At 36.8% G+C, this 144,179-nt stretch overlaps 2 protein-coding genes across 3 annotated transcripts; one reads left to right on the top strand and one right to left on the bottom strand.

Moving 5' to 3' along the window:
• The first annotated feature begins 64,135 nt into the window (after positions 1 to 64,135).
• spag17 (sperm associated antigen 17) lies at positions 64,136 to 108,430 on the top strand. The gene is made up of 49 exons (XM_034010607.3): positions 64,136 to 64,669; positions 65,212 to 65,352; positions 66,721 to 66,780; positions 70,881 to 71,012; positions 74,232 to 74,406; positions 74,804 to 75,001; positions 75,307 to 75,488; positions 77,125 to 77,283; positions 77,709 to 77,790; positions 78,056 to 78,168; positions 78,435 to 78,572; positions 79,310 to 79,423; positions 79,705 to 79,852; positions 80,853 to 81,068; positions 82,674 to 82,754; positions 83,115 to 83,161; positions 83,746 to 83,865; positions 85,197 to 85,351; positions 85,469 to 85,653; positions 87,513 to 87,607; positions 87,773 to 88,027; positions 89,253 to 89,364; positions 90,637 to 90,741; positions 91,190 to 91,309; positions 91,566 to 91,807; positions 92,131 to 92,257; positions 92,601 to 92,779; positions 93,011 to 93,173; positions 93,637 to 93,857; positions 94,724 to 94,865; positions 95,099 to 95,253; positions 95,680 to 95,868; positions 96,263 to 96,393; positions 96,678 to 96,808; positions 97,095 to 97,228; positions 97,562 to 97,744; positions 98,440 to 98,553; positions 99,116 to 99,170; positions 99,316 to 99,421; positions 101,280 to 101,333; positions 102,875 to 102,977; positions 104,873 to 104,984; positions 105,471 to 105,566; positions 105,953 to 106,119; positions 106,376 to 106,572; positions 106,724 to 106,784; positions 106,883 to 107,027; positions 107,613 to 107,750; positions 108,048 to 108,430. The coding sequence occupies exons 1-49, from the start codon at positions 64,568 to 64,570 to the stop codon at positions 108,080 to 108,082; spliced, it is 6,615 nt and encodes a 2,204-aa protein (XP_033866498.3). The 5' UTR covers positions 64,136 to 64,567; the 3' UTR covers positions 108,083 to 108,430.
• Positions 108,431 to 112,181: 3,751 nt separating this feature from the next.
• LOC117406678 (WD repeat-containing protein 3-like) lies at positions 112,182 to 127,588 on the bottom strand. 2 transcript variants are annotated; one of them, XM_034010932.3, is made up of 27 exons: positions 127,314 to 127,588; positions 125,681 to 125,892; positions 125,085 to 125,294; positions 124,577 to 124,695; positions 124,317 to 124,395; positions 123,871 to 123,966; positions 121,893 to 121,988; positions 121,618 to 121,719; positions 121,329 to 121,426; positions 120,755 to 120,853; positions 120,351 to 120,581; positions 119,940 to 120,033; positions 118,235 to 118,336; positions 117,733 to 117,818; positions 117,406 to 117,547; positions 117,220 to 117,276; positions 117,005 to 117,105; positions 116,650 to 116,761; positions 116,313 to 116,447; positions 115,949 to 115,999; positions 115,785 to 115,850; positions 115,480 to 115,572; positions 114,999 to 115,049; positions 114,506 to 114,549; positions 114,107 to 114,235; positions 113,493 to 113,586; positions 112,182 to 112,901 (listed from the first exon to the last, which is right to left on the bottom strand). In XM_034010932.3, exons 2-27 carry the CDS (start codon positions 125,852 to 125,854, stop codon positions 112,746 to 112,748), a joined length of 2,817 nt encoding a protein of 938 aa, XP_033866823.3. In that variant the 5' UTR covers positions 125,855 to 125,892; positions 127,314 to 127,588; the 3' UTR covers positions 112,182 to 112,745. The 2 variants fall into 2 exon arrangements, with proteins under 2 accessions (XP_033866823.3, XP_033866822.3); XM_034010931.3 differs by having other exon boundaries at positions 125,681 to 125,889; positions 127,314 to 127,587.
• Between the last annotated feature and the right edge of the window lie 16,591 nt (positions 127,589 to 144,179).

Here is a 144,179-nt window from a genome sequence, read left to right as displayed (position 1 = left end):
TCACACGTTTGTCACTTGGTTGCCTCTATGCACAACTTTATTTTTGGAAAAACTGTGGCAGTGTGATTGTTGAGGTTTAGTTGTAGTTAATAAGCAGTCTATGACGATATCCAGTGCTTCACATTAAATCTGTATACACTGCAGTTTTCTATTTTCAGAACGTCTTAGAAGCCTGATGCAGGTCTAATGCAGTTAGCAGATGGATCAGCGTTATTACGATGCAGGGAATTGGACATTCTCCATATATACTGGGCTATAAATATTCCTATGGCATTTAGTACACTCACTGGGATTCAGGTGCTAAAGCACTTGGATTACAGTCATTTCCAAAAGTACAAGGGGAGTTGTACCAAAGTACCAATTTGGTAACTGAATTAATATAAAGAGACTAAATAAAAGGTATTCTAATCATTTATTTTAAAGTCAGGAAACAGACTCTAGAAAGACTGTGAAGGTACATTACATACAGACTTATTTTGTGGGACGCAGCAATGCCCACCATCAATCTTGAACCTCTCCTCTTTACTCACAACTTCTTACAACCTGACCTGTGATCCCTCAATTAAGTTGGCATTCTTGTTATACATTATCAGTAAGGCTGTATTGTTTTTACGGTTATCACGGATTTCACAATTTCCGTGAAATTTACTCATTGCTGTGTAATATGTAGTTCCCTGTAAAAATGCACATTTCTGAAAGATTAGTGTAAATATACATACTTTTTATTGCTTAAAAATATACAGCAAACATTTGCCTTATTGACGCACTACCTGTTACACTGCATTTAGGAACCTGGCAGCTGGTTTAGTTTGCTTCCGGTAAATGATTGAACACACTGCATAGTCCTGCCCGATTTCTTAAATGTCTTCAACAAAAAAAGACACCAGCTGCATCAAAGATCTGAAATATTTCTGCTAAAGATAGCTCTGTCTAGTAGAAGAAGGAGACATTTCACGTGTCTGTTGTAATTTTTACATTTAAAATGATCAATTTTGAATGTGTCAACATTATTTGTTTCTGCTTTAATACATATTCTGGGTTATATATCATTGTTTGTTTTATGTTGTCCTTGAAGTTAAACAAGCGTTTCTGGTAAGACTACAAATGACAGAATCAGCTCAAGCTCCTTAAGCAAGAATTTGCCCTTTTCGCTGGTCTTGTTTGCATTTGCGTTTTGACTCATTTGTATCCCTGTTCTGGGACAGGTTTCGATTTTGATTGTGTTTATATAGCATTCCTAAGTTAACACATTTCAACCTGAACCTTTTTTTTTTGGCGGATTACACAGCTTAAATGCTTATGATTTATTCATTTAAAGCTCCTAAGAACCACAGAAAATGATGCATGAAATGCAATCCGCCAATGGGTGAAACGGAGCGTCACGTAAGAAAATAGGAGGATATCTTTACGGGTTAAGAGGTGGAAAAATTCTGCTTTTTTTCCCCCTTTCCACCGAAAATCAAACCCCTTTCAAAAATCGGGCCCATTATGCATAATCGTGAATTATCTGGAAATCCCTATTTTTAGACTGTGAAATGTCGTGAAATAAGCCAAGGATTTTAAAGGATACCAATTTTATGGTTGCACTCAGATAAATTGTACTTTACTATATCAAATTCCAATTAAATAAATACATCAGCACTTCAGTTAATCAGACATTAACTACAGTATTGTGGATTTAACTGTAAAGGATCATGGTTCTCTCCAGACAAATCTCTGAAGGAGTATAGCCAGGGTTTGATAAGCTTGGGGAATTCAGGTTTGGGAGACAAAAAAAAAACCCACAAACATCTTCAACTAAACCAATAATAGGTATGGGGTCTGATAATCAGAATTAGATTTGGCTTGGTTCAGACATAGATTTTTGGAAATAGACATGGATTAGCCTTTGGTGGGACTGAAAATGCAGTTCCCTTTTCACTAGCCTGCTAAAACCAAATTCGGGATGGTTAAGGACTGCAGTTCTAACTTAATGCACAGCTCTAAACTGCTGTTCAATTTAAATATATTCCAACTACCTTAATTCTGGACAGCAAGAAAAAGAAAACACACTTAGAGTAATTTGAGTGAGTGTGTCCACAATTGGCCTTGTAACATCTTTATTTATTTAGTGCACACACCATATAGATATACAGTGCTCCCTCGCTATAAGGCTCTTGATTATAACACGCCTCGAATATAAACCTCCTACAACATGTCCTCCAATTCCCTATACTAGTGATTCATGCAATATTTCTACAATAAATATTGGTGTTGTTCAAACTGTAAACAACTTCTCAGTCTAACTTCTGTTTCTGTCTCTCCCTTTTGATACAGTATCTGAACTGAAGAAAAGCTGCGCTGGCACTTTATAACACAGACATCTTTTTCAGAATTTGTTTTATAACTAAATAAATATTAGGCCTATTACGTGGTTATCTTTCCTAATGTATTTACTTTTTTGCTGCGAGAGGAGCTGCAGCTTTCTCCAGGAGACGAGACGCTTCAGCCTTGCTTCAGCCCCGCTCCGGCAGCCGAACCTGGGGCGAGCCCATTCCCTCTTCCCCTCGCTCGACCCGCTCTCCTTCTCGCACTTGGTTTGCTTGTCTGTGGCTTCGAACTGAACTCCCAACCGCCATTTAGCTAGACTATTTATAGTTTAAAAACGGCTAATTAAAATGATCCACGAGTGGGAATGTTACCTTTTTTTTTTTTTTTGTAAAAAATATAGTGTTGATTACATGGTGCTTCATGGATGGTTAATTCACAGAAAGTTACATTTTTGCTTCACTATATGTGCCTTATAGAGAGGGAGTTATTTTATTTTGTATTTTCGTCAGATGTGTGTTGTTATGTGTCCCGTAGCGGCACTCCCCCACTCTCTCTATGTGTGTGTGTATTATATGCTGCATGTAGAGGGTAATCAGCAACCAGCTTTTAAATTGAATATCATGCAGGTGATAATTGGCAATAATCAATGCATTGAGAGCAAGAATTAAAAGCCTTCAAATACATCAGACAACATGTGTGTGCACATTATTATACAACGTATTGCTGTAATATATGCATTCAGAAAATACACAAATACACGAAAGCCTTCAAATACAATTGAAAACATATGTGAGGCTCTAAGTTGGCCACCAGAGTAATTAATCAATCCATTAGTGTTTAATAGAGGATCGCAAAATAAAAGCCATGCCGATCAATAATCAAAGAATCAATTGACTGTTGCATCTCTAGTTATATGCCCTAATTAAGACACTTTCAAATCAATTTTTGTATAACAGATCAAAACACAGTTCAATGTGTAAATTCACTTCTTAAACAGGGTGTCCTTGGTGCTCTTGTAGAGCACTTTCTGCACTGTATAAAAGTGTTTTTCATGAACAGGTAGTTTACATATGTAGATATTCACATTTCTGAGAAGAATGAGGTTTTAGCAGCCAAATTACTTTTATAAATCAATTTTCTTTAGGGAAGACAATATAGCACATTTCTTTGTTGCCTGCCAGGTTTTTTTTTTTTTCCCATACAGACAAAACCTTGTCAAATTCTACTTTTTAAACACATGCTGCACTTTGCAAACTCTTCTATCTCTGTCTTCTACCAACAGTAAACTGACCGAAGGTTGCCATCTAAAAAGAAAAAAAAAAAAGACTGGACCACACGGAATGCACATGTAACTCTGCGTTATCTAATTCTCTAGAGACCCCTTAACAATACAATTCAGTAATTTAGAACATCTGTCCATCTTCTTAAAACAGCACTGATGCTAATTCTAGGAGTAAATCCTACAAGTAGCCAACCAATGTTTCACAAGGATTCTGTATTTTATAAGCCTTTAAATTTCATCAACCTTTGCTTATGTGTAATGCGTACATGCATTACCTGAATCGTAGAATATTGAAACTCCATGTTTCTGTGTTTAATTGAGTAAGTGAGAGAAAGGCTGACATTCCCACTGTGACAACGTGTGTGTCTATCTGTGTGTGTGTGTGTGGGGGGGGGGGGGGGGGGGGGGTAGTATTACATAAAAAAAACAGTTAAACAAAAATTAATAATGGCAGTCATTATACTGTATTGATCCAAAAATGTGAGGTTTGGTGTATTTTATTAGATTAACATGTTGGTCAAAAACACGCCAGCATTCAAGACCACACACATCTCTTCATGGGTTATGAGTGGATGTGAGGAATGTTTGCTTACATTTCTGTAGAGAATAACGACGTTTGGAAAGTTCTTCAGTTATTCAGCCAGATTCCTCCATGTGACCACAGATTATGATAAACTTTTTCAACATTTTAACTGTATAATTATTTGTTTATATTTGCAGGGTTTTGTCTGTTTTTTGTTTTTGAAGACTTCAGGAATCGGCATGTTGAAGCATGTGTTGAATGTGGGATCTGACAACCCTAGCCCTATTTTTACAGTTTGGCAACAGGGTGTAGTTTTATGGATGCACAACACCAGGTGCCCATAACGGCCATCTCCTACCCCCTTAGCCCCTGTTAATCCACTGAGCAGTCGTCCTTTACAAGTGCTAAGAGGGCTCTGGAACCGGGTTTTGTGGGAGGAATGGCAGTCTTTTAGAGTGACATCAGAGGCCATCTGTATTGGGTATGTACATGAGCGTGACATTCAAAAACACAAGTGGAGCCTCTGTATGTGTGAGAGACAGAGCAGTTTAGTTCAAACTTTGCATTCCAAATGTAGTAAGGTCATTCTACAGGCCAGGACACTTAATTAATTAAGTAATTTAATAAAATGTAACAGGAAATTATTAAATAAATAAATAAAGAAAGAAAGAATTAAACTTAATACCAGAAAGGTTTCTCACTTTTCCCTATGCTTTGACTCATATTTACAAGTTACTAGTTAACAGCAGCCTTAGGATCTCCTTTTTTTGTATTGAAATCGGACCACACATGATGCTGTGTTTTAGCCCATGGTGGGTTGATAAGAGATAATTCCCAATTTCTTTTTAAAATAATATCCTCCTCTAACGGGCTGTAATTGTTATATGGTAAACAAATTCCTTTCTCTATCATGGCACCATAAATACAAACTGTTTGATACTTTGAAATGGCATGTCTATGTTTGGTTCCTGTAAAAAATATATATATATATCTATATAATAATGACTAAAGTAAATAAAACCTAAAGAGATTTGTGCTACAATTTGACACTACAAACATAAAGCACTGCTAAATTATAATTCAGTTTGTCACTATCCATTTAAAATGTTCACCTTTTGATTTCACCAGTAAAGAGAAGGAAAGAAGGGGAGCGGAAAGAGAATTTAAAAGGGGTTAAAGGAACAGGTAATAATTTTAAATGGTTGCCATGGGAATAAGGTAATGATTTTAACAGAGTTGATTCCCCCGGAATTCCCGAATGCCTGAAAGCATCTCGCCTCCGTGCGGCTATGATGTCAGTCCCGTATTTCACGGCCAAGCACAGGCAATGACACGGGCAATTTAGCTTGTGAGTTTTCTCTAACCCTGGACATGGTGTTGTGATTACACGCTCTAGTGCAGGTTGTGCAATCCAGGACAAGGGAAAACCTTTTAAAATATCTTTTATAGAGTACAGCTCTATCCTTCTAGCCCCTCATAAAAGGCTGATAGAGTTCAAGAGCACAGACTGTATTAACTAGTGGGTTACCAGCTGTTTAATAATTATGAAATGAATTAACAGTCTTTAAAAATGATCATGTTCCCAGCAATATAGCGTCATGCATTTTTGCCTTTATTATGGATGGTAATCCAAATCGAATAGTTGTAGGTTATGATTTTTTTAAACAGCCAGTTTTAGTTTCATGGTAACACCAGGTTGGAAATCTGAGAGGATTTATATATAAGCTTGGGAATGGGAAATTAGTGTCACTGTGACTATAGCATTCCCATACTGAGTGGTGGGTGGGCTCTTGAATAATGTAGCATAATACAGTATGTGAGTTAAATGTAAAGCTTTAAGTTATATCCTTTTGTACATTTTAATTTCTTTTTCACTTGACTATTTCATTTTTTCGAACCTAACAAAAGGATAACGAATATTCTAGAACATTTAGATGTATTATTACATCATAGACCAGGGGCCGGTTGCAAAAAAAAGTCTTAACTTAGTCTAAGACTTAGTTTAAGTCCAGCGAAATTGGTCTAATGTAAGACCTTGAGATAAGTCTGTTGCACAAAGCAAAACGTAGTAGGTCTTAGTAGGTATGTAAAAGTGGTCTTAAGCTACTGTTGCTAAGCAATGAAGACCGGTCTGCACGAAAAGAAGAAAAATTGGCAATTGTACTAGAAGTAATTATTTTAAAAAAGTACTATTGGGGAGGTTAGAACTGTCATTAAAAAAAATCAGACAAAAATAAATCCTGGCAAGAAATGACTGAACAGGTAAATGCCATCAACCCAGACGTAAGTCGTACTGTAAATTATATTTTTAAAAAATGGGAAAATCTGCTGGCCGAGGCAAAAAAATAATTGGAAAAAAAAGAAACCAAAAACTGGAGGTGGCCCTTTTGAAAAAATTTCCAAGTTAACTACTTTAATAATTGATATTTATCAGGAAACACGTCCCATTTTCAGTGGAATTGAACGGGTGTAGACGGGAGTAGAGGATGTCACGTTGATAGTAGCAGCAGGTAAAGTAAAAATAAGTTAGTTAGCGTCTATATATTTTCAAATACCGTTTAATTAAAAATGTATTCAGTCGGTAATATTCTTAAATTCAAAATCCCACTGTTCTAGTGGAGGTCTTGTGAGAAAAAAAAAATCTGGTAATCACTCAATTTCAAGACAGTATTAATCTTATTTAGATAAATATATACAATAAACACATCTGTAAACTTCAATTTGTTTTTATAGAACCGTGTAGTGAAATTGTATATACATCGCCTTGACATCCTTAAAACCACTAGGTGAAGCTGTATAATTACCAATTTCGTGTAAAGCAATGATCTATCTGTCAACATGAGTTATACCGTGCTTGAAAATATTGTATACTTAAATCAGATATGTTTTTATAATGATTTTGTGTAACAGCAACATATGTGTGTGTGGCTGTTATAGGAGTGCAGACAAGTCGGGAATGAAGTTCATTAAAAAGTAACTAGATAACTTTCACAGTTTTATACTGAAATGTTTAGTTTGTTTATTTTGCGAAAAGCTGTATGCACTTTTTTAAATGTATGTGTTGTTTACCTCAATTAGTTATTATTATTAGTATTATTATTATTATTATTATTATTATTATTATTATTATTATTATCATTAATAATAATAATAATAATAATAATAATAATAATAATAATAATAATAATAATAATAATAATAATAATAATAATAATTTTGTTTTACCTTTTCGTGTTCATTGGAAATCACCTGCAACCTCTCCAGTTCTTTCAGCCTGAACCTCCTGTAATTCAAATTTTCCATTTGCTGTCTGCCAATGGCAGGATAAACAGTGGGACATCATTTCCCTCATGTAAACTCCAGCCTAAACCATTTGTTAAATGGATGGCTATTCTCTGCTTTACAGACATCAGCTACTTGTTAATCGATGTAACAGTTTTGTATTTTGTTGTTAGTCAGTTTATGTCTCTCATTCCTCTGCCTTTGAATTATTGGCATATCACTACTCCAGCAACAAAGGTGCCATTAACAAAAATAGATCTCCAGATACAGCTAACCAATATGTATATAAACAGTAAAGTTTTCCAATGTAAGCCAGTGTAAACATCCAGTTTAGAATTACTTTCAATAAATGCAACTTATAAGATATGGGTTCACAAGCCATATGTTGCCTTAATACTGAAAAACAACACTGCTTTTGTCTTTTATATATATATATATATATATATATATATATATATATATATATATATATATATATATATATATATATATTAGTGCTGGGACAAATATCTGAATATTCGAACGAAAAAATGGACATGTGTTCAAAAATCAGATGGATTCAAAAATCAGATGTTCATATTCGCTAGAAATGACAAAAATACCTCACACTTATTTATCGCCTCATCAGAAGCTGCGTGACAGTGGCAAATGGCAAATGAAAAAGAGCTCCATGTGCTATGCGAGATTAATATATATATATATACATATAAACCTACAAAAATAAAAGAAAACAGGATCAACACAGCAGCTCTTGAGCCTCTATTTAATAGTTATAGACAGCAGAAAGTAAACAAACCAGATTATGTTGGCGTACGCATAGCGATCTCTACGGAAGGCCATCTGGGTCAAAAATGTGTTGTGCTGCTTTAGATCAAGTCAGAATATCATAGGACAAAAAAAAGGCAAGCATGTCATTCTGAAATGCCTCCCTTGAGTAGTGCCTAACTTGCTGGAAATGTTGTGTAGTGATTTTTATATAGTTTTTATATATTGTATATTTTTGTTGTGACTTTCTGTTATGTGGAATGTAATAAACAAGAACCAAAATGTTGGGTTTTTTTCCCCTTCATTTTACAATGCCCCATTTCCAGGTTTGTTTTATTTGAAGTGTTTAAAGATAAATTTCCATTTTCGTTTGCTTGTTCAGCTACAAAATGGCACAAGTAACCTCATGTTATTACTTTATGAAAACATGTCTATGGCCACTGTTTACTGTGAAGAAACGGCAATGGCAAGGAATGAAAAAAAAGTAAAATAAATAAATAAAATGCGGTGTCAACTCTATGTACTGTTTATTTCGGGAATAAACAAAACAACGTTTAACTTGAGCTGCTATTTGGCATCCTTTGATTTGAAGTTAATTCACTGGGGTAAAGGAAGGCCTGCACAATGATATTTTTCTATTTTAATGTGCTACATATTGTAAGGTCTTGTTGTAAAATAAAGACACACACAGGGGCCACACCCCCATGCACCTGCTGCTATGCTGTCTCAGCCTGTTTTCAGAGCAATATAATGGCTTTTATTACTTTTTGAAAAACAAATGAATATCCGAACGAATGTTTAAATTATGAGCTAATAGCCGAATGTGAAAATCCAGTGTTCGTCCCAGCACTAATATGTTGTGCAGTTTTCCAATGAGGACCTTTCCAAGTACTGTTTATCTACAGGCCTTGTGCTGCATGGAATAATACGGTTGTATTTTATTGATGAACTACAGCCACTCCCAGTCATGTTTTATTACACACTAAATAACTCAATAATACACACATCTTTCTCTATATATCACGCTAAAACACAATTGGTACTAAAATCATTGCCATCAGATCGTTTCATTACAACATTTGATAAATTGTCACACTGTGTGGTGTTGCATAGGACAGTTATAGACTGGGGAGAGTGGGACTCATTGTGATATGATTCATTTCATACCATTGATTCCAACAGTTGATTGTACTTCTACTTACTTATTTGGTGTTATTGCTGAAGAGTTGACTTATTGTTTGCAAAGCACATTAATCTGCAGTGCCAGATATCAGGTAATTGTCATTATATAGCTTATCTGCAAAATTAGATATTAGTCATACTCTAAACCCTATTTCAAATGAACAATTAATCTCAGAAATGCAGTACTATAGCACCGGCCTAAAACACTACAATTTCCTTAAGTACACTGCAGAACATACTATCATATGCTATAGGAAAATATAGTGTTGTTGAACAGCGCTATATTATTTTTCATATGGTTTCTTAATCCCTCTCCCACTCACCCCATCATCTCTAGAATACACTTCCGAAAACCAGTTGCAGCTCCAGAAGCCCCATTTATTTTTTTGCTTCTTAATAAGTTTCCTTCAGGCTGTGTGGTGGGTCCACTCAGTCCCACAGAAATATTAGTAGCTGAAAGGGACTATAACACATCAAATGCTTCCTAGGTAAGTTATCCGGTCATCAGGAACAGAGCCATTCTTTATCCTGTGGAATTCAGCAGCGACAGCTCTCTCCTCATGGAATAATAAACGTGGATACTGCCTTGGTGAGACAGTCCTCACTTCGACTGGTATTTCTGCTTCCTGAAGCGACCCTCGACCTTTCACATGCCACCTTTAGCATACTGGTAACCTGTCCCCTCAATGAGCTCTCACAAAGGAGCAATAAATCGCTGCTTTGCCAAAGACAACCAGAAGGATAAACATGAATTAGCATACATTGGCTCCATTAACATATTTCTCTCATGCTAATGATTATTATTGTTCTGCAATAGAAAATGTCATGGGCGTGGAGGACCATTTAATTTTCATTCAATTTAAAGTGTTTTTCTTTTTTAACTATACCACAAAAAATTAGCAAAGCTTACTGTACTTATTAAAATCTATTTTGTTATCGACCATTTCAAAAGCATCATTGCCCAAACATTGATGAAAGACAGATAGATCACCATGAATCGTCAGATTTGAAATGCATTTTAACAGCAACATTCATTCTACAACCAGCCCTTGATTTATAAAGTATAAATTCCTTTCCGAGCCAATGCAAACTAATAGGGCATGAACTGTTGAAAATGATTCTTTCATTTAGCTACACAAGGGTGCAATATAGACATTGTTCAGACCCACTGCAATACAATTATTCCAGTTCAGAATACTAAGAACAATAGAGAGTATAATCATTATTTCTGGCCTCTCCCCATAAAGAATATATATATATATATATATATATATATATATATATATATATATATATATATACTTACTGTGTAATGTTGTATCCATTCACTTAATCACAATAAATCATAAGAATTGGCATAACTAGGGGTAGGGGAGGGGTTAGTGGTTTGGACGAACCCCTTTTTCCACATCCATATATATATATATATATATATATATATATATATATATATATATATATATATATATATATATATATATATATATAAAATATACTTCTATGGAAAGATTCCACGCATTCTGAATACAGTTGAGCTAGAGGGATATAATCCCTAATATATGCCCTTAGAATCTTTGTAACCGCATCACAAAAACAAATCAAACAAGATCACTCCATTAGCTATTAACAAAATGTTGTTTAAAGTAAATTTCAACCTTTTTAATAACCCTAACCCTAATCCCTAACCCTAAAACATCCCAGAACATACAAGCACCTCTGAGATGTCTACAGTCACTGTAAGTAGCACAGTGAAAAGTACTGTCGGACAAACTGAAAATCCTACCATCAGTACTACTAGTAGTGCTAGACATGGGAGCGTTAAGGGGCGTTCACACCGTACGCGACGCGCATGCCCCCTCCTTGTGCGTCACTTCATGTTACCGCAGTCCGCTTTTCACACCAAAGGCGGCAAAGCCAGGGTCATGTGACGTCAATTGTGGCTGTATTGACCACAGGCTACGCGAGCTGGCAGAATGTGAGAAAAAAAAGGGTTTTTTTTGTTTGTTTGTTTTTTTTTTTTATAAATTTGAAATTAATTACTTCCTGTGGTGAATTACTGTGGTAACATTTACTATGTAATTGTACGTACTGAAAAAGGACTATTTTGAACTATAGTTAAGTAAAACAAAAACTGTAATTAAACTGGGGTTCTGTTAATATTACAGATTTACATACAAGAGTAACTTAGTTAAGCTCTAAAAACATAAATCCCTAACGATTTCTAAAAGAAACGGGTATTTGTTTTTCTTTTAAACCGAAGACATTCAGCCATTTGCAGATGAAACGCGTTTGAGTTTATTTGCTTGTTTGTTTAAAATAAAGTTGAATTTTAAAATGAATATGTATGTTAATTCTTTGAAAGTGATTTTATTTATTATGTTATTATACTTGATTTATCTTGTGGGGGGAATCATATCAAAACATTTTAGAAGTTTGTATTATTATTATTATTATTATTATTATTATTATTATTATTATTATTATTATTATTAACAATGGTAGATCTAATTCAGTTTTTCAAAAACAAATTCGTACTTCTGCTTGTTCATTTTCCAACGTTTTGCAAAGTGAAAGTATTATTACAGTCTTTTTATATGCACTGGTTAACAAGGCATATAAACAGACTGTAATAATACTTTCGCTTTAGTTTATACTTGAGGGTGTACTATACAATGCAATTTTGTTATAAAACAAAACTGTTACTTGGTTCCCACTGACACACAACCTTTTAACAAAGTTGCTGGAATGTTTAAATTGAGTTAGGATGTTGCTACAAGGTTGTGTGTTAGCAGCTTCTCAATGACTGCATGAAGCTTGTGAAGCTAGAGATCTAATATAAACGCCGGTCTGCTGTTAAATATTGTAAATAAACGCCAGAGGCGTTTAATTCAAGTTTTATAGTAATTATTTACATAATTGTCTGGCTTTCCTTTTAAACACAAAAAGTGAAGGGTGTCTGTAACAGGAGGGGGAGCCCTGTACATGTATTTATTTATTTATTTATTTATAGAACGGGGTACCCCTCCGCCCCTGTGCAATTTATTATTTTGTATTTGTTTTGTTATATTATTATTATTATTATTATTATTATTATTATTATTATTATTATTATTATTATGGCAGAGCCTTATGTTTTGTTTATTTTCATTTAAATGTGTTCTGGCAGAAGCGAGGTCGTTAGCTGCTCCTCTGCCAGTAGTATTTAATTGATAGTTAACCCCTCGGCCATAGTAAATAAAAGCCTGTAGCTCTCTGCACTCGTGGTGGGTGTACAGAGGAGTGAAAGCGAGAGTGAGAGCAAAAGAAAAAGAAAAGATAAAAAATACAGGATCAGTGAAAGCGATTGCCCTGCCTGACCTGTATTGTTTAGTTTTTGTGTTCGTGAGTTGTTTTTGTTGAACCTTTTGTTTTTGTTTAAATATTTTATTTTGTTTTGTTATTTAAATAAACGGTGCGCTGTGCGTCTTTTTGACCTGCAGTACTTGCCTCTTTTTTGTTCCTCCTGCTGGCCTGACGTCACCACTCGGTATCCTGTCACAGTGTCATTTAGAAAATAAAAGCTGTACCAATATACATAGAAATCACACAGAATATTTGAAATTACACTATAAATATTAACTTACCTGATCGTCCCATCTTCAAACTGACGACCCTCCAAGCATTCCCTTTTTGGTCTGCATACCGGTAGATATTTAGAGTTGTGTTGTAGGTCTACAACTCTGGGTGCTCGGAGACATACAATATTAACTTCTCTTCCTCCATATTAATTGTTCATTCATTCGCTACAAGCCCGCTGTCTTCTTCTGATTGGCTGCTGGTAATGTACGTCACGAAGAGGCATGGCAAAAGTTGAATTATTTTTCATTCTTGCACGCCACCCCTGCACGCTGCTTTCAGTGTGAATGACTTAATTGAAAACAATAGCTTTTACTTTTTTTTTTGCCACGCGGCGCTTGCGCGTCAAGTTCGGTGTGAACGACCCAACAGCGACTTGATTTAATTGAAATAGAAATAACTGAAAAAATACCAGAAATCAAACAGCTTGGGTAATTAATGTTTTTCGAGACTGGTTAAAGGAAATGAATAAAAACGCAAATTTTGAGGAAAACACTTGCCAGAGTTTAAATGAATATCTGTGACAGAGATCAAATGATTCTTGGTGTTAGATCTCCCTCTCGACCTGTGAGGGCACGGTGTAAGAGGAACAGAGTACCCTTAATTAAATGGCACGACAATTTATTATATAGGGTAGGTGGAAGTCAGTCATTTAGGAAAGGGACAGAGCTACAGTTTCCAAACTCAATGACCCAGACGGTAAACGGCGTGGCATCCGAGGATTGGAGGAGCGGATGCGCTCGTTAATTCAGGGGTCATGAGCGAAGATATAAATAGGGGACATAGCGTATGTGATCTGTTCCTTGGTAGGAGTCTGTTACTGTACTGTAAACCTTGAGTTTGTTTTGTCTGTTAGTGTTTGTTATAACTGGCTGTTTGTTTTTAATAGACTACCAGCACGATCCGGAGCTGTAGCAGAAGCCAGCATAAACCCGGACATCACTTTCACCCCTGCATTTCACAGAGAACTGTAAAACACCACCAGCACCTATTCACTGTCACTAGGAACTGTATTTGTGTTTTGTGTTTAGCGTTGGTGTGTAAAACTGGACTTTTGGTTGCGGGTCAAACCCGGTGATTTACAAATACCGAGTGATACACGCCACTGTATCACTCCATCATTATTATTTACAGGTGTTTGCCATAAGGCTCTGGACATTGTTAATTAAATCAATAAACACCCTTGCACCTGGAAATCATTGTCTGTCTGTTTTGTATCCACTCTGCACTGCACGCACCTGTATTCACTCACCACTTTGCCACAATATCTCAGAGAATGTTATACAACCATCAATAATAAAGAGGGACAACAGTACAGTCTATCGAATTGTATTTCTTTGAGAGCTGAAATATTCAAATCAATTACCAAGGAAAAGACTCCTTCTTCTTCTTCTCACTTCTTATTATTATTACAATTGCACAATCTTTTTTTTCCAAACTTTGTCCTCAGTTTATTTTCATGGAGGCATTTTTAATAACTGCACACTAATAATAATAATAATAATATTTTCACAATCTTAAGTTCTCTGTTCATTCAAATAAAAGTATAGTTTTCAAAACACTTTTTTGTACACTCATTTTATAGAGAAGATCGTTGTTATGGAGGACGTTCATTTTAGAGTGCTTGTGTGGAAGGATACGTAAAAAAAAGGAAAACCTAAATAAATTCAGTTAAAGTCAATAAAAATGATAGATAATTGTGCTGTAACATTGAAGTATATAAGCAATAAGACCCTCCACATCGGGCATTACCAGGCATTATACGACCGTTTGGTTGTAATAGTGCCTCATTACCCAAACGGTCGTATAATACCTGGTAATGCCCCCTGTGTCCAAGGGAGGCAATAAAGCTGACAGGCTGCAGTAGATATGAATTGAATTACAGGGACAACATGCTTTCAAGCAAGATGAGGAAGCCATCTCAATGCAAGTCAAAAAGCTCACAAAAATGATTGAATATTATTTTTGTAAATAAATAGTTCCTAGTGGATTTAGCATTACAACAAAACAGTGTAATATGTATTGTCTTCAATTTTAGTAAACTGCTGCGCCTGCAGTGGGCAATTTGATTTATATATATATATATATATATATATATATATATATATATATATATATATATATATATATATATATAAACTAAAAAGTCATCAAGAGTGCAAGTAAACTGCTTTATCTTCTAGTGTTTAATTTTCAATGATTCCTCTACCGCGTTTACCGAGTATGCACAGGACAATGTGTGTAATAGTAACTACTCCTCTTACAATATCAATAACAAATAATAATGCAAGAATGACACATTACTTAAGTATATTCCTTCATTTGAAGTAACTACAATGTTTCATATGCATGCCTTTATTAAATGGTTTTGTAATATAATAAGATAATGTTCTTAATGATGTCCTTTGCAAAACATTTATAGATGAATTATCAGTTGTTTATGCTGTACCCTTAACAAAAGTATTAATGTCAAATGAAGTTAGCGGTTCTGTTAAATTGATCGAAACTGCAGCTGATTTAAATTCAAATAGGTCAAGACTCACATGCACTGTTAAGTGTTTGATTTTAACAAATGGTCCTGTTAAGATCTTGACCCCCAATGGCGTGAAATTGATGAGGGAGTTATGATGTTTATGATGCTGTCAGGTTACTTAAAATCCATATTCACAAGTGGTTAGTTTCACATTACTATTGTGTACTCAATTTTATTATTTTGTAATAATATTATTTTCAATGGGTGGACAGTGATACTCAAAAGTATACAAGGCAATGCCTTCTATGTGGCCAGGGCATAATCCCAATCTTAAACCCCAGTGGAGGACAACTAATCCTACAGTGATCCCAATCTTAAACCCCAGTGGAGGACAACTAATCCTACAGTGAGAGAAGTGCTAACAAAGTGATGGCTTGATACATTTTAGCCTTCCCCTTTGCCCTTAACTCTTGCTCAAATTCAGCACTTGGGATTGACAATTAATATACTGATATACAACAGCTCCCCAGCCAGCTGTCTATTTTCATCACCTCTCCTCCCCTATCGCTTGGTGAGAAAGGAAAACAAGCCGACAACCGGCTCTACACCCCCACTTGGACAAGGAAATTAAAACATGTACGCCTTGGGAGAAGGAGAGGAAAGATAACAGAAGTTTTGTCTAGCCAGCTCGGCTGTATAGTCTTCTGTAACTTTTTTTCAGCCTACACAAGGACTCTAATAATACAGTGCCCTCTGAATTCATCCGTATTAAAATCAGCCTTCACACACACAATAATTCATTCTACAGTAATGGAGTGTCATTGCAATGCAGATAGCTCTCTGCATACCAGTCAGCACCTGAATAAAATAATTAAACTTTGTGAATAAACAATAATAATATTGTAACAAGACTGGACCATGCGTGGCATCAAGACTTCAAAATACAAAAGGAAAAGCAGTTTCTGAAATCCAGGAGGTAGTATTGAGAGTACTGTTGCGAAGCCTGATTCCTTCCTCTTTCCCAGCAGGATACATGGTGGAGATCTTGAAGACCTGGCCCAGGTATAAATCCTTGACTGATGTCACAGCCCAGCCACCAATGTCCCACATTCATAAACCACCACGATTGGGAGTGAAACATTAAAGACGTCACAGATATTCAGTCATATAAACCACAGATATTCAATTTAGCAAAGGCTAACAAACACCCCCATCTGCCCGCATATTCCTCTATGATCAGCCAGAAACTAATGCCCATATTACAGGGACCAGAAATTTTGCCGTGGCAACATTTTGATTGTAAGACAAGGGTGCAATATATTATAGCTTTGTTTGTTATATAATAATTCATTTTTTAATTGACATTTTTGCCAAAATGTAATAAATACATACATATTGGATGAATCACAGTTTCACAAAGAATGCAATTTGTCTTGTTGCGGTTTCCACTAATTAAATGCTACAACCTTGTTCCACAATATTCTACTATATGGTATTTACCTATTTGGGTAGATTAAATCAAAAACTATTTCAAGGCTATTCATTATTTTCCTGTTGTATTGCAAAATTCAATCATAATTCCAGACACAGTAGGTTGCCCTCTGAGCACACAAGGTGTTTGCAAAAGCACATACCATGCCACTTTAAAGTTTGATTGAATGGCACCATAGAACAGGGAACACAATACACACGTGCTGTATTTTGATTGATTCCAACCCTCTGCATTGCATGTGCAACTTATACCACTCAAGAAACTTCCGATTCATTTTAAGGTTAATTATCCCTTAGCTTTTGAGAGTTATCCTATCTGTTCTGTTCTGTAATGTTATTTGAATTATTTAGTTGTTATCCACCAGGTTTAAAATTACTTTTGACATAAGATATTGCTACAGGAAAGCCTAGACAAGCATTTTCCCTTCTTCTTTTTCAGTATCTGTATCTGTTTAATGGAAAGTGTTACTGTGAAGTTTTTTGGATTACCTCGGGTTTGCTGGTAGTTTGTGTTGATTTGATATACAGCCCCCTTCTTTCCTGTTCCTCTAGGTTCCTGGAGGCAGTTTTATTTCTCCCTGCTGGAAACTAAAGATTTATGAAGGTGAAACAGTATGCATGTATAAGGGTTTCCTTGTTATGTTTAGAAGTCTATGAAATGATGGCTTTTATATAAAAAGACATTGGATTATTTATCTTTTGAAGGTACATAATAATGGCTCAAGATAGATTTTTTTAAGTGCTAACAGAAACACCAGTTCAGGGCCATCCATGTATAATGTGAAGTCTTATTTCTTTAAATGTTATACTGCAATAATACAGTAAAGGTCTCTACAATATGGAACTGATGTTAAAGTACCCTCCCTTTGCATATAACCCTGCAAATATGACAGTACATATCATATGGTTTCTGAGATATGAAGCTTTGACACTTTGTCAGTGGCAACTTTGTAAAAGGACTGGAACGATAGGGTTAATTGTATGATACTCGATTAAACTTGACCGAAAGAAGCTGTGTACCAAGTACAAAGCCAATCTTGAAGTGTCAAGTCTGCATCATCCGGAAACCAAAAAGTCACATGACCCAAATATGGTGGCCATCTTTGGTCAAAGGTCAAAGTGAAGGGTGCTGTTAGATTTTGCCCAAGAAGGCTACTACTTTTAAATACCAGTTTAATACACTGGAAGGTAAAATGCCATCTGAGAGTTCCCTGGGTAATTTCTTCTCGATGCTAGCATGCAACTCCATGAATGTGCAAAAAAAAAAAAACATTAAGATTCATGATTTTCAATTTCAAATTATAATATTTGTGAAAAAGCGGAGCACAAACTAACAACTTTTGGAACCAGACTTGAGTTCACTGACCTGAACTATAAGCTAGCTTCTCAGGGGTTGAGAATGAGAAGGATTTAGGATGAAGGGAGGATGTGAAAAATGGAGGGTGAGGTTCAGAGATTACAATTAGTCAACTACCTAGGAGGCTTTCTCAGTAAGCAATATCCTGTCTGTCGTTAAAGACCTGAATTTAACGAGGACAATCTTCTTGCTTAGGATTTTTCCAGGCCTGTCCCACTCCATGCTGCAGTGCTCATGCTGGGCACTCTACACACAAACTACTATCAACATAACCTAATCAAAAGCCCCTTACAATTAATAAATCCTGTTCTAATTTTAAATGAAAACTCAAAAACATGTACTTAAATGACAGTGAAAGTGGTAGTTAGAGTGCATGTTTCACCTGCTGTATTTCACAACAAATCACAGAGAAGGCACATTCATGATATATAGAGTTTCTAATGTGCTTTATTCTTAATATTGGTACAGTTGCTGTTTTGGTGTAGTCGTAAATCTGAAAGTGCCAAATATACAAATTCACGTTTTATTTTATATTTGTACATTGAACTTGAGATAACATTTAATAGGTAATGCTTGTGTCTCGCATGCAACTTTTATAGGCTACTCCCACTTGATCAGTGCAGCCTAAGTTCAAAGCATCTAGCGGGTAAATACCGTCTTTCGTGGTTTGGTTATTTTTATCTTGCATGTTTTTTTTTCTATTCCTTTGGATTAAGAAGTCATCACCAGCACAGAACCTCAATCACCACGATGCCCTTGTATAGTATATCACATACTCAATATCTGCACCACTGCCCTTGATTAACCTCCCCAGCTCAGTCAGAGACGCGGGAAAAAAATGGACACACATTCCAGCCCATCGCCATTCCTCTTCCACCAAATCATAGCTTAACACACACTTTAACATACACTTTTTTCCCTGCAAATTTATGTTACCATCAGGGCAGAAAGTGCTATACTAAACCAGTTGCAAGGGCAATCGTTCATTCCAATCCCCGGGTCTCTGCACTGACCGATATACAAAGCAGCTTTAAACCAGTGGTTATGGACACAGTCGTAGGATGCACTTTTGCTGTCTTATTTGTCAGCATTTTTACTAAATACATTGTTAGCCTTCTTAAACTTTAGTACTGTAGTTTGTAATAGAAGTTCCTAATGTTCTCTTCATTGCATCACAAGGACAACTGACTGAATCAGACAATTGTAGGGGAATCGGGAGATGTGTGTGACTCTTGACTTCGATTTGTGTACCATCAAAAGTGGCACATAGGGAATCAGACACTGATGTGTTTGTTCCTAGTGCCTATTCAATGGCATGGTGCAGAAAGACTAATTTGATTTCCCATGGAAAAGAGATCACTTCATTGGTGCCCATGAACCGAAATTAGAGCGGTCGGGCACTATATAAGCATTTTCATAACAAATAGGTAAAGATTCTTAAGTTAATTCTTAAGTCAAGGTTCTGTATAGAAAAAAATACCGAAATGGTGTTCTGGCACGTTCCGGTTCAACTATACCAGTGTTTACAACTGTATGTGTTTAACATGTATGCTAACAATAAACCAGTATATAATAGTTAAAGGATTGCGAGTGGCTTTCAGCCTTGGTCCATTCACTTCTGCTCATCACCTCACTCAGACGCCCACTATCTTGCTGGAGAGACCAGTCAAAATGTTTACTCCAGGAAAACCTTGACAGGAGAGTGACCAATCTCTGAATCAGTAAGCTGTCATAATCAATTAAATAATGAATCAATGAATTCATGAAATAATGAGGCATGTTTTCAAACCTGTTTACTCATGTCTGTAATTTAATCCTGTATTAAAAAGTGTATTTTTCACTCTGAAGGCATGACAATAGAACAAGCTCACAGTGCAGCAGCTGAAAAGTAATACTTACTTTATTTGCAGCTGTGGCAAGAGGGGATCAGTGTAGATGACAGACTGTTTGCTATGCATGACATTGACTTTTGTCGGGGCTGTAGCATGTGCCATGTGGTTTTACATCACATCATCCATAACTATAAAACACTCACAGGTGGTATATTAATGTGATACTAAAATGTATACATTTTTATAACTTCTACTAGAAGTATTTCTCAATGTCTACACCACACGTGTGTGCAGAATGTTGCAGCATTTTTTGTAATCTGACATTTTACAAGGGAAAGAAGAGCACAGTAGAAAATATTCACCTAGGTCCATAAGGAAGACACATGTGTTTCTTGAGTTTTCTGTTCACTACTCTACACTTACAGTACAAGGACACTGATGGATTGCAGTAGATATATTTAGTTTTAGCTAGTAATGTAGCAACTATTCATTCATTCTACAGCTGTCCAGTTGATTTACAAAGGGGAAAACACACTCTGTAGAAGGAGCATTGAAAAATAGGTGATGAATTTTCAACTTGTCAGTGTCTTTGACTCTTTTTTATTGAATTCAAAAGATTTGTCATCTCCACTGACAAGTGTTGAAGACGCTGTGAAGTATTTTTCTTTTTCACAGTGGAACATGTTGTGTCCATATTTCACAACCCAGAGAGCCAGCAGCTCATTTTCATAATCATGACCTTTTCAAAGTTCAGATTAATCAAAAACAACCCGCTCACATAGCTGCATAGCTCCACACTCCTCTCTACAAATCCTTCCCATTTGAAAAATGGGTTGAACAGATGGAAAATTGTACAGAAACCTTGGTGTTTTTGACAAGTTTCTTATTATTACTAATATTATACAATTTGAATTTTCACTATAAACTACAGTTTTGCAGCAGAAAAGAAAACAAACTGCAGTTTCCAATTTCTCAAAAAATAAAAACTGTACTACGTGGGCCAGCGTGATTGGTTACCTCTAAAATAAATCAAGTTCTATGGAGGCTAGCCCTCCCGCTACAATATTACAATATTACAATATTGTAACACACTACAACATGCAGTGGAGTAGTACAGCAGTGTTGTTTATGCCTGCTAAGCAAACTGGGTGAAATGGATCTCTGTCTATGTGACAACTCTTGTGACATCAGTCTGTAGAGTTGCTCTTTTAGATGGCTGGTAACACACTTGTTTAGCAATCAGAGGGAGGCTAGTTTTAGGCCTGTTCCACCTGCTTGAAGAGCTAACTTCATTAAACAAGGGATCTAGGGGCACCCAAACCCATACATCTACAAAGTGCTGTTTTCCTATTAGCATGATTGTATTCATTTTCAGACGTCTGTGCAAGTGTGCACCAAGACGTGTTTACAGTCAAAGCATGGTTTCACAATCAATGTATAAAATTGGTCTTCATCAGTCATAGCAACGAGGTAAGGATGTCCTATGGGTATGAGTTTGAAATACAGGTAGCTGGTTTATGCCAGTAAAAGATCGTCATCTTGTGGACAAGTTCGTCTTAGAGAGTTTAAGTGTAAATCCCAGCCATAATGTACCTTTAAAATAAAATAGTGTGCACTGTATTTCTCTTTTGGGTTCATATATCTTTAGCTGAAAAATGTTTGTTTACTGTAGAATACATTATTTTTATCCCAAGTGTCATTTGTGCCATTTGTTTCTAAGTAGAATCTGTCATATCCAATCCTGTAAGATACGATACCCTTGATTAACCTATGGACCGCTGCTATGTGTCATTTACACATGTCACTACCAACTGAACTGAACACTACACATTTTATCATGGGTCTAAAACAGTAAATTTAGTGCTTAGGAGGACATAATGGATTCAGTTGCAGATTATCGGGACAGGAGCAAGGACTGCATGGAGGAAGAACCTCGGGATTAAAATAGGAGAGAAGTGCTTTGTGAAAAGAGGACACGATTTTCTCGCATGGAGGTGAGACCAAACCGATCGGCCTCCAAGGCTAGGAAGCAAGCGTTACTTCCAAAGAGTCAAGTCAGAATTGCTGGTCTCTGAGGCTGGGTAGAAGCTTTGCTCTCCAGAGGGGAAGACAGACACGGTTCAAAGCTGATAGAGTGGGCACAGAATTGGAAAGCGAAGAGAGAGTTAGGATAGATTTGGCCGGGGGTCCCCTCTGGCTTGTGGAGAACCTTCCTGGTGGTGGACGAGGCCAGCGTAGCTAGGCCTCTAAGGTTGGAAAGTGAGCTTCACTTGCCCCTAAAAGAGGACCCCTGACTCCCCACGACTGTGCCACCAATGCAAAGGAAAGAAATAGAAGCTGATTAACCTTTTGCGGTCCTATGTCAGACCTAGTCCGACATTGCAATTTTCCCTTTCCGGTCCAATGTCGAACCCTGTCCGACATCATCAAAAAGACGTAAAAAACAGCTCTCTAGTTGTTTATTCTCCGGATAAAGCAGAGAAAACTATTCAATGGCCGAGTGAGACCAATAGGAGCCAAGAGAAGCTGAAAAAAGGGCTGTATCTCATGAATACAGATAGCCCCGGCACCACATAGAGAACACGGACATAAACAAACAAGATAGATGTTATAGTAATAAAATAATGACTTGGATCGCATTATTGAGGAGTTTGGCGATAAAACGAGTGATCAGGAGATTATCGGTATGCACTACTATGAAGAGGTATGTGAAAAATACAGTGAACAAGGGGTGGGGCGGGGCTGGAGATGTATTACTGAGTGTCCTGTTGATATGCAGTGCCTTTTAAAACCTGTTTTACTGTGAAAAAAGGGTTGGAGACCCCTAATCTAGGGTGTGTCTGATTGTCAGCTCAGAACAGGTGTCCACTGGGTAAGATTCAATTTCAGTGTTTTGCTTATTTGAGCAAGACTCCCATATCCTACTATAGCACAATAACAGTGCATGACATTTCCTCAATTTGAGGAAAGCTCAAAGAATGAGACCTTTGTGGTTCCATTCACTTTGAGTGTAAAAAGGAAACATGTATGCCAAAATCAACAAGAGCTTTCTTGGAAGCAAACATGTGTTATAATGCGCCATTTTCTGCTTAATACATAAACAGGATCATAAAAATCTATAGCTATGCAAAGAGGAATGTAGAGGAATTGCTAATAATAAGAGGAATTGCTAATAATAATACACAGAAATAAAGTTAGAAAAGCCAACATTAAATTAGTCAGACAAAATTTGGGGAAATGTTGTAATATTTAACATTATAGACTGCCCAGGATCTTTCAGCCAATCAGAGTGTACATTTAGCTTTCTGTATTCCACGACACATCATGGAGAAACCGTGTTCATGACGTCAACCATGCCACTTTCAGTTTTTACTGTGCTGTATTCTCCATATCAGTGTCACAAGTGACGTTTTATAATTATTATTTATGCACTTGACGAACCTTACAAGGGCTGAATGGTATTCCACCCTGGATCTAGCCAGTGGATACTGGCAGGTGGAAGTAGACCCTCGTGGTCGGGAGAAGACAGCATTCGCTACGCCCCTCGGTTTGTACGTGTTAGAACGGATGCCATTCGGGCTGTGCAATGCGCCCGCCACATTTCAAAGGCTGATGCAACGCTGCCAAGGAGGTCAGGTAAATGGCTCTCTATTGATTTACCTAGATGATGTGATCATTTATTCTCTTACTTTCAAAGCTCACCTCCTTCACTTAGAACAGGCATTTCAGAATGTGGGATCACGGGTTGAAGTTACAACCCAAGAAGTGTAAGCTGTTCCAACGGGAAGTCCGTTACTTGGGGCACTTCAGTGTATAGAGTGTGAAGTAACATAATGGTTTAAAAATGTATTGTGTTTCATTTCTCGCACTGACTCATTTTAAAGTCACTAAAGTCTACAAAATAATTTGCAAAACAGTCTGACAATCCGCACATGCTGATCTCCTAGGCAACATTAAATGTATTCCATATGTCTTCTCTTTTTTTATTTTTACAGGTTTTAATTATTTAGTTGGGGACAATATTTACATCAGGATTATTACAAAACCATTTAAAATGTCATGACAAATGTTAACGGCCTGTAAGCAAAAAATGTGATATTCATGGCCATTAGCACTCTGGCACCACCTCTTATTATTATTATTTGTTTATTTAGCAGACGCCTTCTCACCTACATCTCACCTGAAAGACGGAGCACAAGGAGGTTAAGTGATTTGCTCAGGGTCACACAAGGAGTCAGTGGCTGAGGTGGGATTTGAACCGGGGACCTCTTCCATCCATTTCAGATTTATGACTCATCAGTTATGGGCAGCTCTTAGAGAATTTGTTTTTGATTAAAATAACCACCCTTGCTAGCTTGGTTAGTGGTGCCACTCTTTCGTTGACTGCAGCAAGAGGGAGACTGTGTGACCACGCTGGTCAACATGCTGTAAACAACCCGGCACCAGCTGACAACGTGATACTGTTTGCTGGCAATACGACAGCAACACACTTACTACTACTACTAGCTAATCATTGTTGATAGTTATGTCACATTGAAAAAAGTGAGATGTGGACATTGAAGCACAAGGACTTTCAAAACAGTCATAAAAGAAGCTGCCCTTCAAAGGTTATGCCAGGAATTTGGGGAGCTGTTCTCTGGAAAGTAAAATCCTAATTTCATTATTGCTTTTGATAATATCCAGGCCAATCACATATTGTATCGCACAGGTGCACAGATTTAATTAACAAGTGCAGACACTAGGGGACCAGCAATGTTAGCCCTAGTGTCACATTTAATAAGAAAACAAAACAAAACAAAGCTAAAAATAAAATTTGGCCACAGAAGGCGAGCGCTAGTCTTACTAAAAGGAACGTCCAGGTCCAGGAACCTACTACTCTATGAAAACCCTCTCTACACTATTTGGGATCAACATCCCCTAAACTGACCTATTTCTGGGCTCCAGGAGTCCTGGCATTCTCACAGCGACACCTGCCTCTTGAAACGGCCTTTTCAAACGAGCATGGTCTTGCAGTTGAAGGGTTCCGTAGTAATTAATATTACGGAGCGGATGCTCGCCTCCTCAATGTCAACAAGCGCTAGCTTTTGCTCACCGCCTGTCTCTGTAGCAATGGCAGTGCAGTCGCCTCGAGCTGTGGCGCAGATGTTTTTTGAGCTCCGCGCAGCCTCCCTGGGCAGTCACCCCAGCAAATCCAGACCTGTTCAGTTCAGCGCAGGGCGAGCCTAACTGCTCAATTGGTTGCCCAGCAATGCGTCTCCTGTTCCGCGTCACAACTGCACACGTTTGCGCAGGAACCAGTGACATGGCTCTCCATGTCACAGGTACTTAGACATGGTAAGTGGTATTCGTGCAAGAAATGAATAGTGATTGTTTTACATTATTTTGTTGCCAGAATGTTGACTCCCTATCGACAGTAGGCTTGTCTTTCATGTGACTACAGTATTTACAAGGCAACATGCAACAAAAGTCTCGTCTTTTGGCTGTCAACATATGTTGCTCACATAACCAGGCCTTTAGGGTATCGTGTTTGATTCATTGGATGTGCCAGGCCTGGAAAAATGTCATCCATTAAGTATAAAAACATTTTGTGCACTCTATAAATGACTTTAAAGCATAAACAAACCCTGAGATGGAGCTTGGTGTAATCTAACACAGCACCTGCTAGACTGAGTAGTGGAGCTGAACCAGAACCTGAACCAGGTCCACGTATGATAAGTAGCGTGGTGAGTGTCTTGTGAGTTGTTGCTGTTGTTGTTGCTGGGTGTGTTTATGCCTGCAAGTTCCTTTCGGATCAAGAAGAATCCTGCATCTTCTCTCACAATTACCCACACAGCTTGTTACGTTTTACAATGAGTGTGGGGATCTTGCTAGTTCTTCCTCTTGCCTTCTTCCTAGGCATAATTACTTTCCCAAGTCATGAAATTCTACTTTTAGACAAGTACAAGCATGAATCACTTATCATCAAGCTGTATAACCAGGGATTCAGGTAAGTGGTCCGCAGGTCCTCATGAAGCCCAGAATTTAAAAAAGCTAACTTTAAAACATAGATCTTGAGCTCAACTATGGACTAAGACTTGTTTAAAAAAAATGAACAATCCTCAAGCCTCAGTAATTTGAAAGTGATTTTTCCATCAAGAATGGTCCTTTTTAATGTTCTCCCAAAGCAAGTATCCTATGACAAGCAGACACAGGTATTCTGTACATTCCATGATCCCCTAGCAAACACAGCTCAGCTAATGGCTATCACACCTGCACAAGGCAAATGGAGTTTAGAGATGTCCAAGAGCAGAAGTTTGAAACTTTAAATACCTCACCATCAGGAAAAGGTAATCCTGTGCTCACTCCTATCACATCCTTTGTTTAATTGCTGCTGTTCAAAATATTTTTTTCCCGGAGACCAAGATTATTATGAGATTGAACCCCATTGCAGCTATTGACCCACTACTATTCACCTTGTTGTAAAAACACTGAGTAGAAATGTCTCAATCATGCCAGGAAGAAACATATATATGTTACGGTTCATGTGTAAAATCCGTAAATCTATAGATTAACCAGTAAATGTGTAGATTTACGGGCTGTGCGGAGTCGCTGGGCAGTCCAAAGGGAGCATCACATTGGCTCTGACGCTCCTGCCTGTGGGTTAGAGAGGCAAAACCGGCAGGGACTGTTTCTAGTGAGCTCAGAGCAGACACCTACAGGGCTGTCCTCTGTCCTCTAGAGGCCGGTAGCTCGCTGACATCTGGTCTCGAGTTCCTGGGAGTAAAAGAGGAAGCTGGCTCAGTCGTGAGATCAGGGGACACCCACTGAACCTTCAGTTCTCCTGAGGTGTGTTGGGAATTGCTGTGTTGAGGAGAAAAAATTATTGGACATTCCAAATTGGGTACACTAAATAAAAATAGATTAACCGGTAAATGTGTAGATTTACCAGCTCAGCGGTCAATGTATAAAATAACTCAAATAAAAGTGTAAAATATTCATGTGTTGTATTCTAAGTCTTTAGAATGCCACTAACAGTAAGTTTGCAGTTGTGTATTCAATTTTTCATTAGTTTTATTTAGTCCCTTAATTTGTTCTATTACTATTGTGTTGAAATTAAACATTGGTATAGGTTAAAAGTATTTTAATGTCATACAATTTCAGTTGTATCTTCCCTTCTGTACCATTCTTGAAAGTCTCCAACCCAGCTGGGAGGCAAAGGTACAACAAGTAGGCTACAGATAGCTCATGTAAAAAACGTTTTATTTCAGGATATACAAGGAATACAACTAGGTTAATGTTAATGCTATTCAAATGTGGGAAAACATGCAAAAAAACATGCTGTTAATAAATGCAAAAATTATTTCCTAAGAAAAAATGTATATTTCTAGCTTCACCTATTATATTGCAAACACATATCGATATAATTAATATATTGTCCTACATAATAACTGAGCATGAGAAAATATACAATTATTGTATCTTCTGCTTCTAATGTGCCTTGCACTATACTTACACTGCACACACCCTGCCCCATCTACCTTTTAGAACCTACTGTACATTAATGAATGTTTTATTTTCAAATGTTAAAGGTTGCGTTGATTTTGGCACTTATTGTCTTTTGAAATGTGGTGCCGTGTTAGAGAAAAAGTAATAACAGATTCATCGAATTCATATAATAATGCTGGGCTGCTATTAAAATGTAATCTTTGGGTCTGAGAGCCCCAGTTGGGATTGCAGGCTGGCAGGAGTCAATCTGAGAGCCCCGGTAGGGATTGCAGGCTGGCAGGAGTCAATCTGAGAGCCCCGGTAGGGATTGCAGGCTGGCAGGAGTCAATCTGAAAGCCCCAGTTGGGATTGCAGGCTGGCAGGAGTCAATCTCTCCAACTGGATAGAGGAAGTTACCTAATGTGCATCCAAGCTGCCAAAAAAAAGATTGGTAGACTGTCAATTAACTTTATTGTTATGGAAATATTGGAGGTAGCCAGGTGAATAAATGTATTAATGGGAATTATTTAATACTTTAGAGGGGATTTTTTTTATCGTAATGTCCAGTTGAATATTGGATTGTAGTCCAGCCAATGGCATTTCATCCTAGATATTCTTTTTTTATTATTAGAATTGCTTTATTAGAATTGCTTACAATCACAGAATGATCGGACTATGTTCTAAGCTCATAAACCTCCATGAGCCTACTCAGCGTTCTTAAGACAGGATTCTGTGAGCGAGCTTTGAGTTCAAATTGCAGTAATTCTGCAAAATAATAGAAGAGAAATGCTCCTGTCACTTTGCATGCTGATATGACATCTGGGTCCTGGCAGTTTACACAAAAATTACCTAATTGCGTTTGACACACTATTGCTGGCAGAAGAGGAACACTCATTTCACATTATAATACAGCAATGCTAAGGCATTTGACAGAAATCAAGTTAGAAACACTCTGAACCTAATCCTAAATCATTTCACGCTTGCCTATCCCTAAGTCAAGATAAATAAAATTTACAAATAAGACACTGGTAGATTTTCTATGAAGAATATTTGTAATTATTCAACTCCAATGAATTTATTTCATTCATTAAACTGGACCTGTGGTTGATTAAGTACCATCGTTTTTTTTACGTTTTTTCTACGTTTTTTCTACAGTTCTAACACAAAATACAGAAGCTACAAAATGTATTTTTATAGACATTCATTGCTTTAATTAGGATTCTGAAGGATTGCAGGAGGCAAAAGGGGGTCAATATGCTAAAGACCCAGTATCACAGTTTCACCTTCAAATTGTTGTACATGCATTCTTTTTGAATTATACTCTCAATTGACAATAATGAAGAGGTGCATCCACTGACTTTTATTAGGGTTCACCATGCTGCTACCTGACCAGAAAGAATAACTCTGGGACTGCAGCCAAAGATGTAAACAACGCTATAAAGCTTCGGGATTGAGCAGAGTTGTCCAAAGCAGTTCCTAATTCCGAAAAAGTACAGAATGTTATTTTAAGTGATTTAGAAAGATAGGAAACACTACAACTTAAAGAGATGATACTGGCTCTTTAATGGTGCAATATAGTGCATTTCACAGATTTGGAAGAATGGAAGTATCCTTCTGCACACACATATACATAAACAGAATGCTCAGGACACCTTCTTCATTGCAATTTTTTAATTGTCGAGACTTAAGTAACAATACTTAAATCTCACCCACAGTCTTTATGGAAAGTACCATGCATCACATCACTTTAACAACAGAATTGAAACAGCAAAAAAAAAAAAAAAAAATACAAATGATGCAAATTAAAAATGATTAGGGTAATTAAAATTTGCATAGTGAAAAAGCAAGGCCACATTTACGGCCACATTAGCCAATAACAAACAAACAAACAAAACAATGCAGTTTTATTAAAATACTATATCAGATTGATTTTGTACTTTCCTCAAATTCAGTAGTCCTCTGCTGCGACATGTGCAATCAAGTGAAGATTGCACTGTAACGCACACGTGTAGCTCATTCTGTTAAAGCTATGTAACAGTACAGCATTGATTTATATGGGCTACATTTCTTGCAGTGATCCCTGCTGGTGCGGCCTTCAGTGTTTTCCCTTTCATGTGTCAGTGTCAGAGGGCAACTGTTGACCAGCTGTGGAAAGCTGGTAAAGAAATTGCCATTTCATTACTATGTTATTGCACTCACACATGTCATGTACACGTGTACATTTAATTTAAAAGAAAATGCCCTTCATATCTTTAAGTGGGTCCATTGATCTAGGAACAGCTTATATGGAGCAGTTCATTAATGGCAAACCTAGAACGCAATGAAAATCTACATTTATTTCACCTGCCTTCATGTTCAATTTCACCTAATCCTTTATTGTAAGCCAGTTTTGCAAATTGCTTGCTGTGTGCTTTCTTTGACCCTTGTTTTTGACAAAATTCATCTGAATGGTGGATTATGAATTCCCCTTCTACATAAATCAAGAAAAAGGCAGATTTTCTGAGAAGCTTTAACAGTAATTACCAAGAACACACTATTTGGATGTAGGAGGTAGTTTACTGATTTTAATAGTTTAAATCCCATCAAATATATTGTAGTTTGCCTTTGCAACTGTTTCAGAATAAAGCCCTGACTCTCTCAGTGCTGTTGTAAATCATGGCACACTTGTGTATATTAAGCCAGCATAACATAATAAAGGTAGTGTTGTTTAGGGTTTACTTTTTTGAAAAAAACTAAAAATTCCTATATGAGAAGCCTAGTTTAAATCCACATTTGCCTACCAGGTTTCTCTGCCAGCAGGGGCACCCAATCATCCAAAGAACCTTGTAATAGGAGGCTAAATTCAATTATATCTGCAGTGCTCTGCCTACACTATGAATCCAATGCTGTCACCTGCTGAAAAGTCTGGGTCTGGGCCTCACTCTCCCAAAGTCTCTTAAACTAATACCAGATGCAGACCCTTGCTGTTAAGAAGACTAGTTGATTTTTTGCCGGTCACAATATGGCTATTGTTTTTAACTTAAATAAATACACTGATTTAAGAAGTACAGGTTATTCAATTAGAGCACCACAGAAAATGTGACTAGTAATGCATGGAACACTTTTCTCTCTTTCTTCTTACTGTACGAAAAAAAAAAATCCCTGCTGGAAACCCTGCCGCATCGGGACTGGCTATAACCATGATGGATTGCTGGTGTGTGTAAGCCGTTATTATTTCTTATGTGAGCAGGGGGAAATAATGGGTGTACTGGGCTATACACCTGCTGAGCCAAGAGAGGCAAGAACAGCTGTATGCATTGATTTAGAAGCTTGTTCCGTGGGCTCCAGGAACCAATCAAGCAACAGCTAATAAAAAGAGGGTTTTTATGATTTTTCCTCTCTTTGCAAACAAATGGCTACATCATACATTTTTCTTCCACTGCATTTGCTCAAAATTAAAATCCCGGACTAAAGTGTCAGTTTTGGACCTTGTCAAAGTTATAACGGTTGGCATGGAGAACATAATCAAATCAGCAACACAAGTTTTTTGACAATGCACACTGAAGTTTGTTCAAACACAGAACCTGAAAAGGAATCTCACCAGCAAATGACATACATTGTTGTACACACTTTGTACACACTATGTTCTAATACATTTGATGGCACAATTCAGTGGTTATTCATGATATTTTAGTTTATTAGGTCAGGGCTATCCAATGGATGGCTCTTGAGTCATAAGTGGCTCACTGAGCTCCCCAATATGTCAATTATGATTTTGACATGAGGTATCTCATTCAAGGCTCTTAATAACGCATGTATAGTACAGCCAAAATGCAGCAAAAATTACCTGCTGTTTGACATGTTTAATGAAAACAAACATACTGATGACTATGTGAACTGATGTCAAGGACCGTTTATCTCACCTTGATAACTTGACATTGCAAAAAATATAATCATAGACATTAGCGGGCAAGTGGATGGGTTCAGGGTGCCAATAGTTCCGACAGTTCTGGGTGTTGAAACGTTCAAGGTCACAGACTCATGTTCTATCATATTTCCAACATTTCATGTGGACCCTGGTCCAGAGTGCCTCACTGTAACAATCATCTTAGTTTGATACTGGTCTAATTCTTATTGTCATTACAAAACTGTACAAAACTGCATGTGGTAGATGTGGTTTGTTTTTAGATTGATGACATTATATTTGTGTTGCTTGTTTCTGAAGGTCACAGAGTTATCTGTTAATTGATTTCCCTCAAGATCTGCTAGCAGGATTTAGAATGCCACACTTGATGTCCAAATGCACAACTGTTTCAGTTTGAAGATGTTAAGCAGTAAGATAACAGAGCTTGCTTTGTAGGAGCTCTAGCTGAGGGAGACTTGCTCACAAAGGCAAAGAATACTCTTTACATAACTATACTGAATGCCAAGGAATTGGATGTTGGTCCTGTTACAGGAAATGGCCACATATTTCCATATCTTTACTTTGGTTGCTCACTGAAGCTGCTACAAACCTGCCGACTCAAATGAGCATGTCTGATATATTCAGAAATATATTCAGAAAGCACCACTGATTACATTTTAGCATGTGATTTATATAATGCGTACGCACAGTTATTTGGACACATTACTACATTTGGTTCATAAGCTCTTTCTTATTGAGTTCTTTGATGCTTCCATCTTAATGCCGGCCAAATGAATGCCAGCAGGCAGGACAGGTGGGCCCACAGCCTCCATCCCCTTGCCAAGGCCAGCTGCAAGTTGAAGGCAGGAAATTGGATGGCTGATCGATAATATGCCAGGTATGATAATTAGAAAAAGGCTTTAAATCACTTCTGTTTGCGTCCTTAGGCAGTTGATTGAGATTAAACCCAGTTTCAGTTGAGAGCTCCAGACTCAGTCTTTCCAGATCGCTCTCATCTTTGACCTTTGTGCAGTGTCAGGTGGCACATTGGATTGTAGATAGCAGATGGAAAAGGACAAGAGACTGACTTTTAAATACAGCACAGTGCTGGACCCATGGTGTGGATACAAATGGCATAACAGGTATTTATTTTATTAGTCAGTGACTACATAACATTTTTATACAGTCCCATTAGGTAATAAGCCATGACCAGATTATCCCATTTTTATTTATTTTTTGTGATTATAAAAACAATGTCATGTGCAATGAGACAGGGCGCATGATAATGATATATATTAGGTATTTTTTTATATGTTGCATTATGTAATTAGAGTTAAGCTGAGACCAGAATTAAATGTCCCTTTCCCACATTTGATCCACATTTAAAGGCCAGATTTAAGACACTGTATTCACCTGGTTCCTAAGTAGTTAAATTTTTATGTTTGCAAATTGTTTTGAAATTGTTTCAAAATGGGCTTCTTTGAAACCACACACTGCTCTGTGGTCACAAATTTGGTTAAATTTAACATAACAATAATAAGACTAGATATTGCACAATAAGCAGTACTTTCCATTTTTGCCTTAAGACTTGGATGTCATAAATCATGATTTGAAATTGAAAACTGGGCTGTACTGGTACATCCCGTCAGACTCTACCACAATTCTGATCAATGTGCTGTGTGGTTAGTTAATTGCAATGAACTCAAGAGTTTATAATGAGCAACTCCTTCAATCATAATCCCTCCCCTTGGGTAAACTGTGTGTTCTGAACTAGTTTCCTATAGTGGTTTATGAATGGGTAATTTGGTCATATTTGGTCTCCTAGTTTATTCACCATACACCCCCTATGGAACCGGTTGATTTCTTGTTAAAGCGCTCCAGTGTCTGCTGGATATGTAATTGTTGTAATTAATTATCCACAATTATAACTAGCCTGCCTTCTAAATGACAGATCGTTAATATACTGTATAAAGATTTATTGGGGGCCTAGGACTGCCAATTGAGGTTTCATTCAGAGTTCAAAAGCTGGCAACACTCCGCATGTGGCCCACTGCATAATCCCTTTCCAAACCCATAGTGGGCAAGTTCAGTAAAGAGGACTGTAAGTAGAACTGTATACATTAAATAAATAAAATGCAGCGTGTGTGTATTATTTCCCTGTTTTCGGGCGACATGCAGTCTGTTCGGATTGTCTGTTTTAAATGAAGAGCTAAATAAATGTTACCACAGCTTTTTCTTTCTCAGCTAATTGTAGGTTCTAATTGGATATCTGCTTTCCTTAAACAGTAAGTAACTTTAAATTACATATATTATTCTTTCTTTTTTCTACTGCCTCTTACCTTGGTGTCTGCAATCAATCTGGGTGGTTCTGAATGCAATTACTCCAGTATTGTTTTTGATTTTATTTTTAAATCTATGTTAATGTCACTTGACTATGACTTCAGGTGCTGCCATATACACATGCATGGCTAGATCACCCAAAGTGTCCTTATACTGTATTCGTAAGTGCCAGCGAAGTCTAGTGCAGAGCAGTGCATTACCAGAAAAACACAAAAACTTGATCTCATGTGGCAGATCACTAGATGGCTCTGGTTCTTACTTTTATAGGGACACTTTGACTGATCTCATGCTACATGTTCATAAATATCAATGAAAGGCAACAAGAACTGAAGAGCTGCTCCTGAACTCAATTGAAAGTACAGGTAGGTAAAAAAAAAAAAGTAATTAGAATAGAACCACTCAGAATGACTGCAAATGTTATAAAATAGTGAGAGAGTAAAAATAAGAAACGAAGTTGAAGATACTTACTCACAATGGTCTCGACTTTACTAATTTGATACCTTTTCAAATGTGTTGGATTTTTTTTTCCTGCACATTAAATTCAGGTGACACTGGTGAACTTCACCATCCCTCAGCATGGCAACCATTCCCCGGGAACAGGAAATGAAAACTCTGCTGATAGTAGCCAGACCTCTCCAGTAACTACAACCATTTAAGTGCCGTATCCTAAAGGTATGATTTATTAATACTTTTCTTTGCTTAAAGACTAAAACGCTATAGATTTACTAGGGGAAAAAATTGCTTAAATGTTGTTTTTTTCATTTTGTTGTGTCTTTTTTAAAAAGAATAAATGTTTTTTTTTTCATGTAAATATATATATTTTTAAATTTGTGTTAATTTAAGAGCTCCTATATAAACTAACAGTGACATCAGTTCATTGTGGGAACTAAATGTATTATTGGCATAAAGCATCAGGTGCTGAACCTCACAGCTGGGTCCCCAAAGCCTTTGTCACAGGAATCCATCCCATTTTATTTAAAATTCATGTTGTGTTTTTTAAAACAACCTAATATTTCAATGTAAACATTTCACGGGCCCCTGCTATCAAAACGTTGCTTACAGAAGTAAAGGAATACCGAATTCAGATAAATAAATACAAAATAAAAGAATGTGATTTCAAATACACACGCTTATAACAGTGCAGATGTATTGCTTATAACATAACGTCTCTTTGATGGTCCAGATACAGGGATCTGCAAGTAAATTAGGGAGTTTAACAATTGCTTCTGACAGCATGGCTTTGTAAATGGACATGTAAATCCAAAAACAGCACCTGATATGCTAAAGTAATCAGAGGCATGCTGGAGTGCAATGCATGAAGGGGTCCTGTGCTACACTGGTTAGAAATGAAACACAAGCCGACTGTTGGAGGCCGATGCAGGGGCCAAAAAAAGAAAAGCAACAGTATTTCATTATTTTATTTAACCCGTAAAATCATTGGCAAATGTAATATTTAGCATGGGTAATTGACTGAGACAGCAGATAGGGTGTTCTAGCTATTCAGACTTTCTTTTTCATAATACTCTTTTTTTCATCTGCTACAGTATAAATCTCAAATTATACTGAGACCAGCCACAACTGAAGGTATTTTTATGGCTAGAAGGAGAACAGGGGTTTTAGGCACTAATACAGATAGTATCTACAAACCAGTAGTTGTGGTTTGATGAGCAACACTAGTGTTCACTCTTAAGTCATCATACCTATATGTGTGTTGGCCAAATGATTTGCAGCAAAACATGTTTGACATTTTAGTATAGTTATTTCTGGGTGTGGGGGGGGGGGGGGGGGGATTATAATTGATAACAAAGCCAAAATACTGAACATTGACAGCACATTGAAAATAGGAAACTAGATGTACATTTTAATGATGTAAAACATATAAATGCAATTGTGGTCTATTGTATGTAAGTACAGCTTTAATTCACAATGATGCTGGGTTCATACTGAAGTGTTATATAAACCTTAAAGTTAATACCAGGTTGTATTTCACCATGAGCTATGGCAAGCCAAATTATCATTTAGAGGTATCACAGGTTAATTTATAGATATCTCTAAATCATTTAAAGATATCTCAAATACATTTCTATATATCTCAAAATGATTTCCAGATATATTTAAATGTAGCTTTAAATGAGATACCTAAAATAACTTTCTGGTCATTTATAGATATCTCTAAATAACTTCCTGTTCATTTCGAGATGTCTCTAAATGGACAGGAAGTCCATTCAAAACATTTTCACATGAAGTCATGTAGAGATATCTTCAAATGACTTCATGTTCTTATCGAGATATCTCTAAATGAACAGAAAGTTATTTAGAGATATCGCGAAATGATTTAGACATATCTCTAAATGAACAGGAAGTTATATCAAGATATCTTGAAATTATTTAGCGATATCTCTAAATGAACGTGAAGTTATTTAGAGATATCTCTAAATTACAGTTTGGAGTACATTATTTAAAGATATCTGTAAATCAATTTGAGATATCTTAATTTAATTTTTAGATATCTCAAAATGAAATTAAGATATCTTCAAAAGGTTCATTTACCTCATATTCATATCTTTAATATCTGAAATAGCTCCTGAATGATAATTTGGCATGCCATACATGAGCTGTCACAAGCAGTTGAATAAAGTAGCTCAATAAAAATAATCACTACACATCTTAGCCATGTCAAGATCAACATGTTTTGTATCTCAACCCGTACCTCAAAAACTGATACTCACAGTCTAATAACACTATATTAAATTCTATCTGCTTCTATATAAGAACAACTAAACTTGTATTTATGCCAGACACTACACAACTCCTCTGTAGTGAATCCATACTATTTTCTTTTCACCAAGACTGTCAAATCTATCACTCACAGATCTACAGAAGTGTACACTGTCTGTCACGCACTCGGCTGGAGAGAGACCCTTATCTGTTCTTTACATTAACCCCAACAACCGCTTGAAGATAGATATCCTGGAGAGCCTCTTCATTATGTTAACAGGAGGCAAAACGGGTCTTTAAAACAAACAAGCATTTTGATTCATGATTATTAAACACATGAAGTGTGAGCTCTCCTGGAGCAGTACGGGGCCCTGTTCCACAAGTTGTTTGTTACAGTATTGTGTGTCACAGAAGTGTCAGGCTGAGGTCTGAATAAATGCTGCATATGAAGTCAGGGAAATAAAAATACCTACAGCAGAAAGATGAGGGAGAAAGATGTGCCATGTTAAGGCGTGGTTATTACACCTTTAACTAAGGCACTCAGGTGTTAGAATCATTTTCCAGACAGCTTTGGAATTCCCAACTGCTTTTTTTGTCTGTGATGGAGTAAATGGTCTTAATCAGCTATTTAGGCAATAATATTCATGCATACAACAAAGAAACTAAAAGGTTTATTGGATATCCATGGTCATTCCTGTCCTATCTGTGATCTGTGTCCATAGACTGTCCATGGCTTATTGGCAGGCTGTGACTATAAAATTCACACATGCCTTATAAAAGCTTATCACAGTAAATCTGCATGGCAGTTTTGTTGTAAGAAACATGGATTGTCAGTGATTATCCAAGGTGTCAGCATCCCTTCTTTGGCACAGCTTGTTGTTTGTTGTTGCTTTTGTATCAATACCATTTTTTTTCACAGTGTTGCTGATTGAACTCAGTTGAAAAGTGTATTTTTAAATGATCTGCTAACATATTACAGAATAAATGAATGTCCTACAATTTAAAAAAAAAAGGTTTTTAGCAGGAACAGTAAAATAAATTGTCAAAAAATGTGTAAAATACATGACAGCCATAAAACAAACTGTGAAAGGAAACTGTTTTTAATCAAGGGTGGAGCTTTGGGAGCAAAAGGCATTCTCACTCAATTGCAATTCCTAATAGCTTGCTGTGGAAGTATTGGTTGTAGTGCAGAGAGCAGGACGTCCTGTCTGCACAGTCTCTGTGAGATGTGATTTAGGGCTGTCTGTTGCATAGTTTATTTACTACCTTTTGCTTCATGAAATGAAACCCAGAGGCCTTAACGCCAGCATGGGTCACTAAGCAAACATTTGTTATCTGCTCTGCACAGGACACAAGAGGAATCCTAAATGTATAGTTCCACAATTGCAGGGTAATTACCACAGAGTCAAAAGCCATTAAAAAGCAATATCCTATCTCAGTGTGTTACAATTTTTTTTATATATATATATATATATATATATATATATATATATATATATATATATATATATATATATACTGTAGAGAGATTATTATAAAGAATAATAATATGCTTTGTCTTTATCTCTAATTGATACATTAGTGTCAATAATTTTCTTAGTCACTAATACTTTCTGAGGAAGTAAACTTTAGAGGGTCTTCATTATTAACAATTGCATTAATTATTTTGTTTTTTGTAATCTCACAAATGCGCTCTTGTCATTACTATAAATACCAATGCGATTTTAAAAGGAATAGTTTGACAATATTAAGAATGTACACAGAATCGTCCTTGTGTATATGTGCAGTCAATCATCCATCAAGGTTTGCCAGATGTCTTGCTCATCACTGTATCTGAAACTGAAACGAGATTCAGCTTTTATATATTACAGAATACATGTCATTTTAGGGATAGCCCGGTACCACTGATTTTGCTTTACTTCAATCACAAGTTATATTCAAACTATGCTAGGTATCAAACTAATTTCTTTGGAACTTATTTGTGGTAACGATTGTCTTCCACAGTGCATCATTCCATGGAAATGTGGCAAAATTGTTCATTTAGATTTACAAAAAAAAAAAATACAATTTTGACTTTTGCTGTCTAAAGCAACAAATACTCTTTTCATATGTGCTCTGTTAATGAGATTTTCATGAACCTTAAAGATTGGAGACGGCTTAAGGGCAGTAAGAGGAGATGGAAGCTCCAGTTCAATGGCTCTCAGTTTTCCAATTTAAGCAACAACCCTGCCCAGTTTCATAAAATCAGAGTATCCTTGTATCAGACGTTGCGAGAAGACTAGATTTTCTTGAAAAATGCAACTTCTGTCTCATCCCCTAGGAGGATTTTAAAAGAAACCACTGTCCCATGGGTATAAGAAATATCAAACCGGGCAGAGACTAGCAAAAACCTGATTGTTTGGCAACTTGTACTTCTTCCTTGCTGTAGGGGACTTTTCTAAAGAAGGGTCTTGCAGAAATGCTGTGTGTGATTCATACTCGCACCCTCTGCCATGCAAGCCTCAAACCCTAAATTATTCAAAAGGGAAATACTGCCAGACAAAAATTAAGGAGGGAAAAAACGTATCAACTTGATATATCCTTGTGGCAGGATGGCTCGCAGTGGTGAGGTGTGGTGACGTCACGGACCAGGAAGTAACTGAATCAAAACAGTGGATGGGCGGGTGAAGCTGAATGCTACTGCACTCAGCGTATTTAATAAATAAATAAACAAAACAAAAGATTTAAACAATCAACAAAACAAAGGCACGAGGGCCAAATGAATCAGACAGACAAACAAGTAAGCGTCATGCTGGCTAATCCAGCACGTTTTAGCAATTGTTAAATTCTGTCTTCTCTCTATCTCCCCGTACCTCCTCTCTGTACACCCCAACCCCGCAGCACGGACAGCTACAGGTTCTTATACTCTGGCCGAGGGGTTAAATAGCTGTTAATTATCTTATTACCCCTCGGCCACAGTCTGCACGCGTTTGGTAAGGATGCATGACTGTCAGCTAGTTAAATAATCAGTAGCTGATCAGTCATGCATCCTCACGGGGTTTTTAAATTATAAATATATAAAAAACAATAACAAAAGACGCTGCGCTTTTATCCGCGCCGCAAACAAAAATACAAATAATAATAAATAGGGGCGGGACACTCCGCCACAATCCTCTTAACATTACTGTGGGATTCTGAAAATCCCTTTATAGCTTAATTCTCCTGCCCAAAAAAATGAAATGAAATGAAAGAATTGCAGTGCTTGCAGCTCCATTTATTGCTTATCTGTCTCCTTGGCTTGTTTTTTATGCTGTTTCAAATATCAAGCAAAGAAATTAACAAATGTAATAGTTTACTGTATATCGTCTATGAATTGCCTGAATCTCAAACTGTATTACTTAATATTTAAAACTGTAAAATAGGTAGATTTGTTTTTGTGAGTGTGTAACTTTAACTTACCTCACTTAATTAACTACCCACCAATGCTATCAAACGTTTTAACACTGGCTATGTCTACAACGAATGTTAGAAAGCCAGAACGGTATGTTATCTTCCCATAATGCACTACATCAAAAAAGTTATCGTATTACAAAGGTACGCCAACAGCATACCGTCTCTGTTTTTCTGTTGAAAACATGCATCCCTGCAGTACAATGTAAGGAACTGTAGTCTGTCAACATCCCAGTATAGATTTCCCATAGCTGTCAGATTCTAAGCCCACAGTCCAGTCTGTCAGATGGATACTGCCTGTCAGTCCAATTTACTGAACATCTGTGTAACTAAATCTTGGGTCAAGAATGCATACATATGCACAAAAGACCACCTCGCTGAAACAATCAAGCATACTCTTCTCACTGGCTCGCATATCCAGACAAGAAGAATTATAACCACTGTGCCTATTTCCTGACACATTTAATCATTAACCTTACAAAATAAACCATCAATATTTATGAAGAATCACAATAGTACAATGTAGTACTTCATATACTGTGCATATTTAAGCTTATAGAGAATGCAAAGCTATTGCTATTACTGCTATTGCATGGCCGAAGCGCTTTAAGAATAGAAAGAGCTGCAGTTTCAATCAGCACACATTCACACAATCAGCAAGCTGGCTGTGTGTCTCTCAGCACAGATCCCCCTCGTCTGTTGTTAATTCATGCATTAAAAGGTCCCCCACTAACCTGTCCTTGACAGCATGTCCTTTGACATCACACAGTCTATGGCAAGCTGGGAGTTTGGGGAACTGATGTAATATATTAGTTCTGCTTGCCGGCACTTCACCTTTGTGCCGGTGTGATTTATCAGTTAGGTAATTTAAAAAAAAAAATCTATTTACTTCTAGACCTCCTGCATTCTTTGTCTATTAAAGACCCAGCATTCAGTGTTGTTATTTGCAGTTACAATTCTCTAGCTCGGGTACATAGACCGTTTGTGCTGGCAACTAGTTATGATTTTCAGACATGAATTTGCATTATCTTCAGATGCCAGGTTACTTTGCCCTAATCACAATTCATTCATTCATTTAACTAATGAAACATATTTTAAACTTAATCTGGAAAAAATAAGGCATTTAAAGAACAAACAATTGCATGTACCCAAAACAAGAGTGATTCAAAATACAGCCCCACAATTAAGATAAGAAAGCTGTTATTTGCATTTCTTTTATGATAGCAGGAAAGCACAAAATGTGCTTTTCTTTCTGCAGATCACCATTATACAACAGTAGCCAAGGGTAAAGGGAACTACATTCAATTAAATCATTACAAGAAAGTATTGCTGCTATGCATTAATATACATATGTCTATAAGTTTGTTTGTTTTTTCTAGTTCAACCCCAAATTAGTTTCTTTATATCAAACACTGTCATTTCAGACAGCCGAGTGATACTTTGTTATACCAAACCCAAAGGCATTTCCTCTATTAGTCGTGTCTTGATGACGGTGTCTTTAAGTCAAGCTCATTCTCTTATCTCAATGAATAACTACCTGAGACTCTGTGGAACGCACAGGGGAATCCACCTTCAGACTGTTCTTTATGACTCCAGTGCAAGGCTCTTCTGGTAGAAAGATCAAGACAATATTTGATATATATATATATATATATATATATATATATATATATATATATATATATATATATATATATATATATATTACAATGATGTTGAGAAATGTGTTTTGTAATTATTTGAATTTTGAAAGCACAATGCTGAATTCACTTTATATATTAGGTACAGTAACCCTATAATACAATTGTGTGGCATTCTTAAGTAAATATGTGTGGCACAAAGGCTTCAATGTGTAATTGTTTAAAACATATTATAACAATAATGTATTTACACAAAATGTATTGTTTTTTTAACCAATAATTAATCCCTAACTAGTTCAAATTAAATTGAAAAATATGTTGATCTTTATTTAGAAAAAAGAGAAAAAAACAGTACCTATTACTTTCGTTCTATGATTGCTTCAAATTCCAAAGGTTAAAGTGTGATGCAAGTGAACTGTCATTTGCACTTGAACCCTGTATTTGAAATCCTGAATTGGACCAATTATCACTAATAAAATGAAGTGCTCCAGTATTTTTTTAAGCTGACAAACTGTTCATTGACAGGCTTTTGGAATTCTTTCATCATGTTTACATGTATGAGTTTGAATAATAAAAAATTTAAAAAAACTATATAAAACTTTTGACAATTGTAAAATAATGTGGTTCTCTTTCCCTGCACCTTCTTGACAGACAGACTATTTAATTATTTAAAGAAAGCAAAGAGTGGTGAAGACTGGGGCAGCTTTAATGACACGCTGTGTGCCAAACTCTTTAAAACAAACACCGGGCTGCTTCCACACACTAACACACAGGGGAGAATGTGTGTGAGGTAGCCAGATTCCTGTCATGATAGACCCAGGACTCATGTCACTCCACAGGCCGAGACCTTAGGCTTCTGTCTTTCTCTGTCTAACACATCGCTCATCACCACATCTGGTTTCCAAAACAACTCACCCTATCGCAACCTTTCAACTTTTGCTACATCATCATAACACAGAACTGGGCAAGTTGTATGAATATTACATTCCAGTGAACAGATCCTAGTTGTGGGTTGCTCCAGGGAGTTTAGAAGACTGTTTACCATTTCTGTATTTCTGTATAACTGACCAAGGCTAATATGATGACTGTGGTTATGTATTCATTAAATTATGTATTATTTATTATTTTAAAATAAACAGTCTATCTGAGCAAGGCACACTTAGATAAAAAAATAATAATAATACAAAAAAAAGTAAAGTGTTGGCATGCTTCTCCTGGTGACACTGTTGATTAGCAGTCCCAAAGAAATCAATATGACTGTGCTTTACCGTTAAGTCTGAAGGCAAACACGCTGAAGCTAAAAAAACAAAGAAGCAGATGAAAAAAAAAAGTGTATTCTCATTTTTTTTAAATTTAACTTTTTTTATAAATAATAAATAATAAACTACATCATTGTGAAATTAAATTTGCAGTAACTGTAAACATATAGTGCAGAAAAATATTATTTTAGTATATTTGGTAACATTTGTTTTCACCAGCTCTTGACATTTATTTGTTTTCGTGTCCTTTTTTTTAAACACTGAATGCTGGGTCCTCAGTTCCTGAATGGTTTTGATAAAAAAAAAAAAAAAAACTTGCCTGGAATTCATCCAAATTGATACCTTATTTGCTCTACATTACTGGTCTTGCGCCTCCAGACTATTAGATTTTAAATTACTTATTGTATTTCACAGTGTAAAATATACCTGTAGGCGTAATTTGTGGAATTGGCATAAATGGTACCAGAATTAAACAATTTGTACTACAATTTTCACAACTTGAATATATTATCTGGCTTACGCAATTTGACCTTTGCCTGAAATAGCCATCCAATTAAAGGGATATGTTTGCCCATGTACTATGACTCTTCAAAATAAACTATTCTTAATGGAAAAGTAAATAGCTGCTAACTAAAGAAAGGTTAACCGCTTCTTGTTCATGTTGAACAGGCTCAATGTTGAATGAAGCAACATAACCTCTGGCATGACATCTTACACTGTCACACGCCGGTAAGCTGGGAGACATGATTAAGACAAATATCACCTTCTCGTTATGTGAGACAGAAGTTAATTGGTAGCAAAGATTTTTGTTTCAAAAAGGCATGACGGTTAGTGTCCGAATAGCTGGAGCTCGTCTTCATGAAATAATTAATGTCCAAAAAGACTACTGATTGGACTACATGCTTTTCAACCTCATTGTGACATCTGAAAGATTGTGACATCTGAAAGTTGACAGGTACAATTACCCACAGTTAGCAAACTGAGTCAACCAGAATAATGTGCATGGTGTGATGCCTTCCTAAAAAGTAGCCACACCCTGCCATAAATACATTTTAAATGATTTCAGGCATAATATTAAAATGTTATAGGATAAGCACAAAGTAATACAGAAATAAACCTAAGTGTCTAAAATCTATCATGTTTTTATTGAGATAAGAGAGCAATAAGACCCATCGGGATGAGCAAATACTAGACAGGCTCTGGTCTATAGTCTCTCCGAGTCTGGTTTAAATGATGCTCTGCTATTCAGGTACAGTTACCTATGAGCATATGATCCAACAATTACAAGACTAATAATAAGTTTAACCAAAAGCAACCATATGTAGGTTTTTCTATTAAGTGGAATAAAAATAAAATAAAATAAAAAAAATGTTTTAATGGTATGAGTAAGGAATGGGGTTTAGAAATCAGTATATTTTTTGTGGTAGGAGTCTTGCTGAAATTTCCACCTGTTAAACTGAGTGCCCTCAATCCTTCTTCATTGCAGCCCATCACAGTCATACTGTGTGGCCTTAGACATTGAGTAAACAACAACAACTGAGGGAGGTACAGTCCCAAGGGGGCAATGACAGTGAGAGTCAAAAATGCCCTGAATCTTCAGCATCTGGCATCAAGACAAAATGTCTTTATGTTGGCATGAAAAGGTTGGTAGAAGACATTTAAAAAAAAAAATAATAATCCAAAGCCTGGCCCCTGAAAATCATGCTGACCCTTGCCATGCCTGAAGGTTATTATTTTAGGCTCCATTCGTATAAAGTTGGAAGTTCAGCTAACAACACTTACAAAAAATTAAAAAATAAAAATAAAAAATAAATTCTATACAGTACCTCTACTGTCAAGACTGGTCTTCAGAGTTTAAATGAATGCAGTATTAAGTTCTGATTAATAAACTCATTAGCATCGATCTGCCTGGAAATTTGTTCGGAGTCTTTTATGGAAGGCTGTTCTTAGTGGCAGTTTAAAAAATGGGTCAAGACAAGAAAACATGTTGTATTTCTAAGTATATAAACATCTGAGCTGTGTCTTTAGGATCTGTGATTGCTTAATATTATAATATTAGAAACGCAATCTGAAAGATGTTTCCGTTTTGTGCATGGCATGGTCACAGTGCACATGCATTTTTGTTTGCCTCGCTTTCAAATGTACAGCTCTGGCCAAAAGTTTTGCATCACCCTATAGAATTAACTCATTTTGCTTCATAAAGTCGAATGAAGCCTGCTGATAATGTTATGTTAACATATTGAATTACATACCGCTTTGTAGTTTTCCATATAACGAAAAAATGACAAACATAGAAAAATGTGACATTTTGAAATCTAACTTGAAAAACTGTACTACTATTATGACTTCCGGAAGACTTTTGCAATATGATTTAGCAGTTTATTTGATTACTTGATGTTAAATTAAATATCTAAATTATGTTCATATAGCTGTACAAACTACAGTCTAATGGAAACCCTGCTTTAGCCCCTTGGAGTCATCATTAGCAGCCAATCACTGAAGTGCTGGTAAGCCTGATGACATAATTAGTCAGTTCCGTCTGTTTGTTCTGAGATGTGTGGAGCTCCAGACACACGCGCACACGCACACACACACACACACACACACACACACACACACACACACACACACACACCGCCATTCCTTCTCTCAGTTTAACTTTCACTTAATGTTTAGCTCTTTTATTCAATCTATCAGCACTAGGCGGAGTTACAGGTCTCATGAGCATATCAATTTTATTCCATCCGTTTGCAAATAGCCTGGGAGACTTCTGGACACTGTCTGCAACCATGTCATTCTTTTTATAGAGTAAAGCAACTGGAGTTGTGTGTGTGTGTGTGTTTTTTATTGATTTCCTGCCAGTCTTGTCATGTTTTTTTCTTCTTCTCTCTCTGTCATGGGACTTCTCTGCCCAATAGTGACAACTGCTAGGAGAGGTTAGACTCAGTTTTCTGGTTTACCCACAGGTTTACTACCTATCACAGCAGCTGAAATATAATAAATAATGCTGCATGGAATATACAAAACATACATATATATATATATATATATATATATATATATATATATATATATATATATATATATATATATATATATATATGCAAAAAAGTCTACCAGAAGCCATAATAGTAGTACAGTATTTCATGTTAGATTTTTCAATTTTTGTCAGTTTTTCTTTAAGTATGTGGAAGACTACAAAGTGGTATTTAATTAAATACGTTAACATAACATTATTCATTCGACTTTATGAATTTGTTCATTCTAGAGAGTGATGCAACAGTTTTGGCCAGAGCGTATTTAACTGATCTAAATGTGATGGGAAATCAATAGAGCAGAGGCTCCCGTAAAAACCCAGCTGTATAAATGGGTAATTGTATGTAAAAAAAAAAAAGTGATATCTTGTAACAATTGTAAGTCGCCCTGGATAAGGGCGTCTGCTAAGAAATAAATAAATAAATAAATAAATAAATAAATACATAATAATAAATCTGAACTGCAAATAAAAGCATCAAGTAGCACATTTAGACATGGCAGTTTTAATGTGATATTAATGTAAGCTATTCTAATACGAAAAGTTACATTAGTGGAAACCTGGCTGGAGAGAGGGTTGAACCAGACAGTTCTGGCTTGAGCAAAGAGGTCTAAATTCAGTTTGTGAATCAGTTAGCCATTTTTAGCAGACTTGCATGGGCTTGGAGGAAGGGGTTCTGGTATTAAATGATAAGGTTACACTCAAAAGCACTTGCTGAAGAAAAGTCCACCTACTGTATAAACTGACTCACAAGGTGGACAGATATTAAGGTTACTATAATGTACTATAATGTCTTGCAGGGTTTGTGGGTCCATTTTGGTAAAACAATGTTACATTTTAAGCATTTTCATAAAATATTTAATACATATTTACTACAGTTGATAACTGTGAACCAAACAATTTGAGTATCTGTAAATTGTTTGGTTGTGTATGCACGCAGCATTTATGTGTAGCTATGTAGGTCAGCAAATGAGATATCTGAGTGAGTAAGCATGCAAATGGGTGACAGCTAAAATACAAAATATTGTGAGTGAGCTGTTTTCTGTAAAGACAGAAAAACAAATGCATCAGAGAACAGAAGTTCACTGACTGAATTCTGAGTTCATGCTTCAGACTCTGACATATTTTCTGGTCGGAGTTGAGGGTCTCCAACCCTGTGCGACAGGTCGGACAGAAGTATGAACTAACCCTTACAGAGACTTTCTTTAAAATATGCTGTTTCAGATTCATGGACGAAGGATAAAGGACTGCAATATCTTGTTGCAGTCAAAGGGGCTGCGACACGATGTGTCCTTTGTCACAGCTGTTGTTCATACTTTAAATGCAGACTCCATTCGCAACATTGGATACATTACATTTAAAGCCCCTTTCACACTGGCACTCCTACCTGGGTCCTGATCAAGGTCACAATCCTACATAGTGTGAAATCATGTTCCTGGGTCGTACCCGGGTTGATCCAGGTCACAGTCACCCACCTCAGGTCAACACGCTTTGACTCAGGTTGAGCGAGACAAAATGCATGACGGCCATTCGTAGGACGACGAAATGTCTGTGTGAAGGTTTCACTTGTGCAAGGAACATTTCTGTTTATTCTGTTTAGCTATAATTTTATTGATTGAGACACACCATGAGCCGATTGCAGCAGGGATGAAGAAACATTTGCTCTAACCAACAGTTGGGCTGACGGTTCAGTCCAGAGAAGCAATTCAATTCATGCATTGGCCAGTTAATATAAGGGTGTGGTGTCCCTGCTATCTGTTTATAGCTAGGTTTTAATTGGATTTGTCAGCATGCCTGGAAGAGCCTCATGAATTCCAGGTTTATCTGCGCTTAATAGGTTTGTTGCTTGCGTGAAGAATTACCTGCAGAGCAGTAGAACTAAACAATAATAACAGGGGCCGAATGGAAACATAGTGAAGGGTAACATGAAAAAGGGAATCACTATCACCTATATCAACTGTACTGTATGTGTATAGAAAAATGTACAATGAAAATAGCAAGAGACAAACAAGGTACCTCCATATACCCCCACTCTGAAAGTCTACTTGTGCTAAAGAATGTCCATTTCAAGTTGCATTACAATTGGAGAAGTGGTTCGATAGATAGATAGATAGATAGATAGATAGCTAGATAGATAGATAGATAGATAGATAGATAGATAGATAGAATTGTGCATGTAAATACAAACTGTCGGACAGACAGACAACCTTCACATACATAGATTATGGTATGCGTGATGGTTTCTAGCTAAAAAGGTCCTGAGCAAGTTTTGTGACAATTGAACAAGAAAGACAGTTCAAATCAGTCTTGTTCTAACTGGAAAACACAATAGTACTTGGCTTTAGAGTAGATGTCCCATCTGAGGAGGACATTTTTTTTTTTAATATATATATTTTTTAAACATTTGTATTATTGTTTCATATTCCACTCATTAGCTGGGTCATATAAAATAGCAAAGGAGTTTTGGCCCATGCCTTGGTAAACCAGAGCCGAAGTATCTGTTGTTTTCCCAGCTGTTTTGAGGAAAAAGATCTCATGTGACTCGTATTTCCCCAGCTGCTGGCTGAACAAGACCCCAGGTACTTCTGGCAGATTGAAAATAAGCAATACAGTCAACCTTTCATACTATGGCTTCTTAAAAGACCAGTGTTTTCAAAGTATTTTTTTTTCTCTTCCCTATTGCTCTGTACAGAAACCAAAATATTAACAGCAACCTCACCAGGGAAGAATCATTTTTGGTTGCTCATATAAAATAATTTAAGAACCTTAAAGTGCCCGTTCAGTAAAATGTGACAAATTGCTAATGGATCCTTTCAGTCAGGAAGGTTCACAGTAAAGCAGTCATTATCCCATACTGAATGCCCTTTGGGCTAACAGGGTTTTATCTTGAAACTAACTTACAGCATTGTAGCTTCAAGATGCCTGAGCCAAAATAATGCTAATCATTAGTTCATTACATCATTATTACACCCTGTGTGGATGTTACCTTTCAAATGAGGCCACTAAAGTAATGATGGCTGTAATTGCCAGATATTATTGTGCTATATTGCAGTGCCCGCTGTACCTCTATTGAACATGCTAAGTTAACGTAAGATAAGTAGTGGGCTACGGTGTTTTTTTGGTGTTTATATTGTAAACACCTGTTTTATTTAGAAAAAAAAGAAAAGTTTCTGGAGTTTTTTACAATGTGATAATTCATGAATTCCTTCGTGGGCCTTGTTGTGAATGTACTGCACTTTACTTTAGAGGGTCCTTCACTAATTCACTGTCCTCAGTATTTCAAGATGTGTCATGCGCCAGATTGCAAAACATCAAAAGAGTACTGTGTAAGTATTTTGATGTTATTTGTTTACTGCAGCCCACCATCTGGCTTTATATTAGTAAAAGCACAGAGCTGGGTTCTAATTTATTATTGTGCAAGTTGATTTGAATTATACTTCTATTTAAACGCTTTTTAAAAATACCTTCACTTTTTTTATGAAACGAATCCCCATCGTTGAGGGTTAAGGGTTAAATATAAACTCTAGAGTCACAGATGGTGAAACGTGTCTGTCAACAGAGCTATTACAATCCTCCCTGTGCCCTGATCCAAGAGCATGTGTCCTTGGCCTTGGAATCAGCACATAACACAATCATCTCCAAGTCCGAGCTTGAGTGGCAAAGACACACCTCACCTTGGCAAATGCCCTCCAGAAGTGCTCTAAATTGGATGTACTCTTTTATTCCATCATACTAGGAACTGTAATCTGCATTAGAGTTAAGATATACCTCAAAGACTCATAGTGCTGGTACAATGCTGCACAGTACATTTCAAACTACTGTACTGAGTCCAGGTGTGAGCATAACAGTCCATTTTTCTAAAAAGCTGCATAAATCCCAGATCTCCATTGTCAGTAGCACCATGGAAGGTTTCTGTTACCAGTACATCAACACCAACCAATGTATTAAGAAAAGTTTAAAATGGATTAAGGTTTATTGTTTGCAGAATCTTGCAAAAAGGGTACATAATGTATTGTCTGATATTTTTGGCTGCTTTGATGTATTAAATATCCTAAAAGTAAAAGAATATTCCACAGTATATATCAATATAATGTCGTATCAGGTAAATTAAGGACTTCAGGAGCAGAATATACGAATATAAGTAGTGTTTCTATAAAAAGTGGCTTACACTACATGATCATATTACCTGTCGTATTGGCTGTCATATTCCACAGCATCTGCTTACCTATAAATACAACATGTAGATCACAGTCATTTCCTTCATTGACCTTTCAGAAACATTGCTGCTTGAATTCTTGCTTTGTATTTAGACATAGGTCAAGTTGCGATAGTCTGTCCAAGTTTTGTGTTGTTTGCTCCTCCTATGGCCCTCCCTTCACTCATTTTATTTGCAATTTCAGTCCATTTCAGCCTCTTCTCTAACAGCATCTGCAATTTAGCTCTTTTTTAATGTTTTCATTTTTTTGCTGTTTGGGCAGGTGGTATTCTTGATTTTAATATTTTGTTTTTTAAACGTGACACATGTGTTCTGACTGATTTAATAATGGTAGAACCACTCCTTAGAAACCAAACCACTATATTAGATACAACAACTTACACTGATTCTTTCTGAACATTATAATGAGACTGTGGCAAAGTGGTTAACAGTGTGCAGGTGCAGGAATGCAGCAGTGATCAATAAACAGACGGACAACGATAATCCAGGTGCAATGATATTTTATTTGTAATTGGTCTATTGAAACAAAGACAGTAAATAATAACAGCGGTATCTATTACTGAAATAATAGTCCCGATCTTATACACCCACACGTAACACAAAACACAAACACAAGTCGACAGCGAGTGCTATAGTGCTCGTGGTGTAAATACAGTTATTCGTGAACAAGGTGCAGTGTTGTCTGGGTTTAGTGCTGGCCTTTAGCGACAGTTCCGGATCATGTTAGCCATCTAATAACAACAAACAAACAGTTGAAACAAAACAGTCACGATTATAATATGTGTCTCCTTCCGGTTTAGCATTAACCACAACAAGGAACAGTTCATTTCGCCACCTCACTTTATATACCGTCAATCATGACCCCTTGGTTAACGAGCACAACCGCTCCTCCAATCCGCGGCTGCTTTCCGGGTCGATGATTTAGTGTACTGTAGCTACGCCCCCTTTCTAGATGACTGACATCCGTCTAACCCTGGGAATGAATTGTCTGGCCATCCCGTCCAAGATTGATTGATTGATTGATTGATTGATTGACTGATTGATTGATTGCATGCATTTAGTTGTACAGGTAAATGTATTCTTGTATCTTGTTTGCAAGGATTCCCATTTCTAAGGATTAACCTTTAATTTGTTTTTAATTAATACACTTGTTTGTTTGTTTGTTTGTTTTTTGGATGGGGGTGAGGGGTAGATTTTCAATAGAAATTCCAAAATCTAAGCATAAGATTTATGTCAGGAACTCCATTCTTATAACTATTTATGGGCTATCTTCAGATTTTTAACATCCCAGCCCTGTCCCCCTCACACTAGTTATGGGCTGGCAGTTCACTTTTATAAGTGGCTGCTATTTCGCAGCACAGCAGTGGCAGCAGGTGGGAGCCTAGAGCCCCAGCTGTTTAACATACTGTAAAACATAATTTTTTATATCACCTTTTCCACCAGAAAGGTATAACCTTACTGGACCCCGGTGGTGTGGGACCCTCCGCTCCATCCGATACGCCTGCTGGAATTTGGGGAACGATAGCTTCCACCCACGCCACGCTTTCTCCCCCCGTGCTCAGAAATTTTTGAATTGTGTTTATTTGTTGGCACCCTGTCGTGAAAACCTTCCCATCAACTGCATATTAATCTTGTCAGCCTATTTTAAGTTTTTATCTTACACACAGACACCCTAACCATCGGCACCCCCGCCCCTCGATGCTCTCAGTTTTGTAAAGAGGAGTAGTAATGGCAAAGGGCATGAAAACCTCCCAGCCCTGCTGGGAACTCGGCTTTGATTTCACACATTTTAATTTATGTTTCACTACGGCACAAGAGGGCTTGAAGCAAGGCTCCTGCAGTATCCCCTTTCGGAAATTACAAGCAGTGACTGCTGACCTGTCCAGGATCAGGCACTCCCAATATGACTAGTTGTTTTTTTAGTTTTTATAGTATATTTTACTTTTCATGTATATAATTACATTGTCACTTATGCAATGTACTGTAGTTACATAGGGACCAAAACTGTGAGCGAGAGCCTGCTGTTATACCATAAGATTCATGCTCAACCCTATAACTTATTAGAAATATGTTTTAGTCAAAACAACAGTATACATATTTTGTGTACTTTTCCGCACATTTTTTCCTGTTCTTATGCACAAGAAAACTGTATGTTATCCATGTATCAGGCAGTTTAGATGATGGAAAGGGGTCATTTTTATAGTATAATAAGGCAGGTTAATAGATACACTCTTGTCAGCCAGTAGTATATAAAGAGTAGACATATCTCTGTTTGAAATAGCTTGGCTTCCCAACTCATTGAATGACAAAAGGCTGGACGTGAGCCGCAAAACTCACACCAAACGGCTTATCATTCAACTAAAGAGCAGGCTGTGTTGTGGGGTGGTAAATATGTGTCTAAGGCTGATGCCAGTCTTATTAAAGCATCAGCTGCTAGGAGGAGAATCAAGATCCGACCCTTCCTCACCAACTACTCCACGCAACTCCTCATCCAGGCCCTGGTACTCTCCCACCTAGACTACTGTAACTCCCTCCTGGCTGGCCTCCCTGCTTCCACCACATGTCCACTCCAGCTCATCCAGAACTCCGCTGCTCGCCTTGTGTTCTCTCTGCTCACTCCACTGGCTCCAGATCACTGCTCGCACCCAGGTCAAGACTCTTGTACTTGCCTACCGATGCCTTTACCAGACTGCACCCAGCTACCTCCAGACCCTCATTTCTCCCTACACCCCCACCCAACCTCTCCGCTCTAGAAGACTGGCCATACCTCCTCTACTCTCCCCTGCCTCCAGAACCCACTCCTTCTCCACCCTCACCTCGCAGTGGTGGAACAACCTTCCTATTGATGTCAGGATTGCCCAGTCCCTGACCACCTTCTGGCACCTCCTCAAGACTCACCTCTTTAGACAACACCTGTAAAACTCAACTCTGCCCTTCTGGTCAATATAGCACATTTAATGCACTTTAATTTGCACTTATCTACTCTCTATTTTACTGTATTCAATCCTGCACTTAACCAAATCTGTAGTATTTTGTATTTCACTTGCACTTGTATCTAACTGTGATGTATTTATCAACACTGTTATCTGCTCTTGAATTGCCCCGATATCAAATCGTACTGTGTTTTGTATTTGCTCTTATTAGGACTGAAGTCATTTTATTTTGTATCTTGCTCTTAATTGTACTGTAATTCTTGATATGTATTTTTGTATAGGTTTTTTGTAAGTCGCCCTGGTTAAGGTTGTCTGCTAAGAAATAAATAATAGTAATACTAATAATTACATATCGAGGTAGCAGGGCAGCTTTAAACTAAGTTTTAAAAAGTCACCTGGAGAATGAGATGACTGAACAAGAAAATGCTATACAAAGTGAATCTAAACTCAAAGAAGAATACATTAGTTAAGATAACTGGTAACACTTTACATTGTGTCTCTAATTACTGTGTATTCCCATAGTAGTTACTTAGCAAATACATGTGTACTAACACATAATTACAATGTTACTATGCACAGTTACAATGTACTTAATGTGCACATGTTTTTGCACAATGCATGAAAGTACACAATTGCATCAGAAAAGGTTTAGGGCTAGGGATAGGTTTATATTGTGCAAAAAAAATAGAGACATGTAATGTAAAGTGTTACCAGATAACTATTTTAACATTCAAAACAGAGCACAATTTATGAACAATAACAAAGTATAGTAAATGACTTTTTGAGCGAGGATATGTTCTCAGTGTAAAACATCTAACAGAATTTCTTACTGCTGCTAATTAATGACTGATCGATGGGTGACAGTACATGACAGTACTGTATGTCCTAGCGAGGCGCACAAGTGTGAAAAGAGATTATCAGATACATGAGAGCACTGGTTTTCAATTATAGCTGCCCTATCAGCGATGCCATTTAAAAATACCCCGTGGAGTATATCCCAACCATCTTCATCCCGAAATGTCAGCCAAGGAGCTTGGCTGCAGACAGGACCAGCATGCTCGGGTTTATGACATGCTGAAATCTGGGGAAATTATCTCAGAATATCAATATGCCTGCTGGGCTATTGAAAGCATGGTCATACTGATGTTGTGGGAAAAAAAAAACTTGTTGATGAGGATGATGAGGAGGAGGAGGAGGAAGAGGAGGAATTAAAGCAATGCAAGCTGTTTGCACACTGCTGACATACAGGACACCCATCTAAGGAAATTTAACCCTGGAAGCCTGTGAGGTGCACTAAACCCTACCAGGGATTCTGATCTGGTTAGCTCAGAAGCTAAGCAAGTATGTCCTTAATTACTTGGATAGGACTCTCAGTGTTGGTGGGGACAATGCTGCTGCAGATTACACTTGGCAATTGAACAAAATGTACTGAAGGAAACTTGATTCACAGTAGCGGTGGACTTGGTCCCTTATAAAAAAAAAAAAATCCTACAGAAATCCTGTAGGTTTTGTGTACGAATACTGTAGAGCATGTGGAAATGCTGTAGGTTTCCTATATATATATATATATATATATATATATATATATATATATATATATCAGTGCCTGACATGAAATAGAGAGTCATTGCAACTGAACATCAAGATGCAGCATTTTAGGTCATTACTTACCAGTGAAGGCCCGCTAGTGTAAACAAGAAGACTCTTTTATGTTTTTTGCTTTTTAACTTTGGGGTTAAGGATCAAGAATACAGTCGTTTATTCACCAGTCAAAAACATACATTGCAATTGAGTGGATTCAACCATATGTTTTTTTAATTTTTTTATGGAAAATCCAGATTCATTGGTCACGTGTTTCTGGCAATTCTCAGGCAGGCTACAATTACTGTAGCTGTCCTGGCATTTGAACATCTGCAATATAATGGAAGCACCCTAAAGTATCTACCTTTGTCATGCTCACAAATTAGTTCTACCTTAAGAACTTTTTATACATTATTATGCATTTCTGGGGTGTCAGAATCTAGGTCATATGATCTACTGATCTGGAGTCTGGTTGATTGGACTAATTAAGGTTACGTTTGCTAATGCTACGACAGGGTGTCCATATACGTCGAACATATGGACACCTTGGGGCATTGTGTGGCACAAGACAAAGTCAAGTGCCTCCAACCCCCAGAAGTCTGTATATTCGACGGAGGAGGCTGTGTGGTCTTGTGGTTAAAGAAAAGGGCATGTAACCCGAAGGTCCCTGGTTCAAATACCGGCTCACTCACTGTGTGACCTTGAGCAAGTCACTTAACCTCCTTTTGCTCCGTCTTTTGAGTGAGACGTTGTTGTAAGTGACTCTGCAGCTGATGCATAGTTCACACACCCTAGTCTCTGTAAGTTGCCTTGGATAAAGGCATCTGCTAAATAAAAATTTGAACAAATATAATCCAGGACAAACAGTGGATTAAAAAAAAACAAGCAGAAGTAATTTTATAACTTACACACTAAGTTAAGATGAGTAAATTGATTTAATTGAAACATGCAAAAATAAGTAAATATACAGGGTGATTTGAAAGTAAATTTACCACACCAATGCATGGTGCGTTGATGTGGTAAATTTACATTCTAATCACCCTGTATTTATTTTTGAATTTTACATTGTCATTGAAAAGATCCACCAGAAGACGGAGATGGCACTGAATTATAATTTTTTTTCTGTGAGTACAAGACGCTGTTGTTTCAGCAGAACAGGAGTAAAAAAAAAAAATGGCGTCTTGGATTGAATATGGGCAATTAACTTCACATGAATTAACAAGGCTGAATTCAAATTGAATTACTTCAGAACTCAGAAGAAGTGCATAAGATATTCATGAGTTATTCCTGCGGTATTCAGTTGGAATTCATTATGAATTTGCGGCCATTATTTTAAAGTGTTACTGTGACATTCACTGTATTGCCTTCTAATGGTCTAAACAGGATCTATAATGTGACAATTGCTGTGGATGTCTTTTAAATTTAAATTGTAAGTTAATTGCTGCTTCTGCTATGAGCCTGCCTTCAACAAAATCAGTCCACCTGTCACACATTCAGATTGTTCTGGGAATCAGTGGAAACCTTTGTGAAGTTTGTCATATAAATGCCAGTCCACAATCACTCCTCATTCTTCTCTCCTTCTTCCATTTCCACATCTTCATCTACTTATCCCTCCTTTCCAGTTTCTCCCTTTTCTGCCTCCACTTCTTCCTCCTCCCTCAATTCCTATCCCTCCTTCCCTTTTCTTCCTCCACTCTTCCCTCCTCAATTCCTCTCTCTTCCCCACCTCTCTCCCCAGCCCTTCTTTCATTCCCATCTCACCCTCCTCTTCTAATTGATCTTTTCCCTCCTTTCCTCATTCTATTCTTCTTTCCTCCACTCCTGCCTCCTTCCTCTTCTCTCCCACCTCTTTCTTCACTCCTCCCTCCTCTTCCTCTCTCCCCCTCTACTCCCTCTAGTAATGGAATGCATTTGTAGGAAGACCAGAATACATTAAACACAATTGCTCAGTGCCTGCTGTCATAGCATTTTATTCTGAAACTTGCAAAAATGTTTCAGGTAATTTTCAATGCATTTTATTGCCAGTATAAAACATTACATTATAAAAATAATGCAGAATATATTAACACAATACTTGCATAAGTGTTGAAAAGAGTATCTATTAAATGGGTTTTGTAATGTATGAAGGTACTAATCAGTGATCTGCGAGGGAGAGTTTGTCTTGGGTTAGGAGAGCTGAAAGCACGTAATCATTTTTTAAAATTAACCACATGAGTAAGATCGCATAGCCAATGTAAAAGGCATAAGGCCCAGTGATCCCAGCCCATTGGAATGCAAGCTGAAACCGATAAAAGAATAAATGACTTCAATTGTATTATTCATCCATGGGCCAGGGGTTATACTCCTTAATTTAATTAAAAACTAATATGAAGCAGCCTACTTTTTGTTCTAATCCAATAATTAAGGTTACATACAGTGTTCTCTCCAGATATATCACTATTGATTTGTAATAATTAAGGTTTGCAGATTTGATGATAGATGGATCTCGCACTGTGAAAATGCATTTAAAACAAGTTTGTGTGTGTGTGTGTGTGTGTGTGTGTGTATATATATATATATAAAGAGAGAGTGAGAACGAGAGAGACAGAGAGAGAGAGAAAGAGACAGAGAGAGAGATAATCAAATAGAGGGTGTAACACATACACTGGTTTTAAAAAGTAGCACATTTATAAATTAACGATTGCTTTGGGTAGATAAATGTAATAACCAGTTGTGACAGAGATCGAATGAGTCTTGGTGTTAGATCTCCCTCTCGACCTGTGAGGGCATGGTGTACAAGGAACAGAGTACCCTTAATGAAATGGCACGACAATTTATTCCGTAGGGTAGATGGAAGTCGGTCATTTCGGAAGGGGGCGGAGCCACGGCACCTGAGCTCAGTGACCCGGACGGTAAGCGGCGTGGCATCCGAGGACTGGAGGAGCGGATGCGCTCGTTAACCTCAGGGTCATGGGCGAGGGTATAAATAGGGGGCATGGCTTGAGTGATCTGTTCCTTTGTATATGGTTAAACAAACTAGCCGAGAAGGAACCCGTAGTGTGAGGAACTGTGAGTGTTTTCGTGTCTGTGTCTAACCTCTGTGTGTCTTGTGTATTGTTTAGCCACGGAAGGATACTGAGCACGATCCGGAGCTGAAGCCGCAGGCCAGCGATAAAACCTGACTTCACCGTTCACGCTTTGCACTGTCCAAACTGTCTTTGTTTTCACCACTAGCACTATAATCACGCACTGTCAAAACTGTGTCTGTGTTTTGTGTGGGTGACTGAACGGGACTTTGGGGTTACGGGTCAAACCCGTGGATTACAAATCAGAAGTGATACACGCCGCTGTATCACTTCCAACACTATTATTATTTGCAGGTTTGCCTTAAGGCTCTGGACATTTATTGAATTAAATAAACACCCTTGCACCTGTACCAACGTTGTCTGTGTGATTACTCTGCACTGCACTCACCTGCACGTCTTTACCACTTTGCCACACCAGTTTATAAGGATCTGTTTGTGATATACATTTTTCATTCAACTAAAAATATGACAATGTTAACTACATTAAAACATTTTCCAAGTAACACAACTACGTGTGTAATTACAATATAATTACAATATAATTACAAAAACAAATGTAATTCAAAATGTCTGTGGCAAAGTGGTTTGCAGTGTGCAGGTCCAGGAGTGATGCGGTGATCAATAACAGATAGACAATGATAATCCAGGTGCAATGGTGTTTTATTTATAATCCAAAAGTCACTTGATAACGGTAAATAATAATGAATGGTAGTACACAAGGCTGTTCGGTCCCGAAACAATAAACACTCTATTTAATACACACACAATACACAAACACGGTCACCAGTCCAAAGTGAGTGCTGTAGTGGTCATGGTGCAAATGCAAACAAGTGAATCTCGTGAAACAAGTGCAGTGTTGTCCGGGTTTCGTGCTGGCCTGTAGCGACAACTCCAGATCGTGTTAGCCGTCTAATAACAACGAAGTATAATTAGACACGACAAAACAAACAAAACACTCACGATAGGCAATACGGTTCTCCTTCCGGTTCAGCATTAACCATAACAAAGGAAAAGATCACATCGCTCCCCTTATGTACCGTCAATCACACCCTCTTGATTAACGATTGCATCCGCTCCTCCAATCCGCGACTGCCACGTCGTTTCCCTTCCGGTTCGATGATTTAGTGTACCGTAGCCCCGCCCCCTTTCTAGATGGCCGACTTACACCTAACCCTGGGAATGAATTGTCTGGCCATCCATTCCAGGGCACTCTCTTCCCTTTACACAGCGCCCTCACAGGTCGGGAGAGAGATTTATCACCAAGAATCTTTCTGTCTCTGTCACAGTCTTCCATATTTGTTAATGGTTATTATGCTGCTATCCAATGAAACATTTATTACATATGATTTAAGAAAGCACAAACATCGGTGCAAAGACAATCACAATAGACTTTTTTAAACATTATAGAGGTTTCCTTTCTAATTTCTAATTGCCTTGGAGACTTTAATTGACAATTATCATTGAATTTCAAAAGCTGTATGCTGTGTCACAGTTAATATAACTTAATATTTGTCTAAACTGTTTATTTAAAACCAAGAAGGAATTTCATTTTATCATTTCAAATTTTCTGCAACAGTGGTGAAAGGATTATAGTATAACTGTGTAGCTGTATTCATAATAGCAATATATCACATAACAGTACTTTGAAAACAAATGTAAGCTTTTATGTATCCCCACTGATGAGTCTGAACATGATTACAGCCTATTTAAAATCTGTTTCCATTCATGTTCTTATTTTCTTTGCAAATGAGTTTGTCAAATACACAATAGCACAACACTTTCTTGTAATGTGTTAGAAGCTTGTTTAAATCATTTGTTGTTTTCAAAGCCAAGATGTTTTTAGTTTCACAGTCTGATGCCCTAATACTTGTCAAAGACCATTTGTAGATACTTTTAAGAATGTTTAGGAAGCAAAGCCAGGCTTGACTGTTTGAATAGCTCAACTCGGAAAACACTTTTAGTAAAAATAACAAAAGTTTAACTTCTCTGCAGAACCCAATTAGAAGTCACCTGACTAGAAAGTCGTAGCCAAAGCAAAATGTTTCTTTTCCTCTGTAGACTAAATATAAAGATTTTAATCAATTTTAATGCATTTAACAGCACAAGACTCTTGATATTTGTGTCAATATTGTCCATATACACCATATATACACCATATTGTCGATTTGAACAGCAAAATAAAATCAGATACACTATTTAAAAAAAAAAAGGTTGATTTAAAGGTCACTAAGTTTAAACACATATTTTATATAGAAAGGGTTTTGATTATTTCAATGAAGGTTAGTTATATCATATTTATATTACATTATATTTCAATTAAATTCTTTGAAGCCTTTGTAAATTATGGCAAGCGTCATGAATATCACATTTTATTTTAATTTATCAAAATATGTTTCAACCAGAAGTGTCCCTCTGTGCACAGTAGACAACCAGTGACTGTGTTCCTAGCTCATTCAGTTTTTGAGTCACAGGCACTTGAACACACCTACAGATTTGCTGCGTGTCAGAGCACTGGAGCACTGAATTAGGGGGTGGTAGAAAGTACCGGCATGCATGACATAAATGGAAAGTGCAAAGCCTGTGCTTTTAAATGACGTTGCAACCGGAACGCTATCTGTTGAAGTGACCAAGTACTAGGCAACAAACAAAACTTAGGAGCTGACTCAAGCCTTAGTTTCGGTTTGCTGTAGTTTCGCTTATGAACTTCTGTTCAGGACATACGATACATCATTGGAAAGCTCAGATTCTGTGCTTTCAAACAAGCCTCAAACCAGGAGATATTCATGCGAGAAGGTCGGGCCGGCGATACACTACGCCTGAGGTCCATACGGACCCCAAACCTAAAACAATTTGGGTAATTCAACCAGGCTACCTGGACTAGAATTAGCCTTTGCATAGTGTAACAGGATGGGTGCCTGACAACTACCTAAAAGGAAACAAAAATCAAGTCAATAGATCTACATAATAACTGATATTAAAGCAACGTGGGGTTTGAATGGACCCCAGGTTACCTTATGAGGGTTAAGTTAATGTGTACAGTTGGCCCTATCTCTTATGGTATAAGAGTGTCTTATGAGAAGGTACAGGTTTAATCATACTTACTGTATTAAGTTATGTGTTAAAGTTTTGTGACTAGGGTCCAGAATTCATGAATAGACAAAAAATTCTGAAAGCACATTTTCAATTGTTTTCCAGGTTTTTTTAACATTTCCAGGTTACCATTCATTTAATTTAGACTGGATGAGGGGAAAAAAAGGATAAACAGGAGGCCTAAACTAAACTTTTTCTTGACCTCTTTTTCTTAGCAGGTCAGTATAGGAGAAGTCCCTTGGACGAGCTGCTGTCATAATAAACAGAAAATCCTAAACGGATCCCTGAATCAATAACCTGTTTGAAGAAGGTATTAAATGTCTGTTTATGTGAATAGGGGACTTGGTAATGTTCGCTCCTGCATGTAATTTCTAATTATATTAGAAACTGGGTTTAGGTAAAAAGCTCTTAAAGCTGAAATCTGACCGCTGTAGATTTATAACAAAGATGGAAGATTGATACATAACAGACAACAGCTGAAGGGAGTATTACAGTAATGACGACACCTCACAGCTGAAGTGAAGCTTCACATTTTTAAGCTTTATGGGACCTTATGCAGACCTTTATGGTGTAGAAAATTTCTTTAGGCAAGTGATGTTTTATTTGAAAACCTAGTTAGAAGAGAATCTAAACAAAGAAACCTTAAGGACGAGGCGATTTTTACCTTTGGCTTTCTTTTAAAATACCTAGATATTGAACAATTTATTTTCGGATTTACTTTTAGATGTGGTTTGCATAATTGTATCATAATTGTATCATCAAGGGACTGCTAAAAAATGCAGCCCACAGTTTGAGTTTAAGATGTATTTAGTATGTGTGAGAGGTGGGAACAATGCTATAAGAACTTGAGAGCCAATAGAATAAAAAGGGTAAATACCACAAATACCAAATTTTGAAGAAGGTTATTTAGATTTTCTACAAAATACTTTTACTAGAACTTCTAATTTCCTGAACCTCTCAGCAAAATGTTTATTCAGCGAATGCAAGGGTGGAGATTAGTTTACTACAACATGACGGAGTCAGGGAAAGTCTCGGGGGACAGGGGTAACATTCAAATGAAATCACTCCCAGGGGCTCTTTGGGGAGACTGCAAAGACTGTGATGTCATTTTATTAAAATTCTGCAGGGGACTCAATAGATATTATGCATTAGTACTGTTACAATCCCCCAAATTACAAGTCATCAGATTTATAGCTCATGGATAATGGGTCTATTCACAGGGATTTATCTCATGAGTTATTTATCTCATCAGCTGTTCTGATTGCTTAAAAAAGTTTGATATTGATTAAATCATTATGGGCAGTTGTTATCTTCCAAATGTTACTTAATCCTCCAAGCAGGCTTCAAAAATTCTTCATTAATAATAATAATACTACTAATAATAATACTACTACTACTACTACTACTACTAATAATAATAATAATAATAATAATAATAATAATAATAATAATAATAATAATAATAATAATAATAATAAATTAAAGTTTTGGTGCCAACAAATTACCTCTTGGGAATATCAGCTTTACAGGGCTTTGGTGCTTTATGAGTTGTGTCTACATCTACATGTTAAACACCTTTCTAACTGATTTGCTTGACAAATAGTCCTGTTTAGAGACAGCTGGAACTTTTCAGAGGACAGCTGTGCCATTAAAACACATGTTTTCAGATATGTGCTATTACATTCCCTCAGCTAAAAGTCAGCTAACGACAAAACCACTTGCAGAGAAGAGCAAAATGTATTTTTTAAAAAAGCAACTTGTGAATGATTACTATTTCATAAACGATGATCTCCCATCAAAATCAATAGGATACAGAGAACCTCTAACTGTAAATACTTGAACAGATTGCCATCAAAAAACTTTAGCGTTCTCAAACATTTGGCGATTTAGTCTGCAATTATGGTGCTTTGGTTTGTCTTTTTGTGTTTCTGTCTGCTACCCTAACTGCATTGTATTATTAAACTGAACGTTGTCTCAACCATTTAACATTTAGAGCAGTTTTAGAAATCATATCTGCTGTTTGTATCAAATCACTGCATCTCCACTACAGTTTTCATCCTATGGATTGAATCTGAAAGTCACATCATTTAAACTATACTATACTGCAACGTATTATTATTATTATTATTATTATTATTATTATTATTATTATTATTATTATTATTATTATTATTATTTATTTCTTAGCAGACGTATGGGATTCTCAATTGCACTTGGGATGTACACAATAGTCTGCGAAGAAGTTTTAAATATTGATCACATGTATCTCATGTAAAACCACTAAAATAAAAATTAAAATCATTGGAAATGGAGCACATAGAATAAACTGACACCTGGACAAGCTACAGAGAGTCTCTAAACAGCAGGTATGAGAAATGATGTCATACCCATAGCCCTCAGCAATGATGTTTACATTCACAGCAAATTTAACATTTTGTACACTAAAGGTCCTTTTGGCAAGAACTTGTTTTAAATTCCATAAGGCAGGGCGTTCAGCTGCAGGACGGTTGAATAATACGGAGCAAGCCATTGGGGAAAAAAAAAAAATCATTTAGAGTTTTTTTTTGTTTTTGTTTTTGTTTTTTTTTACTACTACATTTATGTATTATCCCACACTGGAAATGAAATGCCTGGCAAAGGGGGTATACTGTACTGGAGGTTGTGACTAAGTTCATCCGTTCGTGTGTCTGTATGTCTGTATGTACACCCATCCCTATGCATGACTCACTTACATTTGTGAGATGCTAATTCTTACTATATACTTTTCTGTACATACTGTTGGTATATGTTAAAATCATCAACTTTTGCATCATACTGAAACCTAATATTGAATTTACAGGGTAGAGGGTGGTGTCATTTACTGTCATTTATGTATTTATTTAATTACGCCTGTGTTCATAAAAGAAGACTCGCCAGCCAATCAGGACTTGCAAATGGATTCCTATTACTTGGTCATTCAAACCAAATTCAAACCATTTATTTTGTTTCTAAGGCAACAGTTTAGCACAACTTCTGGAGGCTCAGTATAAATGAGTTTTAGATGAAGCACTTTTTGTCATTAATGATACTAACACGATAAAACCATGGCATGTCCGTGCGTATCCTTCTGTGTCTGGAAGTTTGGTTGAATAGCGGCTGCGTGATAACAGGGCAATTCCTTGCAAGCTCAGATAGGACATACAGCATACATGCTCAAGGTCTATTACACCACAGGAAGCAAACTAAATTAAAACCGATTTAAAAAATACAGATAAGCCTGGGAGCTGATCAACGTAAGGGTATCATTATTCTTCATGCCTGAAGTGACCAGAGCAAACTGTATTATATTTAGATTCCAGCAGGTGTCCCCCTGTTTCTCGGGAACTACGCTTTGGATGTGTGTTCCCTTCTATCTTCTCTACCTTCTCGTTGGCGTGTAGTTGTTGCTAAGGACAACCAGAGAGCGTCTGTAAAGCTGTACACAAAACTGAGAAAGGCATGGGACACCCAGAGAACTTGTTTATTTATCTGACTTTAAAGTTTTGATTGTCACATTGAAATAATTTGTTGCTTGGCAGTAATTACGCGTAGTTGTTAAAGTATTGTGAAAGTATTTGCTTTTTAAGTTAATTTATTTACTAAAACTATTGTCTTAAGATAACTCGACGTGCCGGTAGGATTTGAAAAATATTACGTTTTTTTTCTTTCTTTTTTTTCTTTTTCTTTTTCTTTTTTTTTTTTTTTTTTTACAGTTGAAATCCAGGGATAGCTAGCGGTACAGAGCCGTAAAGTGGTTTATAAACATAACATTTTAGTGGGTGGAAATGCCTAAAAAAGTAAAAAGTCCAACTTCATCTGTAGGCGCTGCGGTAACAGGTGGGAAACAAGGATGGGAGTCTGGGCTCATTGGAGCACAATTTGAGGAGGTGAGATTTATTTATTTATTTATTTATTTATTTATTTATGTGATTAATCAAAACAACGTATATCGAGGCGGTGTTTTATTTGCAACAGCTTGTTAATACAAAGGTGGGAGGGGTGTTCTTGGGCAATATAAATTGATCTTCTGTTTTAACATTTCAATCTGTTTTAAATTGTACCAACACCATGGCCTTAATTATTTATTTGAGCAGCCCAGAACCTTTTCCATCCAGGTATTTAATTGCTTAATTAACCCTAAATTGTGGGTAGAATTGGTATGAAAGAGTGACAAGTGAGTACCACTGATATATCCCACTGATTAGCTTAAAAACCACCTATTTTTAAACTTCCAAATTGCTTGTAGCAGTTATTTTTGTGGTGTAACACTGCCATCTTGTGGTTATCTGTTTTGCAACACATGGTGATTATGCAACATATTGCAGCAAATATGAAACAAGCAATAAATATTTTACTTACTGTAAATTAACACAAATAATAGGAACAGATTAGGAGAAGCCATAAATAATGTTTGTTTTCTTCATGGCAGGACTGTTGGAAGGTCAATGTTTCTTTTGTTGTTGGTGAGAATTTGGAAGATGAAATATACATTAAGGCGCTCCTGCCACCTGTGCAACAACCTTTGCGGAAGCTGTTTAGTGTGGTGTCATGGGATGGAATGCTGCAAAAGGTATTATTTCGTGTTTCATTACGGTAATTAAGATGTAGGCCTATTGCATTCTGAGTTTGAGTTTTAATGCAAGGCAAGGGGGTCTATTTAATTATCTAAACACAGAGGAATCTCTATACTGCTGACCTAAAATGTATAAACCTGATTTTTCATTGACCTAATGTCATTGTTTTCACTGTTTTATTATTGTATGTAGTAATGTTGGGTCGATAAATCACCCAGGGGACAACTTCCATCTGGATCAAAATATTTTCGATTCATCACTGTAGATCATTAAGATAAACCCCAATGTATTATGATTTATAGGTGTGAACTCATGTGAAGCTGTGTTTTTCTTAGACAGTAAATGTGGCCATTATGAAGTATATAAACAAATAAGTCAATGAAATAGAGTGTGGATTACAAATATAGATACACTGTGTTTTAAAAGTCAGACTCAAGCAAAAAAAAGTAGTAAGCAAAAAATTGACATGTAATCTGGTTGCAATTGACTCCTCAGGTTTGTATATACTGTAGATTGATCACATATACATGATTACTTACAGTACAATACCATGGTATTTATTTGATCCACCTCTCAGTTTTATGATCACTTTATATCAGATCAACGTTGATGCCACTAGCTGAGGCAGGAAATTCAGTCGAATCGCATGCTGTATATTGTGGCGCTGTTCTTTTGCTATGGTTTACAATTATTCTAATCTAATCTAGTCATGCATAAACTTCTCTCTTTTGGTTCAAAGTACAAAAAATACTTAGTTCCAATTTAATTTTCAGGTCTCTGGCTTTCTTTAAACTGAAATGGTTTTCTTATTTTTTCAAAATGTTCTCACCTCTGCTTTAACAACTTTGTGTATGAATTGCCTTCCTGGTGCTGTATCTTTACCAGAGTTATAGTTTGTGTTCAAAGTTTTTCTCCATGTCCTTCTGTCATAATCAGAGACCCAGCCTTGACACTATACTGTTTTCAATCTTACATCTTCGCTGGATAAATCTAGATTGCTAACTTTAACATTTTGAACACTCACTCATTATAAAGTGTTCTCACAAATGACAAGCAATCTGAACTAGATGAATTCACTGTATAAGCAACTCCATTAAAAACAATATAATGCATTTTAATATATCAAATTGATATATCCGTAAACAAATGTTAAACAATGCTGGTCTTGTTTATTTCTTTTGTTGCTGGATTTTGTCTATTTTTTATAACGTTCTGAAGCTGAAATGGTTGTGACAAAGTTATACATTTTTGTTATATAATTCATGGTATATATATATATATATATATATATATATATATATATATATATATATATATATATAGTATTAATTTAATAATGTATTGATTTAATAATTTATTTTCAGGTCAATGAACTAGGAAACCCAAAGGTGAAGAAATCGAAGGATTCACCATTGTATTATGAGGTAAGTCTCTTTCCCAGTTTGTTGTCTTCATATATGTAATGACCCAAGTTCTGTTTATTTAAAAAAAAAAAAAAAAAGGATTTATAAAATAAAAAGGATAAAATATTATGAAACTATTACATGTCAAGTGATGTGTTTATTCAGTTATTAATGGCAGATCTAGAAAACAGATTTACAATGTCTGGTTATTTTAATGTGCAGGTTGAAAGACACACTGCTCTCCAATCATAAACTACTATAAATAACATAAGTCATAATAACACAAATCAATCAAGCTGTTTTTAATTTTTTTTTTAATGATTTGGAAGAAAAATAGGAATGCAAGAGCTCTTGCTCTTGTTTCGTGTTGCTGGGAAGTATCAGTTTCCTCGGTTTCATAACCTGACCAGCATCGGTTAATCATCCTAAGAGCAACGTATGCAAACTGCAGTGTTTCCCGAAAACCATCGTCACTCCAGCCGCTCCTCAACGACTTCTTGAATTCACTACGAGTCATCTGGCGTAATCTTGACATGTTTGTGGCAGTTGTAATGCACTGTGGGAACGTAAAGACAGAACTTAGCAAGTGCTGCTATTCAGAGGATAGTTGCTTTGAATCGTTAGCAACACCACAAACACCTTTGTAGTCGGCTCGTTGCAATACAGTTCACATAAGCGAAATCGTGCTATTTCTTGCAACCCTCTTTGCCTCACAGAGGACCAGTGTTTGACACTTTTACTTTAATTGCAATGTCCTACTTATTCATTTTTTTTGTTTGATTCGTTACGTTATTTTTTAATTTATAGAATAATGTATCCTTGTTTATTTCTATCTCATTTTGGGTCAATAAATTTCGTTTTTTTTACTTCTTTTGTCTGCATTTTCAACCAGCGGTGCATTAACCGCTTGATTTACAATAAGACTATGATTTATATTTAGGCTACTCCATAAATTAGTTTTAAATGTGTTTCCCAACAAAGCCCAGAAGCTATTCAAATCCTAACGATGCACGTAAACACCACGAACAAGGTGCACTTTCACATGGGGTTTTGGGAAAGACACGTCAAGAGAGACTGGAACGTTCACCGTGACAGTGAACGCCAAGTACAGTATTACTTCGAATTAACTTCATCCTCAAATTAACGCCTCACTCAGATCTGGCCTCTAAATCACTGCAGGAAGAGCGATTAAAAAAAAAAAAAAACCTAACAAGAAGTGCTCTGAATTTTCTGTTCCGTACCACATCATGGATCATTATTGCCGTGTTAATTGCTTAACAATGTGGGCAATAATCCTTACACTGTCCGTGCACTAGAACGGACATTTTGAAAAGGTCTGTGAAACAAACTTTAAAGTTATGCGTGTAAATAGTTGTCAGGGTGTTAACAATGAAAAGAAAAATTACCGGTACATTATTTAAACAGTTGTAGCAACACGTGGGGGCGTATAATGCTATAGTTTTTGGAACCCCACTACTTACTCTTTAACTTGTCTGTGTTATTTTCCCCTTCCACTTAACTTAAATAAGTGGTGTTCTAAATACAGCAAACTTAAACCAACCCTTAACACTACATCTGTATACTACAGTGGATATAAGCAGATACCAGTATTTTTAGAGCTTTTCTACCTATGTATTTCTTCTCAATTGAAATTATATATTCAATTATTATTATTATTATTATTATTTTAATATCAGCTTTGCACCATCAGTGACCATTAATAATTAAGTTAACAATAACTTACTGATCTTTGGTTGAATTCTTTGCTGTAGATGTGCCAGTTTATTAGTCATCCATGCTGACATGGTCAAAGTCCAAAATAGTTGCTATAATTTTATTTGCTGCCAAATTTAATATAATAAGCTACATAAATATTTAGTATCAGTTAATGTCCCATCTCAATGGGCAGAAAATAAAAGATTATTGTAAAGAAATCACCTTGACAGGTGAGTAACAACCATTAATGTAATAGCTAACCGATAATGTAATAATACTCTAGAATGTAATAATTGTTTCCTTATAATGTAATAATCACCAGATAATGTAATAACTTAACAAACAATGTAATAAAAATGTCTGCCCTATAATGTAGTAATTTCTTTACGCATAATGTAATAACTCAGCTTGCCTGATAATGTAATAACTGTCATGCCACCATTTCAAACCTGCCTCGATGAGTCATCCATGATCTCCAAGCATTTGTCCATGTAAATCTGATGATCTGTGACTCCTGTATGCCTTATTTAGGCATATGGGCAAAACTACAAAAAGGTACAAATCCTCTGATAGTGAAAAACAAAAACCAAGTTGTTTGTAACTAACAAAAACAAGATATTGGCGTACATGGTCAGAGGTGTTTTTCTGTCCATGCTATAGAATGGTTATGAGTACATTAATTATGTACGTCATGATGTCCGTTATTATTTTTTGAGATTGTTCTTAAATATTTGCTATGTATTCAAATCAAACATCATGGAGACTATTGATTGATCCAATAAACTTGTGGTCAATAATGTTTTTTTTCAAAACATACATTGACTTAAGGTTTTTTTTTTTTTTTTTTTTTTTTTTTTTTAACAAAACACTTATGTTTTCATGAAACACATGTTGAAGGTTTATAAATGAAAAAGACTACCTAAGCTGTTCTACTTCAGTTTCAGTTGTCTGTATCTATGGCCATCCATTTCATCCCTTTAATATAGTTAACAGCTAATAAATACACACATTGTTATAGCCTATATAATAAACCATCATGCAAAATGTTGGTCTACAATACAGGTTTATCATTGAAGGTACACATAATATTACAGCTCCCCTAGTGGTTGCTCCTGTCTTATTCAGCAAATACCTCATTAGATTTCCAGGCAAGAGTAATACGTCGTTGACAACCATTTGCAAAGTATAAAAAAAGATATCCCTTTCATGTGGCATTTCCTCATTTACCGATAGATAGATAGATAGATAGATAGATAGATAGCACTGCTGGAATCTATAGGTCTAAGTGTTTATGTTGTTGATAAACAGAATCAGCTTTCATGTACCATGACAGATTAGTTTTCAACATGGACAAGTACACACTTCTTCTGTGGAAGTATGCAAACAGCTAATTTTTTATTAAGCTCATATATCATCAGAGCAAATCCAACTTGTAAAAAACAAACAAACATGTTTTTCTGAGAATCTTTCACTACACATGAGTGTGTGCTTCCTGCAAAAAACATGCATTAGTGAAGGTAAATAAATGTATTTCTGTTTACCCCAGTAAAGTATTTTCCTGAATTGAAACTAACATAGGTTCTTGGATAGCAAAAAGACATTTCAAAAACATTTTATCACCACTTACTTTGTACCACTACTTTGGTATAAATATTCCATTCTTGGTTATGAGGGAAAATATTACAAAGGCATGACTACCAGAGAACTCACAGAGTGAGAGGGACCTGTTCCAAGACTGTGAAAAAGTGTTCAATGCAAGAGACTTGAAGAATGAAATAACTTTATAATTTGTTTTCACAGTAATGGGTGAGTTACTGCTCTGTAAGGAAAATATCCCAGGTGTCAGTGAGTAGGAGGGAAATCTAGTGCCAACAAGCTATAAAACACAGTAATAAAAAAGTCAGATATTCACATGTGGACAGCTGCATATTTCATGGACTGCCTTTATTTTATACATGTGTACTAAAATGAACACTTTGCCTTAAAGGGAAAGACTCTGCTTTGAAGAAAACACTGAAGTTCTTGTTCCCATTGTACTGTCCATGCTGTGAAAACAAGCAGGGAGTTTATGATCGGTCTCCAGGACATATCCAATGCCACAAAAAAAAAAAAAAACATACTTCAAATATACAACCATACATTGTGCTGGATTAGCCAAGTCAGTCACTTTTGGGGTACAAAGCATTATTGTCAATTTTAAGGGGTTTTTTGTTAGTTTTGATTAATGGGTTTTGAATTATCATGCTTTTTATCTAATATTGAATAAACACAACACAAAAAAGTATTGAACTTATAATGTTAAAATGATTGGGTCTGAATTAATACTATTAATGAAAACAAATAGAAAAATAACTGTGTGCAGTAATGGCCATGATACATTGTGTGTGTATGTATTTTTTTAAAAGGTGACAGAGGTTGCAAAACTACTTCTCGATGCAGGAGAAGAGCTGCCTCTCATCCTTGTCGGAAAACTACTGAAATTTTTGTTGTTGGCAACAAAACAGTATGACCTGCAAAGAAGAGTAGCTGAAAATAAAGTAAGGACTCACTGTATTGCAATTGACCACATAGCGCTGACCACTGTCATGTTTAGACAACAAGAAAAATAAGTTGTTTGGTCGCTTCAATACACATTATTTGCATACTGTTATTTTTTTGCTTTCTGTATCTGTAAAATTAGAGGTTAAATGTATTCTGTGCAAAAACAAATTGCATATGGGGTGAAAGGAGTGTTATTAAGTTACATAATAAGCCTAATGAGAAAAAAATAAAGTTTAAATGCAAACTCTCAAAAAAGTTACAAGAAATGGATGTCTACAATGATTTATTTCAGCATTTTTTTGCAAAACTCCAAAAATGCTAATTCAAAAGTATTCATACCCTGACAAGGAAAATGAAATAAATAGCTAGTTGTGGCACCTTTTAGCAATAATAACCTCTTTTAAACTGATTAGGATATTTGTCAATGAGCTTTTGGCATGATTCTTTAGTGATTTTTTACCTTTCTTCAACACAAAATTGTTCCTGTTCATTCAAATTCCAGGGACTTCTCTTGTGCACAGCCTTCTTCAACTCATTCAACTCATACCAAAGATTCTCAATTGGATTTAGATTGGGACTTTGACTAGGCCATTCCAGAACCTTGATTTTATTCTTTTGAACGTCCAGTTGTGCTTTAAACCAAGTTTTGTAGCGGAGGGTTTCAGATGATTGGCCAATATCTTTTGGTATGCTATGGAATCCATTTTACCATGTATTGGAACTACATTTCCTGTGCCATTAGAGGATAAACAGCCCCATAGAAGGATATTACGACCTCCATGCTTGACAGTAGATATGGTGTTCTTTTCTTTGTACGCCTCACCAGACTTTCTCCAAACGTAACAACTATCAGCGTGACCAAATGGCTCGATTTTTGTTTCATCACTCCACAAAACCTTTGACCAGAACTCATATCCATCATTCAAATGCTGTTTTGGAAACATTGATTGTCCTTGTGACATTTTCCTAAGAGTGGCTTTTTCCTTGACCTGCGACCATTGAGACCTTCACCATGCAATACTTGACCTATGGTTGAAATGGAAACCCCAGTCCCACTTGCAGCCAATTCACTTTGAATATCTTTGGCAGTCAATCTCAGATTGTTATTAACCTTCCTCGCGATTCTTCTACTTGTTCTTGGTGAAAGAACCTTCTTTCTTCCAGACCGAGGGAAGCATTGTGACAGTACCATGAGTCTTGTACTTCTTGATGAAACAATAGTTGAAATTGGGATACTCAAATGCTTGGAAATCTTCTTGTATCCTTCTCCAGCTTTATGACAATAAGTAATGTTCTGCCTAACGTCTTCAGATAGCTCCTTACTTTTTCCCATATTGGCTTATTGGTAATGACAGCAATCATCCTATGCCTAACCTTTTTATACTCTCCAAGAATATTCACCTACAATCCAGCATTTTCTAGAATTAGGTTCTGCATTATCATATTGAAAGTTCTAGTTCTTGTAGACAATACTATCAAAGCATCAAAGGGTATGAATACTTCTGAATTAGCATTTTTGGAGTTTTGCAAAAAAAAAAACTGTTGAAATAAATAATTGTAACTGTAACTTTTTTCCTCATCCATAAAAGCAAAACTTTTGCTACAAAAGATTTTTCCTAAAATTCTTTGTTTTCAAGAAACTTCTAGAAATTATAAATTTCCATTGAGGTATGTAAACTTTTGACTACAACTGTGTGTGTGTGTGTGTGTTATATATATATATATATATATATATATATATATATATATATATATATATATATATATATATATATATATATATATATATATATATATATAAATTATTAGTATTTGTTTTTTTAAAAGGAAAAGTGTTGTGTACCATAAAGTTCAAAATAAAAAAGAAAAGGTAATGTAGGTACACGAAAATGTGAATAATTTATAAAAAAAATCAATTACATCAGGGTGTTTCGGACTGCAAGTCCTTCTTCAGCTGGATGGAAAAAGCAGTGCGTAAACAAACTTGTAGTCCGGAACATTCTGATATAATAGATTTTTTATCAATTATTCACGTTTTTGTGTACCTACATTACCTTTTTCTTTTGTAATTATACACAAATTAAATAAAGCAAAGGCAGAATATTGCAAAATGCATTTTCTGTATAATTATAATTCTTGAATAACAACAAGTTTACTGCACTGTTTACTTTTCTTTATAAACAGCTGAAGAAGGGCTTTTGCCTGTGTACATTTTTTAAAAACCTTTTTCTTTCATATGCCTTCAATTATGTAGACTGCAGTATATATATTTGTTTTTTTCCTATTGTATTTCCTGTGGTATATTATAGGAAACTAGTGTTTTTGACAGTCTTATTGTATTTTATATATGCCTGTCCATATCTTTGTCTCTCTGTGAAACTTGAGTTCCAACATAGTCATAAATTTAATATGTTTACTGTAGTTATCAGTAACTTATAGCCTTGTGAACTGTGGTCCATATTACATATTTGTAAGTGACTTCCATATGGAAATAAATCTGTTTAACATGCTTATGCTCTGGCTTGTAGTAAGGTGTTATTCAGAACTGCAGACTAGCTGAATTATCTGCACTGGCTGCAGTTTAAATAACCAGTCTCAGTCAAATGAGAGGCAGGGTGGTCTTGTGGTTGGAGAAAAAGACTAAGAGCCAGATTCTATGTTTGAATGACAGCTCAGACACTGACCCAACTTGTGACTTTTGGCAATTCAGCTTCCTCTTGGGTAAAGGAGTGAAATCCAACTGTGAAGAAAAAAATATGTTTTATCTCAGTTGTGGTAAATAATTTATAAAGAAGATTTGGACAATTTTCTTGTAAATACATCTGGATTCCAAAACAGAATGATTTACCAGAGAAACATCATCTGAGACAAATCAGTGCCTAGCTTCCTGTGTAAACTACTCTATAAATAACATTTCCAGATTTACATGGATGACACAGCGATACAAACATTACCTGTGGAATATTTCTAATGACGATAATCAAGCACGATTGGTTGTTTGGCAGTATGGTTAGAAAATGTATTGCTTTAATTTCAATTAAAATGTAATTAAATTACATTTGAAACGCAAGACATTAAATCAACAATATTTTTCAAGCTACTGCCAATTGTGGGGGTACTTGATCTTATATCAATAAAATTAATCAATAGCTTGTACAAAGTGTATAGTTTAAAGGGAATTGCTCATATTTATAATACAATATTGTGTGTGTTAGGTTGCAGAACAGCTGGCCAAGGGAAAGACTGCAGCCCCTTCAGTGAAGGATAAATCTCAAACTAAATCACCTGGGAAAGGGGACAAAGGGAAGAAAGGTCCTGAGCTAGCTGCAGTGAAGAAGGACACCAAACTCAAACTAAGAGGAGAGGAAGAAGACACCAGTAAATGTATAGGTAAATGTTCTTGTTTTTAGTACTGAGGAGGGCTTACATTCTTTCTGCTGGATGTTCAGAATAGAATAACCTGCTTATAGACAGGTGGTCTTGATGGTCATTTTCAAAATATAACACATTTTAATCTTACAAATTTTCTAAGTGTTATATACGGTTTTACTTGCAAGGTACGTGGTATACTCAAGTAATAGTATAGTATACTATGTGTTCTTGAGTGGTGGTTGTTATCTTATAGGGATGTGTCCCAAGGCCATGTGTGCTACAGTGTATACAGGGTATGTACAGTATTATGCACTAAAATTCTTTAAAATGGTAAATAATTCACTATGATAACTGTAAACTTTACAGACAGTGTTTGCCATCTTTCTTAACTTAAATATGTTCTTTTTGCATTAAGATGATGAGCCAGATGACGGTCCCCACCACTATATTCTTGTTGTGGGCTTCCACCACCCTCAACTCCTGGTCATGTTGGCTGAGCTGGGGGTTTATGTGTCCAATGTCATTAAAATAACCTCGGAAAGCTATGAGTCTCTATTGACACATGAGGAGAGTATGAGTATTCTTCAAGCAGATTCTAAACTTGTGCCAGAGGGTAAGTGGATTATACTGCCTACTGAATTACTGTATATGCTCTCAACTAACTCTCAACTAAAAACCAAGTTCCCAGTTAGTGTAGAATAGATTTCCCTTAAAATTCCTTTACAGTTAGGTCCTGCATGTAGAGTAACAGGAGGTTTTTCTTCACAGATTCACAAACTATAAATTCTAACTTGTAAATTTACTACATCAAGATTCTAGTGATGCATGCCTTTCTTATGTCAATCTTCTTTATTGTATATTTGAAAAAGGTGATGTTTAAAAAATATATATGAACTGCCTCTTTATGTCCATGTACAGTTCTTGAAGCCCAGAAGCTGAACAAGGAAAAAGAAACTAAATCCCTAAAGATGTTTTGGAAGTATCTGGAGCCTGTGTTAAAAAATAACAAGTTTGACTCTCAACTTTCTGATACTGCCCGTCTCCATTATGTGGTGAAGGAGTCTATCTTACCCCAGGAGTGGAACAACAATGCAATGATGGTTAGTAAATCCTTTGTCAGTGTAAAGTACAAATAAAAATGGTTGATGATCAATTGAAGACATAGCATCCATGAGCATATGTTTGTCATATTCTTACATATACATATTACAACTGTATGACTTGCAGTCTTAAAGTACATGATGAACAAAATAATTCCAGTAAATCTTTCCTAATATATATTGCTATCATATCGTTGATATCAGATATTCCTAATGGGTAAAAAAAAAAAGGTAATTTATTTGAAGCTGTTGGAGAAAAATATGTATTACATGCGCATTGCTGTACTTCCTAGAGTCTCGTGGAGGAATTAAGTCGCCGTTGAAAACATGTCAGTCGTAGGCAAAGCGGTGATTGGTACTCAAACATGACGTCACGTTTTTAGGAGTTTTGTTCTTTTAAAGAAAATAAATGGCAGACATTTTGAATGTTTCGGTTTTTAAATAAACAATACGTTCAGAATTGTTTTTTCTACAACTGCTCAAGCTCCCAGAAACAGCTCACGCGTGGCAGATGAGTTCCTTCAATGGGAAGTGGAGCATGGAAAAGAGTACAAGATATGATCACCAATATTACTGTTTACAAGTGCAATGGAAAACATGTCATTAAAAATCAATTACATGGTTACTTTAACATAATATGTGCCCCTTTCATATAGGAAAGTGTGAGATCTATAAAGTGATGGTAATACATATTATATAAGATTTACTGAAATTATTTTGTTAGCTAGATGTACTTTAAGGTGTATTCCCAGTAGGGATACTGCTCTCATGCTTTGAGCTCTTTTCCTTGTCTTTTCCTCCTTTTTCATTTTTGGATGGAATTTCACATATCGTAGTTACAGATTTTGAGTAAATAGTGTAAAACACTGGCTCTTTCCAACTTTCAATGTGCATTAACAGTTCATAAATCTGAGCTGTATTTACACACATTTCTTTTTTTAGGTTCCAACTAAAACATATATCATTTGGGAACATTAGCAGCAATACTGCTTTTTAGGAAAGAATGGTTTACTTGGTGTTTGCAAGGCTTTTAGATCTGTTGCCATTATAAAAAAAAAAAAATAGATTTATGTTGCAAGGCTTGTTTCTGGGAGGATGTGCGTCAAACAGTCTCTATGCTTTGTGCAAAGTGAATCCTTCCAAGTAGGCCAACAGTAGGCCAAAGGCAAAAAAAAAAAGATTTTAAATGTGAAACACTTCCTCTTATACTAATATTTAACTATGATTTAATACATGGTAGTGTTTTGAGTATATATTATTATTTTCAAAGGGACTCTATTACCATTATGTGATGATAAAATCTAACTTATTTTGGTGGGTTGTAGAAAATTAGTGGAGTCAATACCATCTTTTATTTGTCCAAAATATGGCCGCACCTGGTTTCTCCAAATATAAATTGCTTATTTTGTAAAATGTTCAAACCCAAAGGCAGCACTCCAAAAAGTATACCTCCCTAACACCCATATAAACACACAACACACATTAGTAATAGTAGTCGACTGTGTAGATACATTTTTACCACAAGCTTATAGGTAAATTAGATCTATAGATAGTGTTGGGGGATTTGTCTATGTGGTGCAGATTGTTTGCAAACAAGATTCATTTTTAATTTTTTTTTTTTACATTTTCTATCCAGCTTTGTTTTGGAACCACGATGTTCGAAGATATTGCATGTCTGATTTATGATTCCCTTGATTGGAGAAGGCAACATCAGAACTATCTCAAAAATATGAAACTAATCAATGTTCCAGCAGTATCTAAAGGAGGTCAGCAAAGACAGCTCCCCAGTGCTGAGGTATCTCTCTCTCTCTCTCTCTCTCTCTCTCTCTCTCTCTCTCTCTCTGCTTGTAGGGTCCACAAACCACAAGTGTCAATTGAATAGCTTAACAAGCATAATAATTGATTTCTTTACAGTTCCCTTACTTTTGTATGACGTTTGTCATCATTCTGGTCTCTAAGTCAGGCTTTACATGTCTTTGATATTGCCCTGGATAAATCAAGTTAGTGAAGCCAGCAGAGCTAAAAAGGTACATGTCACATGATTTGAATGGGATGAGGCTTATTCAGTGCCCAGTAGTTAAGGTTCTCCAGGCAAGATCAAAGATAGAGTTTAAAATGACAATAACTAAATATTAGAGCAACAGAATCACTCATAGCAAAGTAAAAAAGTATATTTATATGGATGATAGCAATACTTCAGGTGTTCTTGTTTGTCACTAGGATCAGTCTGTCATCTCAGCAGCACCCACACCAACTGGAAAAAAGAAAGCAATTGCTGAAGATATTCAGCCACCAGTACAAGGTAACTCCTGACTATTATGACATTACCTCAATCTGTAATCTGATTGGCTAGCCACAGCTATCAAAATATGAAATAATACCTGATTTATTACCAGCTAGATAATTGACTGCTGTGGTACCCTACTGTATCATTGCTAACATATTTCAGTGCTGCTAACAAATAGTCTACGTCTTTTTAAATCCTACCACATTTTATTATATTTATCTCAGCTTTATTTAAAGCCACTTAACTACTTAATTATTGCTTGTTTTCTGTTCTATAATAGAGACTTGTATCCTAACTACTGAAGTCGATATGAGGTGTTACAACGACTTCTTGAGCCTTATTCCTCCTGAGTGTGTGTCTGTCCCTTTAATTCTTCACTGCATGCTGGAACAGGTTGGTGGAGTAAATGCATGATCTGCATTAGGTTTATAATGCTTAATACATACACATTTGTAAAGACCCTTTTACAAATACTGAAAGAGTTTATGTGTACTGTATATACAGATTGTGTGCAATATACCCTAGTAAAAGTATTCTTTATCGTGTACTGAAAGGGCAGAACACAAGAGTTGTGCATTATACACAGGGTGTGCATTATTAACAGTGTTATATTCTATAAAGCGGTTAATTAAGGACATTATTCTTGTACTCTTGTTTAGGTTGTTGCAACAGAAGAAGATAAACCTCCACTGAGTGAAGGAATCTCAAAACCACGTGCTGATGGATTGGACCAGAGCATTGTGAATTATATGATGTCAAATGTGCTGAGTCTCGCAATCTCAGAGGAGGAAAGGAAGGTAAATTTAAAGTCTCAATAATTAGAACTGTATTTTTCACAGTAAAAAAAAGAGGCATAAATGTTTAGCTGAAAAACAGTACATGCTATTTTTTTATATCCACCTTTTAAAGACATTCTATTTTTACCATCAGTGAATTATGTAAAAATAACAAGATGCCCATGAAATGACCCCTTTTGTACTGGACAGAATGACCTTTAGCAGAAATATTTCCGATCTTTGATGCAGCTGGTGTCTTTCTCGTTGACGACATTTTTTAGAAATAGTGCAGTTCTATGCAGTGAGTTCAATCATGCCCAGAAGCCAACTAAATCGGCTCCAAGGTTCCTAAATGCAGTGTAACAGGTAGTGCATCAATAAGGCAAAAGTTTGCTGTATTTATTTGTTCTATTCGTTCAGAAATGGGAAATTTCCAAGGCACTACATATTATACGGCAATTTTTTAAATCCATGATAACTGTAAAAAAAATGCAGGCTTACCCATAATCAACAAACAAAGACCATTTAAGAGTAGATGTGTGTATTTAAGATTATTTTCCATAAGTCCTTTATATTTAGCAAAACATTCTTGGGATGTTCGGCACTATGCCTGTAAGACCCCTCGCCTCATTCAAGACATCATTCCTGTTTTAAATGCACAGCCAACATGACCTGTGCACATAATACAATCGGGAACGTGAGGAAAAGAATACAACCAAGCATGCTGGTTGTGCCAACATTTGACCACTTTTTCACAGAAACTACAAGAAGACTTTGATATTCAAAAACAGAATCATAAAAAAGAACCAAAATACCCGCTGCTCCTGAGCTGTCACGATGAAATATCTCTGAGATTACATCAACTTGCTCAGGTAAGTTATCTGAATTTAAATTATTACAATTTTTAATATTTTTTTGTGTTTACAATAATCCAATGTTACCTGAGTATAGTCTTTTTTTATTAACTTATATTTTGTTTTGTTTTTTATTTGAAAAATTTGTCAATAGAACGAGCTATAGCCTAATCTTTTAAATCATTCAATGACTTCAAAGTGCTCCAAGCAAGCATTTTTAAACCATTAAGGAAAAGAAAAAAATGCATTTATATGGCTGTCGGTTTGGGTTTAAAAAGCTTTTAATTTTGTCAATATAGTTCCAGGATGGTTTTGATCCAGTAAAAGCTGAACCACAGATGCTTAGACTACTGCCAGTGGCAAAATTCCTCACTGTACCACAGCCTTCAACTGAAAACAAGAAACGATTGGCCAGAATTCAAGAGCTCATTCATTTCTGTACAGATGGTATGAGGGTACATACATATTTGGGGTTGGGGAAGGCTGGTTTAACCCATGAATTATTATGTAAAGCCATACACGATAACTGGGTGAGATTTACTAAGAAAACATTAACAGTTCTGCAACATTACTACAGTGCTGTTGCTTTATAATGCTGTGTGGTCATGGCCCCTTAATGTCATTCCACCAGTATTTTCATTTCCATTATAAGGCGGAACACAAATAGCACAGTCTTGTAATTATAGCTCCTGACTATAGCGCTATTAAGAGAGAGCACCATAGTTGGCTTTTGCTTGTTTAAAAACAAGTTCTAATTTTGCAGTCAAATTAATTGAAACAGAATTATACTGGTATACAAAAAACATACAGGTTAATAATCGACATAGATCATGTTATGACGTGTAAAACCTTCCACAATTTTTTTTCTAAAATGACACCCAGGGCCCCATTTTTAGCAGCAGGTGCAAGGGCAGAGGCAAGTTTTCTGAAGGGAATAAAACAGTTTCAACAGTATCAAACTAACATGTACCTGCTCTGAACTGTACTTCACCTGCTTCAAGTTGCAACTAATTGTCTTCTTGGTAGTTGTATCATGAAAATGCTTTTGTCCTTGCACATGTTGCTAAATACAGTACGGCCCTCAGACTCTTGTCTTAAGTGGTGACTGTATCAACTAAGTGAAGGAATATCACTGAGCAACAAATCAAACCATGACAGATCTGAAAAAAACATATACTAAAGAGACTGACATTTACTTTTAGATATTCGATACCATACAATTTTATAAAGGACAAATTAAATGTTTAAACTGGGCTTGTATTTAGACACAGTGCTGTTTGGAACATATTTACCAGTTTCATAGTTGTACTTAAGGATTATAAAGTAGATTTAATAATGTACAGTATATGTTCGAACAGACATTTAACTATTTAGTGACTCATGTCCATATCGTTCCACTGTGAAAGGACTACAAAAACTTTACAAATGTTTGTTTGTTTATTATCAGAGTCTGTTAGTTGGTCAGAGTTGGAAAGAGTCTTTAACCAGTTTGGGTTTGAGAGCATGAAGCTTACTGAGGTGGGTGAGGATGGTGAACTCATGATGGCAGGATCTGAGTTTGATGACTCAAGTTGCATACCATGGGACGATCCTGTCGGATTCGCCAAGAAGATGAAAACTAACTTTACTCTGAAAAATATAAATGAAGTAAAGAAAAACAAAGGTAAAGATTATCTATTAAACATGTCAATGTTGAGCCAGGGCTGGCATTTTGTCAACAATCTGTACATTTATTTATTTATTTATTTATTTTAAATGAATTATTCAGGGGCCTGTAAAAGACACAAATTCTCAAGCCATTGAAATACAGACATGCTCAAATTTGTTGGTACCCTTACAGCTCATTGAAATAATGCTTCATTCCTCCTGAAAAGTGATGAAATTAAAAGCTATTTTATCATGTATACTTGCATGCCATTGGAATGTCATAGAATAAAGCAAAGAAGCTGTGAAAAGAGATGAATTATTGCTTATTCTACAAAGATATTCTAAAATGGCCTGGACACATTTGTTGGTACCCCTTAGAAAAGATCACAAATAATTGGATTATAGAGATATTTCAAACTAATTAGTTTATTTAATTAGTATCACACATGTCTCTAATCTTGTAATCAGTCATTCAGCCTATGTAAATGGAGAAAAGTAGTCACTGTGCTGTTTGGTATCATTGTGTGCACCACACTGAACATGGACCAGAGAAAGCAAAGGAGAGAGTTGTCTGAGGAGATCAGAAAGAAAATAATAGACAAGCATGGTAAAGGTAAAGGCTACAAGACCATCTCCAAGCAGCTTGATGTTCGTGTGACAACAGTTGCAAATATTATTAAGAAGTTTAAGGTCCATGGAACTGTAGCCAACCTCCCTGGGCACGGCCGCAAAAGGTAAATCGACCCCAGAGTGAACAGAAGGATAGTGCGAATGGTAGAAAAAGAACCAAGGATAACTGCCAAAGAGATACAAGCTGAACTCCAAGGTGAAGGTACGTCAGTTTCTGATTGCACCATCCGTCGCTTTTTGAGCGAAAGTGGGCTCCATGGAAGAAGACCCAGGAGGACTCCACTTTTCACAAGTCTCCACAAGTCTCATTGAGAGCTACAGAAAATGTTTGATTGCAGTGATTGCCTCTAAAGGTTGTGCAACAAAATATTAGATTACGGTCCCATCATTTTTGTCCATGCCATTTTCATTTGTTTTATTATTTACAATATTATGTTGAATAAAAAATCAAAAGCAAAGTCTGATTTCTATTAAATATGGAATAAACAATGGTGGATGCCAATTACTTTTGTCAGTTTCAAGTTATTTCAGAGAAAATTCTGCATTCTTCGTTTTTTGTGGAGGGGTACCAACAAATTTGAGCACGTCTGTACTTGAAAGCATGCCAAACAGATATTTTTTAAATATATAAGAAACAGATAATGTTTTTTTCTTTTCTTTTTTTTTCTTTTTTTATGGCTGTCAGTTTGGGTTTAAACTTTTTCCATTACACCCTTTAGCACAAATGCAACTAATATGACTTTCCTTTCAGAGAGGAATAGAAACAGAATTAAGTTATATTTTGCTGGTGTTATACGGTTACAATTGTTTTTTTTTTATTTTTTTGTTTTTTGTTTTGTTCTTTTCAGAAAAGCATTTCTTTTCACATTTCAAAGTAGGTGTTTGTAATAAATGGCTTAGTCTGTATTTCTTTGAATGGGAAGGTTATGATAGGATTAATCCTTACAACAGACTATACATGTATTTTTTTATTATTATTTTTATTTTACAGATTATGATAGAAACTCCACAGGTTTGCTACATAGTTCACAGAGAGAGGGTCGAATGCGACAGTCGTCGTCACAGAGCTCTGGTATGATCTGGACACTGTGTTTAGATTTTTGCATGCATCTTGAAAAGATTTTGGTTGTTTTCGTGTCCCATATTATAAAACCATAATACAATTGACCAGAACTTGGAAAAGTATGTTGAAAGAACATTGAAATACAGTTTCCTAACACATAAATACAACAAAACTATTAAGGCTCATGTGTTATATGAGCAAAATGTGATAGTGTGTTTAATTTGTGAAGCAGTGAAGAGTGTCTTACGTTCTAACTTACTTTAGCCCTCCATTCTTGGCTTTTCAGCATATTTAACCAATGTTTTAACTGTCCAAAAAAACATACAATTTTTCATAAATTAACGATTGCATATTTATTTCATTTCCAAGTGTACTTTGATAACCGCGAGAAAGGATCAGAGGCTTCTTTGATGAAGGTATGTTGGTGCTTACCATAAAATTATTTTGATTTTTTACTTACAGTATGATATAAACACTGGTGGCATATATTTTGTTTAGTTCTACAAGGTCAGGATTACACACAATGTGTCACTAGTTACTTCATATTTGGTCATTCAACAGGCCAAGTTCTTTCATAAGAGAAATTCTACCCTTCCATTGTGCATGAGTTGGCCTCAGTGTGGAACCCAAAAATCATGCAGAGATATAATCTAATTTGTGTCATTAGAAAGGGAAGTATATGATCATATTTTAAGAGAAAACAATATTGTAAAAATATATATCATGTATGCTTTTTAACAGTTTATCCTTCAAAAGATAATATGAACAATTGCATTCATTGCACATTAGTAATGTTAGGTAGAGAGGTATTCAGTACTCTACTGTACTTTTGCCTATGGACTTCTTAAAACAATTGTAGGGTAATTTGAATTTATCAGTAATTGTAGATGTGTTTTATATGTATATTTTGAAGTACACTGGCCACTTTTAAGGGTAGCACTTTTTTATGATAGTTGGTAGACGTATTATTTGTTTCAATAATGTATTTTATTGTTAATAGGAATGGAAAGAAAAATGTCAGTCCTTCCAGGTTGATATTGAGGAAATACAGAAAACCCAAGTTCGATCTTTGAGAGACTGGTGCTTTGCTGAGCACTATGATCAAAACATATTTATTCAGGTAACAAGATGTTATTACTCATTGACTTTACATATTACTTACTGTTCACATGACATAATCAGTAAAAACAGATACAGAGCACACTGCTACGTTTGTAGGGGTATATAAATACATTGTTGTGTTTAATCAGGTGTTCTTGCACTTTAAAGCATAGCAGGGTTTCGTAAAATATAGCATTATACGTTCCCACGTGTTGCTACAACTGTTTAAATAATGTACCGGTAATTTTTCTTTTTTCATTGTTAACATCCTGACAACTTTTTACACTTACATCTTTAAAGTCTGTTTCAAAGCTATTTTCAAAATGGCCACTGAAGTGCACTTGGGTTTGAGATCTGTCCTCTTAATCACTGCAGGAAGTAAAAAACATAACAAGTGCTCTGGCTTTTCTTTTCCACACCACATCATGAATCATTATTGCTGTGTTACCTGTTTGACAATGTGGGCAGTAATCCTTACACTATCAGTGCACTAGAGCGGCCATTTAAAAAAAAAAAAAAAGCTTTGAAACAGACTTTAAATTACAGTCGTTGCTGCCTAATCGGGATATTAATAATCGGGAGTTCTGTTTAAATGATACAGGAGACTGGGAGATGGTTATTCCCAATGCTATTTATGTTGTTTAATTGGGATGTCACTTTGTTTAATTGGATTTTCAAGTGATGAACAGAGGCCGCTTTTTAGAGCAAGACAGGTTTGCATAGCTTAGCGCAGTGCAGTGAGTACGTGATTACGCTCTGACTTGCGTAAACCACTTTGAGCTCTTGAAGGAGTTTTCTGTGGTTTCTCAGGCTGCTGTGGCAAAGAAAGCTGGGGTGTCAGCCTCGCAGGTGATAGATGTGATTTCATTATTTTTCATTTAATTTAATTTAGAAATAAACCGCAATTAATTTTGTTTCTTTTCATTTAGAAATAAAAAAGTTAAAATAATTCTCCTCTCTTGCACATGTTGTACATTATGAATATAAGTAACTAAAGTCCTCTTAAATGGGACAGCCGCTTATTTGGGATATTTTTACATCTCCTGAGGCGTCCTGACGAAGTGTCACCGACTGTGTAAGTAAAAAGTTGTTGGGATGTTAACAATGAAAAGAATTGCAGGTACACTAGTTCAACAGTTGTAGTAACACGTGGGGATGTTTTAACGCTATATTTTTCTGTCACATTTAATTAAAGGAGTGTAATAACTTTGGGTGCAACTCCCATAAATTCAGATTAATATACAAATAAATATCATCTTACAAATAATAGTTTTTAGGATAATTATATAAAGTTTATCAGTCTTCCAGTGTACTATACTACAGTGTTTAATTGTCTTATGAAATTTTTAGATTCTCCAGAATGCTTCCCAGATGTATCAATGCACTGATATGTTCGAACGCACACAGGATAACTCACTTTTCTTGGTCTTCCACAATCCCATGAATCACCAGCAAAAGAGTCAAGAACAATGGGATATGGCTCTTCACTCTGATATTCGGTTCAGGTAAAAATCCACAGTGATATCAGTATTTTGTAGGTATAACAAAAAAAAAATTGTTTAAACTTGCTTGACATGCCGTGTGAACAATTTTATTAAATATGAAGTTTCTATTCCCTGTAGAAACTATTTAGAACATGTTGCAGACTCAATTTCTGAATGGGTAAAAGAGGAGGAGATCAAATGGCAAGCAGACCAAAAAAAGATGGAAAGTGAGAAAAAATCAAAGACATCCCATGATGCCTTATTAAAATCTAAACCAACCTCGTCAAAAAACAAGAAAACTCCACCTCCAAAAAAGGCTGCCAGTAAGACAAATTCATGTGTTTGTTTGCTTTTTCCTCATGTTGTATTGAATGCATATTGAGCGGACATTACTATCTGATAGTTGACTACATCTAGAACATGATCATGAAGTTAAACTTATAAATTCTTAGACTACACTACCGTATATTGTAGCTGAACTTAAGATTCTTCTAAACATTCTAAAAGCCAGGTACCGTTACTGTAAAATACAGTCTCTACTGCCTGTTCATTATAAACATATATTATTCAGCCTATTTTTTACATATTGGTACATTTTGTAACTTCTAAGCATAAGACATGTCCATTCTTATGCATGAATTAAAGAAATTGTAGCAAACAAAGTAATTATATTTATAGTTCCTGTTTATAGTTTATGCAATGTTACTGGCTGAAAACATGTCTATCAAAAGGGGAAGCAGCTGATTGGTTATAGACAGGAAGTAAGCCAGTAACAGGGTGGGGACCAGGACCGGATTAACGCGCAAACTAGGCATGTGCCTAGGGCCCGAACTCAAGGGGGGCCCCAAAATGTTTGTGTGTTCCAGATTTGACTGGAAAAACTTCACTTACTGACATTCGAACTAAGGCATATATATCTAAAAATCAAATTGTTCTGACAGGTGTTACGCAAATTTCCCCGAATAGAATTCTGTATCCCCACATTATTCCATGCTTGTGCAGATGCAGTTTTTAAAAGATCGCTGGACATGCATGAGTGATATTTCTGTGCCCGAGCCCTTTTGTGTTCTCAAGCACTGTCATTGAGTTCTGCTGCAGCTTGCAACAAATATTGTAAACAAGACAAAACAAATTCTGTGACCAAATAAAATAGCACATTTAACACCACTGATTTTCTAGATATACAGTACGTTCAGCCTTCTGTGTTGCTCAATACACGAAACGCTTGATTTAAAGTAACCTTACACAACGTTTCTTTTCTTTTAAAACACATTTTCATTGTATTACATGCAAATACTGTTCAGAAACATCAAGCATTCACGTCGAGTGGTCTTTGAAAAAATGCAGCTGTCTTGTATGCCAACACATTGGCAATTTCTCTGCTCTTGAGAAAAGGGCATTTTCTTTAATGAAGCAAATCAAAATCCACCTGCTCAACAAAAAAATAAGGAAACAGTGATGATTTTGCGTGCAGTAAACTGTAACGTATTTGACTACACAACAATGTACAGGCATATTTTGTTTTTTACTATTTTCGTGGACTATTGTGGAGCTGCCTTTAGTGAAAAAAAGTTTGAGCACCCTTCTATATATGACCTTTTTCAACTTCATATGGTGCTCCTTGTTTGTTTGAACTGTTGCCTTTTCATTCATTAAATCAGGAAAAGTCATTGTTGAGCTGTGCTATAGGATTTAACATAGGCTTCAGTTTTTTCTGGTTTTATTCTCAAATGTATTTAGCACACCCCCTACAGTTTAATTTTCTGTCAGATTCATTCAGTTCATAATAACTTCAGACTGAGAATTATACCTGTTGTAAAAGGGCTGAGGGCTAGTTATAAAGGCTATAATGTAGACAGAGGTATGTGTATGTGTATGTATGTATGTTTGTATGTATATGTGTGTGTGGCTGTTTGTTCAGGGATATCATGCTTTAAAATGAAAATGCGTGTTTGCACATTTCAGACTTTTATAATGAATAAATGTGCATGGCAGAGAATTTTTTTTTTTGCTGTTTTGTTAACTACAGTCATTTAAGTTATGTGGATTGTCATTCTAAAACTCGGGTACACTGCTTTTGGGTATAGTATGGTATATGCAGCAATTATTAGAATATTCTCCACATTGCCTAACAGGGATCTGACAGTTCAAATATTTTATTTATCATACCTTTTTTCTCCAGGTGAAAAAGGCACTCCCAGACCAGCCAGCAAAGCAGAAAGTGTCCAGGAACCCCAACCAGTACAGGGCCCTATTATGCGTGAGGGATCCCTTAAGGTTAGTCTAGACAATGAGGTAATACAATTATTACCATTCAGGGACTTTCCTTAGTTGTTGATATTGAAGTTCTGACAATTCCTTTCTTGTGCTTATAAGTGAAAACCTGTGAGTCCTTTCATTATTTTAACCAGTGTTACCTGTTACTTATATTTACTATAACAGGCATGGAAAGAAGAGCAGGACCGACTGAAAGAGGAAGAAGCTGCAAAGCTATTAAAGAAAGAAATGACAAAATCTGACAAGAAGGGGAAAAGAGGAAGCAAAGATAGGTCGGAATCCACTGACAGCAAAATAACCCTATCTTCTCAAAAGAAATCCCCGAGGGTTAAAAGCAAAGAACCACTTAAAACCCCAGAGCCCAATGTTACTTCGGTTCCTGATAATATCGATTCTGTGCCACCTGAAAAACTACCGCCTGTAAGTAATCACAGGTATAAAAAGGAATGTATCCAATGCATAGGGCTGGATTGTGGCCTGGGTAAGGCTGCCCACAGGCATCATACAATATATGACTTTTCTTTTTTAAAGACTGCATGCAAAGGTGAGTAGTAGGGATGTGGCGTTACTTAGTATTTTCAGAGTAATTCCCTTTAAGAATGATTTATCTGCAGAGATTAAATTAAACCAAACAAACCTATTAACTAATGTGCTAATTTCAGAACATGAAAGCTGCCTTTCCCTCACGTTTAAAGGTGAGTACCAATCAATGACAATTAACTTCTGCATCAAGTAATTTAAGATGATTAGATGCACATTTCCCTTTTAACCAGGGCGCAGATGTTTTACTTCCTTACCGGTGTTGTAAACAAGTGCAAGTGATCTGTCACGTACATGTGGCTTTTTTTATTTTATTTTTTTTAGACCTAACTCAGGAGCTACCGCTGTGCAAACTGGGAAATGTATTTTCTTTGTCGAGTTTAATCATTGTCCAGGACTACATAGGGCAGCAGTGTGGAGTAGTGGTTAGGGCTCTGGACTCTTGACCGGAGGGTTGTGGGTTCAATCCCCAGTGGGGGACACTGCTGTTGTACCCTTGAGCAAGGTACTTTACCTAGATTGCTCCAGTAAAAACCCAACTGTATAAATGGGTAATTGTATGTAAAATAATGTGATATCTGTATAATGTGAAATAATGTGATATCTTGTAACAATTGTAAGTCGCCCTGGATAAGGGCGTCTGCTAAGAAATAAATAATAATAATAATAATAATAATAATACATTCCCATAATTTACTGCAGAGATGATGCATTTATAAGAAAACAAGCAAAGTGAAATAAAAATGATTCCATATCTAAATGATAAAAGAAATGTAACCCAAATAATTGTGTGCTTTTAGTTAGTTTGGTCACACCAGGTTCTATATTAGAATGTTTTGTTTTATTTTGTTTTGTGTTGAGTAATTGACTTATGTTATTCCATTTAATTAGTGTCTATCAACTTAAACTTTCTTTAAAGGAATTACTCGGTAAATACCAGTATTGGCACACCCCTAGTGTGTAGAATCATTTGTTAAGGTTGTTGTTTAATGATGCAGACTATGAAGCCCTTCCAACTCGAGACAAATAATATATTTTTAAAAACCTGTCAAGGGTTAACTATTCAAATAACTAAGGTGGTTTTATAACGGTATTTTTATTTCAGTTTACTGGCTACAATATGGGTAACACTCTGATTCAAGTTTCTGGGAAGGTCCAATCCCTGTTTCCATCTGATGGCGGACAGATTAAAGTGGAAAGTATAAATTACGTCCAAGGTAAAGAAAAAAAAAAGCTTGTTTGTTTATTATTATTATTTTTATTATTAATTTCTTAGCAGATGCCCTTATCCAGGGCGCCTTACAATTGTTACAAGATATCACATTATTTTTACATACAATTACCCATTTATACAGTTGGGTTTTTACTGGAGCAATCTAGGTAAAGTACCTTGCTCAAGGGTACAACAGCAGTGTCCCCCACCTGGGATTGAACCCACGACCCTCCGGTCAAGAGTCCAGAGCCCTAACCACTACTCTACACTGCTGCCTTAAGATCCATTCTAGTGCAGATATTTTTTTCAAACCAGTTCCTAAACTAAACTAGTTAGTTGAACTTAAAAAGCATCTTTTAGGTTGGTTTGGTGGAATCTGTTTGTCTTACTCGTGGTCAGATATGCTTAGTAAAAGTGTAATCTGAATCTGGTGTGTGATATAATTGGATGTCCTTATGCAGTGGTTCCCAACTCTGGTTCTTAGGACTTTGTTCCAAACAAAGAATTTAGGTAATTGACCCTTAACCAGTTCAACTGACTAGTTTAGAAACTGGTTGGAAAAAAATATCTGCACTAGAATGGATCTTGAGGACTGCAATTTGGAACCTACAGTATATTCACTTTTCAGTGTTCTGAGATGAAAGGGTTTTCCAAAGAACTAATCTATGAAAAATAAAGATTTCCATTTAATTCTTCAAACACAATAGCTCTGTCAATAGTGGCTATATTTACAATGGCTATATAAATCCAGTATGATACTTTATCTTCCAATATATAACTATTTAGTCACACTTTGAATGTATTTTCAAAACTTTCATTAAACTACCATTTTAGCATAGCCCCACCTCAACAATTACCCCACCTCAGACCACAGACAAGTTTGTTGTAAAACCTTCTAAAAATGCAGGTAAACCGAAAATGTTATCGGATTACAAAGATACACCAACTGCGTAGTAGTAATATTTTTCCATTGTAAATATATCCATTGAGTTGCTTACCAGGCTTAAAAATAAAATAAAATCGTACATTATGTAATATTCAAATCATGTAAAAGCAAATTGTAAAAGTTTGCTATGTAGGGTACAACATCAATTTTTAGTAATGAAACAATCACCTGTTATTTGGAAACTGTGTCACACTTTTGGAGATTTACGAAGTCAAATTAATGTTTTTCATTTATCATTTGTATTAAAAAAAAAAAAAAGTAGAAAAGTGAACTATTCATGATAAATTATAGTTACAGTGCCAATTCCAGTTAATGCTTCCTGTGTTATAGGTTTGTCATTGATTGAGGTGAGCGTGATGAAAGACAGACACTGCTTTTTCATCCACATCACTGATCCAAGGAAGGACTTGGAGGATGAGGACAAAGATGGAGAAGGTTGATACATTTCAGCGTGTGTGCGTGCGTGCGTGTGTGTGTATGCGTGCGTGTGTATGTGTGTGTGCCATGTGAGAGAGAGTTAGTTGGTTTGTTTTTGCTGCAACAGATACTCTTTTTGATGGATACTTGAAACTAGTAAAGATTTCTGCTTTCTCCTATATTGTGCAATTAAGCCTGATAGTTATTCAAAATGATGTGAATCTACAGCAGGTATTCTGAAATATATTAGCTTAGAAAAAATGCTTTTTTCTTTTTTTTTTTTTATTACACTTATTTATTTTTGAAGTCCACATAACAAAAATACCATGCAAATGCTAGACAATTTTACATATGTCTCTACAAATGACATTGGTTTGGATCACTTTGAAAATGTAACTTAATAATATATATATATACAGTAGTATCTATTGTCAATATGAATATAAGAAGTTATTTTTTGTTGTAGTCCCTGCAGAAATGAAGAAACAGATGAAACGTGTCAGCAAGTTTGGTTCCTTTTCAGCTGTTTTGGCCAGTGGAATAAATCTGTCTTTCAGCAACTATGGACCTTCTGGAGAAGGGAAAGGTAAACTTACTCATAGTAGAAAGACTTATATAAACTGCTATTTTGACAGAAAGCATTCAGTAAATACAAATGGGCAGATCCACTAAGAGGCAAGCTTGCACCTAGTTTCCAAGCACATCCTCTTTTTGTTTGCTTAGGATTAACTGACTGTTTGAACTAAAAGTTTATCCTACATTTAAACACATGCTTTATTGTTAGTATTTTTTTTTTAAATGAGTGATTCTCCGACTGTGAATCTTTCTTCATTTTGGTATAGATAACGAAGACCCCGACCTGGTTTCCATGTTGAACATTCCCTCTGCCTGCACCACTTCTGTACCCCCTACTACTAATCCCCCTGCTGCTACCCCAGTGAAGAGAGCCAAATCCCCCAAGGCTAAGTCCCCCAGGGCCAAATCACCAAGGGCCAAGTCCCCCAGGCTGAAGTCTCCGCAGGGTAGGGGAACCACTTCATCACCCCCGACAACAGCCGAGACTCCAAGGAATGAAGAACCAAAGGTTAGCTTAATCTTAATTTCATCCATGTTGTCCAGTTAATTAAATAGTTGCAATATACTGTATATCTAATTTTTGAGCAGGGATAAGATAGCTTACACAAGCTTACACAAGTCCTGGGTTAGGAATTTGGGGGATTGCACACAAAATACTATAAAAAGATAATACTTGGACAGTACTATAATAAATAATACATCTGTGCAGCAAATAAAAATATTGATACTCTAAATCAGAACTGTGAATCAAATGTCAAATTTTAGGATTGCTGTCAGCCATGTATGATAACAAAAAAATGAATATATATATTTTTTGTATTTACTTTTTAGGTGGAGATTGAGCCATCTCTCTCAGAAGTCAATGCAGAACTTGTCCCAGAACTCCCTGATTTCCAGTCCCTGAATGTGTCCTGTCCCAATGGCCTATTAGTGAACTTCTTCAGTGAACAAACACTAGGTCAGTCCAATGCATCCCTTTGGCCCAAGTAGCATTGAGCTTTACAGCCTATATTACAGTCAAAAGATGTATTTCCGGCTTTCACTATCATACATTCTTGTACTTACTGAAAAGTCTGTGGCATTTTAGAGAATAATATTTAATTTAAATGCGTCCTAGAAGAAATATGAATGGAAAAACAAGCAATGTTAATCAATGGCATTTTTTCTATAGCAGTAGTTCAAGAATGGGATAAAATACTGTATGTGACAAGCTATTATAGAACATGTTTTGCATTAGTATCCCTGTCCCAATGTCATCACTGTACATTACCGCGTACATTTGTTTTGATCACTCTGACTAGGTCTGAAGAGTGAGGTACTGCAATGCTCTCACAAAATCCTAGTAAGGCAGAGGTATCCAGTACAGCACATTAGTCCCTGTGAGTCTGAGAAGAAGAGTCTTTCTCTGATGGATGAGGTGTCCAGAGTCATTACAAGCCAAGGAACTGTAATCAAGTACATGAAGGATGGATCCACCCAGGTAAAACACCCCCAACGTTTGAGGATTGTCTTTGCATAAGGTTGCTAAATGTATGTATGGTACAAACAAAAGGCTGTTGAAAGGCTGCTGTTGGCCCTTTATTGCTTTACAAAATAGAGCTAACCAATATCCTCCTGATAAAATGAAGAAACAGAACAGACTGTTACATTGGTTCTTTACCCTGTGGTCCATGGAAAATAGTTTGATTTTAAATTGTTGTATTTTCTGCAGGTTCTTTTTGCTGATGGTACCGTGAGTAAAAGCCCAGATTCGGGGCCCATTCTCAAGCCTCCCACGGCTCCTCAGCCACCATGCCCAGAACCCAAGCCACAAGACAGTGCTCTTAACACTAAAGAGCATAAATCTGAGACAAACGAGCCCACAGACAAAAAAGGTAAAGGTGCCAAAGTTAATTTAATTAAATATATATTTCAATCAGTGGTTTTCAATAGAATACATTTTACATTTAGCGCATTGGTCTTTAATTTTGCTCCCAGTTCTTGATGCTCATGATTACAGGCATGAATGGCTAACCCTGTTCAAGTGGTATCACTAAATAGCAATTTTCTCCTTTTCAGCCACTTCTGTTTGTAGGTAGGCAAGTAAACAGGTTTATGGTCACCTAGCAAGCCTGTCATAATTTCCAAATAAAAAGGATGTGTTCCTAAGCACTTATCCTCATCCTGTTTGATATTAAAGATCTTTACACTCAGCGAAAACACAAGAAAAAGAAAATGTGAAAATTATTCTAGTCTGTCAGTTCGTATAATCCAGGTGACCTGGCAGAAGCGCGATGCCTTTATTTTTCTATTTGAGAACCGAAAAAAAAAGTGTGATATAAATCTATTTTTCTTTAGGGAAGCTTGTCCACAGAAACAGTGTTGTTGCGGTTAAGACAGAGTTGGTTGATGCCAATGTCTCAGACGTCAAGCATTTAGTGGGGGGCCTTCCTGAATCCCCAGCTGGAACCTGGGTTACCACCACACCATCTGGCCTGAGGGTGGCAACCAAAGGAGAGGAAAAGGTTCAAATCAAACATGCTCTTGCTTACAAGGCCACAGACCCAGTCAATGAAGTGGTAAGTAGCAATCTGTGCAGCCAGATTTGATATTAGTGATTCAGCTACATCTTAAATAGTCCAGCATGTTGTTTGCAGGGTTTGTTCTGTAAGATTATGTCTGTCATGAGCTCACCTATTAAAGGTGCAGGGTGAGTCATGCAGTCAGAGGAGTGCAGGTTTTTATCCCAGCTGTTCCAAGTTACCTGGGCTTCCTTGCCACAGTGGGTCTTACAGGACAGGTTCCCAGGGAGTTTGAGTGGACTTGTGGGCTGGGCATTGTCCTCTAGGAAGTGATAGCTACCACACTCCGGGTGTAAAAATGTAATTGACTTGGTGGTGGATTCAGAGGATGTCCTCTGACCTTCAGTTCTGAGGTATTGTTGGAAGTTGCTGTGGTGAGGTAACATAATTAGACACTCTAAATTGAGGGGAAAAACGTGTGTAAAGTTAAGGGAACACAAAGCTACGTATTCAGGAACAGTGACTTCCTGTATCTAACCCCAAGTCTCCCCTAGTGTACCATGCAGTGGCCTGAAATCTAGTCTCCTAAAGCCGAGTCCAAAGCCACAAAGTGGCTTTGTGTTCTTTGAGTTTAACATAATGACATCCTACAATTAAAAATCCCAGGGACATTTCTTAGTTCTTTCATTTTTATCTGGGGATCATAATAAATTGTATTTTTTTCATATTTTATTATAGTGTATGTAGTGTTTCTTGTTATTCAATTAACTCTGCTTGAAAGTGTTGAGTAACTGTGTGTAGAACAACAAAAAAAAAACACTAATTACATGTTGATGAATAGCACACTTGTCTACAGTATTTTGAATAAATGTTCTAAGCAAGACAAAACAGAAAATTATTATTCGAAATATTGTGTTTACTAGACTATGATAACCCGAGAAGATAAAGTACTGACTGTGATAGGAAATGATGACTATGTTGCTGTGGAGCATGCTGATGGGACAAGAATCACTACCTTTAACCAGGATGTTGAAATCCCAGGCTCCATGGACCATGATGAGACAGGTAAGGGAAAAGAACATTTGTGAAGGAACTACATTGTAAAGACTCCCAAACAGTATACCTGTCCTACTCTGTCTCATAATTTGAAATAGACAACAGACCTCCATACCCATTCCCTTGTGTAGAATGTTTTTAACCCCATACTACTGACAGTTGGTTCACTGAAGATGAAAGAAAGATCAAATGTCCATAAGGACAAACAACACCACTTTCAACAACGTCTTTGTTTCGTTCAGGGGAAGATCCACTCACAGTCTCAAAAAAAGTGAAATTTGTTCAAATCGAGTGTTTGGGATTTGCCACCCTCATAATGAACAGTAAGGATGGCACCTGCACTACTGTTTTTGGAGATGGATCAACAATCATTGCTAACCCCCAAGGAGCCTATCAGGTGAGGGTCTACGAATGAGCATGTGTATCATCCACTTTATTTCAAATCTCTCTTGTAAATGTACTTAACATTGTCTGCTATAAGTAAACTACAATGTGGTACATTAGTTATTGGAACACAATGTAAGAGAATATGAAAGAAAGAGTATATATTTTTAGTTTTATATTTCCTGTTCCATTAATCATTCACTACATAAATACACAATCCAAAAAAACATACACATTCATTAAATGATGAGAAAAAAAGCAAAGTTAAATATAAAGTGGGCAATTTAGTTACTGTTAAATGATGATTGTATGATTATAGTTTGGCCATTGAATAACATTTTCCATTTTGGCTTGTAAAATAACTTTGCTGTATGTTTCAAGTTTTACATTTAAACTGTTTGAAATTACATGTATATTAAATACATGCCTTTGGCTCTAGGTCTGTCCACCAAGCTCTGGGTGTCTTTGCATTGATAGTGATGGCAGTGCTGTGTACAACTGTAAACCAAATGATAGAAGCATGACCCTTAGTGGTACAAACTTGGAACTACAACCTTGCATTTACACTATGCGTCACACCACAGAGGTTATTTGTGAGGTTATGGATCCAGAAGGCAACCTTTTCCAGGTAAAGAAGGGCTATTTTTGGGTTAGGGTCATTGTGTATCATACAGATGGTAACTAACCTAAATCTAAGTAAGTGTATGCTGGTGAAAGTCTTGTGTGTATCATAAAGAAAACAATTCTAGTGTTCACTTCCTGTCAAAGTCTTGGAATAGAGGCAATGTATATGGATATGGATGTTAATATTATATTTTATATATATATAAAATCTAAGAATAGCTGTCCCTCAATTAATTCATATTAGGCAATGAAACAAATGATAATTTGGGTTGAATACAAATATGTAAAAGAAAATAAATGCTGGGAAATGTTACCGTATTTCTGTCCACCCCAGTATGCACCCATCTTTGCTTCCTCATGCAGTTTATTACTACTGTTTACGTGGTGTTCAATTGCAGGTAATGGTGGATGGAAAAACATCAACTTTTATCTCCAACACTGAAGCGGGTGCAGAAGAGGAGGTGGAAGACTTGCTACAAGAACAGACTTTAAAGTATAACCCTGTGACTTATAAAGAACATGCACCAAGGTATGGCACTTCTTTTTGTCAGTGGTTTCAGCAGAGTGAATAGAGACCTGGAGACAGGTTTATCATTTTAAAATATAAAGTGCCTGTTATTTACAGCACATACTCTGATTTAATGTACATGATTATGATATTTTATTTGTGTTGGTGTTACATTATTTTTTACAACTGTAAACAGAGATTGTTAGCGATAATGGAAAGAATGCTCTAGAATTGTTCTTTCATATAACATATAACATTTCACCAGACAGTAGTTCAGTCCTGCAGTCAAACATCTTATTTTCCAGGTTTTTCATTGTCCATGCTGATGGTTCTGGTACTGAACTGTTGCGATCCAGAGATGTGGAAGATTACCTGTCACAATGCTTCACTGACCCGGCTATAGCAGTGCTCAAGGAGCCACTGCCGGATTTCCAAGGTAAGGGAGCTTTGTGTCTGTCGTCAGTGGTACTGAAAGAAAATGTAGATAAACAACTTATTCAACCAGATCTTCCTCTCAAGTATTTCTCTTTGTATGGATATGCTTTGCCATTGACTTCTGCAGTTAAAGCCACTTCAACTTCAAGGTAATGCTTTAAAAAAAAATACTTTCAGACTTTATTTATTACAATTGTAATAACCCTAATTGTCAAAATACACCTTGACCAATTTTGCTACATATTTCTGTAGTATTGTTGTTGTTTTTTTGTTTTTTTTCTTCTCAGGTGTTTATGGAATTACTGTTCTCCATCCATGCACTGAGGATATCTGGTCCCACTGGTTAATAAAAAAGGAAATAGAGAACATTATTCCTCCAAATCTTAAGTCTAGGGAATGGGACCACTTTCCATCAACTGAGGTAAGCTGTTTAATGGCCTCATCTGATTAATATACAGCCTTTAAAAAGCTATTCTATACAGGTCCATTGTGTACACGATTATACATTGTAACCTGGGGAATTCTCACAAATATGTACAAATGGCATTATGGAAAGATAACACTGTTTTAGTAGCCACTTGAAATGTTTTCAAGTAAATATCAATCTAATAATGCATATCTCTGAAAATAGCCTTTTTTATGGATATTGCATACTAGCTAGATGTAGGTTTTCCTTATGATAGGGTCAGTAAAACCTGTAAGTAGTCTGCTTTTGTAATGACCATTTTTTTTCTTGGGAATTTAACCATTCCAGAAGAAGACCCCTGGGCCTCCATTTGGCACATCCATTGGAAAGGGTCTTAACATACAAGAAAGGCCAGCATCTGCTCATACTGTCCCTATATTAAAGTGCCCTAAAGTGCTCAAGACCCGTCAGCTTATCCAGTATACACCCGTGAGCAACTTGCTGCGGAGAAAGATGGAACAGTCCCTTAAGGTATTGTGTAAAAAAAAAAAAAAAACGATGAGACACATACCGAATGGTTTTAGATTAGAAAAGACAAAATGTTTCAGGGTACATTTAATTTAAGTTTTTTGTTACAGATAAAATCCAAGTTACTGTTTCAAACCTATCATAGAGGATTGGGCATACATGCACATTGTGGAAAACAAATTTAGAACAGTTTAGTGCTTTTATCCCTCAGAAAATACTAGGTGTAGAGGATTAGGTTATGCACCTCTTGCGGTATATTTGGGGACAAAAAATAAATAGATGATGATGACTGCCCTTTAAGAGTTTGGTACATTGTCTGAAATATGACATATCTTAACTACTCTTTTTGTATTCTTGTTTAAAAGGCCAACTCTTGTGATTTAAAACAAATATTTTTATTAGAGGATAAAAGCAGTTGATATAAGCATGTATCACAGCACTTTAATTTGCTTGGTTTTGGCAGGGGGTTGGGGAGGAGGCGGTAGTCTTCAAGCATGGCACAGACTGCAAAGAGGGGTAGGGTTAAATTTGGTAGCTACAACTGATTGAAGGATGACATAATGTGGGAGTGACCTTAGCCCCATGTCAACTTCCTGTCAATCAACCAGTGATCATATCTGCAGATGTATTTAGAGTTTCCTTCCTTATACTTGGCATAGCTTCTCACTATTTATTTAGGTTTTGTTTTGTTTTTCAAGGGCTACATTGACCACATACTAAGAAAAGATTATGAGTTTGATGAAATGATGGTTAAAGATCCTAGAACAGAAGAGGAAAGAGTCCATGCTACTGACTTGCTCAAGCTTGTTTTGGTGAGCGAATAACACAAAAAATATAATTGTAATATTTGTATTCAAATCTTGCATTACCACAATAATGTAGTGTTGTGGTGATCGAACCTTCTGGTGTCAGTACTAATGCCATAGTAATGTATCTCTTACATATTGATGAGACCATGTGCTTAGATTATTACAATAGCAGTTGTTTGTTTGTCAAATTGTTTGTCTAATTTTATTACTAAGGGAATTCAAGCTAAACCTATAGCGCGTATGGGCTTCCCTGTTCAACATTCAGTGACATTTGTTTAAATGATGTTTAATTTAAGCACTACTGGCTGAAACAAGCACTTGGTATTGTAACTCCATTGCACTGAATTAAATTTTTTGCTTTTATGCTTAGTATAACAATGTTTACATAAACAGCAGTGCATGTACCTCTGCAAAATGTGATGGACTCTATGGTCTGACAAGGGGATCTTTTTGTGTTAATAATATTAATAATGACCTAACATAGTTAGCTAGAAGAAGGGTACAAGCAAGGGGTCATACACAGTGTCTCGTCACACTCATTTAAGTTATTTTCTTGTGCTTCTAGTCTCTCCCAGATTCCAATGAACCGGTAGATCTTGGGGACGACAGAAAAGGCAATGGTGAGACCATTTGTTAATTTTGGCAAGTACAAAGAAATGTGTTAAATATTGTATGTAAATATGTATAACTATACCAATACATATCGGGAACAAATACTTTTTTAGTTCGATGTAAGCTTAACATGTATTCCTTGTTGTGTTGTAGTTGATATAGCTTCACTCTACGAGCAAGCAATTACCATTCCATCCACCACACCACCAGAAAAACAAACTTGGCCTGAGTGCTCAAAAGAAATTTGGGAAAGAAACAGGTATTTTGTTTTAAATATTTGTATTCAACATAATAACATAATGTGCTTTGTGTTATATGAAAAAAATAAAATGATATCCATCTCTTCAGATATTATCTCAGATGCTACTGCAGGCAAAACACCACAGTAGGCATAACTGATCATGATTGTCTTTGCTCCGTGGTTATCTACTTCAGATTTAGGGTGCTTTCAAGGTAGATAATATTCACCCCCTTTGGACTTTTCCACATTTTGTAGTGTTACAACCTGGAATTAAAATGGATTTAATTAGGATTTTTTGTCACTGATCTACACAAAGTAGTCCATAATGTCGAAGTGGGGAAAAAAATCTACATATTTTTCAAAATTATTTACAAATAAAAAACAGAAAAGTCTTGATTGCATAAGTATTCACCCCCTTTGCTGTGACACCCCTAAATAAGCTCTGGTGCAACCAATTGCCTTCAGAAGTCACATAATTAGTTGAATGGAGTTAGAGAGCATATCTAAACAAACAGCATCATGAAGACCAAGGAGCTACCAAAACAAGTCTGGGATAAAGTTCTGGAGAAGCAACAATCAGGGTTGGGTTATAAAAAAATATCCCAAACTTTGAACATCCCCCAGAGCACCGTTAAATCCATTATTAAAAAATGGAAGGAATATGGCACAACCGCGACTCTGCCTAGAGAAGGCCGTCCACCAAAACTCAGTGACCAGGTAAGGAGGGCATTAGTCAGAGAAGCAACCAAGAGGCCAATGGTAACTCTGAAGGAGCTGGCGAGATCCACAGCTGAGATGGGAGAAACCGTCCATGGGACAACTATAACCCGGACGCTCCACAAAGCTGGGCTTTATGGAAGAGTGGTGAGAAGTAAGCCATTGCTGAAAAAAACCTATATCAAATCCCGTTTGGATTTTGCCAAAAGGCATGTGGGAGACACAGCAAACATGTGGAAAAAGGTTCTCTGGTCTGATGAGACTAAAACTGAACTTTTTGGCCTTAGCGCAAAACGCTATGTGTGGCGCAAAGCCAACACTGCTCATCACCCTGAGAACACCATTCCCACAGTGAAGCATGGTGGTGGCAGCATCATGTTATGGGGATGCTTTTCATCAGCAGGGACTGGGAAACTGGTCAGGAATGAGGGCAAAATGGATGGAGCCAAATACAGGGAAATTCTAGAGGAAAAGCTGTTTCAGTCTGCAAGAGACCTGGGACTGGGGCGGAGGTTCACCTTCCAGCAGGAAAATGACCCTAAACACACAGCCAAAGCTACACTGGATTGGTTTAAAAACAAGAACCTGAATGTCTTAGAATGGCCCAGTCAAAGCCCAGACCTCAATCCGATTGAGAATCTGTGGCAAGACTTGAAAATTGCTGTTCTCCAACGGTCCCCATCCAACTTGACAGAGCTTGAGCAATTTTGCCAAGAAGAATGGGCAAAAATTGCAGGATCCAGATGTGCAAAGCTGGTAGAGACTTACCCAAAAAGACTCACAGCTGTAATTGCTGCCAAAGGTGTTTCTACCAAGTATTGACTCAGGGGAGGTGAATACTTATGCAACCAACAAATGTCTTTTATTTTGTTTAATTAACTTTTGTGTCACAATAAAAAATATTTTGCACCTTCAAAGTGTTAAGTATGTTGTGTAAATCAAATGGTAAAAATCCCAATTAAATCAATTTTAATTCCAGGTTGTCACACTACAAAATATGGAAAAGTCCAAGGGGGGTGAATACTTATGCAAGGCACTGTATATAACCCAGTAGTATCGTTTTCAAAAAGCACCTTATTAAATGAATGACTTTCTACAAATGCATTTCAGAAATTGCTAATGCAATTATTTATTTATTTTTCTATTTCTTTACATGCAGCTGGGAGGAAGTAAAACAGGAATCTAACTGGGCAGGGAGATTAGAACAGTGCAGGTAACGCAAAATGAAGAAAAACAGTTATATACTGCCTAAAGCTCGCCATGTTATGACAAGTATGATTTATATACTGCTTTATGTGTAAATATCTGATTAAGTGGAACATTTTGGGGAACACAAATAACTGATTGTACCGTACTTGTAGCTAGAGTATATTTCACAAGGAACTATATTATTTTATTTTGTTAACACATTTAGGGGGCGATGTAAGGATACGCACAAAGTGATTTGCGGGTGCAAAACCCCCATAATGCTGCCGTAAAGTCTGATTTTACCAGTCGCTAAAAATGCAGCGTATGTAAAGAATGGTGTTCATCTGGCATTCTGCACCCGCTATCAAATTTGCACTTTGCCATTATTAATCCCTTAAAATTATACTGAAAAGCAAATGAAGAAAATAGCATGGAATGGGCGGGATCTGGATACTAAGCGGGCGCAAACATTATAATGTGATGTAAGGATTTTGCCTTGCACTTACGCAATTGCTGACCCTCCAAAAACTTTAAACTTCTTCTTACAAGCTGCACTCCATTGTAGAAGCGAGTAACTAAGAGCTGTATAAAAGCACACACCTGCAGAGACCTGTTATTGGCTTCAGGATGGCTGCTGTGGTACACATCCTGATTTTGTGACACTTTGCTCTTGTTGAGTAGAGGCAGGAACATGTTTGGAAGAGAAGGGCAAGACGAAGAAGACCCTGCATATTCAATCCCAGGGTCACTTTGTTTGGAATGCCGGAGGATGTGGTGCTAAAGCGTTATCGTCTCACCCCGCAGGTCATCCTTGACCTCATAGCTGAAGTGAGGGATGAGCTAGACCCTCGTGTCAATCTAGGGACCGCTATCCCTGCACATGTGAAATTGCTGTGTTCTCTGCACTACTTAGGCTCTGGTTCCTTTCAGACCACAGTTAGAATGTCTGGAGGGACAGCCCCATCCACCTTTTCCAGAGTGCTAGGATGTCATGCTGAAAATGGCAGGCCAATACATATAATTTCCTAAGGATAGTCACATAGCTGATGTTGGAGACTTTTCCAAACAACTCTGTTTCATGCCGAGTGACCTCAGCCATAAGAACTCTCCGCTCCTTTTCAGAAAACTTTTCTTTTTTTGTTTCCGTGCACCAAGAGGACTTTGATGCCCTTTTCTTTGTATTTTTGTGCTCCACAAATGTCATAGAGTGACTACTGCTCTCTGTACTCCTAACTCTGCAAGTGTGGCTGCTAAATAGGCCGATGTGCTCACTTAGATCCTCATTATCATAATTGCAGATCATTATTTATGCATGTTGAGTAATCTGCATTGCTTTTAAGCTTAGAGCGCAGTGCAAAATAATTACCTGGCTGTAATGCAGTTTGAATTTTGCATCCGCAATTATTTGCACTGCGCCTATACTTACATCACCCCCTTACAATGTCAATAAGAATTATGCTGACTGTGCCATCAGTAATTTGAGAACTTTCACCATGTTCTGGAAGAAATTTAGAGCTTGAAATTCTAAAGGAAGCAGAAACTAAAAGTCTTCCCATTACAATTTAGACAGGAGAAGCTTGAAGAAATGAAATGCAGAGTGGCATTGAAGAACAGAACAATCCCACCATATTTTGAATCTGAACTGGGTGAGGCATTCCTGCTTACACAGGTAAGACATGTTGGAAGCAGTGCACCCTGCTGGTTAGCGCTGATGACAGAGAGCAAGTTTCTTATCACATTTACATTTTTGCATTGACAAAAAACATCTGACAGCTACGCTTTATTTTAGGTAAGGTAAGTATACTTTGTCCAGTTATTTTATTATGCAACTCAATAATTCTATTTATAAAATGGCTTGGATAAATTAAGTGCTGTGATTGGCTAAACAAGATCACATGACTGTGCGGTAATAATTGTCTTACTGCACGGCTATGACATCATAGACCAACTTACTTACCTGATCTGTTAATATTACCACACCTTAATAGTAACAATTATCTAAACAGTATTTCTGTAGGTAGAAATGTCAACATACAACTGAAATAGCATTTAAATCACTCAACAATCTTTTTTTTTTCATCTGTCACTAAGAATTACAGAAAAATTGGCAAATATACTGTGGTATTTATTTAGTCAGAGAACAGAACAAAGAAAACTCTGAGACAAACAGTAGCAGTAACACTAACACTATTCAAAAACCATCTGAGAAATCACCACGCAAGTCTCACTCAGCATGTAATTACTGTATATGCAGCAGCGGAGTCTCACTCAGCATGTAATTACTGTATATGCAGCAGCGGCATCTACTTATTAAACTAAATATCACCTTGTAAAACTGACTAGCGAGTATGCAATGTTTAAACTCGACACAACAGATACATCTCACCAATACCCTCCAATTTCAGAAACATATTTAAAACAAAATTAAAACCTCTCCTGCTCTCTGCTGATACAACCATTGGGATTTTAAACAAGGTCGGGTTCGGCATAGAATTGTAGTATTGTGCTTGCACCAGACGAGAAGGACTGTGGCACTGCGCAAACTGACACGGAAGTCATTTAGTCCACATGTCATCTAATGCAAGTTTACAATCTAGGGAAATTATGCCGGTTACCGGCCATCGGTGTGAAAACAGCCTCAGAAATGATTGGTCAGCTTCTCTTGAAGCCTGCAAAGCCTGAATAGGATCATTTCCTACAAAAAAAACACTCAGAAACCCCTCCCTCGAGTACCAGTGCAGTGTAGTGTTTGGCTGTTCCATGAATCCTCCCTCAGATGTGGGAAATCAGTCTGCTTTCAATTCACGAATGGCATTTTATTTCAGGTCGAAAATTTTACTATAAATGGCAATATTCAATGTAATGTTTATGGCAAATTAAAAAAAAAGTACAAAATATATGTTGCAGTCAAAGACTTCAGGGACTATTTTTTCTCATTGGAAGGATACATAATATATTTCTTATTTTTTTCCTTAAAAAAAAATATTATTTAAAAAAAAAAAAAAAGTAGTCATTTTATAAGCAAAATAACCCACTCCAGGGTGTGTGGTAAGACAATTCTTACCGCACTTCCTGGGTGGTTGAAAGGGCTCGTCCTGCGGCCTCGTGCCTCACAACACACCCAGGGCGTGCGGTAAGAACATAAGAACATAAGAAAGTTTACAAACGAGAGAAGGCCATTCGGCCCATCCTTGCTTGTTTGGTTGTTAGTAGCTTATTGATCCCAGAATCTCATCAAGCAGCTTCTTGAAGGATCCCAGGGTGTCAGCTTCAACAACATTATTGGGGAGTTGGTTGAATTGTCTTACCGCACACCCTGTCGTGGGTTATTTCTTAGGTAACAAAACTGTACCTGGTCATACCTAATAATCCAAATCCTAGTTGAACCTGATTATTGATATCTCACATTGCAGTACCCCAGCAGTCTGGCCTAGACATGTTACTGTAACTCTAAAGTATTCATTACACTGCTAACCACCCTGACCTTTAGGGTCGTGTTTCATGATTTTGTAAATGATTCTGGATTCTGTATTGAATGTAACTTGCGTGTGCTTTTCTTGTCAGGTCCCAGATATGGAATCTCTAACCAAGCAACTTCCACCGTTCACAAAGAAAAACAAGACATTCTCTGATTCCCTTAGTAAAGCTCCTACAGCTGAACCAGGCGTGAACAAGGGTATGGCTTATATTAGATATGACTTTCTATTTGTGTTTATTGTCTTGAAGTCATTTTAATAGATTTACATTTACAGATTTTTCATCCCAACTATTACTGGTACTACATATTTTACTTTTTGATTGGTTATCTTTTTTGCAGGCAGCACATGTAAGAGGATCATACTTTTAATTGAACTTATGTCATTGCTTGTGTATAGATAGCTAACTATTTTCATAGTACTAAGAAAAACAAATGTTTGCGATTTTGAATTGAACTCGAGTGGCATGGTTGTTGTTACGAGTAGGTTTTCTCTGTGATGCGTCATGGCACAGAGAAGATGAAACATGCGCTCTGATTGGCAGAAAGATTCGTAGTAGTCTTTAATCCCGATAAGTGCAGTTCACTGTAAGCTATAAGCTGTGTTGGTGTCCTTTCTTTTTTGTATCATTGGATTGTGTTATGGAAGTAACGTTTGTTCAACACATTTTTTTTTTGTTCTTAAAGCAGAGAGACCCTTTAACCCAACCCCAAGTCGTGCAGGAGGAAGTGACAATTCAACACAATCTGCAGCAGAGTATCCCGATATGGCATCAAGATCAAGTAAGCTAAACATAATTCACCTAAGCCTTGTGAGGTGAAACACGTTTCTGATCATGATAGAATGTACATCATTACAGATTGTTTTATTCATATTATGTAATTTTGACTGGACAAGATAAACTGTTGAGGGAAAATAATGTAGCGATTACAATCTGATTCATATGAACTTGCCAGTTGAGGCACAAATTAGGGCATGGTCTCATCCCCAGTTGGTGAAATATAATCTAGAATAAACTGAAAGGTGGGGGAGAAACAGAGGAGAGAGTAAAACAGGTTTAAACTTAGAACTTTTTATAAAGATGATTACTGTTAGCTTTGGTAAAGAGTGGGGTATTGTCATCTTGCTATGTCTCAGTGTTAGCAAGCTTGTTATTAACCTTTTCTAGAGCTTGATCCAATGAGCTCCAAGCTGGAGGGCATGCATTCTGAGGGAGGTGATGTCAACCTGTACCATAGTTTAAAGGTGGATGCGGCCAGGCAGTCAAGGAAGGAGAAAGTGAAACTCCCATCCGCTATTCTCGGCTCCAAACCTGGAGGTCTGCCGAACCAAAAGGTACAGCCATCGCTACTAAGGTTATTTATTGTCTTTTTTTTTTTTTTTTTAATTCAGCAGCACTGTAATGTGAAATTGCATGATGTAGTGTTGTTAAAATAAGTCACTTTAACTACTGTTTTTACAGTTGTTTCTCATATGTATGATGGCAGTTTAACAAGAGAAAATACACTTATAAATAATAGTGTACTGCAAGTATCAGTCCCGGTAATGTGGTATAATCCATTTTGTTATTTCTCCTATGGTTCCTACCTAGTTCTTTGAAGTTGAAGATCCAGTCAGGAGGAAGGTGAAAACTGTATCTGTTGTCGGCCCGCTGGCGAGCGGTGTAATGCAGGGTCCTGCCCGTGGATTTGAGCTCTTCCCAGCAGAAGTGGCGTTTGGGGTGCTGAAGGAAGGATATACCTATTCCTTTACTGTTTCTCTAAGGAATGTTGGAATAGATTCTTGCAGGTGGGTTTCAGTGTGTTGGTGGGTGGCATAGAGCTCTGGTGCTTTGGTTTTAGTACTTTAAATCAGGAAGTCAAATCTATATACTTAGGCCATTTGAAAATTACTTTTCACTAGATGTAGCAAGCATCTTTTCTTTTCCCCTGCACTGTAGGTTTAAAGTTAACCAACCTCCTCCTAGCACAGGACTAAGAGTGCTATATACCCCAGGACCTGTAAGTTTACACAATTCTTTGTTTTACCCTGAAAATGCTAAAAAAATAATAAGATAGTGTTTTTGAATCTGAGTTCTACCGCTGATGCCCTCCTCCAGGTGGCTGCAGGAATGAAGACAGACCTGCAAATAGAGCTGTATGCTATGGCGATTGGGCTGGCGAATCCTGAAGGGGTAGGATATATTGCTCACCACATACAGATTCAAACTGAGACGGAGATCTTCTTTCTACCTGTTACTGCAAATATCCTTTACTATTAATTAAGATGGTCCAGAGTGTTAACAATAAGTTGTATTAAGAAATAATTCCTGTCCTTTCCCGGTAGGTAGTGCCAGCTCTGCAAGTTAAGGGTGTGAGACAGTGACAGAAAGTGAGGGTTTGTATGTGCGTGCATGGGTACAATAATATTTAATCAGTTCTCCAGGTACTGCACATTGTTCTATGTATATGTATCTTTGCCATTTTCTTTATATTAAAGAGCAAGTAGCAGGGTTCTGAAAAATATAGCGTTATATAACCCCACGTGTTGCAGTTTGAATAACGTACCTGTAATTTTTCATTTCAATGTTAACATCTTGACAACTTTTTACACTTATAACTTTAAAGTCTGTTTGAAAGCTCTTTCCAAAACGTCCTCTCAAATGCACTGGGGTTTGAGATCTGTCCTCTAAATCACTGCAGGAAGAGCAATATGTGGGGATGTGTAAAGCTATATTTTTCAGAACCCCGCTTCTTACTCTCCAAGTCTTTTTTTACACATTCATTTTGTTGTTTATTTGGTTTATAATATTTTTTTACAAAGGACAACCACCTTAACTAAAAGCTCACCAGTTCTAACTGAAAATGTGTATGAGAGCAGACCAAAAGAGTATCCCCAAGGACAGGCAGCAGCTGGAGTCCGCCTTGTTTTAAGCACCCCTTCATCCAGACTTGGAATTATTCGGCCTCATAGACAAGCAACAGCAGGTGAGGGCAGTGTGCTCCCCTTAGGAGATCAAATGTACTGCCATGTGTACTGTACAGAGCCAGTAAAAAAAAAAAAAAAATGTATATATCTTTTTGTAAATAATGGTGTCCAAAAATAATGCACCATACCTGTAAGAATGACCTTTATTGTGGATCATTATTCTTCAATGCATAAAAGCTTATTATACAATGCCAAAAACGAGTTCTTAGGTGTGATATTTTTTTTCCTTGTACATAATAGAATCCTTTAAAAATCAGTACATTCGTAGTGACTGTTTCTTTTTCTTTTTCTTACAGATTCTGATAACACTTTCATAACACAGACTTCCTGAAGTCCAAGTTCCATAAACAAAGAGAAATCCCCCACAAACTGATTATTGCTAACTGGTATCTATGTATTGTTAATAAATTTGATACCATTAGATGGTCTCAGCCAATCAGGCTGAGTGGTGAAGCTAACATGGTTTTAAAATCCTCATTGTAATAGCAAGTAATGCCCATTGTGTTGAATGTACTTATTAACTAAATAATATATTGAATGTAGTGCTCCTGAAGTTTGTTCAAAGAACTAAATTCCTGATGACCAAAGTTTTAAATAAAATCTTAATGTTTTGACAGTGATACCAGGCTATTTTTTTATGCATCTCATCTTATTACTTTCATTTCGTAGCTGTCAGTTTCCTAAAATGGTTCTATTACTTTTCCCAGTTATTAATGTTTCGTGTTTCAGTGTTTTTTTCCCCAAATGTGACTAACCTCAGAAGTTCTTGTCCTGTGTTTAAAGGTCACTTGGGGATTGTGGGATCGTATTCTGTTTTATTTTAAATAATCTGGCGGTAACACTGCGTTTATAACAAAGCAGTCCAAGCAATGGAAGCTTAAAAATTGAAAGAACATTCATTGGTATTTTCATTATGGCACGGCATATGATTTTAGACAGCCTTCTCAAAGACCCAGTTGAACAAACCCGCCAAAAGAAGACGGATGGAAAGTAAAACGGATTCTTCGATGATTTAATTCCATGGCATAATGTTCGTGTGGTAAGTTTGCATATACTTTCTTTTATTTTTCTGTTTGCCTGTTCTCTTTTGAAAAGGAAGGCTTCGGAATTGCTAAACATAACACAGTAATACCTCAAATGCCTCAGGTAAAGGTGTTGTATCAGTGTAAAAGAATGGGACATGCAACATTGTGAACAATGTCGCCTTCTCAGTATTAACGATTTTAAATGTGCTGCTACTACAATCATTGTTACTGTTGAAAGCACTCTGCAGTCATCTTATCCTTCCAAGGGAAAAAAAGAAAGCATACTCAATTCGTAAATGTATAATCCCGACAAATACAGTAAAATCATCATTTCTACTTAATGTTTTTTAAACCGCTCCAATCCCCACTTCTGAATTCCAGTTCCCAATTGTTGATTTCAACTTCCACATGTTTTATCATGACCATAAACAAAGAGCTATAACCAAAAACATTTTGTTCATGGTGACATAAAAGGATATGTTTTAATAATAATAATAATAATAATAATAATAATAATAATAATAATAATAACTTTATATGGTGAATTTAATTCACAAGGCACTTTTAAAATAAATATGATTCAAATATAAAAGTAACATTTTAAGATGCAAAGCAAAAGTTATATTGCTAACGGTTTATAATAATGTTCTATTAATGTCGCCTTTGGCCAAACACGCTTAACTGCTACATTTATGCCTACAATCACATTTTTTATTTTATTTATTTTATTTTTTTGTTACAGTGGGAAATATTACACCTTGCTAAAAGTAAGTAAATTGTTTCAATTTGAAGCAATCCAATATCCTCTGACTGGTGGGACTGTGTAGCCAATGGGACTTTCTGTGATGCTGAAGGGATAGAAAATGTCAGGATGTCTAAAGAAACATTTCAATATATTGGTCATGCCCTTAATCCTGCATTGCTGAGGAAGATAACCACCTTCCGCATGTGTATTGCAGTTGATAAACAGGTTGCATAGCCCTTTGGAAATGAGTAACGAATGGCGAGTATCAGACAGCAGGACACGTGTTTGGTGTTCTATATAAAACCGCAATATAGCGAGACCCAGAGAAAAAAAAAACTAAAAAAACAAATTACAATCAAACTCGTTTTATCGTGGGCCTGACATATTATAAACTGGGCAGCAATGCATCCAGAAACACACAGAAATAGAAAGCTAATAATAATAATAATAATAATAATAATAATAATAATAATTATTATTATTATTATTATTATTATTATTATTATTATTATTATTATTATTTATTTTCTTAGACGCCCTTATCCAGGACGACCTACAATTGTCACATCACATTATTAATAATAATAATTAACAATAATACAGAACATCATAGTGTAAACTTAATATAAGCTTTTCAATTATGCAGTCTTGCTACAGACAGTCGCTGTTTACAGTAGGGTAAAAGTAACAGTAGCGTTACCTATTATATAAATAAATAAAATCTCTGACTTACTTGTTAGTCAGTTAGGCAGGCAGTGTACAACGGGGTACTTAGTTACTTTTTTTCTGGTTGTTTTTCTTGTTCACACTGATGTTCAAACGCGTTTATCCATCTTCTCGTAATTGATTCGCATTCGCCAAATTTTAAATAACGAACAACATCCAGTTGTTTAGCCCCACTTTTGACTGTCATATATATATAGTCATTTAATTTAAACTAGAAACGAACCGTGTTTTTTTATAAATTGGAAAACGTTGGTATCACCTACATACATAGTTTTAATTGGTTGCATTTTGTCAGCTAGCTTTTGTACGTGTGGTTTTCATTGGTCGCATTTGGTCAGCTGAGTAAATGGTTTCATTGGGTGGAAAGGTGTCTGCTGCACGCAGTCAGTGGTTCCGTACAGTACATGTATACGACTGTAACTTGAATTTGTAGTTGGTAATAATACAAAACATAAACACAATTGACATAAACGAATACCTGTATGCCATAGGTATGAAAAATGATGAAAGCTTTCTCAATTCATTGTTGTAAAGATTTGTTTTATGTTTTGATAGATTTAATACCGTTTTATATTGGTTTTATATACAGACTTCAAATAAATTATTTCCTGATTTTAATGTTTGTGGTAAGAACAATTAAACAAATCACAGTAATGCTTCACAATAACGTTACCTTTATTCACGATGCAGTTTCTCAGTTTTTTTTCTAAATAAATGTTACACATCATGATAAGCGGGTATTTGATTTTCCTGTGCGACAAATAACTCCCATTACAGAAAAGCCCAGCTTACATTTAAATTTAAGACATTACACCCTTACATGTAACACATTAATGTAATGGGAGTATATGTTACTGTTTTTCAGTGTTTTGTGGCTGACAGTAAGGGGAGTTTGCAGATTCAGCTACTTCCATCTAGTAATAGCTATTGTACTCATATTCCATGATGCTATGGAGAGGCCATCAGGAAGAGCTAGGAAAAAAGGACAAAACACTGCCACTCAGATCTGAAAATAAGCCACTTATCTTTGCTGTCATATTAAACAAATGCATGTTTACACTGATGTTTGTCTTCCATATAGAAAAATGTTAAATTAGAACTTTTTTTTAATTAAATATCTCTCCCCCTTGTATATTTATAAATTGTCAGCCCTTTGCTGAACATTATATGAAGTTCTATCGCTGACATTTTGATATGGTAATTGTCTTGTTTTGTTCACTCATTTGTCATTGCAGGAGGCTCTTCAGGAGAGGTATTTTCAGGGTCTGTGTTCAGGTACACCCCGCAGCTGGACGAGTGGATGACCCTGCCCCCACTGCGGCACCCCCGCAGCTTCCACAACATGACCTCAGTTGGGGACGAGATCTACGTCATGGGTGAGTGGAGGAAACACCGGGGCACTCGGGCATGGGCAATAGTCACTCAGCACTTACACAAGTTGAAAAAAAACAATGGGTTCCATTCAAATGAGCTCATCAGTGGCATATCTAAATACTGCCACTGAGATTTCAGATTTGAGAACTAGGGTAATGAAAATAAAACATCTAAAGGTGTATGTCTCTCTTAAATGTGTTTCTGTCTGTAGAAATATGTTAAATACCAGAGAGGGTGCTATTAAGATCTGCCAACATTCAGCTCAATTGAACAGAACCCAGTTTGTAAATGTAAACTAAAAATAGTAGTTTCTCACTTGCTGCCAAGTCAATTGTCTCATTACATTGGAGATTACTATTTATCTATTTTTGTTACAGCAATCTAAAAGATTAGGCAGTGTCATTGGGAGCAACCCTCTTTAACTGTAGTTCATTCTCCTCCTCCCTTTAACATGTAAAGTTTTTTTAAAAATTCAGTTTTATTCAGTGTCCCTTTAATGCCCTTCACCCAGGCGGTGTACTGCTCACCAGTGCTGATGGTCAGCAGCGATCCTATTCAGATGTCAGAGTAACCGAGTTTTTACTGCCCTCTCTCTGGCCAGTGGACAGAACTGTTTCCTCTGCCTGTAGGACTCAGCCAGCACCGAGCTGCAGCCCTGGGCAATAAGATCTACATCATGGGGTGTTCTCCTGGGAAGAGGAAAGGTTCCTGAGCACTGTTCATGCATACAGCTGTGAAACAGACACTTGGAGTACCGGTCCTGAACTGCCAAGACCACTTGTGGGACTTTCAAGTGGAACACTTACCCTCCCCCACTACCACAGTAAAGAATGATGTGTGGCATACTTTAAAATACCCTCTTTCTTAATGTCTGCACAATGTCAGGTAAAAAGAGGGGAGAAAGTAGCTACTAGCAATGGAGGAACAACAAAGACTATTAAGACTGCATTGTGCAAATGATCAGATCAGTATCCAGAACAGATTGTTGTTTTCAGATAGGTGTGCTTAAGATGTCACAGTATTTTTTTTTTTTTTTCTAAATTTACTAACATTAATACATTTCTTTATGAACACTGAATTTCTGAAAAACAACTAAATAACAAACTAACAAAAAAAAAACAACTTTAGGCAATTGCAAGAATAGCTCTCTCCCTTTTCTTTCTTTTCCTTTTCTTGTCCTCAAACCGGTCTGTGGCATCAGCAAAGAAGGTCACGTCTTCTTTACTTTCAATCTCACGCTGTAAAAACTGCAGGCCTGCCATATTGAATCCAAGAACATCCTGGAAGAAGAAACACAGGAAAGTCAAACATCAGCTGGAAATAACACTGCTCAACCCTAAAATACTTCAAACTACTCGTACTGCATTTACCGGTATTAACATTTGCACTGGAATAGCCTCATGAGTTATTGGGGTGTATTCAATTAATCTAAACAGTGTTGGATCTTAATAATGAACACTAAATCATTATTAAAAAAAAAAAAACACACACACACACACAACCCAAAACTCTCCCTGTGCAAATCAGTTTTAAGTGTGTTTCTTTCACGAACAACTACAAAACTTTAGAGGCTATTTATTTATTTGAATGGCGGTGATATTAAGAGCAGCCACTGGTCAGATCAATTGAATAGACTCATCTCATTGAATAATCTCATTTACAATTACAATCTGGTACACTTATTTTTGCCATTCAGTTTGAATAGGACTGTAGATTAGAAGTAAACAGAGTAGAGTTTGAGGTAAAACAACGAAGTGCTAAGAAAGACCTGAATGCAAAATTTTAGAGCAAGAAAAAAAAGAAAGTTAATGTAGTAAATCTTAATGCAATACATATAAGTAATATGTTTGAATTTTAAAACAGGTACTCACCCTAATTTTCTTTACTCTAGAAATTGTATTTGTCCTGAGACTGTCCATCACTGTCAATAGCATTTGATTGCTGGTGATCTGTCCAAAGTGGATCCTGAGAAAACATGAAAGTCAATATTAGGTGTCTGGATATAAATATCTTAAACTGAACAGGCTTGATGATGTATTTTAATAGAAAAGATGGAAAGATAACCCAGATTGTTCAATAGCACTGTCACTGTTTAGATATACAGGTGAAGTCACTCTCCCCTCTAACTTAATTGTAAGATGCCACCCATAAGTTTGGTGCGTAACTGTGAAACTACTGCATTCTGATGTTTTAAATGTTATCTTATGTGAGACCTATTTAGGAAATGGACTGTGTGACCATGCTGAGCAGTTAATACAACTAAACGTATTTTGCTGCCTCCACCCTCACTGCAATTCTGTTGTGGAAATACTTTATACCAGAGGAAATGGCATTCACCACAATGGACAACTGACATTGGTATAAGATCTTGCTCACACAGATTCAGAATTTCAATAACAGGTTGGCCAGATACCTCCCGTCTCCTAGTTCCCTCACTAGACCACTTGTCTTTTACTTGAAGATCGGCAGAAACATTAAGTTGTACCTGAGTAGGAAAAAGAGGCACCGACAGATCAGCTCAACTTCCAGCCCATTCTGGATGTATTCGTTGAAGAGAGTGAGAAGGTCAGGAACGTAAGAGAAAGGCAAGACTAGAAGAGACTCTTCTAATTCACTGGGAACATAAACAAACACAAAAAGACAGTAACTGCTGTAAGTGCACAGCAGCTGTGTGAAATTATCACAAACTAAACACTGTCAAGAGGCATGCCAATAAACAGGGTTGAGTGCTTGGTGGGTATTATACAAGCCGTTTCAGTTTGCAGATGTTATTGCACGAAAAAGGCAGATTGCATTAAAAAGGCTGTGTTATTTAACTTGGGTCAAGGGCTGAAGATGCTACAATAAATTACTCTGTTGTAAGATCTGTATGCACTCAGCCTACCTGGATTTTACTTTTCTGATAACAGCCAGTACATAGCGAGAGGGCTGAAAATAAAAAAGCAAAAAGAAATGTCAAAATTAGAAATTCCCACTTTAGAAAGAGACTTTTGCCTACATCCACTGTGTAGATGTTACACATCCATGTTTACATACAGGCACCTCCATATATCCCCAGATTCTGATACATGAAAAAAATCAGTCGAATACTGTATGTGGTTCTCTAGATATGTTTAAAAACATAAATGAGATACATACTGTATGTACATATAGATAAACATCAAGACAGATAAACGACTCCTTATGTACCCAGATTCTAATAGTCTCAAAACCTAAACCTAAAAGTTTCATCAGAAATGGGTAAAGGTTCTTAAGATAGTGGTGCCCAAGTACTGAAACTTATAACTTTCAAATGCAAAATGCACCAATAAACATTTATAGAATTCCCACTTAGGAATGATATATAATGACGCTACTGTAATACAGCATTTACTTACAGAGATATTTCCAAAGGCAATCAGGATTGTACTCATTGTAGGAGGAGGTAACTGTTAAAAAGAAAATAAAGATGTAACTTTATTTACCCACCCACGTAGTGGTATTAGAATATTGCTTGAACTTGCAGTCCAAAATTGAGCTTCAATTGAGATTTAAATTTCTGCTGAAGAAACAAACGCGTTGAGAGGACAGGGACAAGTCCAGGTTCCGAAACCTAGTAATGTACCAGATGTGATTTTAAAAATTTTAACTTGCTTCTTTCAAAACTCTGCATGAGACCTACATATTATATGAAAGTGCATGACAGGTAACAGTTTTTTTTTCTTCTTTTCACTTGAAGATTTCTTAAAAAAAAAAAAAATTGTACAGAATAATTCATCTTTAATAACCAAGTATAAATCACATTGCCGTAAGCACTTTTGACAAAGGTTCTATAAAGGCTTAAAATAGATCTAATAATGTAGCTATCCTTTATTTTACCTGTTTCCCTGCTATTTCACAAGCAGTTTTGTGTTCTTCCAACTTCTTGCTTTCCTCCCTGTATAATTCCAAGGCCTCCATAATTCGTTCAGCCTGCACAAACAATGATGCATGTCACAAACTCTAAAGACTTACACAAATGGATGTATTAATACATAAGTCAAAACTGTATTAATTAAATGTGGCTTAAATTAAAATGAAACATGCTGCCACGTGCCACTGCCAGTCTCAGTAGGCCATATATGTAGTGTGGCTAACAATGTATGAGAATGTAGCCATTGTTCTAGCCCTTTAAATTTACTTACAGCTTTAATGGTTTCAATTGTCTTCTTCCCAGCCAGGCTGGCCTCCCCTGTGGTCTCCCCAGGAACCTAAAGCAACAAACACGTATCAGCAGTGTGTAGAATTTCTGCAGATGCATTTGCTTACAAAAATACGCATTACTTTTTAATCAGAAACAAACTCTTACCACTGGTTCATCCCCTTTGCCCACACTTTCTTCAAATTCTGCCTCTCTTTGCTAGTTATATTAAAAAAAGAAAATAAATCAAAGAACATATTACACGTCAGCATTGCCCTGACTTACTGCACATTCAGATCATGTCTTAACAAATGCTCATAGTTTCATCTAAACCAAGCAGTATAGCCTTGAAGCAGGTACTATTTGCAGGTCAGTAGCCACATTGTTTTATACGTCCTGTTAACAGTGAAGGGGGTGGGAGAGGTTAAAAGTTTGGAATACTATTCTCTGTGTCACAAGACTAATGTCAATAGCAAAAATATAATGAATTTACAACAGTAAAATGTGATGTTATCCTTAAATGCCATTTTACCATTTCCTTTTCCTCTTCTAGAATGATTGTCTCTCTTGTTCTCTCCCACAGCCGGAGTGATTTATCATGTGATGATGACACAATGTGATCTCCACTGGGACTCACAGCCAGGCACCACACTTCTCGATGGTGACCCTAAACACAAGACCACAGCAGGATATATTTAACCGATAATCCCAATAATGTAAAATACCCTTTTTACAACCATGCAACTCCTTTTTTACTCCAGTATGTGGTTTACTAGATGCTTAGCTTTATTCATTCTGTGTTTTACAGAATGAAAAAGGGATGTTCTTGTATTGAATGAGCCAAATGTAAACTCTTTCCCTCTTCTCACCTCTAGAGTCTGGATGTGCTCAAACTTGTCAGCGTCCCACTGTTTTATTTTCTTGTCTTTTCCAGCAGTGAAAAAGAGATGAGTTTTCTGCACAAACTGCAGGAACATGACACTGAAAGACAATAAGCATGCCAAGTCAATTTATAAAATAATATCACATTTTCTATAGGCATCAATATTTATTTTACAAAGCAGCACACAGTTACAAATATGAATATGCTATGAACATTTAGATATAACCACATCAAGAAAAGGATTATCCAGTTAGTTTACCATTAACTTGTAGAATTTGCAAGAATAAACCTGTTTCAGGCTGAAAAATATTAGAATTTTGACTTTAACCATATGGCCTTACCTGTCATCATGAGCAAAAAGTGACCTGTGACAGTCTCCAAAATCCAGACCCCATATCTTCACATTTCTATCTGCTGAACCGGTGGCTATCAATGCACTGTCCTAGAGAGACAGGAACACAAACACATTTACTACAGGGAAGTAATCCCACAAGTAGGCACCAGACAACAAAAAAAACTGCCCTTCTATATATTACAATCAAATCTTAACACTCACGTGGGATATATCCAAGCACAGCACTGGCAGTTTGTGTCCATAGAGAGAAAGGAAAAACTGAAAGAGAAACAGACTGTTTTTTTTTAAATTTTTATTTATTTATTTTTAAATGCGCTTGATTTGATAAGAGATGCAGAAAGATACAAATGTATCTTTTACACATTATTTATTTAAGGAAGCCCCTACCTTAAGTGTGTCGGTATAGAATAGCTTGACAGTGCAGTCCAGCAGGGACACAGCCAGCAGTCTCTGATTAGGGCTGTAGCGAACACACAGGACGTCCTCGTCCAGCTGCAGGGTGCGCTTATGATTCACGGTCAGTCTTTTGCTAAGAAAAAGCACAGGTGAGTCAGCAGTCATGTGAATAACATCCAGATACTATAATCGAACAATTACATAATTGGTCCATGCAACAAAAGAAATCTCTCGAACATCCTACTGTTGATACTGTTTACCTAAATTAAAATATAACTTCAAAATCACTTTCCCCAGTAAATATTCTTGCTTTCTTACCTGTTTTGGACAGAGTTCTCATCCTTAACAAGTTCAAAATCCCAGAATTTGACCATCTTGTCTGCTCCTCCGGACACAATCCCTCTCTAAAAAAAATAAATAAATAAAATAAAATAAAATAAAATAAAAAGCTTTGATAGGACAGTTAATGCGTCAAAAGTTAACATTTTCTATTGTATTACTGTGTACCATATGTTTCAGTATACTTACAATATGTAAAACTACAGTATATGTGTCTTTTATGCTGCTTGTTTGTCAAAATTAAGAAACAAACTCAACCCAATACAAAGAACATGTTTGGTTTGGTTTTATTTTTTTCACAGGCTACTCAACAGACTACATTCTTACGAACTCCACATCCAAGTGACTTTCTGCTAATCTAATGCAAGAAAGTCTAACCCTGACACCACACTTCATAGAAGCAGTACATGTGGAATGGAGTTGGTATTTTCTAAAAAAACTGTGAAAAGACAATGTGAGGGAAACAAAAAGACAAACATACCTGGTCTGGAGAAAGACAAATTGACCACAGTGCTCCTTCGTGGGCGTCTACAGTCTCCAACAGAATTCCAGAGGACAACTCGAAAATCTGCAGCTTTCCATTCTGTAGGGTGAAAAAAAAAAGACAAGCGAGGCAAAGGGGACATCAAATCACAGGTGCGTTCTTGGATTGACTGTGTACAATAAAGAAAATGTCAACAACAACAAAAATTGGCAAGAATATATTGCGCTTTGAAAAAACTGTGCTTTAAAAATGTCTGCATTCATCGATGCACACAAACGCTGAAGAAATTCATCAAAAGGCATTGACACTTATGTAAAGTATAAACCACGACGGGCTGTGCGGTTCCCATGATATATACCACGCCTGGGGTGGTGATGAGGCCCGAGGCGTCAGCCCCAGAAGTGGTATATATATATATATATATATATATCTCATCGGAACCGCACGGCCCGAAGTGGTTTATACCGCTTCTAACACGGCTATCTATCATTTGTGAAAAGAAAAATAATTAAAACACATTTTAAATTAAGACAAAACCAGAAACTCTTATTATGTATACATCCACAGTGTAATATAGTTCCAAATATAATTTAATTTAATTTCATGTGTTGTTCACTTATTAAAAATAAATTGCACATGTCCGTTTATTGTGAATTTCTGCATCGAAAGTGGCATCTAGAAACTAGAGGAGTAATCACAAGCTGATGATGAGCGGAGTTTTAAATGACACTGAGGAAGGCAGGAGCAGCTGTGCTGAAGCTGGGTTTGAGGTGAGTTTGTGTCCTCGTTATATGCAAAGCACACATATTCAAGCCTGTTTTCATCCTTTTGGATCTCGACAGATGTTTTTGTTAGTTGTCAGACACCCTCAAATCCAAGTCTTGCAAGATTACGTTGATGATCGAACCAGACTTTATGCACCAATTCGACCGCGGTGTCAGAGGACAGTGCCTCAGTTTTCGGCAGACGCTTAAAATCCAGGCCGGTAATTCAGGGGGTGGTGTCTGGGCTTGTCTTTACCTGCTTTTCTAAAGAGTTTTAATGACTGACAGGAATACGTTATTGCTGGTTTTAAACTAGCTGTCAGCAGAGATGTTAAAATATCTATTTAGTCCAGCTCAGCATTATACAACTGGAGACTGAATACTGGTCCCCAGTTGAACTTCTTGCACTGGCATAAAATTCCCTGAATGTTGTTGAGAAAATGAATGTACATATTTTTCTTTAACTACATTAACCAGCCCATGCTGTAGTTTTTTTAGTGTTTTTTTCAATCTTTGTTTTCTTCTATTTCATTTAGCTGTTCCTCATCTACTGTTATGTGTCTACTCTTGCTGGTGCACTTACTTTATTTATTTATTTATTTATTAGAAAGTTGGTGTTGTACCAGTTACGTGGAGTTTCATCCCCAAATATATTAAAAGGAAATAGGTGAAATGTCACTCATTTTTGGCTGTGTTTTTTTTTTAACTAATAACAAATAAAATGGCAGTTTGTCATGGAATTTAAAATGTAGTGGTGCATAGTGAATTATTCAGTGTGAAGCGGCTCATTAGTATGCAAGCCATGGTATACGCTATATATACGCACGGCCATGTGATGCTGTTTAATCAATCAGAGGTTCTTATTTTTTCAAGCCGTGTTACAAAATGTAATATCTTAGAACCCATTTCATTTGAGATATTCTGGAAAACACCATTACCTTAGTTCCTATTATGATCTGTCTGTCTCCAGGAACAAAAAGCGAGCAGAGCGCATATTCACAAGCCATCGTTCGGATAACTTGCAAGGTTGATCTAAAAAAAATAAAAAATAAATAAAAAAAAAATGTATTTTTATATATATATATATATATATATATATATATATATATATATATATATATATATATATATATATATATATATATATATATATATAAATTAATTACCCAGTGTACATAGCATGTGAAGTAAGAGTTTACTTTGCCCCATGTTATTTTTGTACATATTTAACCACAGAATAGCTAACAGACACCCTCTTCAACAACCTCCCCTGTGCTCAGATCCTGCTGCTGACGGGAAGATTTTCCAATCCTAGCAGGCATTAAAAACAAAGTGACACGCAGACAAACCTGTTCCAGACTTTGACGGTCTCCGCTGAGGCAGAAAGCACAGCAATGTTATCTGAGCTAAAGGCCAAGGTGCGGACATCAGTGCGGTGTCCACCGATGGTTAGGCGAGCAGTCTTGGTGCATTCAGAAGTCTTGCCGGCTGTTTTCAGGACGAATACTTCTACTGTGTTGTTCTGAAGCAGTAACGCCACCTTAAGATCTCCGTTCGGGGACAGGAAACAGTCAAACGACCTATAATAGCGGGCACAGACAAATATTACAATAATGAAACATATTGTTAACAATGCCTGCACTTGCAATTTTGCATGCTACAAACAAATATTGGTGGTTTGTTTTTAGTTCAAACATTAGGGAAGAGACTTAAAAAGAAGTCATGAATTCCCCATTTCTGATTTTAGACTGACCTGATCTTGGCAGAAGCTTTGATGCTGGAAATTCTCTGGATCTCATCCTGAAGAGACCTGTCCACCACAACTTCCTCTTCATCTTCTCCAGCCTGCTGTCTAAAATATACACACATATACAGCATATATATATATATATATATATATATATGCTTTTCAGTCTTAGGTCAGTCGTGATGTATGTATGTGTGTGTGCTTGTACCCACTCTATAGAAGTGATGACCTTATGGTCTCTTGGAATCTCAATAAAATGATTTCCATTCAGATGATTAATAGCAATTTAACTGAAAACTGGATTAATCAGTAAGTAGCCAACTCCTCCTGACTGTAATCTGTCAATAAGATAATAACTGCGTTGAAATAACACACTTGTGTTTAACAGCAATCGCAATTGTGGATTATTGAACAGATTAAATGAACACTGTCCAATCAAACGGTTTCTGGCACTAAGTTAGCTGCATAATAACCACAATTAAGTTAATGTGTGTGAAGTAGTGAAATATGAATGCAATTTACTTCTTATTCTTCTTTAACCACACGTGGTGCATACTTTTAGGTTTTATGAACATCTTACTTTGCCTTTTTCTTTGCTTTCTTCAGTTTCCTCTCCATTATTCTGTTAATCTCATTATCTGACAGTACACGGAATACCTCCAATAAAGTGTCAGTTCCCTGTTAACAGAAATCACAAGAGAGCAATCACAACAGATACACGACAGAATCACACTTGTGAGAAGGCTCTGAGCTTGGAAACACCTCAATGGTTAGCAACTATTCATAGTTTTGCAAGAGTTTTTTTTTTTTTTTTTTTTTAACTCTATTGGGATGATTCTAATACAAACAAAAAAAAAAACAGTACTCACATGACAAGCTAAAATTTTAGAATTCAGATCTGTTGCCATGGAAACAACTCTGTTTCTTCCTTCACGTAGGATGGACCCAGCTTTCTGACAACTCAAGATGCGCTGAAAGGAAAGAATTTTACCAATGAAAAAAAAAATAAGCAGCAAGATTAGATTGCTTTTGTTCGTTCGTTTCTTTGGTCAATATGAAAATTAATTATTTAGTTTTTTGCTTCTTGTTGATCTGAAAATTAAACAAAGAAGGGCCTGTGTGATCACAGCTAAAACAACGTTACCTCCTCGGGGTTCTCATCCACTTCCCCCTCAGGTTCCTCAGAGTGTCCCAGCAGTCCTTTTGTTTTCTTTTCTTCTGGTTCCCCCATCTCTTTACCCTGTATCAGAACACACACCATTGGCAAATCAGTAAAAAGTTTATATACAGGGTGTTTGGAAAGTAAGTTTACCAACCTTACTTTCTAATCACCCTATATTATATATATATATATATATATATATATATATATATATATATATATATATAAAGGGATGGAAATAAGACTCATATTGCATAGCAGTTTGATCCATTCCTGATTTTAGGTAGCTATACAGAGATAGATAGGTATACTACATAGGGATGGGTCAGTATACCGGTTTTTCGTTTTACCGCGGTTTAGGTACATTAGGGTATTAATATCGTTCCTTTTATTCTACACCGCAATTATCGTAATTCCTTTATACACAGATTAACGCATTTTTTCAACTGCAAACACGCTTCTTCTAAATCAGGCGATGGTACTTGCAGCCTTAGCAAAGTGTCTGAGGAAGATCTTTTTGTGAACTGATACTATATTTTGATAATGGTTTTGAATGAAACTGTCAACGACACAGAATCCACGTTTCATCGCTGCGTTCTGTTCCCCAGAGCTGGCTGCGCCGGCTGCTCATGGCTGGTGTCTTTCTGATGTCACACGCAGCTTTTAGAGAAACGCCATCTCCAAACTGTGCAGCGCAGATCATATTTTCAAGGTGCTATATTTTGTCTGGATTATCAACTGTCAGTTTAATGTAATTGATTAACATTAACTTTATTGTAAAATTATACATCACTTATCACAGATTTAATACATTATGTTTGTTTAAATTATTTATTTATTTATTTAATATAGCGTTGACAAGGCTGCTCACAGCTTCACTGTATAATTATAAAATGTCGTTCGCCTCCGCTAACAAGGTGGCAGCAGTAATTTTAGTGGTTATTTGTATTACGATGAACAGGTCACTCATGATCTCTGCATCGTCCCTTTGGTTCATAGCCACAGCCAGCCTCCCGCAGTAACATTTCAAAGCTGCGCTGGACTATGCAGAATCTGCACAGATTTCTGTGGGTGTTGAGTGACAGCGCAGCTCCGCGATTCTGTGCAACACTGTGCAGAACTGCGGAAATCTAAGAACACAACCAATGTCTCGAATAAAATGAGCACAGACCCGCGTGAAGCAGGATAGCCTACTTATTATCAACGTAGTTTTGTTTAAACAAGTTATAACAGTATTCCAATTTTCTTAGGTAAGTGAAGAAATCTTTTTTTACAAACTCCACGTGTAATAATCATCGAAGCTTACTTGTGCAATGTTGTGACGTGTAGCTATAAATCCAATAACACATTTTAGTATTAAAATACATTGTTTTTTGCTATACATATTTTATTTATCCAGTTGAAACAATAAACAACTAATATTTGCTCTTAAATAATAACCTGTGGTACATGTTTGTGTTAAGCAATAAGACCGATCATTTCCAATTCTATTTACCATCAGCTAAACAAAGTATTTATTTATTTATTTCATTGTATACGTTAAAATGACTTAAACTACAGCACTGCGTCATTTTGAGCAAATAATAGATCTTAATACTGTTGTACTATAACATTGAGTGTACAACTTTAGTTTTTTTTATTTTTTTATATTCTGATTGTCTTTATAAAAATGAAACATACCAAGTTATGTGGCATAGTAAAATACTAAATACCAAATGTTTAAATCATTCCATGAAAAGAAGTGTGATTTGTTGGTTTTATTTTTGTGAATTACAGTAATTTAAGTGATTTGCATTAGTCTTTCTTCATTTTTTAAGCCTTTATTTTATAACCTGCATGATGTACTGTATACCGTGATATTAAGGTCACCACGGTGTTTTATTTAACGGTTATCATACCATGCAAATTTTATACCGTCCCATCCCTAACACTACATTCATTAGAAAATAAATGTCTTTACCTCCTGTAGATAGTTGATGTCCCAGGCTCTGAGCTCACTGTCTGCTGAGCCAGAGATGATTCTCTTCTCATCACTCAACAGGACCAATCCCCACACCTGCAGGAAACACGTTCAGCTTGTCACTTTAACATACAATATGCAACATATTGGTGTATATTCCTGCTGCAAAAGAAATGTTCAGTGCAAAACATAGTAGGACAAGGCAAGTTTTTACTTCAAAATGTGTTCATTTTAAATGGGCTTTTCAAAATGTAGTGTTGAAAGAAACAAGAAGTTTTGCAATTGTAAAAACGTAAAGCTAATATAGTTTGCAGTAATTTAGTATGTTTGGTAGTTACGTGCATCTATCTTGTTCTGCTGGTCCAATTTAAAAATAATTCTGCTAAGAAATAAATAAAATACAGTCCTAAAAAAAAAAAAAAAAGTACAGCTTGTCAGGACTTTACCTCGCTGCAATGTCCAACCATAGTCTTAAAACAGTGCTGCGTCTCCAGATCCCACCATTTAACAAAAGTGTCTTTGGAGCTAATAAAAAGGAACAAAAATAATTAGAAGTTGTCAGACATCAGTCCAATTGGACAAACTTGATATTGATCTGCAGGCAACATCACCCAACCATACTCTTTTTAGCCTTTGGAACAATGAAGACCTGACTCCACATGCTGATGCTATTATAAAGAAATTGATCACAGTAAAAGTTCTTTACCTTGTTACTAGGAGGTTCTTGGTCTTCAGGAACAAAGCCTGTGTGATGGCATCTTTGTGCCCCTTGAGTCGGTACAAGCCACACTCGTTGACCACATCCCACACAATCACATCTGTATCCTAGAACAAAAAACTAAGTTCATCTTGCCATTTCTCCAACATAGAAAACAAACGAACAAACCCTGTTCCAATAATAAAAATGCAGAAGCCATAATTATGAACTAAAAAAAAAGCCAGCTCTACCAGATATCTGTATGATTAAACAACTAAACACCATGTTTGTTAACCAAGAACTTTTTATATCCATCAATCGGGTCATCAGTTACCTGGTTGCCCAGACCATGTTTGGTTGGTATTTGGCACCCCAGTCAAGTCATGTTCGAAACTAATTCTTATTGTAAAGAACATGTTCATTGTTATACCATGACATCACAATCGATGTCTGTGCTGCCTTCTAACTGAACATTTGCTCACAACTGATGTTGAATCCATAAAACAAGCAACCTTACCTTTGATCCCGACACCAGTCGTGCCCCGAGATGATCGTATTTGATGACAGTGACTTCTGCCTTATGTCCATTGAAGGTGACGTTGCTCTCACCATTGAGGAGGCTGAAAATGCGGATCGATCCATCCTCATAACCCACAGCTATGTGAATACCATCTGGGGAAGGGCACAAATAAGTCACCTCCTGCTTACTACCTTGGAGAATTAGAACCTGAAAGAAAAGGCAAACACAGCCATCAGACTCAAGTGTTCCACCTGCCTTATGACTTTTTTTAAAGCTGCCCTAGTATACTGTTTTCACGAGTTACATTTTGTGATTCATCCATTTGGTAACTTCAGACAAATCTAAAAATAAATTCTGAAGGAAGTCAGGTAGAGAAATGCTTCAGCTAATGTTTTCAGCAGCACGTTCATCACAACTGTGAAGGCATTAGATGAAACACCCTTTGACGTGGCTTTCTTTGATATCATTCTTATCCAACATATCCATTATAAAAGACAGATTACTTCACACAAATTTTTAGTAACAGTCTACATTACAACATTTCATGTGCCATTCCTTGACGGGTTGGTTTGTTTCTTTATAGCCCAACTTACCTTCTCTCCTTTACGTATATCCCATACAAAGACATGTTCGCAGGCTGCAACTGCCACATACCGCCCCCTCTCTCCTCCTCTTAGGGTTACATAGGCAATGTTGGCTTTCTGGCTGCCGATCACACCAAAAACTGCGCTGGCGGCGTACCGCAAATACTGCTTTGTCAGCCCCATGGCGGATTAATGTAACATGAAGCTTGGGTACAAAGCTGCTTTGAAAATATGAATAAATAAATAAATAAATAAATGAAACAGAAATCATGCAGATTATTCAATACTGCAAAACCGTAATCGTGTCATATTATTTATCTTGCAGAAGCTGTGCACAAAGTGAGTTCAATATTTATTCAGACAACAAGTGTGCAGTCAATGGGGCCCATTGGGTGAGGGCCAGGCAACCTCACAATCATTCTAAATGCTGCCATTCCAAATCAGATAAAATAAACTTTTCCTTGTTTCTATGATAGGAGAAAAGTGAGGTCAAAAGTTGGAAAAAAAAAAGTTTTTGTTTTTTTTGTACATTTCAACTCTAACTAGTACAACAAAGGATTTAATCAAATTTGTTTTTAATCACAGTAGAGGAAATGAGGGTGACAACATCTAGTATGGTTTCACAGACCCAAATTAGCTCTTGAATTTACCTGAAGTGCTAGTCTGGTCTGTGAAACTAGTTCATTATTAAAAGATGTAATGTTAGTTACAGCGCCACTCTCTAGTTCAAGAAGGAGGGGCTAAAACAGTGGAGGCAGGCATTTTGCAAACCTTTAGGAGTGTAAAGTGTAGATGTTTCCATCACAAAATGTTGTCCAGCTTTAGACTTACTTATGTCTAAAATGTTTTTAAATATATATTTTAAATTCATATAGTAAACAAATTGTATCTGTTAGTCACACTTGATGCAATAAAAACTGCATTATTAGTAATGTAATTTAAGTTTAATAAAGTTCCAAGAAAAAAAAAATGCAACCATAGGGCCAAAAATGTAGGCAATTTCAAACATTTCTGATTGAAACTGAAGTAAAATATACTGTACATTATATACTTTAATCAATGCACTGTCATTCATACCGGAGAGATCAAAATCATCACAGCTGATAGGATAGGACTGTTTTTAATTGCAACGTGTATTATTAATATAACTTGGTGATGCTACACATAATTCATTAACGTTAAGTTTCGTTAGCAACAGTTTAATACGATGTGTTATATATTGCATACTGTGTATTAAGACGACATGTTATGCGGCAGTCTTTTTGCACTAGTCTGGTGTTATTCCATTTCTTCACGAGTTTCATGCATGGAGTCTGAAGCGACCTTGTTTCATAGCAGCTTTACAACATTACGGTGAATAGGAGCGTGTAATAAAATATGCTGTGAACTTCGTAATTATGTTTTATCGTACGAATCCTAAACGATCTTGTTTCAATCACCGCACGATTCCACAGACAGACCCACGTGTATAGTATGTCCACTGTCGAATTGAACTGAATCTGATTGTGTACTATAACCGTAATTAGAATTTTTTGTTTAAAAGACACGTTATATTTAAATCTGAAAAATGTTTCATAAACACCATTACAAAGTGCAATCAATTCACGGGAACTGTTCACTATGTAAAGTTATAAACACTTACCTCAGAGCCACAACTCTACAGTTCCGTACACGTTCACGAGACGTAGACGCGCTCAGACATCACTAGAAGAACGATGTATATCGTAATCCTATCCAGATCATTTAAAATCACTAAAAACTAAAAAACCCTGCCTTCTATCCCATACAATTATTTTATAAAATGCTGTGTGTCTTTAGAAATTATTGTCTGTTTCATTTTTTTTCATCCTAGTTACCCAAATTACATTTGATCACCTACTACTTGGGTCTGCGACCTTGGATTGAGGATTTTTAGGGGTTGACGAAAAATTACAATTAAAAATAAACATCAAAAACAAAAGAAAAACCAATTACTATATATATATATATAATGAAAAACCCGAATACTGCTGTGTTGAGACGATTGAAAGTGATTGCAAACCATGTGTCATGTCTCCGTAACATTGCATATTATTGCACGATACTTCGTTGTTTTTTGGTCTTTAGATCTAGTGTGTAAAATGCTGATGAACCCTAATTACAACATGCCTCAGGAAGTGATGACGATATTACTTATTGTTGCATATCAATGCCCAGGGACACTTCAGGTAACTGCAGCGCAGATTAAGTGCAGCCAGTGATTGAAAATTCAGTTTTTCCAAATTCAAATTCAAATTCAAATTCAAAAATGCTTTATTGGCATGACGAGAGCGCTCAGGTATTGCCAAAGCTTTTATAATACAAAACAGAAATAATAAAACAGAAATACAATTACAGAACATAACAAACACAAAAAACCATTGTTCCCTTCCCTTTGAACAATATAACTACCTCCCTCCCTCCCTCCTCATCACCAGTACCCCCTGGTCGTGTATGCAGGGTGTCACACACTGTCCCTCAGGTTGTGGCAGGCAGACACATACTGTGCTGCTAGATTTGCAGTTCGCTCCTCCTCTCCTAGAAGGATGGGGATTTTACTCGAATTGGAGAGGAGGTTAAACTCTGCCATTTGTTTTTTGAATTGGGGGATATATCTCTCCCGTATCTCTGTGTATTTTGGGCAGGACAACAGGAAGTGCATTTCTGTCTCTACCTCTCCCAGATCACAGTGACAGCACAGCCTTTTTTCTTTGGCAATCCAGGTTTTTTTGTGCCGGCCAGTTTCGATGGCCAGGCTGTGGTCATTGAGTCTGTACTTGGTCAGGATCTGTCTATGTTTTGTGTTTTTTGACCCTGACCAGATATTCTGCCAGGGTAAATTCTTTTTTTAGGGCCAGATTGCATTGTAATTTATTGTGTGATTCAATTTCGTTATTCCAATGTACTTTATAATTGTTTTCCAGATTTAGATTAATTTGTTTCATTTTTTGTGCTGGGAGTTTTTTGTTGGTGGTGTTCTGAAGCTCGCTGGTATTAATTTGACTTATTTGGCTGAGCTTCAGTACCATTCTACTGAGGGGATTCTCTTGTGGGGGCTGTGAGCAGCTCCGCAGTGCAGTGTGGTGGTAGGACTGCAGATCAGCCTGCTGTAGATGGACCCAGTAGTTGAGCGCTCGTTTCTGTATGGAGTGGAGTAAGGGGAACCGGCCCAATTCAGCCCTGCAAGCGCTATTGGCTGCACTCCTGTGAACCTGCAGGAGGTGTTTACAGAATTCCAGATGGAAATTCTCTATGGGGCTTTGATCCCATTTTTTATAATCAGGGTTCATAAGGGGACCCCATACTTCACTACCATACAGAAGGATTGGCTTTATTGTGCTGTCGAAAATTTTTAGCCAAATTTTTATTGGTGGTTTAATTTTGTATAGCCGATTCTTTATTGCATAAAAAGCCCTGCGCGCTTTATCTCTTAATGCATTTATAGCCAGGTTGAAGTTCCCAGACGCACTGATTTTTAGACCCAGGTAATTGTAGCTGGTGCTGTGCTCCAGGGTGTTGTTTCCCAGGGTGAAGTGGTACCTGTTTCCCTGAGATCTGGCTTTCTTCTGGAATACCATAACTCTGGTCTTGTCCAGGTTTACTGTCAGTGCCCATTTCTGACAGTACTGCTCTAGCAGTGCCAGGCTCTGCTGCAACCCCTGTTCAGTGGGTGATAGCAGGACCAGGTCATCTGCATAGAGCAGGAATTTGATTTCTTTGTCGTGTAGAGTGATGCCAGGGGCTGCAGACTGTTCCAGCACCGTAGCCAACTCGTTGATGTAGATGTTGAACAGTGTTGGGCTCAGACTGCAGCTCTGTCTCACTCCACGCCCTTGGGTGAAAAACCCTGTTCTTTGGTTTCCAATTTTCACACCACACTTATTCTCTGTATACATTGACTTAATGATGTCATAAATTTTACCCCCTACACCGCTCTCAAGAATTCTAAGGAATAGACCTGGATGCCAAATTGAGTCGAATGCTTTTTTAAAATCTATAAAACAAGCAAAGATTTTTCCTTTATTTTTTTTGTGCACATGTTTGTTTATTAGGGTGTGTAGGGTGTAAACATGGTCAGAGGTGCGGTAATTTGGTAGAAATCCAATCTGACTCTTACTCAAGACATTGTGTTCGGTAAGGAAGGCCAGTATCCGGGCATTAATGATACTGCAGAACACCTTCCCCAGATTACTGCTCACACAGATGCCTCGGTAATTATTGGGGTCGAATTTGTCTCCACTTTTATGAATTGGTGTTATTAGCCCTTGGTTCCAGATGTCAGGGAAACAGCCCGCAGCCAGGATGAGGTTGAATACTTTGAGCAGGGCCTCCTACATCCTGGGGCTGCTGTGTTTCAGCATCTCGTTTATGATGCTGTCGGGCCCGCAGGCTTTCCTGGGCTTGAGGGCTTGGAGCTTTTCTTTTAGCTCTGGTCCTGTTATTGGGAAGTCCAGTGGGTTCTGATTGTCCTTGATTATGGTTTCCAATTTGTTTAGTTTTTTTAAAATAGAATTTTGGTCTGGATTTAATTCGTTTTCGTCTAATTCTTGATAAAGTTTATCAAAGTAATTTTTCCAAATGTTACCATTTTTGATTGCCAATTCGTGACTAGTTTTTGATGTGTTTAATTTGTTCCATAGTTCCCAAAAGGAATTTTGCTCTATGGATTCTTCAATTTGGGATAATTGTTTGGACACGTGTTCTTCTCTTTTCTTATTGAGAAGGTGTTTGTATTGTTTCAGAGCCTTGCAGTAGCTGAGTCTCAGTTCGATATTGTTTGGCTCTCTGTGTTTCTGGTTTGACAGTTTTCTTAATTCTTTTCTGTTTGTTTTACACTCCATGTCAAACCATTTTTCATTTGATTTCTTTTTAGAATTAGTTTTTTTCTTGTTTGTTTTCTTGAGTTTTGATTTTGTTGCTGTTGTTTCGAATATAAAATTGATTTCTTTGATGGCCGAATTGATTCCATTTTTGTCTAATTTAAAAAATTTAGTTAGAAAGCTGTTTAGCATACTTTCTATTTCTGCACTATGAATTGTTTGTTTATATTCCTCAGCACTGCTTTGTGTCCACTTATAGGCTGGTTTAAGACCATATAATTTGGCGGGTGGGGTCGGGTTTGAATTATTTAGTTTTGGGTTCGTTTTTAGATACAGGACTGTTTGGCAGTGGTCTGATAGGGGGTTTTGTTGCCGGACTATAAATGCATTAATAGATTCTGGGTCCATGTCTGTGATAGCGTAGTCCACTACACTATTACCTAGAGCAGAGCTGTATGTATATCTGCCCTGAGAATCCCCTCTGATCCTGCCGTTAATGATGTACAGACCCAGGCCTTTACAGATATGCAGTACCTGCTTCCCACTCTTGTTCACCACACTGTCAAAACTATTCCTCTGTGTGGTGATGGGTGTGTGGTACAAAGAGGTCTGCTGTCCAATCACATGGCTGTTCCCCTCTGTGCTGATGTAGTCGACCTCTCTGCCGGTCCTGGCATTGAGATCTCCACACAGCAGCACAGATCCCAGGGATTGGAAATGGCTAATTTCTGATTGTAAATTTTGGAAGCACCCCTCTCGGTGGTAGGGGGAGTCAATTGGTGGCATGTAAACTGCGCACAGGAATGTGTCAGATTGGGATTGGATGATTTTTTTTCAATTTTGAGCCATAAATGTGTCTCTCCTCTTTTAATGGGAGAGACAGTGTTTTTAAGTTCCTCTTTGTACCACACAATGATGCCCCCTGAGTCCCTGCCACGTTTGATGTGGGGGTTCTTTAGGGAGGGGACTATCAGTTCCCTGTATCCATTGGGACAGTGTGTGGACACGTCCGCACGACTCCATGTTTCATGGAGGATTATTACCTCCATGTTATTTATACTATTTACAAAGTCTGGGTCTGTGCTCTTCATTCCAAAGGTTGAGGAGCACAGACCCTGGATATTCCAGCTACTTATTTTAAATGATGCCATTTTTATTAACAAAAACTCTATGGTTTATAGTAGTAAAGAAATAAGAAGTGACAAAGTTTTACATATTCATCTTTACATTTGGTTATGATTTATATATTTATACTATATTATTGTTATTTTCCTTAATTTTGTGGTATACAGGTTATACATTAGCTAATTAGCTTAGTGCTGATAAGGTTTAAGAGATGTCTTATCTCGTTCAGCTCCGTGCTGGCGGGGTTTCCTGGCCGACGGGACACGGCTGCAGCATAGTTGTGCTGCGGGGGCTGGGGGGAATGCGGGTGACGTGGGGGTCCCTGGCGTCGCTCCTGCTGATTGGCAGCTCTGTGGTGGGGGCGTGGCCTGGGGGGCTGGAGGGAATGCGGGGGGCGTGGGGGTCCCAGGCGCTGCTCCTGCTGACTGGCAGCTCTGTGGTGGGGGCGTGGCCTGGGGGGCTGGGGGATCCTAGGAGCTCAGGGGCGGCTGGGCGTGCTCCTGGTCTCGGTGTAGGGTGTGCTGGTGAGCTCTCGGCCCAGGGCGATGTCTTTGAGGGATTTAGCAAAAAGCTTCATGCCCTCCCTGTTGAGGTGCACCTTTTAAACCTTGGCTTGAATTATTTCATTGTAAGTGCCACTTTTGCTACAGTAGCAGTGTTAAACCATTACATCCCTCTTATGCAAACAAGAGGTATGATTGCATTCAGGGTGGTTAGTTTCTACAAGTAGGCTTAAATGCAGAGCATATTTGCCTCCTGGGCTGCATTTTAAAGGTTTTCAGTTGCAGTGAGTTTCCAGTAGAGGGCATGACTGCTCTGCTAAATGGTTGTGGATGAAGTCCTTCAGTTCCCTAACTTTGACGGTTTGAAACGATATTGTGTGACTGATACAGAGGAACAGCTCTGCCAAAGGATTGCCACTCTGATATACATTTTCTCATTTCCAAATACGAATTGACAGATGGCCAAGGTAAAGTCGTTTATCACTCCGGCAACACTGTAAATGGCATTTTATCATCCAACTGCAGTGAGCGCTATCGCTGTTCTAGTAGCTTGCCCTATTTATTTATCTTTTAAACAACTCCAAAAGCACAAACTGGGCCAACATGAGACAATGGGGGCTGGATTAAGGTTTACTGGACCAGTAATACGTTTTACGACAGCTTATTTTTCTGTCCGATTCATAGTCACTGTAAAGTGCCCTTATTGTTGGTATAGGGACGTTGGATTAAGGACAATACCAATGACCCTGAATCTTTTATCTTGCTTTAAATTGATACAATGTTCTTTTAAGCAGTCTAAACGTATCTGTTAGTTGGTCCAATGACTTGTTAAATAATGTATGTTCCAGGTGATAGATGTTTAAAGCTGCAGTGTCCCAAAATCATGTACAGTTTTACTGTAACATATGATTGAGTGAACAGTCTTCCATAGTTTTGCCTTTGCTTCATCAGAAACCAGACATTATTGGCATACCAGTTTGTTTACGTTACCCAAGACCGTTTTAGCTGGAGGCACACAAGCTTCCTCGATTTTTTTTTTTTTTAAAGCTTTTTGGCTGCTCTGTCACTCTGAACAACATATTTGGTGTTTTTGTATACTGGTAACATTTTACAAGAAATGCCTGTAAAGCTAATATTTTCAACATGAGCTTATGAGGCAACAACCTTCTTAATGTACTGTAAAACCAAAGTATGAGCCCTGTACTTTTAACAGCTTATTTCAAATGTGGATTAGATGGTTTGTGCCTGCACCCTCAGTCTGGAGATTGTTAGGTAAAGAATGGCTGACCTTCTGCTAGTAGTGTGGGCTGCTGATGTTGACTTGGGCAACATGCAGAGAAGGTATTACAAGTCCAGCACATGACCCTCCTCACCTCTCTGTTTAAAAAGAAAGTTTTTGATATGGCTTTGTTCTTTCCTCCTGCCACCTTTTTGTCATTTAGTAAAGTCCACATAGTTTACATTATCAGTAACGCGTCCCATTTTCTCTTTAAACAAAACACTATGGTGTGCCAGAGGTGGGGGGAGTTTCTGCAGAGACCGAACATGATTGGACAGTCTGAAAGTTGGGAATAAAAACTGAGCTAAATAGGACACTAAAAATGTAACAAACAAAATAAGAATTTTAAAAAAAGTGCTGGGTTTCTTTTTGTGCTGGGAAAGGTTATTTATAGTGTAGAACAAGTTGATTCATTTATGAATGTTATCTTTCTTTCCTAGGTGTGGATATCTGTGGTCGAACGGTTATGGTTTTAGTAGGAAGAAACATTCCTGTAGCACAAATAGACATTGAAAAGGTAATAGTTTATGACAATATTATAAATACTAAGCACTTTCTTGGTAATAACAATAAAGGTATTTTGCTTTTTTTTAAATTAGATTTCGATTTATGGTGGAATTGCTGCTTGTGCAATACCGTAGTAGTGATTTAACTGTTAACATGGAGGAAGGAGGAGAGGGCCTTGGTATATGTGACGTGTGTTTCTTCTCCATATAATTTTCCAAACATTATTAATGATCCTGAATCTTTGTGTGTGAACCTTTTGTGGAGTTGAACACGTTTATAGATGAAAGCCCTTTTTCATTCCTGTTAACATTTCACATAGTTTAAGGTTTGGCTTAAATGATTCGTGAGTGAAAAACAAAGTGTGCAGCTTTTTTTTTTTCTTTTTCGATAAAATGAATAAACCAGTTAATTCACATACAATAACAGAGCAGTGGGAAGGTACAGAGTACCTTTGGAAAAATCAACAGGAAAGAATGGCTATTTATATTTGTGAACAAGAAATCTTTCAAATCTGAAAAACGAAGGTGTGTTCCCCATGTTCTGCCAGGCCCTGCTGTATTTTATCCATGTCATGGATCACATAGTAGTGAAGGAGTATGTCCTGGTGTATTTCCATACGCTGACTGGTGAACACAATCACCTGGACTCTGATTTCCTAAAAAAGCTTTATGACATTGTAGATGGCAAGTAAGTGAATAGGAGTTTGTGTTGAACTCTCAGCCCTGCTCTACTGCATTGCCATTGTGTTTCATGATGTTAATAAAGTAAACTGTACCCACTGTGTGACTTCAAAAAGATCATCTGTCCAGAACCTGGTGATGCACTGGACCAATCAAGTGTTGCTAAACACGTATGTAATGTATTTATTTCAATGAAGATTAAGTGGGGAGAATCTGATTTTCTGTCACTGTGGTGTTCATACAAAATGCAAAGTATGTTGCTAAACTCCCTAGTGTACATCAGGTAGCACTCAGATGTTGATGTTGTAGAAACAATTTAATCAAGGAGTTACAACCCACTGGTTTGGTGATGCTATATGGCTGGAACCAGTGGGATAGAAATGTATTTATTGGATTTTTTTCTTTCTTTGATAAATGTACAGTAATCCATTGCATATCTCACTGCAGCGGGAACAGAGTAAGGGCAGATATATAAAAACGCAGATGAATTAATCTTGTTTTAAATACCATTATACACAGCTGTAACAATTACTATATTAACACAATTGTTTTGAGATTCAGATTTTATTTGGGAGCTCCCCTAAATCCCTTGGTTATGACAGAGTAGCCGTGTGGGTGCGTGCATTCGCTGCTGAATGACAGGCAGGAGAGCAAGACGGAGGTTGAAGTTGATACACCCCGCAGGCGAACAGGATTTATTTACATATCAACACACTGAACAGCTCATGTGACACTACCAGCAATGGCAGCACACGGAGCACATACAACAGTGTACGAAAACTTTCGTAGGATCTACAATATCTGAACTAATCTTCTCAGTTCAGTAATAAACTAATTTTGCTGAAGAGCTTGATCATGGCAGATAAACAGTTAGGGTGGATTATTGTATATTATTGTTTATTATTATTATTTATTTTTATTTTTATTTTTTATTTTTAAGTGCCATATATATATATTTTTATGGCTATTCACCTCTGTTTCATGTTTCTAAAATCACTGTAGTGTAATTACCATTATTACATGTGCTGAAGACCCCTATGTTGGTCCCTTTCAATTGGGAGACCCCCAGATGGGGTGTGTAGACTAAGATAATTTTGCTCATTTAGAGTATTAATCAAACTGTGATCTGGAAAACAATGTCCTTTCAAACTCAAGTGTCCTAAACCATTGCTTCAATTACACACTTTTTGTTTGTTTGTTTGTTTGCTTGTTTGCTTGTTTGTTTGTTTTATCACAGGTATAAAAAGAACCTGCAAGCTTTTTACTTTGTGCACCCCACATTCCGTTCCAAGGTAAAGAAAATGTTCATGTTTTACTGTAATGTTTAAATGAAACATGAAAGCAGTGACATAACCAGTGTCTAAACAAAACGGTTTCAATAGTCAGAGTATCCAGACTTGGAACTGCAGCCACAGGCTTGTTTAGTAATGCATCTTTCTTTGGAACAGGTGTCAACATGGTTTTTCACCACCTTTAATGTCTCCAGTTTAAAGGACAAAGTTCATCACGTGGAGAACCTCCAGCAGCTCTTTACATGTATATTACCAGAGCAAATCGACATCCCCCCTTTTGTGCTGGAGTACGACGCGCGGGTAGGTTTCTGTGTGTATTAACAACAAATAAGTATTTTTTTACTTTTTGTTTATTTTTTTAATCCGCTTTCCAGATCGCATTAGAGGAGACAAACCCAGTCACTTTTTTCTTTTCTGTCAAAATAGTTTGCCTCTAGATTCTAGCATCATGACTTTTACTGTACACAGTGGATATTGTACAAAACAATTGTGGTGGGTATAATTCTACAAAAACGTTTCCTCAATATGAACAGCAATTATTTCAAAACTGTTTATAGTACATGTTTCAATAATCATAAGAACATAAGAAAGTTTACAAACGAGAGGAGGCCTTTTGGCCCATCTTGCTCGTTTGGTTGTTAGTAGCTTATTGATCCCAGAATCTCATCAAGCAGCTTCTTGAAGGATCCCAGGGTGTCAGCTTCAACAACATTACTGGGGAGTTGGTTCCAGACCCTCACAATTTTCTGTGTAAAAAAGTGCCTCCAATTTTTGTTCTGTATGCCCCTTTATCTAATATCCATTTGTGACCCCTGGTCCTTGTTTCTAATTTCAGGTCGAAAAAGTCCCCTGGGTCGACATTGTCAATACCTTTACAATTCTGAATGCTTGAATCAGATCATGGCGTAGTCTTCTATGTTCAAGACTGAAATAGATTCAGTTCTTTTAGCCTGTCTGCATAATCACATTTGAAGGTTGTGTGTGGTGTTGTGTGTGTGTGTGTGTGTTTTTTTTTTGTTTTTTTTAAATCAATTGGGATTATCGAAATCGATGAGCCACTGGAAAACATGCATTCGGAGCTATTTCTAGAGGCCAGCTGGAGGAGGTGTAGGGAGATAAAGTCGAGGTTGGGGCTGTGCAATTAAGTACTGATTTTTAATGGTATTGTGTTTTTTTTTGTTTTTTTTTAAGTAGTGTTTCTGTGTAAACATGTTTTTTTTTTTTTGGTTGGTTGGTTTGTTTGTGGGTGGTTTTTTTATTTTTTATTTAGTAGTCGCCAATTGTTTATCATTTTCTCCCAATTTTAAAATAACCAATTATTATTGGGCTCAGCTCACTGTTACCACCCCCGCTTCTTTTCACACTGCAGACCCACCGTGCAGCCACCTCAGAGCTACAGCGTCGGAGGACAACGCAGCTCTGGGCAGCTTACAGGCAAGCCGGCAGGCACCCGGCCAGACTACAGGGGTGGCTGGTGCACGGTGAGCCAAGGACACCCTGGCCGACACTAAGCCCTCCCCACCCCAGGCGGCGCTCGGCCAATTGTGTGCTGCCTCCTGGCAGCTCCCGTCCACAGTCGACAGTGGAATAGCCTGGACATGAACCGGCGACGTCCAGGCTATAGAGCGCATCTTGCACTCCACGCAGCGCGCCTTTACAGAATGCGCCACTCGGGAGCCCAGTGTAAACATGTTTTGGGACCCAGTTAGAACAAGCGACTGGAACATAAGGGTAATTGTATAAACATACTTCAAAGATTGAAATTGGAACAGTACCTTGGAAGGAACCTGCAACCACTTGCATAGTAAAAACTGTATGATGTGCAATGTGTGTCCTACCTGGAGCTTCACAAACAGCAGATGTTCTTGAATATTAGACTATACCCACAGCTGGTTAGGGTTATAGCACTTGCATTCAGGAAACTGGTTATGCTACATACCCAAACATCCAGAAGCTGCTAGCCGCACTTGGCCTTTAGTAAACATGACAATATTGTATCACATTTTATATACTTAACTACAAATTAAATTAATATCAGGATATTAGAATTGCAACTTAATAATCACATCATAAATATTGGTTACTTAGTGCAGTATAAGAACTAAAAAAAAAAATCAAACTTCATTAACCATTTTTATGTTTCAGGCATGACATTTATAATGGTATACTGTGGGTCCCGGAATCCATTTAATATGCTTGCATATAATATGACTTTATATATGCTAGGAGACATGTGATTCAGGTCAAAAACCCAGGTGATGGGAGTGTTTTGAAGCCATAAAAAACCTGAATCTGTTTGATGTTCTAGCTTTGTGTGAACTGGAAGCTGCTTCAGACTTGCCAGTGAAGGAGATAGAGATGATCCTAGGAAATAAAAAATAATGATTACATTAAATATCATTGTTTTATTGTATATGGTTGCTTCTGCTAATCCAAGCTGTTTTGCCTTCTGTTTTAGGTAAACGGGCCTTACCATCCTTACTACTCGTTATTGCCTAACCTTTGAAGAAAACCAAGGCGCTTTGGTTTCACAGACACAAACATGCTGTCAGCTGGACATCCAAACTATGCATGCTCTCTATGAACGGAGACCTTTTTTTCCCCCCTCTTTGTTTGTACAAAGTAATTTCAAGCAGAGAAAGAATCAAAAGGAGCTTTGTTCCACCTTGAGCATACATTTCACAAACAATAGTATATATCAGTTCAGGGATATACCACTAATGTCTTAATTCTGAGGTTTTTTTTAAATCTGTATTCTGTAAAATAGTGAATTGCAGGTTATGTGTACAGGGAGTGACGCTAGCTAAAGCTTAAAAGATGAAACCTGTCAAAGGCCTGTCTTCAGCCTTTAACGGAGTGTGTGCTCTATTTAGTTTAAGACCCTTGAGTTTGTAATCAGTAAATTTCCCTTGTGTCAGTGGCACTGCCTCAGGTTATTTGAGTTCCTCTTCTGAGTGAAAAATGTCACAGTTCCCAATTAGATATGGGCAGAGACTGCACAAACTAAAAAGTGAGGTGATGGGGCCAGTGACTTTTTTTTTTTTACTTTTAAATTCTGACACTATAGCTAGAGATATTGTGGAATTTCATTTGTGTCCAAGAGATTTATTTTGGTATTTATTTTAGGTGTGTAGTACTTGTAGTACTTAGCCAGTCAACAAATCATTCATTGTGTCTAAACCACCCTATTTCACAAGAAAATTAATTATGTGGACCAGGGTCCTAGGTTCGAATCCGGCCTAGGGTACTGTCTGTGTGGAGTTTGCGTGGGTTTTCTCCGGGTACTCCGGTTTCCTCCCACAGTCCAAAGACATGCTGTCCAGGTTGATTGGTAACTCTAAATTGTCCACTTTGTGAGTGTGTGTGTGGTGCCCTGCGATGGACTGACGTCCCGTCCAGGGTGTAGTCTCGCCTTGCGCCCTGTGTATGCCGGGTTAGGCTCCGGCTCACCGCGACCCTGTAAAGGAGTAAGGGGTTAATGATAATGGATGGATGGATGAATTACGTGGAGCTCTTTTATTTTTTATTTTTGAACATGTTTACAGATGGTTCCAAAGCAGTAATCAGTCTTTCCTTGTAAATCATTCTTTCCTTTATTTAAATTAGCAAAAATGAAAACCTTACATCTGTGGAGTCAAGTCGCTTTGGATAAAAGCATCTGCTAAATGACTATTATTATTGTAGGTGTCAGTCTAGTGTCAGTGTCTGTAAATACAATCCGTATGCTCATTTGTTCAGATGGCAAAACCGCTACATCGTTGAACTATAGAAGTAGGCTACTGAAAAGAAACTTGGTATGGTCCCTGCAGTGCAGATCGAGTCATGGAAAGCTTTCTGGTTCCAATCCCAGTCATGACATGTTGGTGATCTTGGCCGGGGGCCTACAGTGTTGCCTGCATTGGCCTTTGCAAGTCAGCAGTTTAAAGAATATATTCCGTCTGGTCCAGACAGTTACTGGCCAGTGACTAGCCAGATTAGGCCTCGCCTCCAGGCTTCAGTAGCTTGGCAACATCCGATCCTTTGGTTTAATGGGAGAAAAGAGACTGCTGGTTGTCCATTGATCTTCAGACCTCCTAAACAAGTGATTGAGTGTTTAAAGTTCTAGATAACCATTGGGTGAGCAGGCCAATTATTAGCCCTGTGTGCTGGTTTAGAAGTATGTAAATTTAAAAAACATATACTGTATCCTAATCTGTTGGACAAAGGGTGCAGCCTTATTTTATCAACAGTAACTGACTTTTAAAAACAAGTGAAATCCGCTTTCAAAAGAATTTCGGAAAGTGTTATCGCATATAGGTTGCCAAATTGTTGTTGTTGGGATTTTTTATCATTCAGCTGTAAAAATAACGGAGGAACACATTTTGATCTGGTATTTCGTAAAACTGCATGCCACGAAGTAACAAGAGTCTCAAGCCATCAATCTGAAGCTTAAACAGTAGCAGGACACACATAATCCTTGCCCTATGTGAAAAGTCTTATTTTATTTGTGTTGAAATACAGTTTACAAATCAAATAGAATTACACTAGAAGTCTTTTACACAATGAATGTTGCACATTAATCGCACGTTTTTAGTTTTTGTTTTTTGTTTTTTTCCTGTATTGCGAATATTTTTGCTAAGTGAACAAAATTTGCCTTTGGTAGCATATGATTTTGGAATGCCAGTGGGAGCAACTGTACTTCTCTATTTATCTACCTGTCAAGAATGGAACACTGGGTTGCAAATGTGTAACATTAGAGTAAAATGAAAATATGAAGCAAATGTCATTTCTTAAAGTGTGATTTATAGCATCATTTTATAAAACCAGTATAGTGGGAAAATAGGGCCCAATTTACCCTATAATTATATTTGGTCATAGTGACGTATCAATTAGGCTTTCCTGCATATCTCTTTAAAAGCATAGGCCTGTTTTTCAAACTTGTGTTCAGTCAACGGTACATGTATCCCAACAGTCAAGGGTTTTATTTGTATTTTATGCAATGCAGACTGGTGATGAACATACAGTAGACTACAGCAAATCCACTTAACAAGCCTTGAAAATCAGCCCAATATTGACTAATATTGGTGGTTAAGTGAATGAAAGAAGTTTGCTTAATTGTTTCCGCTGTTTTGCATGGATGGGCTCTGTGACTATCACAAGAATGTGGCATGTTTTCAGCTGCTGCTTGCAGGACTCATTGTTGGATAATTGTAACTCCAGGGGTCCCTGGAAATCATTTAAGGGCCAACTGTATTTTAGAATTTGTCATCTCAAAAGCTGACACATACCAAATCTAGCCAGCACATTACACCAGATCTGGTTTACGACACTGGCTACTGGTCAAAGGAGAACTTCTGCTTCTGTGCTCTTAATAAGGGACTATTGTTGTTGTCCCCAATGATGTTGTTGTTCTTAATGTTCAGGCGTCTGGCGTCTCCTGACTGAACTTCCTAGCTATGGATATTTAATTCACTGCCATTCCAGCCTCATACCTAATTGGTATCTGATCCTGCTCCACTGGTTTGCTTATTATGTCTAGTCAGAAAGCAAAAACTATTTCATTCTACCGTACAATTAATTATATTTGAGTCAACTGAGATGCTAAGTCAAAACATAAAGAACCCTGGCTTGTTTTGCTACATTGTGGTCATTTCCAACCCGTAGGAGTGCCAAAGCCAGGTCAATGAAAAGAGATGCACCATAGTGCTGGATCACAGAAGACATTGTTTTATTGTTACCCTGCACTGCCTGTATATTAAGGTATAGTGATGTATCCACCAACATTGGCTGTGATGCCATCTGGCATTCATCATGCCATTCATATCCTAAGGTTCTAATAAATGACATGTGGGGTGGCAGTCCATTCCTGCATAAGCAAGTTAGTAAATTCAAGCAGGCTTGATAGAAATGAGGGGACCATGATGGACAATGGAGTTGCAGTTAGTCCCGTGAACGACCTTTTCTACATGAATAATGTTTTCATATTCACTATCTACTGTATATAAAAATTACCTTATTAATCAAAATGGAAAAATCAACATTTTTGGTGGGCTTCTTTGAAAACCTTTGCCTGTGCTTTTTTTGGCGCGGCTGTTGTACCTCCATGCTTGACATTGCGTTGTTCAGTTTTTAATCTTCAGGGTTTTTTTCCTGTTATTGTAAACTACATACATTTATTATCATTAGCACTGTTTTTTTTCTTTCTTTTTTGGACAAGAAAAACACAGTTTATGACTTTACCAAACCACAAATAAACTTCTGAGACATTTGATTTATATATATTCTTGCATCCTTGTGTGTATTTGTTTTCCTCAATAATGTAACAATGTGTGTTCAGTGTGATTCTCTTGTTTCTGCTTAGACCATTATTTGCTATGATCACAAACTAACAGAAACTACCTGTGGAGATATGAGGCGGGAAAGCATATTGGTGTTCTGCAGGATTCAGTGCTTCAACGATTGACTCGTGTGGCAATGCTAATGTGCTGCCCTACCTCACTTTCCCACAGTCAACCTTGGAGTGTCATTTGAGAAGCCATTTGTGATGGAATAGCTAGCAATAGAAAATAAAGATATCAGTAGAAACAAACAAAACCATACACAACACATATTAGGGTAAGCAATAAATGTCAACAAGATTGAGATAATATGAAGTATCCCTTTAGAAGTTGTTTATTATTAATTTTTGAATTTTTGTATGCTTTAAGAATCTGGCCCACAGTTTTTACTATGAGGATTCTGATATAAACTGTAGGAAAAAAGACCAATGTAGGTACTATTGGAAAAGCTTTTCAGATTGCTCTGTCCAAGCAAGATGGATGTTTTAAATTGATGATTCAAATGGCAGAACATTCAGTGATTCAGCCAGTCTGTTGTAATGGACCTGGAGTTTACCATTTGATCAGCGGAGTACAAAAGTGAGTTCTGCATGCATTCAGGCTTCACATTTTGTAAAACCTTTATTTTTTCAATGAAGGGTTATAAATAATGAATTCAAGTATTACCAGTATTGAACAAGTAGGTACTGTATATGGACTGGTCTAGAGAAAATATATTGTACTTGCATAGGTAAATCAAGGAAATTTTTTTTTTGTTTTTTTTTGTTTTTTTTTTCCACTATGGTGGAATGAAGGAAAGATATACTTGATAATTATTATTATTATTATTATTATTATTATTATTATTATTATTATTATTATTATTATTATTATTATTTATTATTATTATTATTATTATTATTATTATTATTATTATTATTATTAATTTTATTATTATTATTATTTATTTCTTAGCAGACGCCCTTATCCAGGGCGATTTACAATCGTAAGCAAATAGTGTTACAATACAAGTATTGTAACAAGTATTGTAACACTTGTATTCAAGTGTTACAATACAAGTAATACAATAAGAGCAAGAAATACAATAACTTTTGTTCAAGTGTGACAAACCACAATTCAACAATACAGCAGATAATAGTGATAGTTACATCAGGATATGATTATATAGTGATAGTTACATCAGGATGTGATTAAATACAAAGTACTACAGGTTAAACACTTGGCAGATTACAGTATTCTGAAGTACAGGATTAAATGCAGTAAAATAGGGGGCAGATAAGAGCAAAATAAAGCACATTTGAATGAAGGGTGATAGTGTCCCAGGATACAAACAGAGGAGTTCTACAGGTGCTCTTTGAAGAGGTGAGTCTTAAGGAGGCGCCGGAATGTGGTCAGGGACTGGGCAGTCCTGACATCTGTAGGAAGGTCATTCCACCACTGCGGAGCAAGGGTGGAGAAGGAGCGGGCTCTGGAGGCAGGGGAGCGTAGCGGAGGTAGAGCTAGTCTTCTAGTGCAGGCGGAGCGGAGAGGTCGAGTGGGGGTGTAGGGAGAGATGAGGGTCTGGAGGTAGCTGGGTGCAGTCTGGTCAAGGCATCTGTAGGCTAGTACAAGAGACTTGAACTGGATGCGAGCGGTGATCGGGAGCCAGTGGAGTGAGCGGAGTAGTGGAGTAGCGTGGGCGAAGAGAGGCAGAGAGAACACCAGGCGGGCAGCAGAGTTCTGGATGAGCTGGAGCGGACGGGTGGCGGACGCAGGGAGGCCAGCCAGGAGGGAGTTGCAGTAGTCTAGGCGGGAGAGTACCAGGGCCTGGACCAGGAGCTGGGTAGCATAGTTGGTGAGGAATGGTCGGATTCTTCGGATGTTGCTCAGGAAGAATCGGCAAGTGCGTGCCAGAGTGGAGATGTGCTGGGAATAAGAGAGGCAGGGGTCCAGGGTTCTTAGCGGAGGAAGAGGGAGAGAGTGTGGTA

The sequence above is a fragment of the Acipenser ruthenus genome, chromosome 8 (assembly GCF_902713425.1).
Source record: "Acipenser ruthenus chromosome 8, fAciRut3.2 maternal haplotype, whole genome shotgun sequence".
NCBI classification, from domain to species: Eukaryota; Metazoa; Chordata; class Actinopteri; order Acipenseriformes; family Acipenseridae; genus Acipenser; species Acipenser ruthenus.
The sequence above is the reverse complement of the archived record's forward strand: the minus strand, read 5'-3'. Positions and strand labels throughout refer to the sequence as shown.

Coding starts and splice junctions, on each gene's coding strand:
- spag17 (XM_034010607.3), top strand. CDS start 64,568: ATGCCTAAAAAAGTAAAAAGTCCAACTTCATCTGTAGGCGCTGCGGTA. Junction 79,424..79,704: donor GATTACATCAACTTGCTCAG/GTAAGTTATCTG, acceptor TTGTCAATATAG/TTCCAGGATGGTTTTGATCC. Junction 101,334..102,874: donor GGGAGATTAGAACAGTGCAG/GTAACGCAAAAT, acceptor ATTACAATTTAG/ACAGGAGAAGCTTGAAGAAA.
- LOC117406678 (XM_034010932.3), bottom strand. CDS start 125,854: ATGGGGCTGACAAAGCAGTATTTGCGGTACGCCGCCAGCGCAGTTTTT. Junction 125,295..125,680: donor ATATACGTAAAGGAGAGAAG/GTAAGTTGGGCT, acceptor CTTTTCTTTCAG/GTTCTAATTCTCCAAGGTAG. Junction 116,000..116,312: donor TAGAAGAGGAAAAGGAAATG/GTAAAATGGCAT, acceptor TAATATAACTAG/CAAAGAGAGGCAGAATTTGA.